This window comes from Tursiops truncatus, chromosome 13, assembly GCF_011762595.2.
Source record: "Tursiops truncatus isolate mTurTru1 chromosome 13, mTurTru1.mat.Y, whole genome shotgun sequence".
Classification (NCBI taxonomy): Eukaryota; Metazoa; Chordata; class Mammalia; order Artiodactyla; family Delphinidae; genus Tursiops; species Tursiops truncatus.
In genome coordinates, this window is record NC_047046.1 from 7,077,014 (window position 1) to 7,198,510 (window position 121,497).

A 121,497-nucleotide genomic window follows, 5' to 3' on the forward strand; every position below is an offset into this window, starting at 1 on the left:
GGAGGTCTGGTTGTGCATAATGCAGACGCACAATGCACACTAAAGAGGACAAAACAAGCAGAGAAAAAGTTTTAAGTTTTTCTTGTCTTAAAATGCAAAATTTTCTTTTTTTTGGCCATGCCGCGCTGCATGCGGGATCTTAGTTCTCCAACCAGGAATCGAACCTGCGCCCCATGCAGTGGAAGCGCGGAGTCTTAAGCACTGGACTGCCAGGGAAGTCCTATAATGTGAACTTTTATTTCATCAAGATCTTTGTTTCTAATTTGAGCAAAGGTGCCAGTGTGCCTCAGTTGGCGACTTGGATTTTATGTTAAGTGACAATGGTGAGCCAGTAAAAAGTGTGACGCAGGACAAGATGAGATCGGGCTTATGTTTTAAGAATATACTTAGGGAAGGGGACGGAGAATGGCTGTATGGAGACAAGAGTGGAAAGATAAAAACGATCATGGCTAATAAAAATATAATAAATATAACAACAAAAAGTATCCTGGCTAATTATGTATCTGAACTTAAATTCAAATATATTTATATTCCATAAAGCTACTTCTTTGGCATATAAAAAGCTAACCCGTTACCTATCAGAACTGTGCATGTCTGTTAATCTTCCATCAATTTATTTGATAAATTTTCCTAATCTAGAATTATTTTATTTTGAGGGATAATTGACATATAACATTAGTTTCAGGCATACAACATAATGAGTCAATATTTGTATATACAATGAAATGGTCACCACAGTAAATCTAGTTAACATCCAGAGCTTTATTCTGAACAATGAAACCAGTTAAGACTGGGAAAGAACTCCTTTTTTAGCGCAGCTTGAGTCCATGAAGCCGGAACGTTCATTTCCATTTGTTACGTTCTAGTGCCACCACTTGACCCTTTCATTCCTTGCACATTTATGCCCAAGAATACCATCACAGGCTCTACTCGTGATCTCAGGCTTATAATTACAGTTTTCTTAAGGTTCAATCACATAGATATTAAAGAAATACAAATGTAAATACTGAGACACTATTTTCACCTATCAAATTAGCAAAAAGTTTTAAAAAGTATGATTGCCAGGACTTCCCTGGTGATGCAGTGGTTAAGAAGAATCCACCTGCCAATGCAGGGGACACGGGTTCGATCCCTGGTCCGGGAAGACCCCACATGCCGCAGAGCAACTAAGCCCATGTGCCACAACTGCTGAAGCCCATGCGCCTAGAGCCTGTGCTCTGCAAGAAGAGAAATCACCACAGTGAGAAGCCCATGCACTGCAACGAAGAGTAGACCCTGCTCGCCGCAACTAGAGAAAGCCTGTGTGCAGCAACGAAGACCCAACGCAGCCAAAAGTAAATAAATGAAAAAAAAAAAAAAAAAAAAAGAGTATGATCACCCAACGTTGGGGAGGATCCAGTAAAGCAGACATTCATGTTTCTGGTAGGAATAGGCTTTTGTGAAGAAGACCTTTTGAAATGCATGCAGTTTGGCAATTTGCATCTAGTCTTTAAAATGTCCTTCTGAGAGTTCCCTGGCAGTCCAGTGGTTAGGGCTCTGAGCTTCCACTGCAAGGGGCACGGGTTCAATCACAGGTTAGGGAACTAAGAGCCCGCAAGCCACTCGGCATGGTCAAAAAAAAAAAAAAATCCTTTATTCCCTTTGATCTGGTGAATCTGTTCCTGGGAATGTATCTTAAGGAAATAACTCCAAATAAGGAAAAAGGTTTGTGGAAAATATTGATGTAAATTTCCAGAAGAGAGCAAGTGGATGACCATCTAAACCTACTGCAAGTAGCAGGTTTACAAACGAGGCGATTAAGGCTTTGAGACGTTATATAACTTGTCCAGGATCACACAGCTAGTAGGTGATAGAGCCAGAGGTCAAACCCAGACTTGTTTTTTATCCAAAACCCATGTTTTTAGTCATAGCACGTTGTTTCCTGTACAGAAATAATATTTTTCTCAACAGGCAAAGGCAAACAAATTCTAGTATTATCACATTCAGTTTATTCACAAGTAGAGCAAAAGACTACACAGGCAGGATAGAGGTGTGAGTGACGTTTCTGTGTGCTGGGTCCCCGCTGCAGGCTCTCAACTCCATGCCGCCCTTGCAGGCCAGCTTCCATCCTGCCCTGTCCTGCCGGGGGCTTACAGCCTGCAGACTGCGTCTCCCAGACCCCTTGCCAGATGGCTTCTGTTCATTCCTGCTATTTCTTGGCACTGGCACGAGAATCAGGAGGCTGGAGAAAGCAAAACCCTGCCTCTTTTCCCTTCTGGAGGCGGCAGCACTATAGCCAAGGGTGACCAAGCACTGCGTGGGCAGCAGTGCCAGCGGGAGGAGGCTCAGCCTCCGGAACAGCAGCGCCTGAGCTCCGAGGCAAAGCAGCTTCCTTTTCTCTTTTTTTAATTAATTAATTGTTTATTTAATTTAATTTTTATTTTTGGCCGCGTCGGGTCTTAGTTGCGGCACACAGGATCTTCGTTGAGGCGTGCAGGAACTTTTCGTTGCGGTGCGCTGGCTCTTTGCTGCAGCTCGCGGGCTTCTAATTGTGGCGTGCGGGTTTTCTCTTCTCTAGTTTTGGCACACAGGCTCCAGAGCACATGGGCTCTGTAGTTGTGGCACTCAGGCTCTGTAGTTGCGGCACACAGCCTTAGTTGCCCTGCGGCATGTGGGATCTTAGTCCCCTGACCAGGGATTGAACCTGCATCCCCTGCATTGGAAGACGGATTCTTTACCACTGGACCACCAGGGAAGTCTCAAAGCAGCTTCTGATGTTAGGCGAACAGCCCCTTCCCTTTAGTTTCTCCAGCGCCCCCTCTTCATCTCCCTTTTGCCTTTCAGTCCTCTTGACAGCTTTGTAACCAATTCCTGACACTCAGTCCTTCTCTGCTTCAACTAGCTAGAGTGGTTTCTGTATTTCTGGCTGGCCACTGACGGACACGCTCTGCAGCAAAGATTATATACATATTTACTAGAATGACGTTAAAAAGACTGACATTCTTATTTATATAGATGGAAGAAACAGAATATAAGTAGTTGCTTTTCTTATGAGGGGAGCAAAAAACTTTCCTTCATATAGAGTGCAAAAAACTAATAGTCTTTACAAGTTATACACGTAACTGGCAAAGAAAATATTTATTAATTTGTGACATGAGTTCTTTACGAGACAGTTATGCTATTATTAAGCATCTTAGTTATTACTTCTCGAGGAACATCTGACAACAGCTACTGTACACAGATTGCGCAATTTAAAAACTGTAATAAATAGGGTCATTTGATAACAGATTCCAAACTTCCTCTTATTCTTCTTGAAAAAAGTTTTGATGATCTACTATGATCCATTAAGAAACACCTAAATGGGAAGAAACACAGAAGCATTTTTATGAGTGTCACTTAGTTTTTTAAATAGAAAATGGTTTGATAAACTATAGAACTTAAGCCCTTGACTATATTGCTAAAAATCTACGTATGAGATTATTTTGCATTTTAGACAGATATGATTGGAGAAAAACAGATACATTTTAAGGGCCACAAATCTGTCTCCTGAATCAATATTCTCCCTTTTTGAAAAAAGTAATCTTATGTCATTGAGCACAACAGACTGGAAGTGGAGAAGGGAAGTTATTAATGGACGTTAACAAAATGCAGGCTTATTTTAATGTGATTGATCTGGACCAAGGGAAGAAAAAAACCGCTAATAACTTAATTATGTCCATAAAACTACCAAAACATGATCAAAATTAAAATTTTTACCTTATATTTAAGTTCAGAACAGGAATAAAAGTGATTTACGTGCATATTTTATACACAAAAACATTTGGAAGCACATACACCAAATTGTTAACAATGATCTTATCTCTGGTTTCTGAGATTTCAAGTTATCAGTTTTCTTGTTATTATTATTTTTGCTCTTCCAGATTTCTTTTTTAAAAAAACTATCTATCTATCTAACTATTTATTTATTTGACTGCATTGGGCCTTAGTTGTGGCATGCAGGATCTTTCGTCATGGCGCACAGGCTTCTCTGTAGTTGTGGCACGCGAGCTGCAGAGCGCACAGGCTCCATAGCTGTGGTGTGGCCTTAGTTGCCCCGTGGTATGTGGGATCTTAGTTCCCCAACCAGGGATCCAACTGGCATCCCCTGCATTGGAAGGCGGATTCTCAACCGCTGGACCACCAGGGAAGTTCCGCTCTTCCAGATTTCCTTGTTTTTCTATAGTGAATGTATATGTCTTAGCTAATTAAAGAAGAAGTAATAAAAGCAATGGATACTCCAGCACAACATTAATCAATGCCCTTTAAAATTTAGTTTGTCGGGGAGTTCCCTGGCAGTCCAGTGGTTAGGACTCTGCCCTTTCACTGCCGTGGGCCAGGGTTCAATCCCTGGTTGGGGAACTAAGATCCCTCAAGCCGCACGGTGCGGCCAAAAAATTAAATAAATAAACCCGAGAGTGGAACCTAGGCCTCTTGATTCCCGGTCTGGGACTCTCTCATACAAAAAGTGAAATATAAAAATACATGCAGTCACGCATAAAAATCCATTTCTCTCCAGAACAGGTTGGCTCAATTTTAAGACCCTAGAAATAAAAATCGTGTCAGGTTAGAACCCAGTAACTCTGGGCCAGATTTACCTTCAGAGTTTCACAGGGAGTGGCTCCTGGTGGCACAGGTTTCCCACAGTGCTTGTAATATTCAGTTATAAAGATGGAAGCTTCATCTAAACTATGGAATCAACAAGAAGAGGGGCATGAGGAAAATGTGGGAGTGATAAATACGTTTGCCCTGTCCACCGTGGTGATGGCTTCACAGGTGTATACAAATATCAAAATTTATCAAGTGGCATACCTGAAGTATGTGCAGTTGATTAGATATATCAATTTTACCTCAAAAAATACTACTTGTTCATAAATGACAACCTGTAATTATGGTTGGATCACAAGTGGTAAACAAGCAGAAAGAAATCCATGGCATGGCACTGAGAAAGTTACACCTCCAGGGGTCAGCACAGTTAGACCAAATGTAGGCATGGACCCAGAAACATTTCAATCCTGACTAAGCTTTCCCTTTCTTCTGTGCCAGCCCATTTCTCCCGTCTTTTTACTTTCCAAATCCCCTCCGAACCCTATGCCAAGAAGCTTACTACTTCTAAACTTGTGGGTGCTGGAAAATTAGATAACCAAGCTTAGCAAAAATTATGTTACATATAGCTACTGATTCTTTGGTCAAGTGTCTAAGGAGTAAAGTTGTCATGTAGGGTTTTAGAGCAGGACTATTTTGGGAGGTCAGGCAGCTTGATTAATTGTCTGATTCCAAGTTCATGTTCCAAGAGATTGGATTACAAGACAACTAACCTCTTAGTATGTGTTAGTAGCAAGGTGTGTGTAACGTAGCGATGCTACAGCTTAATTATTTGGAGCCTTTAATTACAATCAAATAGCTTTACGATTATTTGATATTTTCCTCCAAAATAAAGATAAATTTTAAGGAAATTCTACATTAAGTTGTTTTTTAAAAAATTTTTATTAACTTACCTTAGCTCATTTGCCAAATAGTTTACTAGTTGAGTGACGTTGTTGGTATTCATCATGTGTGATTTCAACACTGGGAAGTATTTTGTCTTTGCCAAAATCCCAAACTCCTTCTTATCTATGATATTATTCAGGACCAGACTTCTAACCTGTAGAATGACAGGTACCATCACACGCAAAATGTGTTAGATGCCATGTCATCTTATTCAATACCAAAACATTTCTGACAATTAGGAGTTAAATTATCATCGCATCGTGACTGAGCCTCCTCTTTGAGGGTGGGCAGGGGGGACTGCTTTGGTCCATTTCAATATACAGTGAATAAATAAAAAGTTGTTGTTAAGCACTTTGGGATTTTTTGCAAGGAAAACTGTTCACAATGACAAGTATTGAAGGCTACAGATTTTCCACTGAGTAGAGCACTAAATAAACAAGACAGCCAGGGTCCCTGCCTTTTAAAAATTTAATGAGGCTTTAATGAAAGCCAAATAATTGTATATATTAACAAACAGATCGAGATGGTAGGTTTTCAGCTTAATCTTGGTTTGGGGAAAATTTATTACCTTCTAATATCAAGTTTTTCATAACAAAAGGGAGAGGAAATTGCCTCTTACTTGATGTGAAAACCCTGCCAGCTGGCCAGTATTCATATGTTCCTCTAACTGCTGTAAAATGATCTGAGGGTCACAGGAGCCCAGAAAATTCTAGAGAAAAAAAATCAAAACATAATTAATGGAAAAGTATAATTACTACTAATGTCTGTCAAACCTGGAAGGTTTTCATTTTTAAATTTGAAATATCATAAAGCATATCTACTACAGGAAAAAAACCACCTCTATCAACAACAACAAAATTATTGAAATAAGGAAAAAAAGCATTTTACAAATAACTATTCCAACAGCAAAGAGTTGCTTAATAAGCATTTTGTCATTCTAAGTGCCAAAAGGAATCTATTTAAATACTAAAACTCTGAAAAGCATCAATGGATGAGTTTAAGAAGTCAAAAAGGAACAAAGTCAAAGACAGGCACAGATGGCTCTGAAGAAATGCAACGAATAGAGCAAGTGAGAAATAAAAATTATGCTCACTTATATAGATCTCTACGTACTGGCTTCTCTACCCGTGGGGAAATAATTGTAAAACGTTTCCAAATGCTTTGTTCTATTTATTCTATAGTATAAAGGGGATGGGAGTTATTTTTAAAAGTTCTATCCTCAGAATGCTCGTGGTGCCTTTGTTAGACACCCACACACAACCTGACTCTTCTCTCCTTTATCTCCCACATCTAATCACCAAGTAAAGCTGTATCTTTCCCACCTAGCTCATTTTCGTTGCCACCACCCTACTTTGGGTACTTATCCCCTCAGGCTTCCCCTGCCTAGCCACAAGATTGTTGGATAATTCCTATTCAAATGCAATGATTCCCAAGAGTTTCACTTCTCGCCCCCTCTCTCCTCTGATCAGGCCCACGTGGATTATTCCTTCAAAAATACTGCCTGATCATTTCACTTTATTCTGGCAGGAAAATTCACTGTTCCCCACTGATAAAGAATAAGGTGCAAACTCCTCTTCGGGCATCCGTCAGACAAACCTTCATCTGTCTCTCAGTCTTGCCTCCCACCAGACCCCCACACAAACCTTCCACCCCACTCATGCTTTACAGGTTTAGTGAAAGAAAGTGGAACCTTTTGCAGGGGACATGCAGCATGAGACCTTCCACACCCTTGGCAACCCCGGAGGAACATTTTGCAAAATACCTTTATTTCCTGGTGCCTTTTTTCCGAGTGGGGCATGAGCATTAGACAGGCTAATGCAAAAGCTGGAAGCTCTAACTGGACATACTGCCTGGCCACTCTGATCAGGTCAAGATCATCTGAAACTGGACATCTTCAACAGAGCACGGTAATTAGTTAATAACCTGTCATATTCACTAGATTATACTGGCCTTCCTAGTTTTCCACAGTGGTTACCTGTTTACGGTTTCAGTAATTTTAAACGTTAAAATGCTGGTGCATAACGTATGCCTAGTAATGAGTAGTTTGAGCTTTTTATGACATCCTTCGTGGAATAAAAGACTTGATCTACAGGAACACAGACTCCTGACTGCAGCTATAATTGTGGCTGAAAGTCTATACACGGCTAAAGACGAATACTTAGTAGACTCAAAATCCATGAGACAACACTGTATGATTTACGGTAGTCACAAAAGGTGCTCTATACTCACATTAAAACTGGGTACAAAGTTTAGGGAATGCAGGTTGAATATAAGTTCACTAGTTGCACTGCATGTGGAAAGTAGACATTGTAAAAATAATAGAGATATTTTATTTTCAAATCAAGTGGTATGCTTAACTTCCCCCCAAAAAGGAATTACTCACAGGAACGTTTATTAGAAAGGAATTTTATAGGCAACAAATCTGATTTTGGGGGGTAGGAAAACAAATATCTTACTTACTCTAGGACAGCGATGAGACTCTCACAACAATCTGACAGCTGACTGGGGCTTAAAGGACAAGAGGCTGAAAATTAAAAGCAACAATAATGTGTCTATATGCATAAGTATAAAAGGCTACTGTCAGTGTGTCGGGGAGAGGGGAGAGAAAGATACCTGAAAGTAGCGGTATCTGAACCACGCGCTGCCAGGCTCTGCTGAAGTAGGGAACCTGCGGAAACAAGTTTATTAAAGAATTCATGTCTGGGATCTTATGAACCTCTCTTTATTTTGCAGTCACAGAACTATATACACTTAGAGCTTATATTCTTGATGTTAAGACCAAAATTATAAGTTGATATCTCCCAGTTCTAGATCATTAAGATTCTAGGAGAATTTTCTTCATAACTGTATATTTCAGGATATTAACATATAATCCTGGCTGATTCATTATTATTAATTTTGCTCTGCAAAATACCTTATTTATTTATATTTGAAAAAACTGAAGTATAGTTGATTTACAATATTATATGCAAGTGATTCAGTATTTTCACAGATTATACTCCACTAAAAGTTATTATAAGATAATGGCTATAATTCCTTGTGCTATATACTATATCCTTGTTGCTTATCTGTTTCATATGTAGTAGTTTGTACCTCTTCATCCCATATCCCTAATTTGCCACTCCCCGCTTCCCTCTGGTAACCACTTGTTTGTTTTCTCTGAGTCTGTTTCTGTTTTACATACACACTCATTTGTATTATTTGTTTAGATTCCGCATATAAGTGATATCTTACAGTATTTGTCTTTCTCTATCTGATTTACTTCATTAAGCATGTTACTGCAAATGGCAAAATTGTATTCTTTTTTTATGGCTGGGTAGTATTCCATTGTATCTATCTATCTACACCATAGCTTCTTTATCCACTCATCTGTTGATGGGCATTTAGATTGCTTCTGTATCTTTGCTACTGTAAACATATAGTGTTGCTATGAACATTGGGGTCCATGTATCTTTCCACGATTCATTATTGTTGCATTTGGGAAAAAAGTGTCAGAACTCAATTCAGAAAACAAAATTTATACTAAGTCTATGTATGTGCCAGACATTGTGCTAGGACCATAGGAAAGGCGGAAGGAGAGAAAGAATTTCAAAAAATAAATAAGGCAACACATAAATTTCCATCAACAGGAGGAGTGGTTAAATAACTTATGATACACTTTATTCCACATTTTGGAGAACAATTAAGAGTTAAAAATCATGAAATAGGGCTTCCCTGGTGGCGCAGTGGTTGGGAGTCCGCCTGCCGATGCAGGGGACACGGGTTCATGCCCCGGTCCGGGAAGATCCCACATGCCGTGGAGCGGCTGGGCCCGTAAGCCATGGCCGCTGAGCCTACGCATCCGGAGCCTGTGCTCCGCAACGGGAGAGGCCACAGCAGTGAGAGGCCCGTGTACCAAAAAAAAAAAAAAAAAAAAAAAAAATACCTCAAAAGATTAAACATAGTCATTGTAAGACCCAATAATTCCACTCCTAGGTACACACTCAAAAGAAACAAAAACATATGTTCACTTATACACAAATGTTCACAGAGTAGCGTTATTCATAATAATCAAAAAGTGGAACCAACCCAAATATCCATCAACTGATGAATGGATAAATAAAATGTGGTCTATCCATATGATGAAACATTATTCAGCAATAAAAAGGAAAGATATGGGATTTCCTTGGTGGCTCAGTGGTTGAGAATCTGCCTGCCAATTCAGGGGACATGGGTTGGAGCCCTGGTCTGGGAAGATCTCACATGCCGCAGAGCACCTAAGCCTGTGCGCCACAATTACTGAGCCCGTGCTCTAGAGCCCGCAAGCCACAACTACTGAGCCAGTGTGCCACAACTACTAAAGCTTGCGTGCCTAGAGCCCGTGCTCCGCAGCAAGAGAAGCCACTGCAATGAGAAGCCCACGCACCACAACAAAGAGTAGCCCCCGCTCGTTGCAACTAGAGAAAGCCCGTGTGAAGCAACAAAGACCCAATGAAGCCAAAAATAAATAAATAAATTTTTTTTAAAAAAAGGTATGATACATGCGATTATGTAGCTGAACCTTGAAAACATTATGGTAAGTGAAAGAAGCACAAAGGCCACATATTGTATGACTCCATTGATATGAAATGCCCAGAAGAGATAAATCCATAGAGACAGTAAGTAGACTAGTGGTTACCAGCGGCTAGAGGGAGGGGGGAAGAAGGAATGAATGATCCGTGATGGATATGGGGTATATTTTCAGGGTGAAGAAAATGTTCTAGAATTAGATAGTGGTGTTGGTAACACACTTTGTGAATATACTAAAAGCCACCTAACTGTACACTTTAAAAGGGTAAATTTTATGTGTGAATTATATCAAAAAAAAAAAAGATCTATACGTGCTGATGTGAAACAATCTCCAAGATACATTGTTATGTGGAAAAAAACACTTCATCTAGAATGTGATTGCATTTATATGTACCAAAATGAACACATACACACACAACACCCACACCCACACATATATGCGCCCACACCCCTGCTTATATATAATAGGAAAGCTCTAGAAGAAAACATACGAAATTGTCAACAGTAGTCACTTCGGGGGAGATAATTATGAAGGGAAATGGTAAAGAAAGATTTTCATGTTTTACTCAGCATATGTTCTAATTTATTAAACTAAGAATAAATTATATATTTCTATTATATATATATATATATATATATATATATATATATATATTATGTGTGTGAACAACACATGAAATTCAGAAAAGATGAATAAGACATGGTCTTTGACTTTAAGGGTCCTCAAAGTCCAAGAGGGGCAGTCGAATGTGTGATTTAAATAAATTATACCGTGACCGATGTTATAGTTGAGCCAAAGTGTTTTGAAGGCATAAATGAAGATGTGATTCCTGAGGCCTGAAGAACTGGGAGAAGTGATGTCGTGGATGAGACAATGTCCAAGCTGAGTTTTCTGGGTCCAGGCACCACTTTAATGGAACAGCATCCTGCAGCTTCACTGAGGAGCTGACTACTTAATCCAGGGTATCCAGCACTAGCCGGTGAGTATAAAGATTAAATTCTGTAAAATTTACTTTAGAAAACTACATACCTGCCATAAAGAATAGATGCTAGAAATGGCTGTTAAAACCTTCCTTAGATAAGGAATCTGAAAAAATAAAACACAAAAGTTGTGAAGACCACCCAAACAGAACATTCCAATGTGAAAATTAAACTTTCACAAGAATATCAGTAAAATTTATCTTCCATGAGGACCACCAGAGAAGGTCACTTACAAATTCACAAACATCAAAAGAGGCCAGGGAAACTTCCATTTGTTTCCAATGAAATTTATGTCAGTTTTGAGTTTGCACTTTCTCTGGCCTAACGCCAAGTTCTTTAAGTTGGGCATGAAGCCAGTGAGAGTGAATGTTTTCAGCATCCATCTGTTCAATAACAAGTATCAGTGCAAAATGTTTAGGAGATGCTGTGCAAAATCTTTAAAATATACTGCAGTCTAGGGCACTGAGTCTTACTTACCATTCTGAAGCCAAGAAGCTTTTGCAAGAGTCCATTCCAAAGCTGCAGGTCATAGATTTTGTATTCTAAACAAAGCTCAGTCACCAACCTTACGGCCTGAAGCAGACAAAAAAAAAAATTCATACTGTTTCAAGACACCAGTAAATCAAACCACCTTTGGAAAAGGTAGGGCAGCTAAAGACAAAACACGCTTATAGTCTAAGTGTGTCTATTGCCTAATTTCAGCGAAGGCCCTCATCGCTCTAGGGAAAGAAAAAAAAATTATTCTTTTTCTTTCTTGCCGTTATGGACTCACAGCATCTCAGACTCCCCTTCCTCCCCGCTTTGTTTCATCTGTCCTAGAACAGTTTGCCTGTTGGCCTTATACCCTTCCCGCCCTGGGCTCCAACTGCCTCAGAGACTACATTCCCACCAGTAACTAGAAGGAAGAGAAACAATACTCCCTACACAGGGAAGTCTGTCTCGATGAGGACAGGCAGGACTTGGGGAGGGATTATAAAAGTGTTCCCTCGGGTAGGTGGGATGGCTTCAGGCCTTAGGCTTTCAGGGAGAGAGGTAAGGGGACTTCCAAGTTGCCTTGTCACCTGCCAGGATAGGAAAGTCAGGAAGCCCTCAGAGCAGTAGACCTGTTCAGGAACCAAGAGTTTCTCTGGTTCTGTCTTTCAGAACTCTGAGTGGTGGCAGGCAGCTGAGTGAACACAAGAGCACCTGAGAAGACGGAGGCCCCACTGCCGGATGACTCTGTGTACATACCATGGATTCGTGGCTGTGGTTTTTCCATAGACCTTTAATCATTCCTTCTTTAGGACTGTTGCAAAATAATTCATATGTGATGGGGATATTCAGAGCCTCAAATGATGCCAGAAAAGTTATACATTTCAAATAAGATCTGGAAAACAGAGGCATGTATGGGAATCATCCTCACTGACCATATTTACATTTAAAATAATTTCCCTTGGAAATATCAGACAGTTTGTTGTTAAATGTCTATTTTAAGCTTCTAAATATAGTCATGGAATATTAGAAAGAAATCAATTTGAGGGGCTTCCCTGGTGGCGCAGTGGTTAAGAATCTGCCTGCCAATCCAGGGCACACAGGTTTGAACCCTGATCCGGGAAGATTCCACATGCCGCGGAGCAACAAAGCCTATGTGCCACAACTACTGAGCCTGTGAGCCATAACTACTGAAGTCCACGCACCTAGAGCCCATGCTCCACAATTAGAGAAGCCACTGCAATGAGAAGCCTGCACACTGCAACGAAGAGTAGCCTTCGCTCGCTGCAACTAGAGAAAGCCCGTGCACAGCAACAAAGACCCAACGCAGCCAAAAATAAATAAATAAAATAAATTTATATATATATAAAAAGAAATCAATCTGAGCAAGATGAAGAAAACACTCAGTTTCTAAATGTCTCAAAGACTCGAGGGAAACAAGATGTTCTTAAAGGCCTGTTTCCCCTTTGCCAGAACGTCAAGGACACCCGAGGCAACAGAACCATGTTGACACGGCCCCTCTAACGCGCTCTTCTGAACTATGGGGCTTAAAAGTTATGCTTCCAAAGAATCTGTTTTCTATTAATACGATTTTTAAACTTCCACTTACTTCACTTCTTCAATGGGTTTTTTGAAGAGAGATTCTACAGTTTCCTTGTCAGCCAAATAGAGGAGACACTGCAGGGCTCGCGTTCTGTGGGCGAAAGTGAGCTGGTGCACACCTAACGTCTGTAAGACCAAAAGAGGTTTGTAGAGCTGTGCCGCGTGTTGTAGTTGCATAACTGAGTTTCCATCTAGGTAACGTGAGCCACATCAGTTTTTAAAACATTAAAGTCTATGTCTGCCCTTAGGGAGTCAGTGGTTCTTAAAGTGTGTTCCATGGACCCCTGCATGGGGGTTGGAGGGTTTCTTACACTCTTTGAGAAGGAAAATAGAACCATTTTTGTAATAATACTATTATGGTATACCTGCCTTTTACACTGTATTAATATTTGCACTGATGGTGCAAAAGCACTGGTGGGTGAACGGTAGGAACACCCAACTGCTGTGGCAGCCACCACATTCTTCACATTTGCAGTATTGCAAACAAGAGACGTCCACTTAAGAAGGTTCTTGAAGCAATAAGAATTAATTTTATTAAACCTCAACTCCTGAATATAGTACTATGAGTTCACACTTGAATACGTGTTACTATTAATTAATCAAAACATATTCATTAATGTTCTACATGACTGAACAGGAGGTACTCGTAAAGCACACCGCGAGGCCATGGGTTTTTTCAGGGAAAAGCCCTTGTATGACTGAGCTATGAGCTGAACCAGGCACTTTTCATGGAACACCATTTTTACTTGAAAGAATGACTATCAGATAAACTAATATGCAAGAAGGGATTTTTTCCCCCCTTGCGGTCAAAGACACACAATCAGCATCTCAGCCTTTTCCCCATTCTTCCTTCTATCTACACCTTTACTCTCCCTCTGCTCCAACTGCCTCAGAGAACATTTCTATATGTAAAAGCCTGAAGGCCGCAGATCAAGTTGCCTTTAGGGATAAGGGGAAGTTATCCCTAGAGTTTAGTGGGGAGGGGTGTGACAGCTCAGGCAGGGCCTGGAGACCAGGGTGGAGACCTCTCAGGCTGGCTCGTTGGGGCCTCTGGTATTAGGGATGCAGCTGGACCAGGGCGTTAAAACAGTGAATGTGGATAACCCATGGGAATTGTCAACAGCTGCACCACTCAGTTTGCCAAGCAGGATGTTTCAGAAGCCAGCACTAAACGGAGCTCGGCAGATACTACAGTCCTCATCTGTAGAGTAAGACGTACTTTGAGTAAGTACAGAAGTGAGCATTATCTTAATCATTTGTAAATGGTAAATATGCAGGAAAAAATGTTAAGCTTAGATGTAAAGATGAGCTTTGACTAAGTTCGTAGAGCTTACAGTTGTAGCTGATGTTGCAAAAATGAACAGCATTCTTGAACTATAATCAACCGGACGAGACAGAAGGAGATACAGGACTCTGAAAAAAAATTGTTAATTACATTTAGACTTTAACTTAGTGAGAGATTAGCAAAACAAGAGACCTGTTTTTCTCTCCATAGAAAAAGTCATTAGACATCCCAAACACAGCCCTGAAGGGCTATCTCCTTTAAAGGGTGCTTAATTTTTTCTTGAGTTCCTTCACAGCTAAAGAAGATAATAAAGACAATAAATGTCAAGCGTCAGTCCTCTCATCTATGAAATGGCTAGTCAACCTCCCCAAACGTATATTCTTTCTAGTTAAGGAATTAATACAAATCATACTAACCATAGCTGCAAAGTACATTGAACACTACACATGGAAACTTCAGGTTTAGTTCACAGGACCTTGTTAGTGGCACGTTTTAACCTCTGGACTCAGGGCTGACTCGCCCCCTCCAGAGAAGGGCAAGACAATCAGGTGTACTGGAAGGGGAGGGGGATGGAGATTCCAGGGGGAAAAGGCAGGAAGTTATGAAATTGGCATGAAGTACCCTTTGGGATCTCCTTCTTGGGGTTCTCTCTCTCGCTCTCTCTCTCCCTCTCTCTCTCTCCCTGAACTGTTTCCCTCTAAGCCTGTCCAGGTGGCTGGTTCAGTCAGATGCTCCAGGAGCTACCTCTTGCTTAGACAAAGGTGTCCCTGCCCTTAAAGGACTAAGCAAGGACGAAGGGGTGACCAGAGGAAAGAAGGGCATGGAGGGGATACTAGGCCAGTTCTCCCCAAACCAGGAAAAATTCTTTTCCAGTGTTTATCTTTCCACATCCTCTCTCACCATCAGATCTCCAGGGCCAATGCAGGGTGTAGGGCTTCATGAGTGAGCTGAGCTACTTGGGTCCAGACCAGAATGGCAAAAAGCTGGGATGCATGCTACCACTCCCTTTCCCATGCCTATGCCAAGCATCATTAATAGATTACCACATTTTCTGATTTGAGCACAGATATATTCTCAAGAGAGCAAGCCATGACTAGTCAGACTTAGCACAGAACGTAACACCAATGTGCCTTTCTAGGTCTCAGTCTTAGGTTAGAAGGGAAAAAGAAATCCTGGTTGCCTATATCTGAACCAGCCTAGCTCCCCAGGGAGAGAGAATACACAGGGGTCTGGGGCAGAGTCCTAGCTACAGAAGAGTTTTCCTTTGCTCAATGTACATTCTCTGCTAAAGGTGTTCTAGTAGGAACTCACTGAGGGTTCAGAAACTCTGGATCTTGGTTGTTTTTTATTTATTCCACTGGAGATACTTAACACACTCACAGCCATATATCAATGAACTGATTCTTCTCAGAGGTTCTGATCCGAGTTATACCAAGAAAGTCCAATGTCTAACACATTCATTGGTAAGATTCCTACTAGGCAACAGGATGTAGACAAACATAAGTACAGGAAGAATACCTTCGTAGTGCTTCATCTTCCTGAAGTTCAAATAATTCTGATGGTGTCTTTGAAAAAGTGAAAGAAAAAAAGTTAAAAATTGAAGAAAGTTGGTTGACTGTATAAGCTTATGAAAGTCTATTAGATGAAAAAACCCAATATACAAAATTATATTTAGAGGAGGAGGTGTAGCTCAGTGGTAGAGTGCACGCTGAGCATACATGAGGCCCTGGGTTCAACTCCCAGCACCTCCATGTTTGATGACAGCAAAAAAAAAAAAAAGATTTATAAAAAAATTTTTATTTACAGACAGGGAATTACAGTGTAATTCATTACTTTATGAGAAGATTCTTGCTTTAAAAAATGGAATTACTCACATTCATTCAGTCAACAAATGTGTACTGAGCACTTACCATGCACCAGGCATTTGCCTGAGTGAATAAAACAAATATTCCTGTCCTCCTGGAGCTTATATTCATTGGGTAATTTTTAAAAAGAAAGGACTCCATGAATTTTATGAGTTATCTCTTAATTCAGTATATATTTATGGGGACTTACAAAGAAATGTATTAGGTGCTATATGTATAAACACAGTTCCTGGTCTCAAGGGGCTTTCAGTTTAGTGCTCCAGGTTTATGCATAAGTTAAAACATGTGGGTTTGAGTCAAACACAGATTCTACGTGGCCTGGATATGCTTCTAAGTCCTCTGTTTCCACTGATACACAGTCCTTGCTCTTGGTAAATACTCAAAAAATACTTGTTAAAGTGAACGCCAAGGAATATAAAAACCACTAGTTGAAAATCTAATGTCATGTTAGTTATACTATTTGTTTAAAAATGGATTTTTTTCCCCAAGGATATCTGCCTAGGTGGATAGAGGAATTATAGAATCTCCCTCATTAAATTCTGCCTGAAAACTCAGAAGAAACAATTCCGAAGATTCTGCGTTTGGATTGCCGAATCCCATCATGAATTCAGATGTTAATATTATTTCTAAAAAACTGATGCTATGTGTTCTCCTATCTGAAGAGAACACATCCCCTATAGAGTACGCTGCTAAGACTCCATAACCTGAATCTAATCATGAGAAACATCAGTAAACCCAGAACGAGACATTTTATAAACCAAATGGCCTGCACCCTTCAAAAATGTCCAGGTCCCGTCCCAGATAAAACAGATTCAGGTAAGAATCATCAGTAGAGTCTAAATCAAGGCACATGTGTGGTGCAGGGGGGAATCTGAAGCACAGAATATTTCACTGTCTCAAAACATCTCCCCTAATAATTATAAAAGGAAACGTAGTAATTATGTGGTACAGAAATGGACAACAGCATAACCAAATTAGCCAAATTAACATCCCTATTAGGGCAAAGAGACATCGTGTGCCCCCAGAGGTCAGACCCTGGGCAAGACACACAATCACTCAGGTAATACTCTATCCAAAATGCGTAACTCCAATCTTATCATGAGGACACAGACAAGCCCAAGTTGAGGGGCAAAATAACGGGCCTAAACTGTTCAAAAATGTCAGTGTCATGAAAGACAGAAAAGTTATGGAGCTGTTCTAGAGTAAAAGAGATTAGAGACATGACAAATAAATGCAACACATAATCCTGGATTAGATTCTGGTCCCAGAGGAGAAAACTGCTGTAAGGAACATTGTTGGCAAAACTGGTTAAACTGTAACATGGACCATAAATTCAGGTGTACATAATATATATATGTATTTTACCAATATTGTATCAAAATTGTATCAATACTAAATTATCTGATTTTGATAATTATACTGTGGTTAAGAGAAAATCCTTGTTCTTTGAACTACAAACTTAATTCTTAAGGGGTAAAGGGGCATGACACATGTAATTTACTCTCAAATGGTTCAGAAAAATGTTATGTGTAAATATATTATAGGGAGAGTGATGAAGCAGACGTGGCAAAATGTTAAAAACTGACAGATCTGGGCGAAGGGTATACAGGGAATTCTTTTATACTATTCTTGCAACTTTTCTGTACCTTTAAAATTATTTCAAAATAAAAAAATAAAATAATCACATGAATCTGAGTCTAAGAATAGGCCACTTCTTTTATACAAAAATTCATCTGAAATTCATCTGAAATTAATTTAATTCATCAATTAAAAGGTAGAATGTATCAACTATACTTCAATTAAAAAAACATTGGCAAGTTAAAAAAAAAAAGGTAGAATAGCAGCAAAACAACATTTAAAGGAAAAGAAAATGTAAACAACCCCACTGAAACTCATCGGACAACAGAAGGCATTAAAATGCTCGAATGCTCCTTCTAACATTCCGTGCTCCTAATTAGAAGTCGTATCATTGCAAGACAAATAATTAGCCTTTGAGAAGAAGCCATCAGCTCATACTCAACAACAGACATGCTCAGAACAAGCACTTACTTCACCAGGTTTCGCAGACGGGCACAGCCATTTTTCCAACAACATGTCCCAGACTTTCTCCAAATTAATTTCATTGACTTCAGCTATTTCTTTGGCAGCCGCGTGAATATCTAAGATATTAAAGGCAACGAATTAAAGAAAGAAAACCTCAGGTTTTCAATGCAAGATACCTGGGAATCAAAAGGATAGGTCTCCTTGGACAAAAAGATAAAAAGGGTTTTGCCCTCACCAGGATAATCTTTGCCAGATGAATTCTGAATTCTTTGATTTATGCTGGGATGTTCGTACAGACTGACAATGAGATGTGCTGGTTTTCCGATCATTCGTAAATACTCTGCAGTGTTCAGCTTGTGGGCTATGAGCACAGCCTCCGTGCCTGATCGCCGGTACTGAATATGAAGCTTCTTCAACAGAGCTTCAGCTTTTTCACGTGTTTCATCCTTTTAAAAAAATTCCAAGCAAAAAGAAACTCTTGTTTTCTAAATCGCAAGTGAGCCTAAGAATCCAGCTTTATCAGTCAAGGTCCCTCTCTGCCTTAGTTACACCTTTAAGTGTCTACACCAAGCCTCATCTTCTTTTTCCAGTTTAGGCATCCAACCCTTGAAAACACCTATCACCGGGGCAGGATGAGAAGGGATGCTAGGGGAACACAATTTAAATTAAAAAGAGGGCTTCCCTGGTGGCGCAGTGGTTCAGAGTTCGCCTGCCTATGCAGGGGACGTGGGTTCGTGCCCCGGTCCGGGAAGATCCCACATGCCACGGAGCGGCTGGGCCCGTGAGCCATGGCCGCTGAGCCTGTGCTCCGCAACGGGAGAGGCCACAATAGTGAGAGGCCCGCGTACTGCAAAAAAAAAAAAAAAAAAAAAAAGAAAGCAGAACCTGTACCCCAATGTTCATAGCTGCACTACTTACAGTAGCCAAGATATGGAAGCAACTTAAGTGTCCATCGACAGATGAATGGAAAAAGAAGATACAGTATATACATATATATAAAGGAATATTACTGTCATGAGAAAGAATGAAATTTTGCCATTTGCAACAACATGGATAGACCTGTAGGGTATGTATTATGCTTAGTGAAATAAGTCAGACAGAGAAAGACAAACACTGTATGTTACCACTTACATGTGGAATCTAAAAAATAAAACAAACAGATGCATATAACAAAACAGACTCACAGAGAAGAAACTGGTGGTTACCAGTGGGGAGAGGGAAGGCGAGAGGGGCAATATAGGGGTAGGGGAATAAGTACAAACTACTATGTATAAAATAAACAAGCTGCAAGGATATATTTTACAGCACATGGAGTATAGCCAATATTTTATAATAACTATAAATGAAGTATAACCTATAAATATTTTGAATCACTATGTTGTACACCTGAAACTAATATAATATTGTAAATCAGCTACCCTTTCATTTAAAAAAAAAAAGAGGAGCCTTCAATCTTACAGTTCAGACACACCTGAGATGGGATATTCTGAAGCCACCTCTCAGCTAAATACAGGCAGAATTTCAAACTGGACATCTTGAAGGAACCTAGAGAGATAAAAGATTTATAAGCAAATCGTAGTCCTTTCAAGACAATGTATTTCAGTCAAATTAGCCAGTTTTTTAAAACAATGACAGGAAGCATACTCATAGTAAAAAAACAATTTAAACAGGCCAGAGGATACAAAGTAGGAAGTGCAAGTCCACAGAGGCCTTCAGTTTCTATTCCTATCCCCTAGATCCTTACATTCCTCCGGAAGTTTTCTGTGTATGTTTGTGTATGCACACACACGTGCTCAAGCACGTTAAAATGGGATAAGACCATACATGTAGTACAGTTTGCTGTTCTCACTTAATATATATCTTGGATATATTTCCAAATCAACTACATAGAATTCCATTCTATGAATACACTATTTTTTTAACCAGTTCCTGACAAATGAGCATTTAAAAAAATCAGTTATTTTCTTTTGTTTTCTTTTTTTTTTGCGATACGCGGGCCTCTCACTGTTGTGGCCTCTCCCGTTGCGGAGCACAGGTTCCGGATGCGCAGGCTCAGCGGCCATGGCTCTCGGGCGCAGCCGCTCTGCGGCATGTGGGATCTTCCCGGACCGGGGCACGAACCCGTGTCCCCTGCATCGGCAGGCGGACTCTCAACCACTGTGCCACCAGGGAAGCCCAGTTATTTTCAACTTTTGTTACAACCAAAAACATAGCAATAAGTGCCTGTGTTTGTGTATTTTTTTGATCATGCAACAATGTCTAAGGATTCATTACTGAAAGTATGTATGATTGGATATGAGGAAGTATTAATCTATATTCAAGCTGAGCAATGCCTATGTCTCTGCGCCCTGGGCAAGCAGCATGGTGTCTTGCTTGGTTCCTCTTTAATGTACAGCAGTGCCGCAACTGAGGAGAGGGGGCACATACATTTCTAAGCTATCATACTGTTTCTCCTTAAAGATGAGAAAGGAGTACATTTTTTTACAAGTTCCGAAAACAACACAGCCGACCATTTTAAGCCCAATTAAAGGAAGAATCCATACCTTCTGGGACATCCTGGGCTAGACTGATGGCGATGGCTACAGCCCACTCCGGGTTAACGATAGATAACAAGTAGGATTCGATGGTTTGAGTGATCTTAGTTATCTCCTTGTTAATCAGTGTCGAGGATTTAGCTTGTGTTATCTGCAGGAGCTTAGGCTTCAGTTTTTTTTCAAAAACGTGTTTGGCCGTAGACACGTACAGAGTGTCCAAAGAGAACTTCAAAGACAGGAAAAATTAAGGCTGACTTACGTGCTCACCTTTAAATGCTGAAAACAGCATAAAATCTTTCTACACAGGGTCTGAATGAATTACAGAAGATAAGACTTTTATGAGTTTTAACCCATTACCTTCATTAACTTAGAAATTAAGAGCAATGTTGGGAAGGATTCTTCACTGAGTTCCGTAGCTAGAAAGGAAACAAAGATAGTATGATTTACCTAAGAAAAGGGTTTTGGCTATTCGGTACAATTCATAAGAAGTTAATGAACATACAGAGAATTTTCCAGAAGCTCTGTGCTGTGCCGAAGAATATTAGGTGAAAAGGCAGTCTAGTTTGGGCAGCTGATGGCAAAGTTATTACGTGCTCCAACATATACTGATATTCTAGGTCCACTGGAGGAGAAATTCTTCTGTATGACTTCAAATGTTTCAGAAGACTCAATGCCTACATTAAATTAAAAAAGTATTTTCCTGTGAGGTTAAACCCATCATTAAGTGTTTTAAAATCATCTAATTCTATACTATCATAGGGTTCCATTCCTGGGACAGTCTCATATTCATAAAGATGATCAAAACCTTTCGTAGTTTTACCTTCAAAACTATTATGCTATTCTTCTAAACCATAACTTTTGTGATCATTAAAGAAATTATACTAGGAGAAACCGGCGGAACCCTGTTGTTGGTGGGATGTTTTATAAACCAGAGTTTGGAAGTTCTCTACTCTCTTCAAATAGTTTTAGATATACCTCAAAAATACTTGATTTCACTTTAAATACATAGGCAGTAGATCTAAAATTAATCCTCTATATTCTCTCTTAAGTTTACATCTTATATTCTGGGGGCTTGTACAACTTTTTTTTTTTTGGCCGTGCCACACGACTTGCATGTGGGCAATCTTAATTCCCTGATCAGGGATTGAACCCAGGCCCTCGGCAATGAAATAGACACATCCTAACCACTGGACCGCCAGGGAAGTCCCTGGGGCTTATATAACTTTTTGAATCAACCCATTTTCTTTTAATTTTTAAAATCCAATTTAAAAATATATGTAAGCTCCTATGACCATATTTGTAAAACACTAGGAAGTTACTGAGTACTAAAATAGAATTTAGTCCAGGACCTACCTACTAATATAGAAAGCTAAATTTGACTCCGGGTCTTACATGCTTTGATTTTTTTTTTTTTTTTTTTTGCCAGATGACAAATATTTTTGCCTTAATTCTTCTAAATCAGTCTTTTCGTGACTTTGTACTCTTGGCCAGATTTAAATTGCCTCAGTAGGGCAAAAACTGGATTAAGATAAAACATGGAGAGCACAAAAACTCTTTCTACTTCTGTATCCCTTTTAAAGAAAAGGAAATAGAGTAAAAACTACAGTTTAAAGGGAGCTCAGAGGACAGTCCAGAAAGACACTAGATAACAGTAATTTTTTTAAATGGTCCAAATAAAAACATAATTTTAAAATCTATAATATATTTGTTATACCTGATTAATATTAATGTTGGTTATCTTTTCATCAGCTCTTTCTATGACTTTCAGGACGACTTCAATCATCTCATAGTCATAGGGATCCAACTGTATAAAAACAAAAATATGTCAAAACTGGAGAAGACGTTGCCAGGCTCGTTGATGGTTTTATGCAGTTATGTTCATCAGCAGAGATTACAAATATAACAGCTCAGTGCACTACAATATTAAGTTAGATTATTCTTTAAAAAATGAACATTTTCTCATCTCTAAAATTAACTATTAGAATAAACATACATCTTTAGAATGTCTCAAAAGCTGTTTTTTAAGAAACCTGTATGAGGCAATGTCATTTCAATACAGAGAAATGTTCTTAAGGTACTAAAAACCTAGAAAGATAAACATATTAAAATTTTATAAGACTTAAAAAAAATTTATTTATCTATTTATTTTTGGCTGTGTTGGGTCTTCATTGCTGTGCACGGGCTTTCTCTAGTTGTGGTGAGCAGGGGCTACTCTTTGTTGCGGTGCGGGGGCTTCTCATCGTGGTGGTTTCGCTTGTTGCAGAGCATGGGCTCTAGGCGTGCAGGCTTCAGTAGTTGTGGCACGTGGGCTCAGAAGTTGTGGCTCGTGGGCTCTAGAGCACAGACTCAGTAGTTGTGGTGCACGGGCTTAGCTGCTCTGCGGCATGTGGGATCTTCCCAGACCAGGGCTCGAACCTGTGTCTCCAGCATTGGCAGGCAGATTCTTAACCACTGCGCCACCAGGGAAGTCCGAATAATTTTATAAGGTTTTTAAATTAAAATTCTTTCTTCCATTTATGATGGGAAAATTAGAACAGGAGAAATTTGACCTTTTCTTGGAAATGACATAACTAAAAGTGTGGGCCTCCAAGCAAAACCTTTTCAAAGGATTTCATTCCAGCTATAACCATATATTAAGATACAAGAAATAGCTGGGTGGCATCTATATATGTTTATAAAAAGAAAGGAAATATTCTCTTTGTTCTGTTTCTGCCCACATACCATTACTTTAAAAAAAAATTTTAAATGCCAACTAAATTCACGTGAATAATAACATCGAACAAAGTGGGAAGATGATCTCTTTAGTACCTAGAAATTTTGAGCAAGTCTATTATAATTTTTGGCTGAATTACAAGCAAAACATAAAACTGAAGTATTATAATTTTAGTCTTATAAGTTTATTTCCCCTTCTATCCACCTTCACTCCCCCATCAAACTACCCCTTGACCTAAAAGTTCCAATTCTCAGAAGATCTCCTAAAAAATAATCAAAGAGGGCAAATGTGTGTATGAAGATATTCATTTTAACAACTTATAATAATGAAATTTACAAAAAATTTAAATGTCCTTTCATAAAGGCCTGGTTAAATACAGGATGTTTCATCCACATAGTGGAATAATAAATACGTATCTGTCAAAAATGAGAGAGACGTCTATGCATTGACATGTAACGACAATATGTTAAATGAAAAAAGAGAGTGACGGGATAGTATATTTAGTCTAAGATATTTACGAAATTATTAACATTTTAATCTGTGGGAGTGGGGTTGTAGGGAAATTTCACTTTTTGATTTATACCTTTCTCTCTAGTTTGATCTTTTTCAAAGAATGTGTGCTATTTTTAAAAATCTGGGGAAAAGGGCTATTTTTATTTTGGAGGAAAAAAAGACAGGAAACGGGCTGTATTAAAGTATAATAAAAATACAGAAATCTAAAATTTTTTGAAAATTAATAGTTTACAAAAAATATAGGACTTACATTTTCAATTTGTTACTATAGATATCTGATTAATTAAGGGTAGGAGGGATGCTTGAAACGACCCAATGCATTCATTTCACCATTCATCTACCTTATGCAGTATTCCACTAAGACTGATGACCAAATCTTTTGTGCTTGTCAGTAAAGGAACCATTTCGATGGCTTTGGCCAGGAGTTTGGAACGCTGCTCCTTTGTGGATTCCGTGCTTGTGTCTCCCTGGCTCTGGCTGGCATTAGTGTTGTGGAGGAGTGTTTCAATGAACAGCTGAAGAGCTGCATCTGAGTCCAACTGAAATGTGCTGAAATAAATATTCAATTACACATGAATGTCCCAAAATGCATGCATTTCTACAGTTTCTCACAGAAAACTTAGGTATGAGCTCCCACCACTGAAATCTAACCCTTCCATTGTCAAGTGTCATAACCAGACCATCTACTTGTTTTCAAAGTTAATTCTTGCTTTTAAAAATATCAGATATTCTTGGTGGGCATATAAACTGGCACAATCTTGGAGGGAAATTTGTAATAAAGTTGAAAATATATATTTATGTCCTTTAATAGAGAAATTCCACTTTCATACACTTCACAAAAGTAGCAAAGATACACATATAGGATGTCCTGTAACAACTGCTTGTAATATTTAAAAATTGGAAACAAATACTCATCAATAGGAGGCTGGTTAAATAACTTATCCAAAGGAATACCATAGGATTCAACGGATATGAGGAAGAGCTATATGTCCTAATCTGAGAAGACATTATTTTGTTAAGTGAAGGATACATGCTATAAGATAATGTACAATTCTATTTTTCATAAACTTTTAAAAATGCATGTTAGTAAATGCATAAGGAAAAAAAAAAGAACAATATAGGCCAAACTCTTAACAGTGATTATCCCTGATGGATAGAATTATGTGGGACTTTGATTTTAATATGTTCCATCTGAATTGGAAAAAGTAGTACATTTAAAAATTAAGAATCAGGTTAGTATAGACAAATCGACAACTGAAATGCCTTCTAAGCCCTATTAATAAGATAGGGATAGTTTAATCTGTTATACAGAATAACTGAAATCTCAAGAAGAGCTTTACATACAATAATTTTAAAGTCATTCCCTGAAATTGTAAAGGTCACCTAAATTTATTCAGTGGGACTGCCTGAGGCAAGACGGTCACTATCACACAAGTAAAAATCAGCAATGCCATATGTAAGCACAACGATTGTGAAATGAGCCTGACATAATTAGAGCTATTTCAATTTCAGAAAAGGGGTCACGCCATAAAACAACAGACAAAAATCTACCAGGAGTTCAAATTAATAAAGAAGACGGAGTGTGTGTACCTCATTCTGGATTTGTAGCACTCCAAACTGAAGAATGGCATAGTTTTGTTATATCAGAGTGCAGGTAGGTCACAGCTAGTTAGAGCTATGAGCAGCCTATGGTCCCTGACTTGCAGGTTCAGGATGGTGACAGCCAGGGACATTACTCCCCACCATCCACAAGGACAAAGAACTAGATCCCTGTCTGGTGAGGAAATGCACTAAGCAGCCTCATTATCGAGAACTGAGATTCCACCCATCTGTCACAAACTGGATAAGGATTACAGCACCCTTGGTATTTTAGGAGCAGTACTTATTATCTGACCTTGAGCAGGGCACCTAATATGGGTTTGTTTTCTCATACATAAATTGGTTATAATATACAATAAAAAGTAAACGTGATGATGTGTGGGAAACCACTTGAAACTAATAATGGGCCAGCAAATTTAATATCTAAATTTATCAGACAAAAACAACTGAGATATAAATTATAAATCATTTGATCCTCCTCATCACAGTAAGCTGTATCTATAAATAACATTTGGTCTCAGTTTTTTAAAGTTATTAAAAAAAATTCTCCCTAAATCATACTTTTCACCAATTTTTAATTTAAGATCAACTTGCCCCTAACTTGATCTGATTTAGAAGTTTACTTGCTCAGAATATTCCCAAAGTTCCCTTATCATGTGAATCGTCTGGAGCTTCTACTAAGACCAGTTTCCTGGGCCTCAGCCCAGACCTGCCGAGTCAGAACCAATATAGAGGGACCCAGGAATCTGTATTTTAATCAAGTGCCCCACGTGATGCTTATCATGAGGCAAGTTGAGGAAACACCAAAGAGTGAATTAAAAAGGTGATATCGGGCTTCCCTGGTGGAGCAGTGGTTGAGAGTCCGCCTGCCAATGCAGGGGACACGGGTTCGTGCCCCGGTCCGGGAGGATCCCACATGCCGCGGAGCGGCTGGGCCCGTGAGCCAGGGCCGCTGAGCTTGCGTGTCCGGAGCCTGTGCTCCGCAACGGGAGAGGCCACAACAGTGAGAGGCCCACGTACCGCCAAAAAAAAAAAAAAAAGGTGATATCATAAGAGAATTTAATCTGGTTTGGACTTATTCAGTTTGAGGTTGAGCAAAAGAAAACATCAGAGGTCATGGGCCACATGTAATAATCACTGTTATCACTGTGTTCTCACATTAGCATTACCGGTTTGTTAAGCTAACAGCAAAAATACCAATGAAATTTAAAGAATTACCTGCAATATTCCAGAATGAGGCTTGTATCCATATCTATATTCTCCACAAGAGCTTTAATGAGGTCTTTCTTGGTGAGAAAATGTTGCCTAAAAACTGGCTGGAAAGAAATCTAGAAATAAAAAGAGCAAAACAAAAACCCTGCTGAACTGAAATGTATCAGACTAAGGGCACTGTTGTGACCTGCCCTTTTACTATCCATTTTTTTAGAGAAGCATTTTTCTATAGCTTCTTCAACTTTTATTTTTATCATACTACCCAACTTGACCATCACTCTGAAATTTCAGGTATATTTGGCTAGAGGTCCAAAATCTCTCTTAGTCACACTAACCCCTGGCTCTTCAGTAAAGTTTGGTAGTTAGCAACAAACAGTCCCATTACTGCATAGGAACGAGGCGTCAAAACATATACCATTTCTACAATGGTTACATTCCTGATATGTCAACTATTTGCAAATAAAATAAAATGTTTTACATTCATAGTAAAGAAAACAGGATTTTGTTGGTTTGTTTTTGCAAAGTGAAAAATAAGGGCCACTTACTTCTCCCTGGTAGGAGTTGCTGAAGCTTAGTACAATGTATATACATTTTAATATTATCTTTAAACAAATAGCACACAAAAAAGTATGAGGCTAAAGGGTAGGCCTGGAATACCTTAAATGTTAATTAGTACTAGATACATTCCTATAATGAGAAGGCTAAGCAGATGAAATGTCAAGCCTCTTCTAATTTCTTTAAAAATATAGCAAAAAGAAAATGAGGCAAAAGGTCCTTATTTCTTTGAAAGCACCAATGCGTGTAATAACTAACTAAAACTTATAAGTCAGTTTATATATAGCCTCTCCAAAAGTAAAGGATAATGAGTTCTTTGTTTTAAATTTTCCAACTGGAAATAGATGAAACTTCATGGCACTTGAAGAATACTCACACCAAGTTTACTAAGACGAATGCCCCACCGGGAATCAGTACTGAGTTCACAGAACTTAAGCTCCATTTCTATTTCCTGATAGAGACTGGCCAGCTGAGAGCCCACCAGAGATATTGCCTAAAAAATTAAAATAGAATTAAAATTGAATTGCAAATAGAAAATGTTCTAATACCCTTTATACGAAACCCAACAATAAAAACCATAATGTTTCTTTATGATAACAGCTGGAATGTTACATGTTGCTTCATACACCGCCATTACTTGTATTAATATAATACTTAGGTAACTCGGCTTTCAGTGTGATGCCATAAATTTAGTCTGGATTTCTTTCATAAGAAAAGGTCAAATTTGAGCTATCCTGCACGTAAAATGCCCACAAAGGGCAAATTTTGAAACAAACAATATCAAAGACAAGTTTTGCATCCGTTAAACTTGTCCTACAAAGAAGAACTGGCTCATGGGTCTAAGAGTTCCAGTACACTAGAGTAAGCATAAGCAGTGAGGTTCTCCGGCTGAATACAGATTTAAGAAATAAAAAATGTAATCCTCTGGGTTGAGCAATGCTTAGGACCTGCATATACATTCCCTGGTGTGTTGCCAGTTAAGGAAAAGCTGGTAGAAACCATGTGTGTTAGCTTGACGTTTCTTTTGCTAAATCTTTAAGATCTGGTGGCAAAGCCAATTTTACTTCTTCCCCTAAATCTTCAATATTTCAAGAACTGAAGGTGTGCTTCCTTAGGTCATACCAATATTTTGTCGTAATTCTGCCATGCTTTATCTATGAGCTTCCATATATTTTCAAAGACTTCTTTTTGTGGTAAGAGAGTGCAGTACCCCAATGCCAAGTTGAGGTCCACCAGGCGACAATTAAATACCTGTGGGAAGAAAGCATCCAGAGAAGCAAATTCCTCACAGTCAAAACAGAATTCAGTCTCTAAAGGCTGATTTGTCACTAAATTTAGTTTTAGGTCCTATGAAAGAACAAGCATTTCATGAAAAGTTATTTATAGTAAAATAGTTCCAACTTGTTTGCTTAGTTTTAATGTCTTTTATCACTATTATAAATTTAAGGAAAGAAACTCTAACAAGTTCTATATGACACAGAACCCTTACCTTCTCTGTATTACTTCTTTTCAAGTCCCCAACATCCCCTCCCCCTCCTCACTTTTATCCTTACTGAAAAATCAGAAGCAGGAGAGAGGGGAGAGAGAGAGAGAGAGAGAGAGAGAGAGAGAGAGAGAGAGAGAGAGAGAGAGAGAGGGAGAGAGAGAGAGAGAAGGGCTTACCACAAACTAATACTCACTTTGTACAAAAGTGTTGCGGCGTTTCCCCTGATAAACATAATGGCTTTCTCTTTCAATTCCATAACAACATGCTTGGATTTAACTAATGTGGCCTCTCCACACAACTTTTAGAAAAGAACAAAAGAATTCTCAGGTCCACGTCTGTGCATAGTTTTGAAAACTTTTCTTAAATATTAAGGAACTTTGAAAATTCATCATTATAAGCAAAAAGTATTGTCATTTAATCTATAATGACAGAAAGCTGGGGCTTGCAGGGGAATTGACTGGGAAAGGGCAAAAAGGAACCTTATAAAATACCCTGTACCTTGATTATGGTGTTGGTGACAAGGTGAATACATTGGTTGATATACTTAAAATACGTGCATTTTAATTTTGAAAGCTATACTTCAATAAAGCTGATTTTTAAAAATATTGGCATTTAGTAAATATGAATAGAGTAGTAGTAATGAATACAAGACCAGCTTCATCAGCAAGTTATCAACAGATAGTTTGTCTTCTAGAATCTTTTTAATGACGCCGTCGGGTAATAATTATAATTTGGGCCACAGTAAAACAAATAGCAGATCGATAGCAGATTGAACCAATGTGGTCACTGGGTTTGGAGTAAGAGGACTTAACACTGCAACCAAAAGCCTCAGATTATTTACTTTACCTCCCTGAATCTGAGTTTCTTCCTTTGCAAAGTGGAGTCTCTCAGGTTTGTCCTAAAGATTAGGTATGAAAATGTGTGCAAGGGCTTCCCTGGTGGCACAGTGGTTAAGAATCCGCCTGCCAATGCAGGGGACACAGGTTCGAGTCCTGGTCCGGAAAGATCCCACATGCCACGGAGCAACTAAGCCCGTGCACCACAACTACTGAGCCTGCACTCTAGAGCTCGCGTGCCACAACTACTGAGCCCGCGTGCCACAACTACTGAAGACCGCACACCCAGAGCCTATGTTCCACAACAAGAGAAGCCACCACAATGAGAAGCCCACGTACCGCAACAAAGAGTAGCCCCCCGTCACCGCAACCAGAGAAAGCCCACACACAGCAACGAAGACCCAACGCAGCCAAAAATAAAGAAATACAATACAATAAAATAAAATAAAAAAATAATTTTTTTAAAAAAAGAAAATGTGTGCAAGCACCTTGAACTATACCTGACTTTGTAGATGTTCAACAGACGTTTCCTAAATCTGACAAATTACCAATTTCCTTACAACAAAGCCAAATAGGAAAATGTGGGTTCCAAATTCCTTTGTTTGGCAGTGCTTTTTTTTTTTTGCGGTACGCGGGCCTCTCACTGCTGTGGCCTCTCCCGTTGCGGAGCACAGGCTCCGGACGCGCAGGCTCAGCGGCCATGGCTCACGGGCCCAGCCGCTCCGCGGCATGTGGGATCCTCCCAGACCGGGGCACGAACCCGTGTCCCCTGCATCGGCAGGCGGACTCTCAACCACTGCGCCACCAGGGAAGCCCTGGCAGTGCTTTTGTATCTGTATTTGCGCAAAGTGAAAGTAGTTGTTCTCGAAACTGTACCTTGTCACTCAAACTGGCATTCATGAAGTTTGACACAGAGTGCTGAAGACAGGTACCAAATGAACCAACTACAAATTTTAGGGCCAGCTCCCATTGGCTAGATTCCTGAAGGTTCTGAAGCAAGGCAGAGATGGAATTGATAATAGGTAACATAAGGCTGTCTCCTGTGAAATGATAAAAGTATTTTACTCGAGTACAAGTATTTTAATATTTAGATTTTTTTTAAACAAAGAAATACCATATTTGGAAATTGTTTTCAGGGACGGTCTACTTCCTCAATGCAGGTAATGGTCATAGAATTTATTCTCAAAGTTAGTAAATAAAAGAGTTAACATGAGGCTTGATCTAAACCAGAAAATAGCTAGGTACATGGATACTGAGGTACTTTGATTGTAACTTGCCTATTTTGAGATGCTTAAATCATTAGCTGAAGAAAACCATTTCTCTACTTGGAAGACCAAATTTATGAACAGATTCATAAAAGTTAACACTATAAGCCAAATGACCCATTTTCCTGACAGTTTGGAAGAGTAACAATGTAACAGTAATAATTAAGAAACTATATTAAGGACATTACATCAGATTCATATTCAGGATTTCAAGAAATTTCTATGTTGGCCTATTTACAAAATTGTAATTCAATGGTTATACGTTTCTGATGTCAAATACCTTCACTGATGGAGCAGTATGGTAAACTTGTAGAATCGAAGGGATATCTCTTGCTTTCTACAAAAGAGAATAAATTCAATAACAATAAGTAAAATAACTCTCTTTTAGAGCACATAGTCCCAGAGATACTTTAATATTGTGCTCATATCAAATAATGTTCTAAAGCAACCTGTTACTTAAAAAAAAACAAAACCTTTACAGGTCTGGATGTATAGATAAGTGTACATCCAGACCAAGACGCAAAACACTACTAGCATCCAGAAACCGTCCCCTTGCCCGCTTCCAGTCTACACCCCAAGGGTAAACACTACCTTGATTTCCAATAGCATGGCCTCCTTATAGCCCGTCCTTGTACTTTACATAAATGAAATCATACAATACACATTCTTTTGTTCCTCACTTCATTTGTTCAGCATTATGCCTACAAGATTCATCCACGTTACTATGTGTAGTTTCAGTTCCAAACCTCTACCATTTAAACTTGCATGAAGCAGAAGTACACAGAAAAAAGATGACACAAATGAGATTTACCAGACAGAGGCACAAGTGATGAAATCAATTCATAGATGACAGGGAGCACCATCTGGGACTCGAGAACTATCCCATCTTCACTGAAGAAGTCACAGTAAGACCACTCCTCATATGGATCTTTATGAGTTCCAAAGGAAGTCTAAATATCAAGTCATACAGAAAAGACACAGATAAGGACATTCCAGGACACAGATTCCTTCTTCACCAAGCAGAATCCAGAATCAGATCTATCAGAGCCAAACACAATGTTGATGGTCAAATACAACCATGTAGTCTGTTTCTTCTGGTCTATGGCTTAAAATAATGCTGCTTTAAGTTAAATTGTTACTCAGGGAACTCCCCGGTGGTCCACTGGTTAGGATTTGGCACTTTCACTGCGGGGGCCAGGTTTGATCCCTGGCAGGGGAAGATCCTGCAAGCCACATGGCCAAAAAACAAAAAAAAAAAACCAAACTGTTACTCTGGACAGTGTCCAGAGATGCCTTGTTTGAGGCCCAATGTTTCAAAAGATAGTGCAAATTAAAGCCAATAAATATTACTAGAAAAGAGAAGTGGTCTCATGCCCTTAAGTAGTTCTCTGGTCTAGAGTAAGAAAATATGAGAGGTACATTCAGTATTTTTATAAACTATGCAAGTGATTTAAAAGTGGTGTGTAATGGATTGGGTAGGGGTTCTGTTTAAGGAAAAGAAATTCAAAGCAATTTACTTTCATGAGAATTCCACAGTCATCCATTTGGCACTGTCTGGAAAGCTCTACTGCCATTAAAGTATATTTACAGAGTTCTAAGGCATCTAGCAAAAAATCTGAAAGAAAATGGAGAAAAAAATCATTAAACTAGTATTTCATGTGTTTAGAACAACATAAACAACCTTTAAATAATTACCATTCAAAATTCTAAGGTAGGCCACAAAGCAGAGAGAAAGGTTTCCACATAGCTTTGACTACCCTAAATAATACAGGTCAACATTCTTTTTAAGCTTGACTTGAAAGTAAGATCAGATATGGGGAGGCAAGGAATTTCACAATCTTCTGAAAGCGAATATTGTCAATAGTCAGAAATGACATTGTTAATTTTGGAAATACTTTAAAATAGTAACCCCCATAGAGATTCAATTATAAGTGTCCCCTTTGTGAAAGAGGGATAATGATCGCTTCTCTACCTCAGTGTCCAACTGTAAGGAGACAGCATTAGACAAGTACGAAATGAAGCAGAGAATATAAAACCACGCAGATTATAAATCTTGTCACCTGGACTGCAGATGGTGGCAGCCTGGCATGCTAGATCATGTATCTCAGAAGGAAGATTTAGTCCCTCAGGGATTGCCATTGGAAAGCCATTAGCCAACATCTGACAAAGCTTCTGACACGTCAGGAACAGCAATTTTCCAGTGTTGGTGTTGCAGTGATACTTAAACAAGTCTCTTTGGAAGAAAGGAAGTGTCAGAAGTTAGAGCACTCATATGGAAAGCAGATGGATTTGCCTTTCTTGGATTAATATATAACCACTGGAGCTTCCCTGGTGGCGCAGTAGTTGAGAGTCCACCTGTCGATGCAGGGGACACGGGTTCGTACCCTGGTTCGGGAAGATCCCACATGCCACGGAGTGGCTGGGCCGGTGAGCCATGGCCGCTGAGCCTGCACGTCCGGAGCCTGTGCTCCGCAACAGGAGAGGCCACAATTGTGAGAGGCCCGCGTACCGCAAAAAAAAAAAAAAAAAAAAAAATGTATATATATATAACCACTAACAGCATTTACAATGCCTTTAAATGTTTTCAGTGTGCTTCGTTTTTCAACTTGCTTGGGATACCACTAACTATTGCACTGCAAGGTGACCTAAACTCAATGGTTTGGTTACCTAACTACACCCGGTTAGTCACACCTCTTGTATGCCATCACTTTCTTTCTTTAAATAAATTTATTTATTTTATTTATTTATTTTTGGCTGTGTTGGGTCTTCGTTGCTGCGTGCGGGCTTTCTCTAGTTGCAGCGTGTGGGGGCTCCTCTTTGTTGCGGTGCACGAGCTTCTCATCACGGTGGCTTCTCTTGTTGTCAAGCACGGGCTCTAGGTGCGCAGGCTTCAGTAGTTGTGGCACGTGGGCTCTAGAGCACAGGCTCAGTAGTCATGGCGCACGGGCTTAGTCACTCCATGGCATGTGGGATCCTCCCAGACCAGGGCTTGAACCTGTGTCCCCTACGTTGGCAGGCAGATTCTTAACCACAAGTCCCTACACCACCACTTTCTGACCCAGGCATCCAAAACAGGCTCTCAGGGAGAGAAACCAAGAATCACGTCTGTGGAAGTGAAAGGGTCACCATCCCTATCCTCGTCACCGAAGAAGTAAATGAAGGGCTTCCCTGGTGGCACAGTGGTTGAGAGTCTGCTTGCCAATGCAGGGGACACGGGTTCGTGTCCCGGTCCGGGAAGATCCCACATGCCGCGGAGCGGCTGGGCCCGTGAGCCATGGCTGCTGAGCCTGCATGTCCGGAGCCTGTGCTCCGCAACAGGAGAGGCCACAGCAGTGAGAGGCCCACGTACAGCAAAAAAAAAAAAAAGAAGTAAATGAAACCAGGGTTCCTTTCTGATGAGCTGCGTGATTTGGGGACCCGGAACTCACCTGCATTTTCTCAGTGCCCCTTCCACGTTCCAGTCGTTCAAGGCCCTCAAGATCATCTTGGCCTCCAGCTCTTGCCGGGACACCTGCAGGGCCAGCACCTGTCGGTGCAGCTTGGACTCGGCGCTCAGCCTGTCCTCCTCGGCAGCCGCAGGCTCTGCTGGCCTCCAGGGTTTGTGTTTAGCCTGTGAGACTTGCTGAGCTTTAACGTGCTGTTCCCGGAGCTCTGCTACCAGGGAACTACTGCTGTAATCTTCAAATGAAAGAAAGACCTCGAAGTTCTCCTGTAGCAAGGCAAGCAAGACAAAGCTCCACGTCTGTCCAGTTCATCTGCGGTTGAAAACCACTGGAGTGTCTCGAAACTCTATTTTACCTCTCTCTCTCTCCCTTGTAAATCAAGAATTTAAGACTCTATATTTCAAAAGTAACTTATTATATAAAGGTTGGAAAAGGGGAAAATATCACTTAACCCAGGGCTTTCTCAACTTTGGCACTGCTGACGTCTTTGGGTCTGGTAATTCTGCCCTAATCCTAACCCTAACCCTAACCCTAACCCTAACCCTAACCCTAACCCTAACCCTGAACAGAAGGAGGGAGGGATTAAGTATTAGGTTTGTGCGATTCTACCCTGGTGGCTTGAAGAAGCTAGTTTTGCTCTTTTCTGTAATAACTTCTGGTTAGCTGCTAACACCAGACCTAGAATTAATTTTTCCAGCCCAATAAAAGGATCCTGCTGAAGCCCAGGGAAGGACACCAAGAGGTAGTGGGAGTGAGTGAGACCTTCTTCTTTGACGCCACACTTCAGAAGGGCTTCTCAATCTGCCAGATGATTCTGTGCCGCAGGGGCTGCCTTTGCACAGGAGGATGTTTAGCAGCATCCCTGGCCTCTCCCACTAGACCTGGCACAAGGATTGTTCCATAAATGGTAGCACCATAACTAAACATGACTTTGCTTAGATCTAAACCATTGCTTTAAAGTACCTGTAATTTTCAAATTTAAGAAGACCGCGGAGAAGTTAACTTATGCTGACTCCTGGGTGCTTCACACAAAGACATCTATTGTTTAACACAGAAGATCGCAAACTTTTGGGTTGTAGCACCTCTTTACACTCTTAAAAATTATAGAGGACACCAAAAAACTTTTAAAGGAGATATCTATCAATATTTACCATATCAGAAATTAAACAGAAAAGTTTAAAATACAAGAGCATATAAAAGTGCACATACCATCAGCCTTTAGAGCAATGATATTACCACATCATGAAGCCTCTGAAAACCCAGTATACGCTCATGCGAGAATATGGATGGAAAGAACAATTTCTTATTTTTGCTATAAATAGAGTTTTAATCTCATGGACTCCCTGAAAGGGTCTCAAGAGACCCTTGGGAGTCCATGGGCCATACTTTGAGAAACAGCAGTACAATAAACTGTGATAAATTATTTCTTCTTTACACACTTTGAGATAATACAGTTGCGAGTTAAATCTGCCGGTGTGTTAATTTCAAGTTTTCAAAGAGATCCTCACATCTACCCAATATCCTATTTGATGAAACTTATCAGTTAGCCCTTGACAGCCCTTCTATTTATAAAATCTTTTCACGTTAGGAAGGCCCTAGAGCCAAAATAAAATAATTTATTTCAAATTTCAAATCTGAAGACAATCAGTTCAAAGTTAACAGAAATTAATTTTCAAGAAAAAGTGAACTGCCTAGAATGAAACTATATAGAAAAAAAAATTAAGACATTATGAAGTAGACAGTAATCTTTTGGGCCAGTTTCTATAGACAATTTGCTGTCCTTTGCAATATTTTGAGACACTGTGGTGCCTCAGTTTCCTCATCTGTAAAGGAGAATTATAACAGTACCCTCCCTGGGGATCTACTGTGACAAATAACACATGCAAAGCCCCATGTCTAGTACATAGTAAGTACTGAGTAAATGACAGCTACTGTTAGCCATCATTCCAGGCCACCAGAGTTAAATAAATAATCTATAAAGATACCGTAAACCAAAATGGTTTTTTAAAAAGGCATAAACTAGAATACAATTAAAAAACAGAGAACAGTTCCTTAAAAAGTTAAACATAGAATTACCATATGACTCAGCAATTCCTCTCCTGGGTATATACCCAAAGGAATTGAAAGCAGGAAGTTAACGGATATTTGTACATCCATGTTCAATGCAGCATTATTCACAGTAGCCCCAAAGTGGAAACAACCCAAGTGTCCATCAAGAGATAAATAAACAAAAATGTGGTAGAGCCATACAGTGGAATATTATTCAGCCAGAGACAGGAAGGAAGTTCTATACATCCTACAACATGGATGAACATTATACTAAGTAAAAAAAAGCTAGACACAAAAGGACAAATGTTTTTATGATTCCACTTTATATGAAATTTATGAAATAGGAAAATTCAGAGATAAAAAGTAGATTAGAGGTTACGAGTGGCTGCGGGGAGAGAGGAATGGGGAGTTATTGCTTAACAGGTGCAAAGTTTCTGCCTGAAGGAATGAAAAGTAGATACTGGTGATGGTGATGGTTGTACTGCACTGTGAATGGAGTCAATACCACTGAATTGTAAATAGAAAAATGGTTAAAATGGCAAATTTTACAATGTATGTACTTTACCACGATTTAAACAATCAATAATGTAATACACCCAAAACCATTGAATTATACACTTCAAATAGATTAAATGTATGGTATGTGAATTATATTACATTAAAGCTGCTTTAAAAAAGAGAGACAGAAAGAGGAAAAATCAGTATATCTGAAGTCTCTGAAGGCTAGTACAGAAGGTTTTAAGAAGGAGGAACTGATCTATGTCAAATGCACTGATGAGTCAAGTAATAATGTTCAACATGGCTTAACATCTTTACCTGTAAGCTAGCAACAGTTTTAAATTGTTTCAAGGTTTCTTCCCATTCATCCTTCTTCTGCAGATTGTCTGTAATTAAATTTTTAAAAGTTATAGCATACATCCAAATTCTGATATTATCAGAATTTTTAAAAGCTAAAATTTTAATTCGCTTTGTTTTTCCCAAGTCTTCAGTAGTTCTTTTCAGATTCTGATAGAAGACAATTTAAGTACAAAAGGAAATCTAATTATTCTTTCTGAAGGTAGAAAAGAGAAGTTTGTTGATTACAAAACAAATGGCAATTTTTTTGAAATAAATTCCAGATTTTTTTTTCCCCAAGAGAATTACTTTGTTAATTGTTTTAAATTCAAGGTTAAATGGGTTTTTTCCCAATCATAACCAAGTGGTAAGTGAGCAATGTGAGTAAAAAGTGCAAGGCACCAAAGAAATCTAGTCCAGCATTAAACAGTCACTGAAGCATATGCACAAATGATGAGCTGATCTTACATGCTTCTGCTCTTACACTACTAATCAAAAGAATAAGGCAAGAAAGCCTTTTCATGAAGTAAAGTGTGTGAGATCAAAAAAGACAATCAGAGGCAGGAAAACTGTGGGTCAGGATGGGAGATGTCACTGATGCCCTCTTCTGAAAAGGATCAGCTTTAGAACTAAACCAAGAGGAGCGAACAGAGATGGAAACTACCTTTCTGAATTTCACACAGTAATTTAAGAATGTCTACTGATGTCTTCGCTACAGACAGTCTCCAGGCCTTGTCCTAAAAAGAAAAATGCAAAATGAAGTCCCTTTCTTGTATTTGCCATTGTATATGTAGTGCATATATAGACAAATAAATAAAAAGCACAGAATCAGAATAAACAATAGATATGGCTTAAGAGTTGAGAGGTCTGTGTTACAGGGAGTTGGGCAGCCAAAGAATGGATCATAATTGAATAATATATAAGCTAAACATGAAAAATACCCATATGGACTCTTGGATATATGATTTAGAAATACTATAGAATATGCAAATCTCCCAAATCACCTTTCAGATACACTATAATTATCTTTTTTTTTTTTTTTTTTTTTTGTGGTACACGGGCCTCTCACTGTTGTGGCCTCTCCCGTTGTGGAGCACAGGCTCCGGACGGGCAGGCTCAGCGGCCATGGCTCACGGACCCAGCCGCTCCGCAGCATGTGGGATCTTCCCGGACCGGGGCACGAACCCGTGTCCCCTGCATCGGCAGGCGAACTCCCAACCACTGCGCCACCAGGGAAGCCCCAGATACACTATAATTAACAGGCATTTGGGTTTTTTTTTTTTTTAACAGCTTTTACTTATTATTTGAGAAAAAATCTGGAAAGGATCTCTGGAAAAGTTAAAGAGAACTGAACTTGTTTAGTATAGAAATCAGAAGTCTAAGAAAGAATCATCCTTAAGACTAAAAAAAAAAAAAAAAAAAAAAAAACTTTTTTTTTTTTTTAAAGATAAGAAAAACCAAAGAGGGAAAAGTTTTAATTGAAAGACATGATATGTGTAAAATGCTTAGCAAGGGCCGGGTCCGTACAAAGTACTCAAACATTTTGACTACGGGCTGCAGTTGAAGCTGGTGGTTGAGAACACAGACAGTTCGCAATGAGACTCTGCCACTTTCCAAATACCCTTGGGAAAGCCACTAATTTTAAAATTTTAGTTTCTAAACTCAATCAAAAGGAGCTAACAATAGGGTCTCCTTCACAATTTTGTTCACAGTTTTATTGTGAGGAAGCAATGGACAATCTATGTGAAGTATTTAACCTAATGCCTAGTGGACAATAAGAGGATAATAAATTTTAGGTGTTAAAAAAAAAATCATTTCCCTAAAGGTAAAAAATGATTGAAGTGCACCACTGAGAGAGGCTGGGAGGTAAGTATCTTCAAAGGTTTAAAAAACTCAACTACCCTGGATAAACTAGGTTTTCGGTCCCTTATCTCTCTACCGTGAATTGGCTCTCTGGAAACCGTTTCTAAGTTTCAACGTTCTGTTCTCAGATTAGATTTACTTTGGTTCTGTGGCTGACATTACTCGAGAGTAATGACTATGTCCCATACAATGCAAAACATTGTTTATACTTCAAGGCATTACAGAAAATTCTTTATGTATAACAGATACTTCAGTTAATCCTTTTGATCTGCAGATCCTAGATTATTCAGTGTGGGCTCAAAGCCACTGCTCCAAAGCAGCTGTATTTGTTTGTTTTTCTATATGGTAAATTTTCTATATAGTAAATGGGAATTTTAATATTAGGCCATTCTATGGGCTTCCCTGGTGGCGCAGTGGTTGAGGGTCCGCCTGCAGATGCAGGGGACACGGGTTCATGCGCGGTTTGGGAAGATCCCACATGCCGCGGAGCGGCTGGGCCCGTGAGCCATGGCTGCTGAGCCTGCGTGTCCGGAGCCTGTGCTCCGCAACGGGAGAGGCCACAACAGTGAGAGGCCCATGTACCGAAAAATAAAAAAAATAAAAAAAAATTAGGCCATTCTAGCAGTGAGAAGAGCAAATACTCATATTTGTAAGTCTGTCTTTTCTATCCTGTTGATAAATATCCATAAAAATTGGATTTATCTGCATTTTATTTAGTGACAATCTCACCTCATTAGAATTATCTGGTTCTTCCTGTAATGCCAGCCGTGCCCATATGATTACTCTTCCTGCAGTTTTCTGAGCTTCAGCAGGAGGCAAAGACCTCAACAGAAGGATACAGTCTTCACCCTGTAAACAGAGTTTGAAAGGAAGAAAAAACAGCTGCTACCTGCAAAGGATGATTTGGCTTTACCTCTTACTTTTCTATTTAAAGATGAAAAGACATCATTTTGAAAAAGACATTATGGTTCCATGGTTTAAAAATCTGAAAATTCTGTTTTGGATGACAGCAAACAGAAAAAGTAAATTAAAACACTCCCCTTTGTATTTTGTAATTCTTAGGTACGCCTGTAGTTTTAGAATTATATAAAAATAAAGACACTTAAAAACACAAAAATAAAACCCACCTCCTATTCTGGAAACAAAGGGTCCTACACATATGTAAAACATGAGTCTGAGTTTTGTTAACTACCAAAGACTAAGAAAGCTCATTAGGTATTCACAAAATACTTAAAACAAAACTATACATATAGGCCAATCTAACGTCTAATGTTGGTATAACTTTATTTTGTGCTTGTCTGTTTGGATAATTTGATAGTTAAATCTTTTTTTTTTTTTTTTTTTTTTTTTCAGATAGTTAAATCTTTAAAAACTCAAAACAAACCAACCATATAAAAGTTCGATATAAAACTTTCACACCTTTTCTCTATCAATCAGGTCAATAATCCTTAGACTGTAGATTTCGTCTTTAGGCAACATATAAGCTTCGGCCACCTTTAAAGCATCTTCTAAAGAAGATGGGACATCTTGTTTGAGAATGTATCTTACCACCCTCTGAAATAAGAGACAATACACATTTCTTTGCTATGAAATCTCACAGAGAGCCCAGAAATCATTTGTTCATATAATTAAAACAATGCAGCAAACTCTAAACTGTATGAAAAATTAAAACATGATTTGCATTCTGAATTTAATGACAGTCCTTTCACCCTTCTTTTTTTCCCCTTAGCTTTACTGAGGTTTAATTGACAAATAAAAATTACATATATTTAAGGCGTACAACATGATGGTATAATATATTCCTTCAGCTTCTTAATTTACTGTCTGTTGTCTTTACTACTCTAACAACCAATCAAACACTCTCTTAACATTCTATCTAACAAAAGGGAAGCGGTGAAGAACCTAGCTCTATTAATCTTAAAGAATATAAAATCTGGTTAAATTTCCCATGTTGCTCTGGAAGTGGAGCAAAGGCGTTAAAAGATTCAATTATTGTACTTACCATTATTTCCTTGCTTAAGAGATTCACCTCCCTTATTCCATAGCCTCGTAAAAGTTTCTTCATCTCCATTAGTTTGTAACTTTCCTGTAATAACTTGACTCTAAAAGTAAATTTATTGATATTAACATAGACTGTCTTTTTTTATGAAATACTAAGGGACACAGTAAAGGATAGAAAAACATATATGAATTTCAACTCAAAACATGAAGTCTATCTAACAGCAAAAAAGCTGTTTGGTACACTGTAATCTTACTTGGGATGGTCCATCTCCAAGTGCTGTTTCACCAGCTGCTCCACAGCTGCACTCCAGGGCACCACTGCTGCATACATTATCTTGAGCACAGCATCAAATATGAGCTATAAAGACACACACACTGACAGTGAAGAGCCCTCGGATTTACTTTTCACGCAAATTAATGACACAGCCTGATCTACAGCAGGGATCTTGCATCTATTGGATAGAAGCTTGAGAACATTTCATCTTCTGACTGCAAAAGCATATGTCTTCCAATATTCACACATAAAGGGCAATTTTATTATTTAGAAAAATTCAGAAGAGTATTTTCTCTGCTGAAAGTTAAATCATATAGCTCTATTAACTTTCTATAGACTCTGTGTTTAAAAATATTCTCCATGGTTTTACTCACATTTTACAATGGTGACTAATAACAGTGTGAAGTCAAAATAAAGGCATATGATAAACATATTTTAAAATGTCTCTATGTTTGTAAGACCATAGAAATGCCTGAAAATATATGCATCCAACTGTCCATGTGGGTTTTTCTGGGAGTGGGAATGAGAAGACTTTTTATTTTCATAAGAAAAAAGGATTGAGTGGTTTTTATTTCCTTTTTATTCTTTTTCCTATTACACAAATTCTCCCTAACAAATATATATTGCTTTTGTGACCAGAAGAAAAGTTTCAAGAAAGGATGCAATGCTCAAAAGGAAAATCTATATGATCACTATTTACTTACATCTGTGTCAGATAAACATCCTATTACTGCTATAGCTTTTGCTTCCCATGCTGTATCAAAGAGTGAGGTGAACTTTGAGCTACATCTCTTCAATAAATCCTAAAATGGGATAAACATTTTTTAAAATTTAAGACTCTCACTAAAACATCCCCACACACATATATAAACATAGATAAATAGCTTTTATGGATGCGTAAAAAACCAAAAACTTCTACTTAGCCATGAATGCTGAACAATGGTCAACAAGTGCAAAATTACCAAAACCTTGGCCTTCAGTTTTATTTACATGGTACAGAAAACTTTGTTCACGCTCCTATTATTTCACAACAACCATTTGGAGAAAGTCCTAACATTATCTCACTGTGCTCAAGGCGACCAGTCAGTTAGTAGCAGAGTTAACCCACATTCTTAACCAATACAATATGCTGCGTCAATCCTGATGGTAAAGCATGACATTCCGTAAAGAGTTAAACATTTAATACAATGATGCACTGCACAGATCCAGAAAAAAAGATTAGAGCTAAAGAAGAAGTTACCTCTATGTACAGAAGGAGAAGTTCCTCCTCCTGTAAGTCATGTTCCCTCACGTAAACTCTTATAAACTTCTCGAAGACGGAAGGGATAAGCTCGGGGGCCAGTACTTTATCAAACATTCGGAATACAATGGTGGTTGTATCCTCCTGGATGTTGAAATAAAGACGGCATAAATGCAAACTCTAGCTGAGCTGGCTATGATAAAATAGTAATAATTCTGATAAATCTAGACGTCTACCTTCTCAAAATCAGAGAGGGCCAATTTGCAGTTGTATTTCCTATGCAGTGTGATTAACTCTCGTAGGTTATTTACCAAAGTCCTTAACTGACAAACTTCCTCCGTGTTTTGATGATCCTTATAAAACAAAAGTGTTGAAGTTGTTAAGGATATGAAATAAAAGTGTGAGAGGGAAATACAAATAAGAGGAAACTGCAACTTATGCCTTTAAGTTTTGTAGACGTTTAAGCAAAATTAACTAGTACAAATTAATATTAGTGTAATATTTTTTCAGAACCCCAATATACTTAGGTACACAAACATCATTTAGATAATCCTCAGTGTTCCATCCATATAGATCATGACCAGATACAAAGTGATGACATTTCCTAAAGTTATACAAGGAACAGAATTTTCAATTGATAAAAGGCAATTAGGGAAAAGACAAAGTAGTGTTTTATAGCAAGAGGAAAAGCTCTTCTGTGGAAAAACATATAAAATGATCAATATACATTGTACATTATAACATGTATTGATTATATAACATCAATATACTGCTTGAAACTTACAGAAAAACTTCCCATCTTATTCTTTTTTTTTTTTTTTTTTTTTTTTGCGGTACGCGGGCCTCTCACTGTTGTGGCCTCTCCCGTTGCGGAGCACAGGCTCTGGACGCGCAGGCTCAGCGGCCATGGCGCACGGGCCTAGCCGCTCCGCGGCATGTGGGATCTTCCCAGACCGGGGCATGAACCCGTGTCCCCTGCATCGGCAGGCGGACTCTCAACCACTGCGCCACCAGGGAAGCCCCCCATCTTATTCTTAACAGCACATAATCAGTAAGTATAATTAATAACAAGAATCTGCTATATCAGAAAGTAGGAGGAAATTTATTATTTATTTTTGGGCTCCAGAAACTTAAGGAATAAATGTAATTTCATAATGTATGTATGATGTTACAAAAGGTCATACCTTCCAGTCCTTAAGTACTTTAAACTTCAGAGTTGAGGTTATACTGAGATGTCTCAACATGTTAGTTTATAAACTAAATTATGGTACCCCAACAAACTTTTTCAAAATATAAGAATGCATTTTTTTTCAATATAATGAATGCTTTCTGTTTTTAGAAATATGAAGGGAAAAATAAATGAACTTAAGAAATTTAGAAGCCAAATAATAAATTCAGTTCATTAACCTCAAATTAACATCATATGTAACATCAATATTCCTGATCTCAGTTCTCTTTCTAGCATTGCTATTTTATTCAGTCAGTCAGAAAGTCCCAGATTTTTTTCAATTTGATCTTTTAAAAAATTCTTTGGTACTTAAGCCATTATGACTATTGGAATGCCAAAGAAATGCAATCAAAACTAGAAGTAGTTTACTACTTTAAATAAAAGAAGTAAACCTGATTGATACAGCCTTTGAAAACTAATCTTAATATGTTATTAAGTTTTGCCCTTTTAAAGGACTGTGAAATGTTACTAATGCATAAAATCCCAATTAGACTACTTAGGAGTATGTTTATATATTGTTTCCCTTTTGGTTGGCTCAATAGAGAAAAACAGTGCATTAAGACGGGTTCAAGTTGTAACAGAAACGTAAGGAAGAAAAAAACCTAATTTTCCTTTTTGTGGATTTTAAAAGTACACAACAGAAGAACATACAAAAAGAATATTTAAGAAGTGAATATGTGTCTAAATACACATAGACAAACGCTTCAATATAAATTAAATGTTTTATTACTAAAAATTTGTTTTTCATATCATACCAAGGAACTCCAATGCCAAGAGGACGCCAATCCTAACTCATCTGGTTTTTCTGCTGTAAAAAATACCTCTGCCAGTTGAAGCCCATTTTCTGGCCAGTTTGCCTTTAAAAAAATATTAGAGACCATTAAAAATAATGTTTTATGCCATGGGGAGTACTGGAAATGCCTTTTCAGTGCTAATTATACTGGTATTACCTTATCAGTTAGTTCAAGGTTCCTGGCTGCTTGTTCCAACCATTTTGCAAGAACTTTCTGAAATAGATATACCATAAAAAGTATTGATATGAATAAATAATCACTGAAATAATTTAAAACCTCCATCGTAGTCTTTCAAGAGACACTAAAATGAACTAACTGGTGTTAGCACGACTTAATCTTCAACGATATAATGTAAAAAATAGAATCATCAAGAGTGAAAACACTGAAGGCAACTTACCTGTCCTTCAGGTACAGTCCTTCTCACAAATGGGATCACATCATTTTTAAGCCATGGACAAAGCTTTTGCAAAGAGACTGGTGTAGAAACTGAGTTGAGCAAGTTCTCAAGCATTTTCACATCAAATCTGCTTTCAAAGTTTGCCTAAATCGTACAGAGTGAGAAACTAAGATTTATCCAACAAATTTAAACCGATAGCCTCCCAAGAGGTAAAGACCTATTAGAAAGTCATTTCAAGAAATATTTTACTGTGTTTCCCTGGTGGTGCAGTGGTTAAGAATCCGCCTGCCAATGCAGGAGACAGGGGTTCGAGCCCTGGTCCGGGAAGATCCCACGTGCCTTGGAGCAACTAAGCCCGTGTGCCACAACTACTGAGCCTGCACTCTAGAGCCCACGAACCACTGAGCCTACGCACCACACCTACTGAAGCCCGTGCGCTCCAGAGCCCGTGCTCTGCAAGAAGAGAAGCCCGTGCACCGCGACGAAGAGTAGCCCCGGCTTGCCGCAACAAGAGAAAGCCTGTGTGCAGTGACGAAGACCCAACATAGCCAAAAATAATAAATAAATAAAAATAAAATAAATTTATTAAAAAAAATTTTTACTGATGTAACAACCCTTAAAGGTGATTTACTCTGTGCAAATGATTCAAGTTGGTAGCCACAAATTCCGTGAAACCTCATGGCAGTGAGTACTAGCTAATAAATTAGAGGCAGAAGAACAGGCAGAGATGGCATTCTAAGGAAAACTTAACTGGAGGTGACAGTACAAACCCTAACAAGCATGTGTCTTTAATAGCATCATACCCAGATACTGAGCTTTCGACCTAACATTCTATATCAACATTAAGGAGATCTGGAGCAGCAATTATAATGGCAATCCTTTTCCACAATCTGAGCTGCAACAGGACCACCCTCTCCACCATTCCTACCTAAGAAAGCCCATCAATAAACCACTTAATAAAATGTTACCTCTTGACCTAAGTTTAGGAGCTAACTAGACTCTGAATGATGAGATAACATAAGTTTGTATTTTATGTATAATATTTCCTCTAAGTTAATATCATCAGAGGATAGTTTTCTCTGGGACAGGTCATATTTTATCAAACCGTCTGAAAACACACCATTGCCCAGTCACTCCTGCCACCCTATTAGTTTCCCACACTGATTCAATCACCTCTCACAGGAGCTATAAAGCCATTAAGAAAAAAATGCAAAACAAATTACCCGATGTCTCAGCCAAAGGTACTGTGCACAAACAAGGTTTCCTTCTCTTAGCTGTAAAAAAATATCCTTAAGGTCATCTTCATTATTCAGAAATTCAATCCAAGAACTACCCCTGCAAAGGCAAAGAGAGGAAAGAAGTTAGTACTCAAAAAATATATATTAAGGTTATATGTTACAAGTAGATATCATTATGCATTTTAATTAGGTTTTTTTTTCCTCAGAGTTAAAAAAAGAATCAAAAGATTATACAGTGAAAAGTAAGTTTCCTTCTTATTCCAGACCTATAGAACTCCTGTATCTTCCCCAGAAGTTATAGCTCTCCTTGTAGGTCCTTCCTGAGATAATCATTACATATACAAGCAACCATTTTTAACTTTAAAATGAATGAGAATTTTTTATGTATACTATTTGTACTTAAAAAAATTCATTTTATATTATCTTGGCAGCTTGTACCAATGAGCACATATAGATATTATTCTTTTTAAGGACTACATATTATTCCATGGCATGGATTTACTATAATTTAACTAGACACCCACAGTTGAACATTAGGGTTACTTCCAGTCTTTTGCTATAACCAACAAAGCTATAGTGACTACCCAGTCCTAGTTAAAGCTCAGAAATAGATGATGAATACTTCCTTAAAATGATAAAAAGACAAAACCCTATAAGCCTGTATCATGCTTAAATGATAAAATAAGCATTTTCACTAATATCAGGAACAAGAGAAAGATGTCTATCTACCACCATTATTTAATAATGTTCTACATGGGACTTCCCTGGCGGTCCAGTGGTTAAGACTTCACCTTCCAATGCATGGGGTGGGGGTTCGATCCCTGGTCTGGGAGCTAAGATCCCACATGCCTCATGGGCAAAAAACCAAAACATAAAACAGAAGCAATATTGTAACAAATTCAATAAAGACTTAAAAAAAAAAGGTCTACATCAAAAAAAAAACAAAACAAAAACGTTCTACAAGTACCAGTCAATGAAATTAGGCAAGGAAAAAAAAATGAGGAAAAAAATGAAGCAAAATTGTAATTATTTGCATATATAATTATATACTTGGAAAAAACAAGACCAATTGAAATATTACAAGTGAAAAAGGAATTCAATAAGGTAGCTGGTTTAAAAGTAATTTAAAAAAATCAATAGCTTCTATATCCTTTTGAAAATACAATGGAGAAAAGTCCCATTTATAAAAGTAGCAAGAAAGACAAAATTAACAAAAAAATGTAAAAAATCTATATGAAGACAACTGAGTAGATACCACTCAGGAATATAAAAAAAAGGATAGAATGAGTAGGAAGACACATACTGCCCTTAAATAGTGATATGAAGACTTGATATTGTAAAGATACTGATTCTCCCCAAACTGATTTTAGGTTCAGCACATTCCCAATAAAAATAAATAATAAAAAATCCAATATAAATAAGATTTTTTAAAAACTGGATAAGCTGATTCTGACTCCAAGTGTCATACAGAAAAGAGTAGCTGCCCAAATTCTGAAAAATAAGAAAAGTATAGTAGAACTAGTCTACCAGTTAATAGGACACTTTAAAGCTACATTAATTAAAACTATTTGATACTGGTGAATGAATAGAGAGATGAGATCAAGCGAATACAATTATATTGCAGAAACTTAAATACACGTGAGAATTTTAACATGTGATTAAGGTAACATTTCAATGAGCAGTGAAAAGATAGAATGTTTAATGATAGTATCAGGATAACTGAATAGCTATAAGGAGAAAAAATAAAGCTTCCTTCATTGTTAGTTTATCATGATAAATAAATTTGTCTTAGCTTTAAGGTAACTAGATCTCATATTTGTCAATAACAATATTCTTGGTGCACATGTTAGTATATCTAATAGGATTAATTTCCAGAAGTGGATTGTTAGGGCAAAACGTATGTTTATTTAAATCTGCCTTCCAAATGTATCAGTTCCAATGGATGATGTAGGAAGTGCCTAAAGCTTAGCAGGAAAGATAACATTGTCCATCACTGAACCCCCCAGAAACACAAATTCACTCAAAGCAATGCTATATCTTTTATAACATTCCAAACTTAAATCTAATTCATAATCCAGAATTCAAAATGGGGAATGCACATACCTGAATTTTTCTGGTCCAAATGCTCCATAAAAAGTAGTCAACTTTGCATGAGCCCTTAGTACCTAAAAAGAAATAACTTGACAGTCTGAATGTTGTGTGCAATAACATTAAAATAAAAAACACCAAAAATTAGGCTTTCTGTTTCAGAAGTCTTGTACATATTCTCATTTTATCCCATATGACAAGTCAATTCCCGTAAATATGACTGCCTTTACTTAGCACAAAACAAAAAAACTTGAAATAACGGAAATATTTCCAATCACACTCAATGCAATAAACCTGCAAAGAAGAGGAAGGTATTTGTACATTAATTGTAGGTGCCTTTCGAAATCAATTAGTTTTCCCACTGATTTATAAATATGCCCTTATGGTAAAACCTAGCTGGATTATACTAAACATTTACTTTGAGATAAGAGTTAAAAAACATATAGATGGTCCCTGACATGCAACGGTTCAACTTAAGATTTTTCGACTTTATGATGGTGGAAAGGCAAAACACATTCAGTAGAAACCATACTTAGAATTTTGATCTTTTCCTGGGTTAGCAATAATATATAGGATGATTCTCCCTCGTGATGCTGGCGGCAGCAAGGAGCCGCAGCTCCCAGTCAGCTACATAATCACAAACAACCGATATACTTACAACCATTTTGTTTTTTCACTTTCAGTACAGTATTCAATACATTACATGAGCTATTTGACAGTTTATTATAAAACAGGCTTTGAGTCAGATGACTTTGCCCAACTCTAGGCTAATATAAGTGCTCTGAGCACATTTAAAGTAGGTGAGGCCAAGCTATCATGTTCAGTAGGTTAGGTGTATTAAGTGCATTTTTCTTTTTAAAACATTTTTTATTGATGTATAGTTGATGTACAATATAGTGATTCAGCAATTTTTAGAGGTTATACTCCAATAATGGCTATATAAGATATTGGCTATATTCCCTGTGTTGTACAATATATCCTTGTAGCTTATTTTTTTTATTTTATTTTTTAAATTTATTTTTTATACAGCAGGTTCTTATTAGTTATCTAGTTTATACATATTAGTGTATACATGTCAATCCCAGTCTCCCAATTCATCCCACCACCACCACCCCACCTTGAGTGAATTTTTGACTTGCGGTATTTTCAACTTAACAATGGGTTGGTCAGGATGTAACCCCATCATAAGCTGAGGAAGATCTGTATGTACATGTGCACACACATATATTTTTGGCACCATCATAGCTATCATAAGTTTACAATTATTTGAAATAGCAGGCACTACGCAAAATGATTTATAGGAAATATTTCATTTGACCTCAAAATAACCCATAAGTCCTACTATTATTCCCATTTTGCAATAAGGAAAAAATGTATTAAAATAACTTGCTCTTGAAAAAATACAGACCTATCTTGAATTCAAAAGTATATTGTAACAGTATATTCACTCCCAAATTGACCTATAAATCCAATGTAATTACCTCTTTTAAGCCATCAGAATAGATAGGAACAGTTTTATCTTCTTTCTTCAAAAGCTAAGATGAATAAGAAACACGGTTAGAATATCAGCTATACTAGGTTTTTCATGAAAGAAGATGGATTTCCTGTGAATTAAAGGAAAAAATCATCTTTAAAAATTAAATTGCACTCAACTCTGAGATGAACAATGAACAATAAAGAAGTTACAGATCTTAAAAATAATGCATTTTATGAAAACAGCTCACATTTTGCCCATCTGTTACACCTTGATTTTAAGGAATATAACTAGCAATGGTATTCATTTACAGGTGAGTGAGGGGAACAACCTATAGCAAAAATGGCATCATTTGGAAGAGCAAAAAAAAAAAGCACTTTAAAAAAGGCCTATGGGAAAAATCATTCAATTTTTTGCAAAATACTTCTTTTGCATAAGACAAACTAACATGCACAAAGGTCAGAAAGACTTACCCTGGTTTTGGCATAATTTAGCATTTCCTGGGTTGTTTCATAGGTTATCCATTGAGCCTCCAAGCAGTAATTCACCACAAATTCATCGTCCTGTTTCATAAATGCCAGACATGGTAAGGCAACGTAATACTGATCAATCCATCGATCTGGATATTCTAGTATACAATAGGGAAAACATACCTGGATTTTATGCAGATTTTCCTTAGCTTCATCTACAAGTTTTTGCCATTCAGTCTGCTCACTGGTGTTCAGAGAACTCAAAGCTAGTTTCTCCAATATATCATTTGATTTTACTTTGTAAACAAGCTGTAATATAAACATGCAACATCAAGAAACTTGAAGCAAAATAATGCCTGTGGATGAAATCTTACACTGTATGCTAAATAAAAAATGTGAATATTCATGTGGTTCAAGAATAAGCATTAAAGAAGGTAACACTTAGGTAACAGAAAGGTAACCCAGATTACAAAGTGTTATGGAAACCATTTCTACTGAGTCCTCACTAAATGTGACCAGTAGTGTACTAAGAGCTTTATGTGAATTATCTGTTAACTCTCATAAAAACCTAAGTAAGCATTTGCACCTCCTCAAAACCCTATGGGGTAAATACTAAGATCCCTATTTTACAATCAAGAAAACTGAAGCTCAAGAGAGGGTAAGTAATGTGTCTGAAATTTTGCTGTTCAAAAGTGAATGGAGGGCTTCCCTGGTGGCGCAGTGGTTAAGAATCCGCTTGCCAATGCAGGGGACATGGATTTGATCCCTGGCCAGGGAAGATCCCACATGCCGCAGAGCAACGAAGTCCATGCGCCAAAACTACTGAGCCTGCGCTCTACAGCCCATGAGCCACAACTACTGAGCCCGCGTGCCACAACTACTGAAGCCCGTGCGCCTAGAGCCCGTGCTCCGCAACAAGAGAAGCCACCGCAATGAGAAGCCCACGCACCGCATCAAAGAGTAGCCCCCGCTCACCGCAACTAGAGAAAGCCCGTGCGCAGCAACGAAGACCCAATGCAGCCAAAAATAAAAATAAATAAATAATTTTTTTTAAAAAAACAGGAAATTAATACTGATATATTAAAAAAAGTGAATGGAGCTGGTTTTTAGAATACCACACAATTATGTTTCACGTCTACTTTTCTAAGTTTATCAAAGGTTCTTTTTTCTAAATTTTATTTAATTAATTAATTTATTCAAGGGTCTCACTACTTCTTTGTTAAGCGATTTGCTAAATTGATATAGTTTAACTCAGGTTAGTGAGGCATACCATTTTATTTTATTTTTATTTATTTATTTTTTAAACATCTTTATTGGAGTATAATTGCTCCACGATGGTGTGTTAGTTTCTGCTTTATAACAAAGTGAATCAGCCATACATATACATATATCCCCATATCCCCTCCCTCTTGCGTCTCCCTCCCACCCTCCCTTATCCCACCCCTCCAAGTGGTCACAAAGCACCGAGCTGATCTCCCTGAGGCACACAGATTCTTAACCACTGTGCCACCAGGGAATTCCCAGTCTATCAAAGGTTCTTTAGCAGCTGGAAACAGCTTGAGTTAGACAAAGTCAAAATTTCAGGTTCCTTTTTTATAAACAAAATACCAACTTTAACATGGGCTCTCTGGCTCCGAAAGCTAAAAGTGATACGAAAGAGCAGTTTCTCTAGTTCTGTGTCTCCACTCCCTGAAAACATCTTTCACTGGTTTTGATTTTATTGCTTCATTTGCTCTTTTTAAAAATTAGTTATTATGAAACTTTCAGATATTCAAAAAGGTAATAATATAACAAATACTCATGTACTTATCACCTAAATTTTAAAAAATTTTAATAATATAGTTTATATTAATATCTATAATAAATAATTTTATATTATATAAATTTATAATAAATATATTTATATTTAATAACATAATAATTTACATATTTAATGTAAATATAATTTATAATATTTATATTATAGTTTAATATTACTTTCTCTTCTTCCAAATAAATCATCCTCCTTCCCTGAACCAGAAGTATCCATTATTCTGATTTTGGTGCTTGTTATCCCATTAATTCATATACTGCTTTACTCATATACATTTCTAAATATACAAAATTGTTTTGCATGTTTTAAAATGCTACTTTCTTTAAACTTTTTATTTTATATTGGAGTACAGTTGATTAACAATGTTGTGTTACCTTCAGGTGTATAGCAAAGTGATTCAGTTATGCATATACAGGTACCTATTCTCTTTCAAATTCTTTTCCCATTTAGATTGTTAACATAATATAAAATGCTACCTTTTTAAAACAACAAACACATGGGTACCCACCACCCACTTAGCAAATGTTAGTTCTTCACTACCATCAGGCTTCATCCTTCATTACTTCCCAGGACGTTTCAAGGGATATCAATGAATTCCTAATCACCAAATCCAACAGACAACTTTCAGTTTTTATACCTGATTTTATTGGTAGTATTTGCAACTGCTGATCACTCCCCACTAAACTGTTTGTTTGTTTTTTGGTCACACCTCACGCCTTGTGGGATCTTAGTTCCCCAACCAGGGATTGAACCCGTGCCCTCAGCAGTGAAAGCAAGGAGTCCTAACTACTGGACTGCCAGGGAAGTCTCCCTTGGCTTCTTTAATCATACATTTGTGTGGTTTTCTTCCCAAATATGTTTATAGCCCTTCTTTCTCTATCCCCCGTGTGCTGGTGCCCCTGTAGCTCATCCTCAGATCTCTTCTTACTCCACACATTCTCCTTGAGTGGTCTGAGCCATTCCTCTGGTGTTACCTATGTCTAGATTCAGCTCAGATCACTCTCCAACTTCCTATCAGACAGCCTCATTTTATAAGATCCCTTACATGCAATTTTTATAAAGCAGAATCCTTCATATTTTACCCCTAACCTGTTCTTCCACACATATTCCTCATTTTAAGTAATGCCATCACATTCCAACTACAGTAAGTCCCCTACATACGAATCTTCAAGTTGCGAACTTTCCAACACGTGAACGTGCGTTCACATGTCCAATCACGTAAGTTAGTTCACGTGTCTGGTGTACATTGTCACATGCGTGCATCCTCTACAAGTGGTTGTGCTTTTGTGTACTTTACTGTACAGTACTGTATAGAGTACAGTAGTACAGTACCTTTATTTCAAGCCCAGGATGTCCAGAAGCAAGCGTAAAAGCAGCGGTGATGCACCTGGTACTGCTAAGAAGCACCAGCTCTTGTACTGTACTGCTGTATTTTTCAAGGTACGGTACTGTAAGATTAAAAATGTTTTATTTCTTGTGCGTGTTTGTTTTTTATGTATTATTTGTGTGAAAAGTATTATAAACCTATTACAGTAGAGTACTATGTAGCTGACTGTGTTGTAGTTGGCTACTTAGGCTGTGTTGTAGTTGGCTACTTAGGCTAACTTTGTTGGACTTCTGAACAAACTGGATTTATGAATGTGCTCTTGGAATGGAACTCGTTTATATGTAAGGGACTTACTTGCAGTACGCTGAGCCAGAGTCCTGCTAGTCTGCTCCTGACATTTGTACCCCCCACTATGTTTGATCGCTGAGCCCCAGTGCTTCTACCTCCTATACACCTCTCTCATCAGACCTTCCCTCCTGTGTGTCTCCACCTCACTGCATTGGGTCAGTTTTTCAACTGGTCTTTGTATCTCTAGATTTACCCTTTTCCAAACAATTTCCCGTGTTTACAAAATGACAACCTAATCAAGACATTCTCCAGCTTAAAAATCTCAGTAGCTCCCCATCACCTGCAGAATAAGATCTAAATTCTTTGCAGTACATACAAAGCCCTCCAGGCTCTGACCCTCTCATTTCCCACCATCTCCTTTCCCTTCTATGTACATATAACCTACAACCTAGTCCTATCTAATTACTAGGAGTTCCTGGAAGCACCATAAGCCTCCCTCACTTTCTTCATGTGTCTTAACACCTAGAATTCCCTTCCTCTCCCAGGACTATCTGGAACATTTTCAAGATCTGACATAAAATCATCTCCTCCATGAAGTCTTCCCACCCTACTTTAAGGGTCAATATCTCCTTTGAATCCCTACTTTACTTTGGTCGTATCTTAATTATAGGCCTGATCACACTAAATTCCCATTATGTCTTACATATTTGTTTCCACAGCCTCTAGCACATGAAGAAATGCTTTCAATGAATGAATGAATACATGAATAATTACCTCAACATCTAGTCCAAACTGAATGGCAAAGCTCTCGGCTTCAGCAAATCTGTGTTTGTGAAGTAACCGACTCAATCTGATAAATTGAAAGAAATTTCAGTAAAATTTTTATTAATCAGGGAATTCAAGCTTTTCATCAAGGAGTAAGGCTTAGAAGAACACAAGAGGGCTTCCCTGGTGGCGCAGTGGTCAAGAATCTGCCTGCCAATGCAGGGGACACAGGTTCGAGCCCTGGTCCAGGAAGATCCCACATGCCACGGAGCAACTAAGCCCGTGCGCCACAACTACTGAGTCTGCGCTCTACAGCCCGTGCTCCACAAGAGAAGCCACCGCAGTGAGAAGCCCGCGCACCTCGATGAAGAGTAGCCCCCGCTCTCCGCAACTAGAAAAAGCCCGCACAGCAACGAAAACCCAGTGCAGCCAAAAATAGATAAATAAATTATAAAAAAAACAAAACAAAACACAAGTAGTTACCTGTTTTCTGGCAAAGCTTCTGTAAGACATCTGAGTACTAAAACAGAAACTGAGTCTTCAGATAGTCTGAGAAAAGTTTTAATATTGACATTTGTCATTTAACATCAGTAAGTAAATTTTAACTTTGCTATTATTTAACAACTTATCTGATAAACAAAACAGGACTTACTTTGGATCATTTTTGCAAATTCCTTCCAGAAGGTATATGGTATCCTACAATAGCAAAAAACATGTTTAAAATTGAAATACAGAATTAATTCACCTTATAGTTACTGGAGTAACAACTAGTTTAGGCAGAAATTATCCATCAATGGATTCTAAAATTACTGGGAAAAACTGGTGAGGAAAAGGATATTCCCATAGTCTCAAAATAACACCACGGAAATTACTTACTAATTATACAGGGGAAAATGTACCTTTACAATGGAGAAATATGGCAAAACTGCTTTAACCAAGTGATCAAATTTAACAGCACCAATAACAGGACAAGTGGACATAAGTCCTTTAATGTGATGCAGTTAGGACACAGTATCACTTATGCAGGATGCTTGCCAAAAATCTTAGCACGAATCTAATCATGACGAGACACAGATCCAAATAGAGGGACATTCTACCACACAACCGGCTAGGACTCAAAAAATGTCAATGTCCGAAAAGACAAAAACAGACTAGGGAAGTTTTAGAGATTAAAGTAGACTACCATGTGACCACGACAACAAAATTCAATTCGTGATGTTTGATTGAATCCTGGGGTCAGGAACAAAAAAAATTTCTCAAGTAATAGGCACAATTGGTAAAATTTGAATTTGGATGGCATATTTCATAATAGTATTGCATTAATGTTAAATTTTGTGGGCCTCATTCTTAGGAGATACCTGCTGAAATTAGGAGTGAGAGGTCATGATGTCTGCAAGTAATTTCCAAATGGTTTGGAAAAATACAATGTGTGTATATAAAAAGAGATAAAACGGGCTTCCCTGGTGGTGCAGTGGTTGAGAATCCACCTACGAATGCAGGGGACACGGGTTTAAGCCCTGGTCCGGGAAGATCCCACATGCTGCGGAGCAACTAAGCCTGTGTGCCACAACTACTGAGCCTGTGCTCTAGAGCCCGTGCGCCACAAGTACTGAAGCCCAGGCGCCTAGAGCCTGAGCTCTAAACAAGAGAAGCCACCGCAAGGAGAAGTCCATGCATCGCAGCAAGGAGTAGCCCCCGCTCACCACAAATGGAGAAAGCCCGCGCGCAGCAACGAAGACCCAATGCAGCCGAAAATAAATTAAAAAAAAAAAAAATCCGCCTGCCAATGCAGGGGACAGGGGTTCGATACCTAGTCTGGAAAGATCCTACATGCCGCGAAGCAACTTAGCCCGTGCGCCACAACTATTGAGCCTGTGCTCTAGAGCCCACGAGCCACAACTACTGAAGCCTGTGTGCCCTAGAGCCCACACTGCAACTACTGAAGCCTGCGCGCTCTAGGGCCTGTGTGCTGCAACTACTGAGCCTGAGTGCTGCAACTACCGAAGCCCATGTGTCTAGAGCCCGTGCTCTGCGACAAGAGAAGCCACCGCAACGAGAATCCCATGCACTGCAACGAAGAGTAGCCCCCGCTCGCAGCAACTAGTGAAAGCCTGTGCGCAGCAACGAAGACCCAAAGCTGCCAAAAAAACCCCAAAAAAGCAAGGAATAACCTCCCCCAAATTAACAATCATCTGTATTTCCTGTGGAGACAAGAAAATTGAATGTGCAGTTGACTGATGTTTTATTTGATTAATTTCCTTCTTTTTAAATGAAGACTGACCTCCTGTAAATATATTCGAGGACCTCTGATAACAATAAATATGGTTTACCTGAGATCTATCCAGGTATTCCACTAGGCTCCACTCATGCTTAGCTTAGTTATTCTTTTTTTTTTTCAATTATAAAAAAATATATTAGTTCAAAATACACATCAACTTACTGAGCTAATTCCTGTTTGGACCAGAGAAGAAACACCAGATACTTCCAAAGAATATAGTATTTCCATCATAGGTAATGAATAGACCATGAGGTTTCTCATCTAAGAAAAGTAGGACAGCAATTAATGTCTTAGGTCAATATAAACCTATGAGCACAAGACAGCACTTCACAATCCAGGGCATAGATTAAAACACTTGATAAGAAGTTAAGTGCAAAAAATAAGTAAATCTGTTACTGTATTATTTAAATGTTACATAGAAAATTATGTTCTATCCTACCTTTTAAATCTGTTAAATGAAAATCCACGTACCTGGAGTCCATTCTACAATTTGTTTTTAAGGCAAATGTAATTCCTCAGTGCCAGAACTACATTAAGTATCACTATAATAAACATTTTCTTATAGACATTTTAATTCCTGAAATGCTCCAATTAAAATGTGGAGCTGAGATTTACACCTTTTTTTTTTTAATGAGAAAAAAGAGCTCTGCAGGGTTATTTCTGATCTGTCAAGTACCTGTGTGAACTAAGAGCTAATATGCTGTGAGTACTACTTAACAACTAGTACTCCTATGTTAATGCTATTTCTAACACATAATATGGACGAATGTGATATAAATTTTCCAATACCTTCTTATTAGTAGTAGTTGTCAGAGCTACTAACTTGAGATTTGTAATCCCTTGCCTGAAAGAGAAAAGAAGGTTTAAGTGAATCAAAGAAGCCAACTGCTAGACATAAGCTAAGTCAAAGTGATATCCTTGTATAAAAGTTAAAATTAATTCACACAGAAGATACTGAACTTGACTTCTGAATGTTTATGGCCCAGACTCACACTCTTTCTAACACATTCACATGGAGGTTTTTGTGTTGCCTATTTGTTCTCAATGAATTTGGCTAACAATGAAATGGTCTTTACCCTGTCAGTCTGTTCACAGCGTTATCTAGAATGTAACACATAAGAAATGATCTGAACAGAACCAGGCAAGAAACCTGGTTCTAACAGAAGGGAAATCAATATGAGTGTCATAATGTACCACGTGACTGATGAAGGTGAATCTGCTTCTGTGGTGAGAAGAAAGTCTTCTATGTGAAGGGAGGGCCAGTTCCATATGGGAGTTAGGGTGTAAATATCCCATAAGCTCAGCACGTTCTGCAAAAGAGACATTTCATTGATACGTCCTCTTAACGACTAAAAATTTACATTTTGGAATCTATCTTTTGATACGTAACTGAAATAAAGCACATTACACAAGGTAGTAATCTACCCTGGCTAAAGTCCTTGTCTTTGTTAAGTTCGACAAAATTTCTGTCGTTAAACATAACACCAAGTGAAAATACTTAAGGGGAAGTATCAGAAACATACATTGGTATCAAGAACAAAAAGTAGATTATCTATCAGCTGGAACTTCTTTGCACCTACAAAAGAGAAAACAAGGTGTGTAAGGACTATGTTTCTGGGTTACATATAGCCATATTTAAAATAGTAAACTAACATATTTATGGAAAGGCAGAACTACCCTTAAAAAAGAAGTTCCCATTCCCACTTATTCCTGTTTCTCTACTTTTTTGTAGGATCACTAAAACGTAAAACCTCCCAAAATGAAGAGTAACAATTGCAGCATGTTAAGAAGCCAAATACACGGACAATCATCAGACTAAGCTGGCTTGTTTCCAAGGTTTGGTAAAACGGCTCATATGCCAGACTTAGTGTACTGGCATGAAAACGACAACTCACAAGTACCAAAAGTAGTTTCATTAACTGATTTTACCTTCAATAATCTCTGCATCAATAACACTCTTAGCGGTCATCCCTTTCCTAGAAGAATCTGGTTCCCATTTTGAGAATGCACAATTACCAGTTCCCTACAGAAGTGAAAATAGTATGTCAATTACAAACTTGGGTCTAGATCTGAATTCTCCTCCAAGTAGAAACATCTAAGTTGTACATGTGACGAATTTCAAAATATATTTATATATTCAAGCCCAGCTAGCTCTTATCATCTAGTTCCTCTCTTAGTTTGTTTTCAACAGAACAGAATGGAAAAAACAGCAAACTCCTGCTGTACACTGTTATCACATGAACATTTAATAAGGAGGAGGCATATTCAGGCAACTCACCCTAGAGACATCAGGTAAGCTTCAAGACCTCCTCCAGCATTACAAGATAAAGATAACCTTTGATGAAGTATTTTCATGAAAATAACTACTAATATTTGAAAATAATTCATAAGTATTCATTTCAAATTATTTGAAACCCTGATGAAATACTGAACTAGATACACAAAACGGGGAAAAGTGACTGCTTCTTAACATATTATATAAATTTGGCCAAGTAAAAATGTTGTAAGTGCTGTAATAATATAATTCAATATAGAATTTCTGCCTACTCCTTGAATATAATATTAGATGTTTTGTTTGCTGCTGTTGTTTTTGCCTACACTCATAATTGAAAGACATGCTAAATGTCAGGTAGAGATTAGTGAAAATAAAGATGCAATATTTTTTCCAACACAGAGACTTAGTTATACTTGTTGAGTTAATTTTATGACCTTCATTTTATAATTTCCCTGTTTCTGTTATACAGTACAAATTAATACGTAACTTTACCAAAACTATGTTTTAATGAAGAAACATTTCAGAAAAAAAGCCCAAAATTTTATTAAAAAAAGAGAATTACCCCAATTATCACAGGGATTTCGCTTGCTAAATCACCAGCCACAAGATTGAGACAACCAAGGGTATGACAATTTTCAGTAGAAATAAAACTGGACTTGATTTGTCCTTGTAACTGCAAGATTTAAAAAATAAGAATGTTATATATATGCTCCATAGTCCAAATTCCTTGGAAAGACTGATAAAAAATCAGTTTAAATCAATAGCTATAAATGTATTTTTTAAAATAGGAATGTTATTAAAATGCTTTATCATGCTAATTCCCAAAATATCAACCATTAGACAATTATGCAGAAACACTTTCCTAAACTGACATTAAATCTAAGTTTCAAGAAGACAATGTGGTTTTGTCTTCTTACCTTTTTTGCCGTATGGAAGTCTACCTTTTCAATCGCTGCATGAAAAAGAGAAAGTAGGCTAAATTTACACTATAACCTATAAAATACGTATGAATCTTCCCTTTTGTGTCAAAGTTAAATTACATATAATCTAGTAAGAGGAACACTGGTCAGAAATTCATAAGGTGCTGGTGACTTTTCAGTTTTGCCCTTGACCAATGAAATAAACTGTGATGACATGTTGTACTCAGGGCACCAGCCAGGCTGCCTTACGGTCCCTACAGTGTCTGTCCACACCTTCCCTTAAAAGGTTCTTCCTACTAAGATGGTCTTCTCCCTGCTCCAACTCTCCTATTCAAGCTCTGAAGTCCTACCTGTGAAGTCTTCATCACTTTGCACTCCCTTTTGTAAGAGTTGTTTCACTTGTCTGGCTCCTTCATTAAACTACAGAGAACCTTGTATCTTTAAATCTCGTTGTATCCCCAGAACTCGGCACATTCTTAGCACAGAGTAGATCTTTAAAAAGTATTTGTTGGGGCTTCCCTGGTGGCACAGTGGTTGAGAGTCCGCCTGCCGATGCAGGGGACACGGGTTCGTGCCCCGGTCCGGGAAGATCCCACTTGCCGCGGAGCGGCTGGGCCTGTGAGCCATGGCCGCTGAGCCTGCGCATCTGGAGCCTGTGCTCCGCAACAGGAGAGGCCACAACAGCGAGAGGCCCACGTACCGCAAAAAAAAAAAAAAAATTTGTTGAATACGTGCCTGGAATCAATTCCTCAATCTCTGCCAGCTCAGAGGGATGTATGGTCCACACCACTCACTTAGCACACACTCTAGATTATTGCCTTGTATTGTTAACACTTACAAAATCATTTCAGTTTCCAGGTTCATTCATTCCATCAAAAAGTATTTATTACTATGCTAGCGTAACTCCTGTCTCCCCAACTAAGTTGTAAAGTCCTTGAAGACTATAAATAAATATGTCTTCAGATTCTGTTGTAGCCCTAACTGTGGAGAATAAGTATATTATGAATACTTAAAAGTATACCCAATATCATAGAATGTAGTTAAACTAAAATATTCTTAAAGAGTCTATTTTAAAATTTACCTGGAAAACTAATAAGAAATATTGCTGCAAATCAGTAATAAGAAAATAATACATTACTTACCTTGTTGAATTTTTACAAGCTGAAGGTTTGTAATACAAAAAAATCCATTGTTTGTAAGAAGCAGCATATAATAGGTACCTATTAAAATAAAATCAAGCCAGCTTCTTTAAAAGGCACATGATATAAAATTTAAACCAGGGTCCGGATCTAGCTTAAAAGTATGTCCATTTGCTCATTTAAAGTCTAATAATAAAATAACACAGTAACAATACAAAGCTTATTTACAAAGAATTGGTAAGTTATTTGCAAAAACAATGTTAACTTCTTTGAAACTTCTATAAACCAAATTTCATTTGCCAGAAAAAAAGAAACTCAGATATATCAAAATAAATTAAGGAACAGTTAACATTTGTTAAAAAGAAATATGATAAATACGCTGAAACCCATAAGAACATATTAAAAGAACATTAGGTCTCCCTGATAATCTATAGAACTCTCAAAACTGTAAAAAGTTTAGGATATTATACTTAAGAAGAGTACATTTAAGCCTCTGAAAAGAGCTAAAATCGAAAACTTGTTTTTTAAAATAATATTAATTGCATCCCTAGAAAGTTTAACATTGTGTAGGTAACACCAATTAATTTACATAATATATTAACTATAAATCTGATTTTTTGACTGGGTATTAATAAGAAGACATTAAAAAAAGAAATTAAAAGCACTTACCTTCATTTGAACTATCTTTCTCAATAACAAGATTCCGGTAAGTACACTGATTTTCATCATTAGCTTTCTGAACAAAAGCCTAATTGCAAATTAATTTCAAATAAGATTAAACCCAGAAAATTACAGTCAAGGATTATATTCTTTAAACTCTAGGGATATCAATTATCATTAGCAATAATTCTGCCTATATTCCAAACATTTTAGTTTTCAAATGGAAAACTATTTACAAGCTTCCTGCAAAAATGTTTATTTTCAATACAAAACTGTTTTGGACAAGTATACTATCTTCAAACCATACTTTTTCAATTTTGCATTTATTTCATATGTTTTGTGGATGAAAAATGTTGCCTGCCATATTAGCAAACAGAGGATGCTGCGACCATCAAGCCAAGAGGGAACTCAGGATGGAGATAAACAGGCTGCCCACTGTCAAGCCATCAGGCATTGCAGCAACTCCCAACTGTGCATCCTGAGGGGACTCAGGATGGAAAAGCACAGGATACTGGCCCTAAGACAGCAAAGGTGTATATCAAAGGAATAATTTCAATGAGCCCAGACTCTTGCATCTTCCATACATAGAAAACGCTAAATTTATTATCCCGATATACCTGCTTTTCTTTAACAGTAATCTTTTGATGTTCTGACTACCTGGTCTCCCTTGCAAAACTCCTATGTATCCTGGCTCCTCCCTCACCTCTTCAGAGCTGTCCCTCAGAGCATCTGAGAGGCTGCCTCCTGGGCTTAAAGTTCTCAGAAAGTCTGCCCAATAAAACATAATTCTCAACTTTTAGGTTGTGCGCTTTTTTTTCAGACAGTTTCTAAGGTATGATTCTTAAATTCAATGTAAAGAAACATTATTATTTTAATTTAGGCCACAAATCAAGTAATGCTTTGCTAGAGCTTTAGCTTTCTAAAAGATAATTTAGAATTTAGATAATGAAGATGAAAAACATAACAGGGTCTTACATTGGTGAGTAATGTTTGCTTTGATGTTACATGAATAAGATGTAAGTTGCCACTTCTCTCCCCAACCAGAAGAAACTTTCCTTCTTGACATAGGCCAACCACATCCACTTCAGTATCTGAAAATTTCAAGTCAAAGTTAAAAGCTTCCTCTGAAAATGTTTATTTTCAACACAAAATATTGCAAGTTTTGTTATTAAAAGTCAACTCTTTTAAGCTTCTTCTAAATATTTCATGAAAGTAGTGACTAATGTAAAAATGAATGTTACTGACTCTTTGTCAACAAATATTTGCTGAGCACTTAGTATACGCTAAGCACTGTTCTAGGTCTTTGGCATATATCTGAGAATAATAACAAGAGTCCCACCTTCATAGAGCTCAAATTCTAAGGCAGAAATAGATGATAAACCGTCAGCATAGTAATCAAATTGTATGACATACACAAAGGTGATACATTCTCTGGAAAAAAGAAAAAGTAGAGCAGCGAAAGAGAACTCAGAAGAGCCATGCAGTATCAGGTGGAGTGCTCAGGAGAACCCCCTTTGATAAGGTGAGATTTGAACAAAGATTTGAAGGAGGTAAGGAAGTTATTGCTTGCACACAGCAAGAAGGCCAGGAAGAATGACATGGAGATCGGGAGGGAAAGACTAAGAGATAAAAGCAGTAACATATAAATTGCTTATAACTAAAATTATTCAGCAGCAATATCTTTATACAAAAGTATTATATGTAGGGACTTCCCTGGTGGCACAGTAGTTAAGAATCCGCCTGCCAATGCAGGGGACAACAGGTTTGATCCCTGCTCTGGGAAGATCCCACATGCCATGGAGTAACTAAGCCCATGTGCCACAACTACTGAGCCTGTGCTCTACAGCGCATGAGCCACAACTACTGAAGCCCACGTGCTGCAACTACCGAAGCCCACGTGCCTAGAGCCCATGCTCCGCAACAAGAGAAGCCACTGCAATGAGAAGCCTGCGCACCGCAACGAAGAGTAGCCCCCGCTCGCTGCAACAACAGAAAGCCCATGCACAGCAACAAAGACCCAACGCAGCCAAAAATAAATAAACAAACAAATTTATTTTAAAAAAAGTATTATATGTAAAACACAGCCTCACTTTTAATTGGTGAAACTGTGAATCTTGGGGACCCATCAGGGTAGATGCGTTAATATTCCACAAAATATGGGTTTCTCTCCTGCAAACTGTGATCAAGATTTTGTTCTTATGTGCATACCTTCTAATTCCTTTTCATCTACGTTCTTTTTAAAAATAATTAATTAATTAATTTTCAGCTGTTCTTACGCAAACACTTCAATAACCATCTTTCTCTCAAAATTTCAGAAAAAAATTCATAATACTATCACCTATTTTCCAGCATAATCACTGACTTGTCTGTCCCTTAATTTACTCTGAAGCCCATACTTGCATATACACACTTAAAGCCCTTTAACTCAATAAAGAATTAATTCATAAGTACTTTTAAAAAACTTTTTATAGTGCTAAAAGTATTCAAATTATCTGTTGATGGTATCGAAATTATGTACAAGATTCAGGAACTTAAACATAATTGGGCTCAACTGTTTTCTACAGTATTCTAACACAAAAACCACGCAAATAAATTGCTGCTTTCCATGTATGTTTTTCTTTAGATTTATTGAGAGAAGGGATCATCTCAGTACCTGTTCCGTCTGGTACTCAGCACAAGGCACTCAAGATTAATTTCTTGAAATTAGTGTAATTTTGAGTCTTATAAATAATGGAGTAAAGAAAAGGCAATACTGTAGAAATTGGTAGCAAGATATAGATGACTTCCAGTTTATTTTACTGAATTACATTAGACTTACCAAATATAAGATGCAATTGAAGCAATCTACAAATACTGTCCAACAGTATCACTGATTGGTCCGCTACAATAATAAACCCATCACTTAAGCTGCATGCTTGTAGTTTTGGATTTAATGAGGCCTGTAGGAGGAAAAGCAGGACTAAAATAAAACATTTTTATACATGTTTAACAATACCTATCAATAGTATCACCACAGTCACAATCACCCAAGTTTAAAACTTCACCTAGGGCTTCCCTGGTGGTGCAGTGGTTGAGAGTCCGCCTGCCAATGCAGGGGACACGGGTTCATGCCCTGGTCCGGGAGGATCCCACATGCCGCGGAGCAGCTGGGCCCGTGAGCCATGGCCGCTGAGCCTGAGCGTCCGGAGCCTGTGCTCGGCAACGGGAGAGGCCACGGCGGTGAGAGGCCCGCGTACCGCAAAAAAAAAAAAAAAAAAAACTTCACCTAATAGGCCTTCTTTCTTTAGCCCATATATCTAATAGTCAAGCTTTTCTTTGTATGATATATATATATCTAATTAGTCAAGCTTTTCTTTGTATGATATATCTTGAATCCATTCAGAGCCTAGAACAGGGAAATAGTCCAGGGTTGCTAGAACAGGGCAAAGGATTCGAAAGTACAAGTCTTTGTTTCCTAAGGGCCGAGCTTATGCCTGGAGAAGCCAGCAGGCATTAACGTAAATGAATGAACCAATACTGGCATAAAGTCTCAGGGTCTGGGAAACAACAGGGAGCAGGACTGTGAACTGGAGGGCACGAGGCCCCACATAAACTAAAGAGAGCAGAGTCAGCCAGATGAATGCCCTGTGGAAATGCGATCCTGGCATGGCCACTGCTTCCAATTTACCAAGAATATCTGGATCTTTATGTGAAATATTCTAATTTTTAAATATTGGCAACTAAGTCAACATTTTAAAAAACACAATGCAAGCCAAATATGAGTCTCCTGTTTGTAGCTTCTATTGATTAGAGCTTCCCACATATAATCTTTTTTTAAATTAATTAATTAATTTTTAGTTGCACTGTGTCTTTGTTGCTGTGTACGGGCTTTCTCTAGTTGTGGTGAGTGGCGGCTGCTCTTTGTTGCGGTGCAAGGGCTTCTCATTGCAGTGGCTTCTCTTGTGAAGCACAGGCTCTAGGTACATGGGCTTCAGTAGTTGTGGCACACGGGCTCACTAGCTGCAGCTCACGGGCTCCAGAGCACAGGTTCAGCAGTTGTGGTGCACAGGCTTCCTTGCTCCACGACATGTGGGATCTTCCTGGACCAGGGTTTGAACCCGTGTCCCCTGCATTGGCAGGTGGGTGCTTAACCACTGTGCCACCAGGGAAGCCCTCCACACATAATCTTGAAGCCGTCAGATAGCTCAGTAGTTGAGAAGGCTGTCACTTACTAGCTGAGTAATCTCAAGCAAATGCCTCAACTGACTCTCTGGTAAAGCTGGAGTAATAATAATAATAATAATAATGCCTACAAGGCTGGCTGGTATGGAGATTCAATGAATTAATTCATGTAAAGGGCTTAGAAGGGAACCTTGCCTGTAGCATATGCTGGGATAAAAGTTAATTACTCTTAATCTTCTCTGACAAACTAAGCCAATCAACTCATTTTATACCTGTTTCAATGGTCACCTTCTGCAGGTGTAACTTTTGAAAACTACATTCTGATCCCTCTTATACTTTTTTTTTAAAATAAGTTTTATTTATTTATTTATTTGTTTATGGCTACATTGGGTCTTCGTTGCTGCATGCAGGCTTTCTCTAGTTGCGGCAAGCAGGGGCTACTCTTTGTTGTGGTGCGCGGGCTTCTCATTGAGGTGACTTCTCTTGTTGCAGAGCACGGGCTCTAGGTGTGCGGGCTTCCATAGTTGTGGCATGCAGGCTCAGCAGTTGTGGCTTGCGGGCTCTAGAGCGCAGGCTCAGTAGTTGTGGCACATGAGCTTAGTTGCTCTGCAGCACGTGGGATCTTCCCAGATCCAGGCTCGAACCCGTATCTCCTGCATTGGCAGGCGGATTCTTAACCACTGCGCCACCAGGGAAGCCCCTGATCCCACTTATACTCTTAACTTGCTTCTTCAACTAGTGAAAAGTTACACCAAAGTGTCGCAAAGAAGAAACTGTGCTACACGTCCTAGGGGTCTATCCAGGCTGTATTCTTTGCCTGGACTGCTCTTCCCCCCTTCTTTTTAAGACTTTTTTTGGCCATGCCGGGAGGCTTGTGGGATTTTAATTTCCCAACCGAGGATTGAACCCGGGCCCTTGGCAGTGAGAGTGCAGAGTCCTCACCACTGGACCACCAGGCAATTCCCAAGACTTTAATTTTTAAGAGCAGTTTTACAGTTCATAGCAAAATTGAAGGGGAACTATAGAGATGTCCCACATAGCCCTGTGTTCCACACATGCATAGCCTCCCACATTGTCAATGTTCCTCGCAATTGATGAACCTACATTGACACATTATAATCACCCAAAGTCCACGGTTTACATTACAGTTCACTCTTGGTGTTGTACATTCTGTGGTACACACATCTAGCATTATGGTCTCATACAGAATATTTTCCCTACCCGAAAATCCTCTGGGCTCTGCCTAGTCAACCTTCCCTCCAACCCCCAAACCCTGGCAACCGCTGATCTTTTTTTCACTGTCTTTTCATTTTCCAGAATGTTATAGAGTTGGAATCAAACAGTATTGTTTGATCAAACAGGTTGTTTACTCCTTGTGTGAGTTTTAGATTGTGTTTTTCAAGGACTTGGTTCAGTTCATTAGGCTATCAAATTTGTGGGCATAGAGATGTTCATAATATTCCTTGATTATCCTTTTAATGTCCACAGAATCTGTGGTGATGCCCCCTCTTTTATTCCTGATATTAGTAATTTATGTCTTCCCTCTTTTTTCTTAGTTATCCTGGCTGGTGGCTTATAGATTTTATTCATGTTTTCAAAGAACCAGCTTTTGGTTTCATTGATTTTCTCCATTGATTTCTTATTTTCAATTTCATTAATTTTTGCTCTCTTGTTATTTCTTTCTTTCTTTTAAAAAAGATTTTATTTATTTGGCTGCAGTGGGTCTTAGTTGCGGCATGTTGGATCTAGTTCCCTGACCAGGGATTGAACCCGTGCCCCCTGAATTGGAAGCATGGAGTCTTAACCACTGGACCACCAGGGAAAGTCCATCTTCTTTTTCAGGTTTCCTAACTTGAAACTTAGATTATTGATTTTAGATTTTTCTAATATATGCATTCAATTTCCCTCTAAGCACTTTTGCTGCATTCCACATATTTTGGTAAGCTGTGCTTTCATTTTCCCTGTTTTTTCTTAAGGCCCAAGTCAGGTGCTAGTTTATGAAATGCTCCTTAAATTGTCCCAACCCACAGTGAGCTCTCCATCCTCTGAATTCCTACTGCATTTACTGTCTGTACCATTCATTTGGTAGTTCTCATATACTGACTTGCACATCTAGATAGATATCTTTTATTGCTTGTGTCCTGTCTGCCTAACTTTAAGGAAAGATCCTAAAGAGAAGAGATAATGTTACCTTACCAAGGGCCTAGCATGGGTTGTGAACATAGCATTTGCTACAAGTAATGCCCCAAGCTAATAACAAATGGAATTTTAGTTGTTAACTGAATTCAAAGCTCAATACACACTATTACTTTTCAACAGTAGCCCTCAGAGATCAAGTGGCCTGGGCCACTTCCATCTTTTAAGGCTGCTGGTAATATTAAAAAAATAAAGAAATACCACTTTCTCATTACAGAACTTATGGTATTCTTTACCCTTTTGCCTTAACAAATAAACAATTTAATGCCAAAGAACATAATTTATCTGTATTACTCATAAAAATTATAAATCCTGTGACTTTTAAATGCCACAAAGCAGTAAAGGCTGACAACAGGATACAAGCTGAATAAAGAATGATTATTTTAAAAATCCCTATTGGCCAGTGTCTCTGAATGCTCATTTGAAGAAAAGTCAAAAGCCTACACTTGAGGCCATTTGTGAATAAGGTTCCCCAGAGGAGGCCCTGCCTTTCTAGCCCTAAAAAATACAAATCTTGTCTGGTCTCTTCTCCTTTCTTTTACACTTTTTTTTCTTAATTAGAGAACTAAACATTACGTTAACTTACTATGGGAAGTAGAGGAATCCTGGGCTATAATACTGTGACAGAAGATCATTTGCACTTTCTCTAAAAGAAACTTTTGTTTATCACGACCATCAAAATTTTAACAAAAGCAAATTACTAAGAAAGCAAATCAAAGATAAAAAACTAAGAGCAGGGCTTCCCTGGTGGCGCAGTGGTTGAGAGTCTGCCTTCCGATGCAGGGGACACGGGTTCGTGCCCCGGTCCGGGAAGATCCCACAAGCCGCAGAGTGGCTGGGCGCGTGAGCCAAGGCTGCTGAGCCTGCACGTCCGGAGCCTGTGCTCCGCGACGGGAGAGGCCACAACAGTGAGAGGCCCGCGTACCAGCAAAAAAACAAAAACTAAGAGCCATATTTTCTGTAAAAGGCAGAGAATACGGTTTCAAGCCTGGTGTGAGAATGGTGGAATAGTTATTAAAAGAAGAAAGTTAAAATATAGAAAGAAATTCATGGAAAGGATAATCTCAACCTCAGTAGAGTGCTTAACTCAGGGGTGGAGTATGAGAAGAGCCCGGGATCAGGAACGGCCTCCAGGGCTTGCTTCGATTCTATTGGTAATGTTTTACTTCCTAAGCTGGTGGTGGATATTCTTTGTATCATTTTATATACATCTGTATGTCTAAAATGTCAAGAGGAGCTATGAAAAATTCAGGTTTGGAATACTGACCATAAGGTGATGCAGGGGGAATTCAGATGGAAATTTCCAGTGATCTGATACTGAACTTTGATTCCCTGAGAAAGGACTATACTCATTTATAAAACATTTACCACGTGGCTACTAGTCTTACTAAACACTCAGTAAAAATTTTGTGAATGAAAACAGTCCGCGTCATAACCATTACCTTTTCGGAGGAGATCTTCGCTAGTAAATCTACTTGATATAAAGCACTTCCATGTTCTTTTCTTGAACCAACACTTAGGTACCCACTTCCTGTATCATCATTTGTTAGCAGCTCAATATCATTCCACATATTTCTGAAATTGTTTTCCTGAGACAGGAACCACTGCCTTCCCTGTGACAACATGTAAAATTAGGCCAAATTGTTGCATAGACTCCAGTTCCTTGGGAAATGAAAATGCTTTATCCCCCCCTCAAATATACATATGCACACACACATCAATAAGTAAAGACTTCTCTGTCTTTGTGTTATTTCTGTGGTCACTAGACACTTTGGATCAATAAGATACATGGAACTAGTGCTATGGTTATCTCTAGAGAAGAACATATTTGTTTAGGGACACAAGGAAACAATTCCAATCTTACCAATCTGTCCTAGAGCTTCTAGTGTTTTGTGTGCCTAGCTGAAATTATAACAAGTTTTCATTTGGAAAAAACCTTTAACCAATATAGCAATAAATAGTGAAGGCTCTGAAGTCAGACTGTCTGGGATATCTTAGAATGGTAAGGTTCCAGATGAACTTAAAAAAAAAAATGACCATTCATGTTTCCAGTATTGTTATTCAATAAATGAAAATGTTAAGGAGAGGAAGAAAAAATTGCACTAGGCTTCTGACTGGACCAAAGAGTATATTTGTAACCTTTCGAGTCACTTAACTATCTCATCAGCAAGGACTTATATAACTCATTTCATTGGATATGGGTAGGCATAGAATACGAAAATGAAAAACAATCCTTGGATCAAGACTAGTGGGGAACAATAACCAAATAATTACAGTTGCTTTGGTAAGTGCTCGCAGAAATATGTTTTTAAATCTTTGGAAGGTACACTACAGGGAAGAAATGATTTTTGACTTGGTGTTCTTTCACATTTACTAAGCTGCTTGTACGTAGCTGGAAAGGTCACTATGAGTTTCAAACATTCACAAAACAATGCTTCATTCATGGCAAGCACTCAATTTAAGTGTTATCTAATTCACTACTGTTATTCGTGGAAGCAGGTAACATTTTGGTTAGAAACTTAAGGTCACAGGAGCTTTTTTTTTTTAACTTTTTTTTTTTCCCCCACAGGAGCTTTTTAACTATAGGAAAAGAGTTCTTACTAGAAGTGTAAGCAAGGGCACAAAAACAAAGTATGTTAGAATACACGATTTTAGTGGCTGTGTTTGGGTGGGAGTTGGGAGAAGATTAAGACAGGTTGGAGTGAATACTTTTATGGGGCTCAGAGTCCCATATCTGTAAAAATAGAGAAATATCATCAGCCTCCCAGGTCTGTCACACTCACTCATTTGACAAACGTTTATTGAATGCCTACTACGTGTCAGGCACTGTTCTAGGAGCTGGGAATACAGCTGTGAAGAAGACAGAAAAGGTCTTTGTCATTATGAAATTTATATTCCCGTACGAAGGATAGAGAAAAATAAAATAAAGACGGTATTGAGTAGGCAAGATAGTTTGAATGCATCACTCATTTAATCTGCACAACAACCCATTTTACAGCTGAGAAACATGAGTCAGGGACTAAGTAAACGGCCAAGGTCACCTCAAGCGAGTTAATGATGTAGCTAGACAAGACTCAAATTCAGGCCAGTTATTAACTGTTATACTGCCTCCCTACTAAAAACTAAGTAAACGCAGAATTACAAATAGTGCTCAAATGAATGGGGGGGAGGGGCGCATAAGAAAGACCTGTTTGGTAAGTGAAAGAGATGACATCTGAGCTGAGACCCGAATATCAAGAAGCCGACTATGTAAAGCTCGTGGGGACAAAGATGCAGGCCGAGTACCAAAGGCTCAGAGGGTAGAATGAGTTTGGGGCTGCTGCCCGGACACAGCAAGAATGGAAAAGTGCAGGCGTTAAACGAACAGGTGGAGCCAATGAATCCTTGATTACAAGACTGAGTTTCATCCTCAGTGCTAGGGAGGGAAAGATACTAAGCAGACCAGTGACATGATGTGATTAACGATTTGAGATTCCTCTGGGTGCCGGGTGAACAGATTAACGAATTAAACGAAATGAAACAGTTTCAGTTAGGCCTCCACGCGTAAATGCTCTCAGCTGGACACCGGGGCCAGCAAGAGCCGACTCCAACCTCTCTCCCGCCAGCGTCTTGAGGGGAAAACACATCGAACTGAGCTGAGGCCTCTGCTCCTTCGACCTGAATCCACCCCCAGCTCCCTACAGCAGCGCGGCTCACCCTCCTCACCTGTAATTGAAGAAACTAAAGAGGAGCACTCAAGTGTATCGTCCCCCCCCACCTTCCGAGCTCCAACAGACGTTCCCAGTCTCTTTAGGGTCTATGCCACAAATTTAAATTGGCGGGAGAACACCAAGCCCAACCCCTTTTACGGCGGCCAGCGGAGGCCAAGTTTGCTTTAGAATCGAAATAGGAAGTCGCCCCACCCTAAATTCCACCCATTCCGATATCCAGGCTGCGCATTCTAGGGTGTGTTCTAGGCCCCGCCCCCCTCCCCGACCTCACAACCCCCCTTCCAAAGAACAACCAATCACCGTCGAACCGCGTTGCTACAGAAACTCTTATCACCACCCCTTTTCCTCCCAGCAAGCTGTGCGACGCGCCGGGTCTTAGCCCTTTTGTGCCATCCGGGTCTCTCGCGGGAGCGATTTCAGTCTGTTGCGAAGCGTTTAGGCGGCCGGTACTGTGGAGAGCGGCAAGTGGAGGTGCCGCCGTAGCGGCCAGGACTCTGGACTATGGCGGTAGGTGCCGAATCTGAGTTTAAAGTCAGGCATATTTTTTTGCTGCTCTGCAAAGAAGGGATGAACGGCTCCCAGAGCTGTTGTCGGGGCTAGTGTGTGGACAAGATGGCGCCGCGGCCTTCTTCTGCGCCCGCCATCATGGCTGGCTGCCGTAGGGAGGGGGAAAGAAGGCGGTGTCGATGGGGGTGGGGAGCCGCAGGGAGTGTCTTTTTTTCCAGAACTTTCCTCGTGTCTTTCCCAGTTTTATGTTCCTTTTGTCCCACAGAACTGACTCCAGTTTTGCTTACTCACTCTGGTTGGTGATTAATACTGAGTTTCGTTAGGGCTTGGGCATTTATGTTCGCGATGGGAAAGGGCTGGGGAAGAGAGAAAAGGGATCAGGGGTCGTCTCTGAAAAGTATGGGGTCAAAAAGGAGGTGCCTGTAAGAGGTAGAACGTGAGAAGAGAGCAAGCGGTCTTGTAGCGATTATTTTGCCTACGTTCAGTGAGATGATTCTAGCTGCATAATTTCGGTTAGGGTGAACGTCCGTGTAAACCTTAGTTTATTCCTTAGTAAGCATCTAGGGAACGTGTTTCTCGAAGGGAGTAAAAATTCGACTTAATGAAGAGAAGTCTTTGGAGCTACGAATTCTGACTGATGCTCCGTTTCCGAAGTGCCTCCTGATGTAATCATTTTGAAGGTTTCGAGAAACATAATCAAAGCCCTAACATTGGCATTATTACTTTAAATTTAAGAGTCCTTCATAGGCCCGTTTAATTTTAAGTGAAAGCTACAGTTCTTAAATTACGTTTTCTGAGAAATTAACCCTGCTTTGGTTATAAGATGCCCAATCCTGATGGATCGCATTATTGTGTGATTACTTCATTTTACTTATCCGGTTACAAGAAAAATGCAAACATTTTGCATTCTTTTCCATTGACTAAAAAGTTGTGTTTTCTCGTTTTCGAAGATAAATAGGACTAAAATAAATAGGATTGTTAATAACGAAAAACTCGTACTCATCCGATCATTGGGGGTATCTGGAAGTAGAAATCGTCTGCCTCTCCCCCCCGCGCCCCCATACCTAATTGATTTGATTTAGAACCGGGTTTTTGATAACCGATTTAGAATCGTTGTTCAAACAGTTGGGCACATAATCGATTTAAATATTTTTTTGTTTAACTAGTGTTTTGGACCTCTTAATCTACTTGAAAGAACAGTATTATTTTACTTGGGCTCAAATATTCAAAAAAAAATTCAGACATTCGTTTCTGCAGCGCCTTGTTCAATAAAAAGACACGATCCCCTTGAGATGTGGCCTAGTATTAAGTCCAATGTGCCGTCTTTGCACTAGAAAAAATTCTTACACTATGTCTTGAGTGCCATTGGGGTTTTAAAGAAGATGTGAATTTTAAGAAACCGTGGTGTTTTTCTAATAGAGCAAATGGTAGAGTGAAGGGAATTTTTGCAGTTAGCATTTAAGATTTACACATAGGTCTGTACTAAATTGAAATCTTAGATATTTTCAGAGAAGTTTTAATACTCGATTTTATTTGGACATTTTTGTTATTCTACTATAATATATTCTCAAGGAAATAAAAGCTTCGGGTGAGCTAAGTGGCCCCCTATTATTCACATCTGTTTAGTGATACGATGGTTTTTGTTTTTGTCCTGTAGTGTGTTTTACAGATGAAAATGGCTGTTCGGTGTGAGTTATTAGCCCGTTTTACAGAGTGCCTTCCCTTAAGGGCATTTTACTAAGTGTAAGTTTACCAACACAGCACATCACAGACCTGTCAGAAATAATCCTTAAGAATAGTGATGAGGGGATTGACATACATACACTAAGGTGTATAAAATGGATAACTAATAATCTGCTGTATAAAAAAATAAAATTAAAATTAAAAAAAAAAGAATAGTGATGAGGACTTCCCTGGTGGTCCAGTGGTTAAGACTCCACGCTTCCATTGCAGGGGGCACGGGCTACATCCATGGTCAGGGAACTAAGATCCACGTGCCGCACGGTGAGGCCCCAAAAGAAAAAAGAATAGTGATGAGAACAAGAGTAAAAGAAAATGACCAATGTTAGTTGTGAAAATCAGAATCATCTTTAGTTGTGTGATATAGTGTCATGTATTAATATTAGACAGCAAAGAGAGTACCATCTTAAGTGAGTCAGCTAATGTTGCTGGATCTCATCTGTGAAATGAGAAAGTTGAGCTTGATTCTAAGAGATGAGAGCCTTTCTGCACAAAAATTTTATGATTCCAGAAATCACCCATACATAGAGAAGCAAGTGTGCTGGAATGGGCCTCCCCAGTAATTAGGTGTTTCATCCTATTTGTTACTGGGTTTTTTGGTAACATTGTTAGAGGCGTAACACATAATATGTCTTTCATCCTAACTAACCTGTAAATCCTTCCCTTTTAATTTATTATTTATTCCTGAAGTCTAACATCGAGTTAGGTGCATTTTTGACCATCAGAAAATAGTTGTTAAAATAATGCGATATCTCACACTTCATTTGCTAAAGTACTCCCCATTTAGTTTACTTGGTGTTTGTTTTCTGGACTAATCTTCCTAAAGGAAGAAGTTCATTATCATGTGATTATTTCTCCTGCTGAAAATGTATAGTATATTCACTATTTACCCAATCCAGATCTTTTTTCTGTAAAGAGCAAGTTAGTAGATATTTTAGGCATTGTGGACCACGTGCAACATACAGTCTCTGTCACATTCCTTGCTTGCTTGTTTTAACAACCCTTTTAAAAATGTAAAAGTCATTCTTAGCTCAAGGGCGATACTTTGCTAACTCATGTGGTAAGTAATCAACTCCCTGGGCTTATTGACTATTTTCGTATTTCCTCTCTGGTTAGATGGGTCACCAACGTCCACCTTCCACATATTACGGAAACTGTTTTCCCTGCCTTTTATCAGAATCTCACTCAGGAGAACATTTAGGTTCTAGTTTCTCCTTGAAGCTTTTTTTCTATGACTCTTTTTTTTTTTAATAAACTTATTATTGATTGATTGATGCTTCGGGTCTTTGGTGCTGCGCAAGGGCTTTCTCTAGTTGCGGAGAGTGGGGGCTACTCTTCGTTGCAGTGCGCAGGCTTCTCATTGCGGTGGGTTCTCTTGTTCCGGAGCACCGGATTTAGGCCCGCGGGCTCAGTAGTTGTGACTCACGGGCTGTAGAGCACAGGCTTAGTAGTTGTGGTGCATGGGCTTAGTTGTTCGTTGCATGTTTGATCTTCCTGAACCAGGGCTCGAACCCATGTCCCTGCATTGGCAGGCAGATTCTTAACCACTGCGCCACCAGGTAAGTCCCTCTATGACTCATTTAAATCAATTTAATGAAGGAACCTACTCTCCTAGGTAAATCAGGTCTTTGGGAAAGAGTGTGTACTCTTGACTATTTTAATTTTTTTTAATTTATATTGTGATAACTTATAAAATGCTTTAAAGCAGAAACACCTTAATGTTTCCATAGCCCAGAGCATATGTGAGGAGAGGCAGACCATATTTTGCAGCAGCACTGTGCCAAGGGGCTTTCATTAAAGAGGGTTAATGAAATTAAGATTGGGTTCTCAGATAGGTAAGTTAATTTTCTGTTTTTTTTTTTTTTTAATAATATTCTAGAAGCATTCTCTTTGCTTTTTAAGATTTTACAGTCTTCGGTCTTTTTAACCTTTAACAGCTCATTTTTAAATGCCTCTTTATGCTAATTTAAAATACAAGTATTGGTAAAGTCAACTAAATGAATTCATAGATCTAAAATGGACTCTATTTTCTCTGCTTGAATACTTAATGGAGATACTTGGAGCCCTATTTTCCCCTTCCCCCAGTGTTTTGAAAGTTATACAAATAATGATTTAAAAAAATAAAGATATATCCATTCAGTTACATGTGTCTCTGGTATTGGGTTAGTCAGTTTATTTATTGTTATTTCAATTTATTCAGGCCTACTTAGCAAGTACAAAGCATATTTAGCTACTTGAAAATCAGTTCTTCTGATTTCTTGATTTTCTTTATTTTTTAATTTTGTAAAACTCAAGGATAACTATCTTTCCTCCCTTCTCACTCTTTTAAGTTATTGGAAACATTTTAAATGCAGTTAAGAATTTATAACCATTTTTCTTTAAACTTTTAGGCTAGTGATACAGAACGAGATGGACTAGCCCCAGAAAAGACATCCCCAGATAGAGATAAGAAAAAAGAGCAGTCCGATGTATCTGTTTCTCCCAGAGCCTCAAAACATCATTATTCAAGATCACGATCAAGGTCAAGAGAAAGAAAACGAAAGTCAGGTATGTGTAAGACATAAGTTTACGGATGTAATTAATATGTGTTCTTCCCATTGAGAAATGGATAGTGAAAAGTGCATTGGGAATTTTCTGGAGAATTTTTCAATTATGAGGAATACAAATGTCCTAATACAGGAATTTTATAACTTGTCAAAGACAAAATGTATGCTTAAATTTGTGTCACAATAACTTATCCCTCAGATGTTCAAATTTTATCCTTTCAACATAGGCAAAACAATATTTTGAAAGATGTAGTCTGGGCAGTGGTATATTCTGAACTTACTTAACATCTTTGACGTAAGTTACAAGAACTTTTTTTTTTTTTTTTTTGCACCACGTGGGCCTCTCACTGTTGTGGCCTCTCCCATTGCGGAGCATAGGCTCCGGACGCGCAGGCTCAGCGGCCATGGCTCACGGGCCCAGCCGCTCCGCGGCATGTGGGATCTTCCCGGACCGGGGCACGAACCCGTGTCCCCCGCATCGGCAGGCGGACTCTCAACCACTGCGCCACCAGGGAAGCCCACAAGAACATTTTTAACCTTGGTTTTCTTTTTAACTTAATGTTAAAATATTTCTGAAAGCAAGAGTTTTTAGTGTTTTGAAATGCTCCTTATTTGGAGCATTTTTTTAACTAGACTGATGTGGTATAGAAAGCATGATGTATTGTTAATGAATCAATACTTAAGTAGTTAAAAGAGAGATAGAATAGAAATGAGTTTAAAAGTTTCAAGACCTGGGCTCTGGTTATTTATCCTTTGCACCCACAGATAGTCCATCTACAAAATGGTTCAAGTGTAATTTTTATGTATATGTTTGAAACTGTGCAGTATCATAACTACTTTTTAATGGGAATTTTTCTAAATTGTAACATCTTTTTGACTATTTAAAAGACACCAAATATAATTCAACCTGTTTGTTTTCTCTTGCATTCTTTGTTCCTTTTGTTCTTAATTGTTTTCCTCTAGTAAGACCCTTTATAAGTTTGCTATGTAATAGGAAGCAAGATGAACTGGACAGAATGTTTTGTAAAATATAGAGAATCTGTGATAGGGGCTTCCCTGGTGGTGCAGTGGTTGAGAGTCTGCCTGCTGATGCAGGGGACACAGGTTCATGCCCTGGTCTGGGAGGATCCCTCGTGCCGTGGAGCGGCTAGGCCCGTGAGCCATGGCCGCTGAGCCTGTGCGTCTGGAGCCTGTGCTCCGCAACGGGAGAGGCCACAACAGTGAGAGGCCCGCGTACCGCAAAAAAAAAGAATCTGTGACCACCTGAAAGACAAACTCTGTTTGTTATGTGTCTTGGAACATGGACTTGGACTTTTTTGCTTACTTACTTGATTATATTCTGGTTTGCTCAGATTGCTTGATTTATTTCAGATACGTGAAGTATTACTGTAGTAGAATAATCCCACCCCTGCCATAAAAAAATAGTCTTTAGAGTATGACTAGTAAATAGATTAGTTAGGTGAGTGGCCAGAAATGTTCTTTGTATTAGTTTTGGAATTTGTGTTTGAGGTGTTTCTGTACCATTATTTATGGTGAATTTTTGTGTGTTCACAGATAATGAAGGAAGAAAACACAGGAGCCGGAGCAGAAGCAAAGAGGTAATTAACACTTTGTAGTGAATAGGCACTTTAGAATACTTGTAAAGTATCTGGTAGAAATGTTTGTGTGAATATATGATATTGTCAAGGTAAGTACCAAAACTTGAAATTTAAAAGGTTTAATTCAGTTATAAAATAAGCATGATTTGGATTCATCATTTTTCAAGAAGATAGATGTTTATATGAAAAGTTCATTCAAAAACTATTAATGTTATGTTGTGAAAATATTCACAATAAAAATTTCATATGAAGAATATAACTGGTTTTTTAGGCCTGTCACACAGAGCTTCCATTAATCTGAGGTCCCGAGTCTCTCTATGCCTGACAACTGCTCAGGACTTTTAAATAGCAATCATCTTTAAGTAGCAATACTCTTAGATATCTATGGGCTACTTTTTCTTTATGGAAGATAATGAGAGTCCTTTTCATTAGTAAACTAGTTTGATTCCCTAAGAATAGTATTGAATTTTGAAATAAAAGTGTCAGTGAGGGACTGCTGGAAAGATGGCGGTGACACAAAACTTGAGGATAAAGAAAGACAGCAGCTGTATTGCAGAGGAGTTAACTTGCCCACCTGAGAAGACAAGGAATGAGCCAACAAAGGAAGAGCAGAAGTAGAAGCCAAAAAGGGAGGAGAAGAGTCTCATGGGGGCTGGGCAAGGGACTCCTTAAACAACTGTGGGCAGGGACTTCACCTCTTCCCCTAATGGAAGCTCTGTTAAATTTTAATTTAGGAGAGTTTTTGTGAAAATGACTATTTTGTTTAGCTCACATGATAACATTTCTATAATAAATCATACTCAGCGTGCTAATGCGCGAAGAGACTGAACTGAAGACGCTGCAGACTCAGATAGCAAAATAATAAGCCTACTTCATGATAAGGTAACTATTAGTCATTCAAACTCCTATTTCCCTTAAGTATATCTTAAATCAGTTAAGGGTTTTAATGGTTTTTTAAAAAAATAATAATAGTAATGTTATGTTTGGAAAACTGGTTTGAAATAAACTGAAACTTTTGCAAGCTTAATAACCACTTAAAGATTTTCCAGTTTGCCACCATATGGCAAAATCAAGGAAATAGTCTTTTTTATAAGCTCATATGGAGAACTGGCATTGAAACTAAAATTTAGCTGTGTCTCCAGGTCTCTTATTTTTCTGCAAAATAATAAATTACAGACTATGATCCTTTTCTGATGTATCACCATGCATGTTCTAAAATGTTTGACTAAGTTTTTTGTTTTTAAGAAAAGTTAATCTTGAGCGGAAGGAAATATGTGCTAAGGTCTATTCTGGGAAGCATGAGTTAAGTGTCCTGTTGTGGTGGAAAACGGTGCCCTGGGTGTCAGAAGAATATGGGGTCTGGGTTCAACTCTCCTAATATGTAGCTTTGTGACTTTAGATCTTAATTTAGTCATATATAAAGTAAGGGGAATTAGAAGATCTGAGTTTCCTTCCAGCTTTAAAATTGTGATTCTGAAATGTCCAGGATTTTAAGCTTTAGCTACAAGATGGATTTGACAAATCTTAATGGGGGGAAATCGAATGTTTAGCACTTCCTAATTCAGTATGTGAGTGTAGGATGGAGACTTGATCATACAATTAATTTAGCTCAGTCTCTGAATGCATATGTTGTGAAAGCAAAAGCCTTGGTTTTTATAATCATTCAGAATATGGGGGAAGTATGTATTATATAATGGTAGAGGGATTAATTGTGTTACACCTAGTTTGATTTCATAAAAATTAAAACAGATATGGTTGCCATTTTCTACCCTAGGTACATGAAGTGTAATAGAACTCCAAGCCTGTTGGGATATTGCAAGATGAAAAGTGATTGCTTCACAGTTTAGGATTGGGAGAAAAATCAAGAGCCGTCTTTAAGAAAGGATGTGGCAGTATAGCTATAAAAAGGACACTTAACTTTGCGTAAAGTAATTTGAAGTTGCTAGAAGATATTAATACTTAGGTTAATTTTACTTAGTTACCTAATTGGAAGTGCATTTTTCTGGTGCATTTCTTTGTGTCCTTATCTTCGTTATTGTTAACTTTTAAAACTTAATACTATGTACTCTGGATTTAGAAGTTGTTGTATATACATGTCTGTTTCTCTAAAAGGTTTGTTGGAAAATTGAAAAAACTTTGATACATGTGTACTTCCCTCTTAAAGAAACATCAGGGATTCCTCTTTTTCTGAAATAGTGGTTTTTCGATATTATTGACATTGAAAGTTATTGTTTTGATTGTGGTATTGAAAGTATTTGGGGGTGGAAACTGCATTTGGGGGGGTTTATAAAGAAAAAGTAAAATTAGTAATATACATCTGCAACATTTGGGTGATGTGAAACTAGATCTTTTTTTAAATTTGCCACACACTCCTAAGGTTACTAATGTTGCATCACAACATTTTTGCTACTGATACCCATACTAACTTTCTTTGTTGCACTATTTTCCTGAAAGAACCAACTTCTTCTTAAAACAGGCAAGAAGACATGAATCCAAAGATAAATCCTCTAAGAAACACAAGTCTGAGGAACATAATGACAAAGAGCATTCTTCTGATAAAGGAAGAGAGCGGCTAAATTCATCTGAAAATGGTGAGGACAGACACAAACGCAAAGAAAGAAAGTCATCAAGAGGCAGAAGTCATTCAAGGTCTAGGTCTCGTGAAAGGTAAGTAGTTTCTCCTAAGTTAATGCCTTCTAAAGAACTCCTAAATTACATAAAGGTTTGCATTAATGGAGCAACACCCAAAAAAATCTTAGCTAGAAAATTGGTATTTTTAACTTTCTGAGTTGTCTGTCACAGTGAAAAAATTTTTGCTGAACTATGTTTATATAGTTTGCCAATATCATAATCCTTCTACATTGCTGGTGCAGGATTCATTTGCTGCTGAACTCTAATCTAGGTTTTATTTAGGTATGGGTTAAAAGATTTTTAAGAAACTGGGTCATGGTTCAAAGTTTTGTGGCTTTTTTGTTGTGTTTTAAGAAACCAGTGTCCGCAACATATTTTGCGGATTTCTATGGGGAATATGTGTGTGGTATCAGATTTGGTCAAAATTTTTCAGTAGTAGAATAACTTGATTGTTACTCTTAGAAATAGTTTGGTTCAGGGGCTTCCCTGGTGGCGCAGTGGTTGAGAGTCCGCCTGCCGATGCAGGGGACACGGGTTCGCGCCCCAGTCCGGGAAGATCCCACATGCCGCGGAGCGGCTGGGCCCGTGAGCCATGGCTGCTGAGCCTGCGCGTCCGGAGCTTCTGCTCCGCAACAGGAGAGGCCACAACAGTGAGAGGCCCGTATACCGGTTAAAAAACAAAAACAACAAAAAAAAACAAAAAACAAAAAAAAAAATGCAAAGAAATAGTTTGGTTCAGCAGTAGACTTCAAGCTATTAAACAGAATCTTAAATTGGGGTAGGAAACATTGCTTTTTTGACATTATCAGTTTATTGTGTTCCCTGTAAGTAACTACAAATTTATGTACTTGAATTTCAGGCGTCATCGTAGTAGGAGCAGAGAGCGGAAGAAGTCAAGATCCAGGAGTAGGGAGCGGAAAAAGTCAAGATCCAGAAGCAGAGAGAGGAAGAAATCACGATCCAGAAGCAGGGAGAGAAAACGTCGGATCCGATCTCGTTCCCGCTCAAGATCAAGACACAGACATAGGAGTAGAAGCAGGAGTAGGACAAGGAGTAGAAGTCGGTAGGTATTCATCATCTTGAATAAAATCAAACAGGCCCCTCACAGGGTCTGTTCAGTCAGGCTTAGAAAGGTTAAGTAACTTGCTCAAGAAGCCCAATATCATACAGTTCTTAAATGGTAAAGCTGGGACCTGGTCCCAAATGCATCTGAAAGCAAAGTCAGTATGTGTGCTTAATCCACCGTACTGGTTATACTCTCTCAGATACTCAGAAGGATGAGCTTATAAATTCACACTTGTCTCGATTGGAAGGAAATTTTAATTTGTTTAGGCAGGAAATACAATAAAGAGCATTTAATTATAAATATTCAGAGAATATGTTTATTCTCTACTAATATTAGTTACTAATAGTGTGTTATATCTGTATTCACAGATACTGGTAATAAAGTTAATGTGAAAGCTTTTTTGTTAATTTATTGTTCATTAAGTCAAATAGTCTAAAAGAATGAAATATGGATAAAAGTGTACTTTGGCTTGTAATAACTTGGTTTGTCACTTGTTTGATCATTTTTTCAGTTTTTAATCAGTGGTTTTAGTATGTAATAGTTGCCTAAATTGAACTTTACCAGTTAGGAGATATAGTCAATCTAAAGTAAATGGTAATTTCACCATTAATTACCATTGTTTTTTTGTTTTTGTTTTTTGGGTTTTTTTGCGGTACGCGGGCCTCTCAGTGTTGTGGCCTCTCCCGTTGCGGAGCACAGGCTTCGGACACACAGGCTCAGCGGCCATGGCTCACGGGCCCAGCCGCTCCACGGCATGTGGGATCTTCCCGGACCGGGGCACGAACCCCGTGTCTCCTGCATCTGCAGGCGGACTCTCAACCACTGCACCACCAGGAAAGCCCTGTTTTTGTTTTTTTTAAATCACCATTTGGGCAATTCAGGTCATTATTTATGGCATTTCTAGTTTTAACCACTGATACCTTTTATTCTAATCAATGACTATTTTTAATTCTAATTTTGTTTTAGTGATTTATATTTTTGAAAACATTTACAAGTTAATTCATTGTACATTAGAATACTACAACCATTTAACTTATCAATCCCACCTAGTAGGAATTTATCCTACCTATTGACCTACACAAGTGTAAAATGACTAACGTACAAGTCTAGCCTTTGCAACATTGGGTGTAATAGCAAAAGATTGGAAACAACCTAAATGTCCATCTGAAACAGGGATGGTTAAGTGAATTTATAGAAACTAGTCTTATACACAAGGAACTTGGTGTGCCTATGGAAGGTGTACAACAGAGGTGGAAAGGAAGGGGTTCAAAATATATTTCCTAGACCAGTTTAATTTTTATTGAACTATGTAACTATAATTTATTTTGATTCAATAAGATAATTATTACTTGGCCATACTGAGACATGTAAAATATGATTTATTAAAGAGATAGAAAGAAGAGAATTGAAAAACCGAGAAGATTTAGCAGAAGTTTAAGCCGAACTCCTAGCCCACCTCCCTTCCGAGGCAGAAACACAGCAATGGATGCACAAGAAGCTTTAGCTAGGAGGTGCGTGTATTTTTTATTCAATACATTTTTTTCTCCTTTTCATCTTGAGGTAGATATTCAATTGTGTGGACCAAATGAATGCTTTCAGAGGATAATTCAAATAATTAAATCTAGCCACGACTACTGTGGCAGTTTTGTGATACAGAATTGTATTAAGTGGTTTGTTAATTCTCATCTTTAATTTGCTTATTTGCACAACTGGAAAGAGTATTTCTTCAACAGTTTCTCTTTTTTCTTCATGATTAACTAATTCATTTTTCTCAAGTCTAGACTCAAATATTTTCAGTTGGCCATTGGAACTTTTTAAAAAATCTTAAATGTGATCTAATAACTGTTAATTTTGCATCTAAAACTGCTTTGTTTTTACCTTCTTTGTTCTTCCTTAAGAAAAGTCTCTGAAACAATAAGTAGAATTCTGTCAGTAGTTTTCCTATTTTGAAGGTGGTGAATAATAAGCCAGTTAATTTGATCTTAAAGTTTTTACTGCTGTGATAGCATAGGAAGATCATTGTATTTTTAAATTTTCTAATGTTTCAAAGATGGGTGATTGTGGGACCACACACAGCAGGGCTGTCTAACCGAAATCTGCAAAACCATTGAAAGAACTGCCTCATAGAGGCAAGAAGTAAAGTAAAATCCAAGCCCTTGTTTGCAGGTTTTCCCATATTCTAAAAAACTAAAATCTTTTGATTTTGATTTTTTTTTCTTTATGAAATTGAGTTTGTATTTTTTTTTTCATTACAAAAATACAGTTATCACAATGTAACCTGATGGGCTGCTGCCCTGTGAACCCAGCCTGGCAGAAACTCCAGCTGAACAGCAGCAGCAGCAAAGGTGTGAGCTCACCCCTTCTTCATTCCATTCACCTTAGTGAATGGTATTGATTCCAGACCTGCAGTGGCCACTTAAAATATACAGCCAGTAGCTGTCAGTTACTTTCTTACTGAAACTAAAATCAACAGAATTAGGAAATAATTTTCTACAATATCTGAACTAATTTATAAAGAATGGTCCATTAACTTTGATCATGAATTTTTTTAAGCCCTAAAGTTTGTTCTTGTTTACTCTTAAGTTTCTTGTATTTAAAATTTTGGATTATACTAAAGTTGAATCTATAACTAGCATCTAAAACTTTAATTTAGTCTACTTAGTGATTTTCAGATGACAATTTTTAAAACTGCTTTGGAAATACTTTTATTTATGAACCTATGTTTTAACATTAATCCTAATCAGAATTCTTTCTGATTAGGACAAATTCAAGGCTGTACTACTTGTCTTTCTTTCATGTGTGCTCAACAGAAGGGAACAAAATTACAGATTGTTATCCTTTTATGTGAATTATGGCAATTGTTAAAGCAAATGTCAATTTTCTACTACTGTATTTTACCTGTAGTGCCCACTGCTCCCCTCCCCCAAGAAACTTTTTCCCCAATCCTTGCCCCTTTATACTATAAAGGAGGGAGAGGGTGGTGTTTAACTTATGATTGGTAAATCAAGGAATCTTTGGAAGAAAAGGGCTTTCTCTTTCAGGAACTCACTGTGAAGATAACATTACTTACCATTTGTGATATACCAGATAGATACCTACTTGACAGCACATTTTGTTTAGTGTGTGTATTCAGTGGTGAATTTAGTGTGAATCAGAATTCGTTTTTGTTTGGGGATGAATTTGTGTTTCACGTTTTCAGTTCCTTTGCTAATAATTTCTTTACCTCCTAAAAGTAATTTTCTAATATTTAGGTTTTCTCCCCCGTTTTATTAGATTATAGAGAATGGCAGGGTTTGCTTGCCCTTTTTTAAATTTTATTTTTGGCTTTTTAATTTTCACTGATTTAGAGACTAATAAAGTCTGTTTATATAAAAATCATTTGCATGCTTTGATTGGCCTTAATCCTGTATCAGCCTCCCTTAAGAAGCATTTAGGTAATTCTATAAATTATTGCATGTACCCTAAGATTTACTCAGCTTTCAATATGTTTTCTCAATGTCTCAATTCGCAAGATTTAATTTTATCCTCCTCCTGTAACCAGCACTGATGAAGATTGAATAACTTCTATCTCATAACCATTTTAATGACTCTGTGGGAATTGTATATAAAAGCTACTAGAGTTGTTGGCTAGTCAGTGAAATTAAAAATGTTTAAAACCAGTAGTGAAATATTATTTAATTGTGATTGATACCATCTTAAGAATGATTGCTTTTTTTCCCACATGCAGATATCAATTTGGGGAAGGTATTAAATTTATTTAAAATTCTATATAAAGTGTTTTATGCCTACATATGTATACATAAAGAGGTAAATGTTGGCTTTATATTGATATTTTTATTTATTTAAATTGTCTTTGACAGGTTGGAAAGGGCAAAGAAATTACAGGAACAGCGAGAAAAGGAAATGGTTGAAAAACAAAAACAACAGGAAATAGCTGCAGGTAATTTTTGTTTTCTTTATTATGGAAGTATGGCAGTATTTGTAGAACATTTGAAAAGTTCAGGAAAACTAATAGGAAGAGAATCACGTGTGATCCCTTCTACCCGTCAGTATGCTGTAGATCAGTATGCTGTAAATTACTAATTGAATTGGGAACATGTTATTTTTAGTGTTACTTTTGTACCTCATAAAACTTTTTTTGCACTGTATTTCTGATTTTGTCAATGTAGATAATTTTGAAAAGTGAATAGTGACTATTCTTGTTCATGTAGCAGTTTAGCCATCACTGCATATGTCTTTTAGTTATGATTTTGGAAATGCAGTTTATTAAAGGTGATGAACTGAACTGGAGTATGTATTATGTCTTACTATTAAAAATCAAGTTTTTAGACAGACACACTGCCTGTGGATGATTTAAAGGTGATCAGAGAGAGCCTGTATGAAATGTAATCTGGAAGGTAGAAGTAACAGTCTGGCACTTAACTTTTATAGGACTTGGGCTTAGTATGTTAAGTGTGTATAATACCTGTTTAGTAGTTTTAAATGTTTCTTGTGAGTTTCAAATTAGATGTTGTGAGATTGTTTTGTGAGCTATAAAGAACCATACAAAGAAAAGTCAATTTATTAAAAGTTTAGCGACAGTCACTAGTTCATTTCCATTGAAATCATACACCTTTATCCTATTTGTAGGATTCTCTTTATCCTCAGAAGTAAGTGAAGTTTAAGTATATATAAGGGATCATATACAGAAATGTCTAGCGATGAATACATTAATGTTTGCTAAAATGTTATTGCTTTATAAGCTTAACACAGTTATTTTCTATTTGGTGAAAATATTCTGCCTTTTTGCAGATTAGTAGCTCTTATATATAAATAATGTATTACTGTAAATTAGGAGGTTTGTTCTGGTTAAAATCCGTACTTATTTCCTCTTCAGCAGCTGCAGCTACCGGAGGTTCTGTTCTCAATGTTGCTGCCCTATTGGCATCAGGAACACAAGTAACTCCTCAGATAGCTATGGCAGCTCAGATGGCAGCCTTGCAGGCTAAAGCTTTGGCAGAGACCGGAATAGCTGTACCTAGCTATTACAACCCAGCAGCTGTGAATCCAATGAAATTTGCTGAACAAGAGAAAAAAAGGAAAATGCTTTGGCAAGGCAAGAAAGAAGGAGTAAGTTCTCTTATTCTCCTTTTTTGTCATTGATTCCTCAGCTTAGAAAAACAAACTTGGATTGGAAAAGATTAGTTTGGGTTTATCTTTCTTCTGAGAGCCTGACTGGAATAATTTAATTTGCTACAATTATTAATTCTGGGGGGGGAAATGCACGATCTAAGTCAGGCTTTCAAAGAAAACCAATACTGCCCTACATTTATTAAGGGGAAAGAGTTGGTTCCTTAGCTTAGATTTTTTTTCCATATTATTAAGGTGATTATAAATTCCATTGGTGGAATGCCATAAATGCTATTGTTTTTCTACTAAGACTATATTATGGAAAGATCTAGTATCATAATACAAGGTATTTAAATTTTACATGTGTTAAAAATTCATTGTTTTTTTAACAGGACAAATCCCAGTCTGCTGAAATATGGGAGAAATTGAATTTCGGAAACAAGGACCAAAATGTCAAATTTAGGAAATTAATGGGTATTAAGGTGAGTTATACACTTTGTAATAAAGTTCATGTTATTTTATATTTTTAGGGTAACATTGGTTCTCAACTTAAACATTATTTCAGTGATGTGTCATCTCTGGGTACTTTCTAGTGCTCTTTCATTTGTGTTCTCTAGATTAACTTCCCAGAATTAACCAATAAATTATCATCACTAGTCAACAATACAAATTGTTAAAAAAAAATTTTTTTTTAAGAAGATGTTGGGGGTAGGAGTTTATTTATTTATTTGTTTTTGCTGTGTTGGGTCTTCATTTCTGTGCGAGGGCTTTCTCTAGTTGTGGCAAGCGGGGGCGACTCTTCATCACAGTGCGCGGGGCCTCTCACTGTTGCGGCCTCTCATTGCAGAGCACAGGCTCCAGACGCGCAGGCTCAGTAGTTGTGGCTCACGGGCCTAGTTGCTCCGCAGCATGTGGGATCCTCCCAGACCAGGGCTCGAACCCGTGTTCCCTGCATTAGGCAGATTCTCGACCACTGCGCCACCAGGGAAGCCCCAAATTGTTAAATTTGATTAAAACATTTGTTGAGGGACTTCCCTGAAGGTCCAGTGGTTAAGACTCCACACTTCCATTGCAGGGATGTGGGTTCAATCCCTGGTCGGGGAACAAAGATCCCACATGCTGTGTGGCGTGGCCAAAACATAAGAAATAAAACAGTTGTTGATTGTTACTGCATGTTTATGCCTTAAGCAAACCTTGTTCAAAATCATAAGCTTTTCTTAGTAAATTTAAAAAAAAATTGTAAAAAGGAATTAATTTGCTTTTAAAAATGCCCGTTTAGGGCTTCCCTGGTAGCACAATGGATAAGAATCTGCCTGCCAATGCAGGGGACGGGTTCAATCCCTGGTCCAGGAAGATCCCACATGCCGCAGAGCAACTAAGCCCGTGTGCCACAACTACTGAAGCCCACGCACTGTGCTCCACAACAAGAGAAGCCTGCGCACCACAAGGAAGAGTAGCCCCCGCTCACTGCAACTAGAGAAAGCCTGCATGCAGTAACAGCGACCCAACACGCCCCCCCAAAAAATTAATTAATTAAATTGCCCATTTAAATGGAATATTAGCCATAAAAGGGAATGAAACAGTTATTTGTAGTGAGGTGGATGGAACTAGAGTCTGTCATACAGAGTGAAGTAAGTCAGAAAAAGAAAAACAAATACCATATGCTAACGCATATATATGAAATCTAAAAATTGGTACTGATGAACCTAGTGGTAGGGCAGGAATAAAGATGTAGACATTGCGAACGGACTTGAGGACACGGGGTGGGTGGGGGGAGGGGAGGCTGGGACATAGTGAGAGAGTGGCATTAACATACATACACTACCAAATGTAAAATGGATGGCTAGTGAGAAGCTGCTGCAAAGCACAGGGAGATAAGTTTGGTGCTTTGTGATGCCCTAGAGGAGTGGGATAGGGAGGGTGGGAGGGAGGCTCAGGAAGGAGGGGATATGGGGATATATATATGCATATGGATGATTCACTTTGTTATACAGCAGAAACTAACACAACGTCGTAAAGCAGTTATACTCCAATAAAGATGTATAAAAAGAAAAAATGCCCATTTAAGGTTAACTATACTTGGTGTGGGGTTGGACTTTCTTAATTTTTTTCAAGGAAGTTTTTTGTTTGTTTGAGTTTTTTTGTGGGTTTTTTTTAAATAATTAGTTAATTTGGCTGTGCCATGTCTTAGTTGCAGCAGGCGGGATCTTTTAGTTGCGGCATGCGAACTCTTAGTTGCAGCATGTGGGATTTAGTTCCCTGACCAGGGGCTGAACCCAGGTCCCCTGCATTGGGAGCACAGAGTCTTAGCCACTGGACTACCAGGGAAGTCCCAAGGAAGGTTTTAGGTTTTACCCAACAACCTGGTAAGGTCGACAAATGTTCAGATATTGGTTATTACTAAGGGAGTTGGTTTTTCCTTGAAGGGATATTTGGTTTAAACTCCACCCCCATTTTCTCCTTCACTTTTCCCTAGATGCTTTATTTATTTTTGGCTGCGTTGGGTCTTCATTGCTGCGCGCGGGCTTTCTCTAGTTGCAACGAGCGGGGGCTACTCTTCGTAGCGGTATGCAGGCTTCTCATTGCAGTGGCTTCTCGTTGTGGAGCGCGGGCTTCAGTAGTCGTGTCGCACGGGCTCAGTTGCTCCGTGGCACGTGGGATCTTCCCGGACCAGGGCTTGAACCCGTGTCCCCTGCATTGGCACGTGGATTCTTAACCACTGCACCACCAGGGAAGTCCCTGGCCTGTTCTACATGTTCTTCCTTGGGCCCACTGAATGATTTTTGTTATGTCCTGCTCTATCCCAGTACCTAGAATGAACATTGCCTTGAATTCCATAGGTGCTGAATGAATGAATGGAAGCTAAGTGAGGTCAAATATGTACTGCAAAAATGTGATCTAGTAGTACTTCTTAAGGGAGAGAAGCACTTTTTATTCCTGGGTGAATTCATTTTAATAGTATATTTTGTATCTGTTATTTAGAGTGAAGATGAAGCTGGATGTAGCTCCGTTGATGAAGAAAGTTACAAGACATTGAAACAGCAGGAAGAAGTATTCAGAAATCTAGACGCTCAGTATGAAATGGCAAGATCACAAACCCACACACAAAGAGGAATGGGATTGGGTTTTACATCATCGATGCGAGGAATGGACACAGTTTGAAGAAAATCACACTTTATACTTGGGACTTTTATAGACTTCTGGTTCTGATGTCAGGTCCTTGTTCACCAAACAGCTGGCATTCTAGCTTGCATGGGTGTTGCATTGACTTTAATTTATTGAAAAATATGATTTTTTGTAAATATCAGATCAGTGATACTGGTGTTAGTGTTGTAATCAGGTTAAACCCGCTTCCATTAAACTTGACAGGACTATAGAAGGACAATATTTTTTAGTTAATGAATTCTACTTTTCAAATATATAAAAGCTGCAGATGGGATAAAATCTCATACATGGATTTTTGGTGTCCACTGTCTTGTGTACTTTTGTACTTAACCTTGTACAGTTATTTTCATCTCTTGAAACATGAAAGAAATGTTATGTAGATGTTCTTTAGAAGATCTGGCCATTTGGTACATAATCCAGCACAAATAGGCTGGGTGGTGATGATAATAAAAATGGTTTTCTCAAAACTCGTGTTAATTTAAGTTACCTGGAATTCTTATTTGAATTTGTCTTATGGTTTCTGTAGCATTTTGCAATTTCTAGTGGAAGACACTGGCTAGAAATTCCTTTTTTTTTTTTTTAAAGAATTATGCTATAGGCAATACCATGGTGGGCAAAAATGTAAAAGGAAGTTGGGAGGAGTGAAAAAACTTAGTAAAATAATACTGTTTTCCTACTATTATAAGGGACAGAACTGGTGTACAGTATTTGTTAAATATTCCATATGTTATTCAGGAAATAGATTAATACATTAAAGGGATGTAAGCACTTTTATTTTAATAAAGTGCCTTATAACAAGTTCTTTGTATGCCCTTTACTCATTATCCCTTTTGAATTGTCTAACCTGAAGTACTAAAACAGAAAACAACTTTGTCACTAAATTGATTAAATTTAGGGCATAGTTCTGGTGGAAGGAGGGGACTACAGAACTTGTACTTCATTTGCTTTCATTACGACAAATTCATAATTTTTAGCTTTCACTGGAAAAATCCTTTGAAAAACATCTCCACAGTGTAGTAGCAAAAGGGAAGACTGCTTAATGTGTTTTGGTAAATGGTTTTCCCAGAGCACAATTATTTTGGGGAGAGATGGCTCTTCATGCTTCAGTGACAAAGTCAAGTTTCTGGGGAAATAACACCATGGTTTTTCACTTTGGAGTGATCCCAAATTCACATTTTCCTGGTGAGCTGTACCTTCTGAAATCTGTTTCATTAAGAGTGTCTGTGGGGGGAAAAAAAGAATGATTGGGGGCCTGTAATGCAGTGTGGATATGAAAAGCACACATTGAACTGCTTCTGTGTTTTTCTATGGTATTTTAGGAGCTGGCCATACACGATGAATGATATGGTCCATCCTGTACTCATTTAGTAATTTAAAGAATTTTTATAGCTAATTTTAAACAGGAAACTAATTTTGATTCATTTAGTATGGATTCATTTAGTATGTCTAAAATAATTGAGTTAGGTAATCAGTATTCTTAGTAGAGATTTTACATTCTTACTTGCATGCTTGTTTTTGAAATCCAGGGGGTATTTTACATTTTAACATCCCAATTGGGACCAGTCATATTTAAAGTTATTAATAGCTACATACAGCCAGGGGAAACCATCCTGGACAATGCAGATTTAGAGGGAGGCATATAGGTAATTGCAATTTGCATAATTAAATTTTACGAAGCAATTATTGGAATCCTGGGGGTGGGGGACAGTTAACTGCTTGGCTCAATTTGAAATGAGTTTGTAGGGAAGCGTTTATATGCTTAAACTTTTTTTCCCCTTTTTTCTGGCTGTTACTATGCTTTCTGTGTCCAAAGCCTGGTACTCCACGATGGATGTTTTGGGCTTTACTCTTGTATGCGACGAGAACATAAGTTGCTGTCCAGGAGATTCTTTCAAGACATGGTAGTAAGACAAGACCACACTATTTGAGGCAAGGTTTTGATGAGCTTTGTGAGAGCAACTGGCTTGGAGGATAAGAAAATTCAAAGGTGATGTTTCCAATTTGGGTGATCATTGATTGTGATTAAATTAGAAAACTTAAATACTATAGTAGGTTGGTAGAAGGAGATAGAAGCAGAAATTAAGTTGTATTATATATCATTCCAAGTTAATTTCATGGCCAAAAGATGATTTAAGTATATACTTAAATATAATTTCTCGGGGGTCCTCTCCTAGTTCTCCCACTGCCTGTGCATCAGTTTCTGTAGTTGTCTCTTCCTAAATCCCAGCCCTCTAGGGCTCAGTCCTAGACTTCCTTCCCACTCTGTTCTTCACTATGCAGTCTCATTCTCTATCATCTTTGTATTTACTTTCCATAAAAATTTGAACCAGGGCTTCCTTGGTGGCGCAGTGGTTAAGAATCCGCCTGCCAATGCAGGGGACACGGGTTCGAGCCCTGGTCCGGGAAGATCCCACATGCCGCGGAGCAACTAAGCCCGTGTGCCACAACTACTGGGCCTGAGCTCTAGAGCCCGCGAGCCACAACTACTGAGCCCACGTGCCACAACTACTGAAGCCTGCGTGCCTAGAGCCCGTGCTCCACAACAAGAGAAGCCACCGCAATGAGAAGCCCGTGCACCACAATGGAGAGTAGCCCCTGCTCGCTGCAACTAGAGAAAGCCCGCCCCCAGCAACGGAGACCCAACACAGCCAAAAATAAATAAATAAAATAAATTTAAAAAAAAAAAAAAAAATTTGAACCAGCCAAATGCTAATCTTTAGTTCAATCCTCTTCGGAGCTTAGCCAAATATCTGTGTAATATACACCTCCACTGAGCCCGAAAATTTTACCTTCAATATACTAGTGCTTCAAAAATTTCTTCCACTAGTCTAGTTACTTACCTAACTAGAGTTATATAAGGATAAAATTGTTTATAAGGATAAAATTGCCTCAAGGTACCACATAGCCAAAATGGAACTCACCCTTTACTCCCAAACCTGGTCAACATCAAATGATTTTTTTCTCTATCTCAAATGATCACTTATTTAACCAGTTTCTTAAGTCAGAATCCTGGCAAATAATTCACCACCCTTTTCTCTCATTCCCTATATACAACCCTTCAGTTATCGCTGTTGCTTTAATTTTATCTTTTAAATATTCTCTATTAAATATCAACTCTTCAGCACTATTGCCTCTACCCTAATCCAAGCTAACATTTGTTGATCTTATTACAAAAATCAGTCTACTAGATTTGGAATTCTACGTTTGCTCCATCGCCAGTCCTTTTCCTATCATGCCGTCAGGACCATCTTACCAAAATGAAAATTTGTGGGTCATAGACCCACCACTTGTTTAAAATGTTGAAATGACTTGCCAATTTGGGGGTGGAGACAATGTCCCTAATGTGGTGAGTACTTGCCTAATGTTCCAGCCTCATATTTCTCCACTCTGCCTTTTCGTTCTACACGCCATTTCTTCAGACTAGGACTCTTAATTCCACCCCCCATACTCACCACCAACGTTGCCCTCCTAACACTTCATAATTCAGTTCAAACCTCAGTTCTTCGATCCACTGACTCCCACAGAAATGTCAAATTTTTTACATATCCATTCCTGTTTTTATTTCACATATCTATTAATATGAATACCCATCAACATCCACTTTGACCCAAGAGCGGGAACATGTATGTTTATTTTTTGTTTTTTTCTTTTGCTAGCCTGTACCCTCTATGAAAGCAGGAAGTTCTCTAGTTTGCTCACTCTTATACCCTCAGCTCCTATGACAGTGCCTGGCACATAGAACTCGGTAAATAAATGTTATTGAATGAGTGATTGAAGGAGAGAAATCACCAAAAGCTGCAACAGACAAGTCTAAAAAAATCTAAGGTCAAGCTAGTTCTTCATGACAAAGTGAAACAAGCCCAGTAAACTGAAGTAGCTTCTCCAAGATCACAACGGTAGTCAGTGGCAAAACTGGAGTTCCTTATTCACCAGGATCTGTGATAAGCCGTACATCGTGCTCTGATTTTTTGCAGCCTTAAATGCGTAAGAGACAACTCATATTGTTGTAACACGTTCTGATGTAGTTTGGCTTTCTTCACGTTAAAAAGGACCAATCCCAGTATGCAATGCAAACAATGAGTTAACAGTCGATTAGAAACCCATATCCAGCATGCCTTGCTCCCGAGCAACCTCAGAAGTGGGTATGAGAGACACCACTGCATTCTGGGAGTTGTAGTCTCACAGGACTGGCCCGCCTATTATGCAGCTTCAGCGGCCTACGTTTGGAGGAAACCGTACTGGGTGGCTTAGGGCGGCCGGAGCCCTAGAGAGCGGTGCCGCCCAACAACCTTTGCCTTCGACCGGGGTGGGGGGGGGGGCCAGCTCCGCCTCTTCTCGTATCTTTCCCATAGCCCAAAATGGCGGCGGAGGTGGATTTTGGCGACCTAGAGCTGTTCGAGGCGTTTGACCACCTAGAGGAGTCGACTCCGAAACCAGTTCACACTCTCTTCAAGGACGACGACGGAGACGAGGAGGACGAGAATGGGGTCGGCGACGCAGAGCTGCGGGAGCGGCTTCGGCAGTACGAGGAAACCATCGAGCAGCTCCGCGCCGAGAATATCCTTCCCGCTCGCTGGGCCCTGTCACTGGGGAGTGTGGTGTGTGCCGTCCCCGGGAGGGTGCGGGCGGAAATTCCACGAGGCTGAGAATCGCGGGTTCGGGTTGCATAAGCCGTCCCCGAGGCCTCGGCGCGGACATCTCCCCTTCTGGGATCCGTATCCTGGACCTTATTCACTCCTCCCGCCCCCCAGTCTGGGGCAGGTTTTTAGCGTTATTCCGGACTCTTTCAACTGTTCAGTTGTAGACTCTTCACTTCTCTTCCCCTATTCGGAGTCACTATCCGATCTCCTTTTTTGGAGCCAAGCTAAAGTTATTGCAGTCACGCTGTAGTTATGTTAGGAGATACCGGATGCTTAGACCTAGGCGCAGATGTGTCTTTAGGGCGGTGCAAAAGTTAGTGGTGCTAGGATGGGCAGTTGGGGGCGTTAAGGAGTCCAGGCATGCAGAGAGAAATGGTTAATTGCTTGATGAACTTCGGGGATTCATTTTAAAGTTCTTCCACTTTGAAGTAGCTTCCGTGGTTAAGGGCCATTGCAAACCCCTAGGGAAAACGCTCAAATAAGTTTCCGTTTGCCTTTAGTTACATGTTTACAACCTTTCTAGCAAGAAGTGTTACTATGTTTATTTCCATTCTTAGAGAATTTTTGGTATTTTTTTGTTTGTAATATACATGCAAGTAATTTTGGCTCAGGTAGTTTTTCTAGTGTAAAAACCCCTGAAAGTGGTTGGTAAATCATCTTTTAAGGTTTTCGAAGTCATTTTTTCATAATGCCGTTTTCCTCGACATTTTATTATGAAAAATTGCAAAATACAGAAAAGTTGAAAGGATTTTACAGTGAACATTCATAGATTCCATCCTAGATTCTTCAGGTCTTAACAGTCTGTTACGCTGCATAACATTTTTGGTTTAGTCTGTTAGTCTCTTTGAACTACGTGCCCCTGCCTTAGAAATACCGTGTTGGAAGGGATGAAAACTCTATTTTAGTTTTTAGATCCACATACCTAGCCCTGCAACAAAACAGGAGGTCAGTAAGTGTGTCATCCTCAAAATATTTGTCTTTTAACGTATATAACATATGTTTATAACAGTGACACCAAAAGTGAGGTTAGTAGTTGAATTTTATGATCTTTGTATTTCTATTTAATGAGGGCTTATACTCCTTAACAAGTAATAACATCAAGAACTTAAAAGAAAATTGAACATTCTGACTCGACCAAGGTATGAGATCTTGAATTTGCACCATAATGTCCTTTATTTTTTATCCTGACATTAATATTTAATCACAGGTGTGGTTTTTTTTTGCAAAAAGGGTGTTTAGGATTTTTGTACCATTTTGTACTCAAGAAATCATAGTAATGATCCTTTATTTTTAATTTGTGAGGGTAAAATTTGAATTCTCACAACTGTATTAAACTTTGAAAACTGACTTATTGGGTGAAAATACGTGTGAAAGACAATTCAGAAGTTTTTGACTTAATGTTCAGAACAGGCAAGTTATCAACCTAGCTGTTGCTATTCAGCGAACATTTCTGGTAAGTTAGAATTCAGATTGCGGTATTAATCTAGCTGAAGATTTATTTATACAATTAAAATGTGTTCATAAATAGAAATAATGCAAGATGCAGCATTTTAGAAGAAGAGATGGTAGTTGCTTTTGAAAAAAGTACAGTGAGTAAATTTGCATTCAGGCATCTGATTTTAATAGAAGATTAAATGTTGATATTTTGTAATTAAATTTACTCAGTAGTCACTAAATTAAAATATTTCCTAAAGTACAAATTTATTACACAGAATGGTATGTTAAGGCTTTCAGAATATGGGGTACACTGATGCAGTTTCACATGGAATTTTTTGTCCCTGGTACCAGCTGAATTAACTGGCTACACTGGTGACTAAAACTTTAAAATTTTAGAATTTAACATATTTAGAATTTAGACATATTTCAGAATATGTCTAAAGAATAACTTCTCTATGCCCTACTTTCCTTCCTCTATGTGAGCACACTTTGTAGATCTACACTTATTTTTGGTTAGGTAGTAAACATATTGAATGTAACTAGGATTCTTAAAAAAAATCACAATTTTTATATATGTAAAAATATTTAGACAAGTATATGCTTTGTAATAGAGTTGTTCATTTAAACATTAAATATTTATTTATAAGGGGGTTATAATCACCTGAATTCAAATGATTACAGCATCATAGGCTTTGCCAATTTATAAGAAGCAAGCATTAGTATCCTGAAAAAGGAAAATATATATATATATTTTTTTTTAATTGGTGCCCTCCACATTGTCAGACTGACAAAGCTTTCTACAGAACACCAAGGAAGAAAAAAATAAAATTATTTAGATAAAACTGTACCCTACATCTCTTGATTTAACCCTTATTTTTGGAACTTTCATGATCAGAAGTGTCTCTTCTTTTTATCCAGTAAACATTGTGGGGCGTTTTTTTTTTTTTTTTTCTGTTTTTTCTTTATATGATGAAAATTTTCAAACGAACAGAAAGTGGAAAGAATAGTACAGTTAATACCCATATTTTCATCACTTAGATTTAACAATATTTTGCCATATTTCCTTCTTCTAATTCCATATACATATTTTACCCCAGATATTTCAGCATGTATTTTTTTTTCTAAAGATTTTCATGTTACCACAACACCATGATCACGCCTAATAACTGGCACGATTTCCTTAATAACATTCCCAGCCAGATTCAGATTTCCCCAATTGAACGTCTTTATTGCTGATTTCTCAAACTGAACTCCAGTCAAGGGTCATGCAGTTGCATGTAGTTTTTAGAAACATGATGTATTTTTTAAAACTGAAGTTTGTGCAAATTGAAGCAAGTTTCTGGGTGTCTTCATATTTAATTTTATTTCTCTACTTGATGTGGGCAATTCCACATACAGATTGATTTGTTTCACGTGCTGTACAGGTAGAAGGATTTGAGGCAGGTGTGGAGGAATCAGATTCATCTGCTCCCAGGTTACCAAAGGGATATATAGCAGATTTCCAGGCTGCAGTCTAGTTCTGTTTTTTGCAGTATTTGAAAGTCAAATTCAGGAATGAGATACTTTTTACATCTCTACTTTAAAATTTTGGATTTGAGCTACTTAGTGCAGTGTGCTCTGCCCTCCAGAAAGAGTCTACCCATTTATTTATAGTGTTTCAATTTCCCATATATTTCCAAGCCAAATTCACTGATTCTTTCAGAAATATATTCTTGTAACCTGCTTTATTCAATTCCTCCCTCCCCTCAATTTGTAAACAAACAGCCATTGGGTAAAGAAGGTTTTCGGTTGAAAGATTAACTGTAGCTTTTAATTTTTTTTTTTTTTTTTTGCGGTACGCGGGCCTCTGACCGCTGCGGCCTCTCCCATTGCGGAGCAACAGGCTCCGGACGCACAGGCTCAGCGGCCATGGCTCATGGGCGCAGCCGCTCCGCGGCATGTGGGATCTTCCCGGACCAGGGCACGAACCTGTGTCCCCTGCATCGGCAGGCGGACTCTCAACCACTGCGCCACCAGGGAAGCCCAGTTTTTAATTTTTTTATGAAATATTTGTAAAAATATGTAATGTAAAAGATACCCCTAAAAACTGTTAAAGTGGGAAAAACTGGAGTTCTTTGTGGTTCTTGATCTTATTTGTAAAATATTCTATGATCTTTGGTACTTAAGAATTATAAAGAGTCAGTGTTTATATATACATATGCAAGTTTTACTTTAATGTCTTCTAAGAATATGTTTTAACTTCTGTTTTAGTGGAATATTGGTGAACAATACTAAATTAGATGGACCTTTATTTCAGATTCTATTTATGAACAATGTTATTTCAAAGTAAGTAATTTTCCCTTTCCTAAATATTATGAGCTGATGTATTTATGATACAATGTCTTCTATAAATACGCTGTTCTCATTTTTACTTTATATACCATCTTTATTCTTTTACTTGAAATTTATGGAATCATGATAAAAGTGAGGACATTAGGGTCATATAAACCTGAATTTGAAGCTGGACTCCTCTACGTTCTATATCTGTGAACCTGGACAGGTCACTGACCCTCTCTGCATATCAGTTTCATCACTGGAAAACAGGACACTAATAGTAACTACCTCTTAAGTAGCTAAATGAGCACCTGTAAGAGCCCAATAAATAGCCTCAAATAAAAGTCACCGCTACCACCATAAATAATCTTAACCATTTCTCTACCACAGTCAGGGAACTAAGTTTTCCCTGTTGGCTATCTTCAAAGCTTACCCACGTGATTTTTTTTTTTCTTTTTAATAGCAAAACTAGACCTTTGCAAGCCTTCCAGCACGCTTGGGTCTAGGATGACTCAGTGCATTCCTGCAGTGCTTGCTAGAATGTTCTGACATGGTTTGAGGCCTTGACCTGTCCCTTCCTCAGAGCATGGTCATAGACATTTCAGACACCTGCTTGCCCCCTTCGGTGTCACTTAATCATATTGTTATCTTAGGTGCCGGGCAAGGGAAAGGGACCGTACATAGGGTGTTACCTGTGTGGCAGGTCCGTTGGCTACTTCAGCTCAGCAGAAGCAGAACCTGAGGCTCTGGGAGGGTGGAGCAGCCTGTGGTGAGCACAGGAGCAGCACGGTGCCGGGCACGCGGGGCTCCAGCGCCGCTGTCACCGTCCGAATCGGCCTCTAACTCAAGCCCTTGGCAGTCTTAATGTCTGCACTGCTCACCTGGCGTTGTGCCTGCAGAAGTCTTACAATGTCAGAGCTAACGGGACCTGATGGATCAAGTCTGTAAGGAGGAGGTTGGCTCTTTTGGCCCCTCCTGAACCGAGCACTGAAGAATATTTGATGAACGTGGTTCTTGACCTGGAAAGCTGGGGAAAATAGACCTCAGTCGTTTTTCTTGCATTGCATTTTGGTCTTTTTTTCTCCAGTGTAATATTTACATAGGTGTTTCCTTATATGTGCAGAGAGGGTGTCTGGGAGGAGGATGTGGGATAGCTGAATGCACTGATTATCTCTGTGTTGCAGAAATAAGGGGCTGAGAGACAGGGTAGGAAGGGAGCTTTTCATTATGTAACTCACCCTTTTAGTTCTTTTGAATTTTGAACCATTTACTATATATTCAAAAATTAAGTATGTAAAATTTATAAATAAAATCCATTTAGTCTTTGCATAAGTATTTGCCAGCTGTTACAGCCTAGGCACTGTGTTAGGTTATTGTAATCATTTTATTAACTTGACAACAATGTATATATTTTTCCTAAGGAATAGATTCCTAAGTGTTACAAAGAGTCAGCAATTTGATAAACTCTGAAAAACAAAATAACAGAATTTACACATGACATCTTCTAAAAATGCATAAAACTCAATCAAGTCAATGTTTTACTCTGTCTGGGTTCTGACCATTTTGTCCTCTTTATGCAGGCAATATCATCAAGAAATAGAGGAATTTGTATCAAATTTAGTAAAAAGATTTGAGGAACAGCAGAAAAATGATGTGGAAAAGACTTCCTTTAATCTTTTGCCCCAGGTATTTCAAACTTAAGAGACTTTAAGATTAGTAGGTTATGCTTTTCACTGCCAGTTGTTAGGCTCCAGGGATCCTCTTGAATCAAAACCAGAATGACTGTTGAGATTGACTCTTCACCTCCCATCCTGCAGCCGGGCTTGCTTCTCCACAGTCTGACCAGCGCAGCCACAGGGTTTTCTTTTGGATCACGGGTGCTTTTCTCAGGGAGTCATATTCACACCTGGCTGCACTCAAAACTGAAGCCTTTTTATTTTCCATTCCCTGACTTGGACACGTGGTTTGGGGCAGAAAATTAATTTTAGGTCAGAAAAAAAAATCTCTGTTTCTGGGGTTTATAAAAGATGGATTCTTTTTATCTGAAATGAACAGGTTCATATGCCATCCTTTCTTTCCCTTCTACTTGTTTTAAAAATCAACAGCATGCCCAAAGAAATCTGAGAGATTCCACTCTGAATATTAGGGCATGAGTTTACCTTAAGAAAATCAGAATTATGATTTCTGGGCTTTTTTTTTTTAATTAAAAATTAAGGTAAGTAGGTCTCTCAAATAAGGATCTTTAGCTGTTTATCCTCAGAGGTTGGAGAATGGAGTATTCTAATTAATTAAATTTTTTGTTTATCACCTTTAGTTTTCACCTATCAGATATAATTTTTAAAGATTCATGGAACAAAATACATTTAACAATAAAAACCATACTAAAAAAAAACCCCAAAACATATTGAATATTATTTAATATTTGATTCAGGAAACACTTCAGAATTTTGTAGTGGCTTGAGGTCTGTAAGGGTTGTAATACAGTATTGACCAGTAATATCAAATTATATATTATTTTAATCTTTGATTATCTGATTTCAAGGTAAAGTCTGTCTTGTCAGTTTAAGTGTTGGAAGTTCCATAATTAATATTTTTTAACACAGAAGTCATAGTGTAAAAATACTTTTTAAAAAGTCATAGTGTATGTTAATGTTCCAGAAGATACTATCTTTTATATATCTTTTTAACTTTCCCACTTGGGAGATTTCTTTCATAAACATTCCTACCTAGCTTAACTTCTCAACTCACCCTAATTATGACAACAATGAATTCAAAATTTTATATACCTTAATGGTATGTATTAGAAAATAAAGTGTGTTCAGATGGCTAATACTTGAAATTGAAAGTTGTTAAAAATTGGTTACCTTTTGTAACATGTGTTTCTCTTTGTGTTAGCCTTCCAGTGTTATGCTAGAAGAGGACCATAAAGTAGAAGAATCCAGTGCTGTTAACAATAAGGAAGCTTTTAGTGTAAGTTTGGACATTTAAGTTTTGAATTCTGCAGATATGTTTCCTATCCTATGTCCACTGGGTGACATTTAAATGATAAAGTGGTATAGGCATATGTCGTCAGATGATCACACATTCTTTCATTAAATTTGTTGTAAACAACAGTGTAGGCTTCAGCCTCTAAATACCATAGTTTGCTTTTTAATAACTCTTTCATTGTGGCCGGGGGGCACAATATATATACTTCGGAGGACTTTATTTTTCTCTTGACTATCCTCTCTGTTCATCTTCTTTCCTTTCTTTCTTTTTCTTTTTTTAATAGATTGGTTTTTTTTAGAGCAGTTTTATGTTCACTGAAAAATGGAGTGGAAAGTATAGAGATTTGCCATGTATCCTCTGCCCCCAGACATTCATAGCCTCCCCCACTATCCACAGCCCCTACCAGGTGGTACATTTGTTACAATTGATGAACCTACATTGACACATCATTATCACCCAGAGTCCATGGTTTACATTAAGGTTCATTCTTGGTGGTGTACATTCTGTGAATTTGCACAAATTTATAATGATATGCATCTACCATGAGACTGTCATACAGAGTAGTTTCACCGCCCTAAAAATTCTCTTTATTCCACCTATTCATCCCTCTCTCCCACCTCTACTCATTTTTAAGAACTTGGATGAAGATATAGAAAGCATGCTTATGGAACTTAGAGATGGATGAAGCTGAGAGGGATATATAGCTAATATAACAGGTGGCAGATAGGAAGTGTTAAATGTGGACAGACTACAATAGTGGGTGAAAAACAGAAGACGATTTACAGGGATGAACCTACATTTAGCCCTTTCAGTACCTATGCAAAATTCAGCAGTGTCAGTGCAGTGTAGTGGTGTGATTTTGCAACTTAAAAATTTTTAAAGAAGATGATGTAATCCTGGATTCCATTAAAGGAAGACTAGTTTTCATGTTCATGGAGTATTGTGTCCCATTGATGTACCACTATTTAGACTAAATTAATAAGTGCAGAATCCCCCATTTCCAGGCAGGTGCCACTTTAAATCCCAGAACCTTAGAGTTTAAAAGGGAAATGAAGTTATCTAATTCAAATTCAGGAATCTTTCTTTAAAGTGTCCTTAGAGCAGTTTGCTCTTTTTTTGAGTCTTTCCAGTAACTTGGAATTCACTTTTTTTAAAAATGAGACAAACCACTTCATTCTTCACACCTGTGATAGATTTTTACACTCTCTAAAAGTTGGGCTGAAATGTGCTTCTTGTACTCAATCCAATCACTGGTCCTAGTTCTTCCACTTGACATTTATAGGGTGATCTAAAACGATACCTTTGCAAATATCAGCCTTTATCACATTTGTAGAGATGTGTACATACCTTGTAAATCTTTTCAGTAAGATCTGTGGGCTCTTCATCATCCCAGCACCCCCATGTCTTTAAAATTGTGGAAAACTGAAAATAGATTGGATATAGATGACTTTAAGGTGTTAGTAATTTTCTTAAGCATGACAGTGGTATTGTGATTTGTAGAATGTTCTTATTCTTAGAAAGCTCATACTGAAGTATTTAGGGGTGCAGTGTCATGAATAGAGTCTGTAGCTGGTTATGTGTGGAAGCTAGAACCTGGGAAGGAAGTTATTGTATTAATCTCGAGCTGGAGAAAATAGTGACTTAGACTAAGATGATAGTGGTGTCGACTTACTTTTTAAAAATGGCTCAGTAAAAAGTGTGTGTGTGTGTGTGTGTGTGTGTGTGTGTGTGTGTGTGTGTGTGTGTGTGTAGAGATGTGCACACAAAAATGTCAGTTAACAATTGTTGAATCTAGTTGGAGGGTACATGGGTGTTCCTTGTACCATTTTTTTCAACTTTTCTGTAGGAAATTGTTCCCAAAAATTGGAAGGAAAGGAAAAGAGTGATTGGGAGGAAAGGAAGTGGAAACAATGACTATATAGATATAGACAACTGTCTGAGGATCTTGCTGCAAAAGGAAGCAAAGAAATGGGAAATTGGAGGGAATATAAGAGTTGTTGAAAAGTTTTTGTTTTTTAAGTCTGGAGAAAGTGCAACTGATAGTAGTGATCCAACAGGAAAAATTCAGTGATCTAGGCAACAGAGGGGAATTCAGTGATGGAGATCTTACTTACACATCAGAATGTGGCTCCTTTAACTAGGGAGTTGATTATTATTTCTAATAATTTCATCCAGAAATAAATTGTTAAAACAATTAATCATAGTCTTACATTATTTAATGTCTTTTTTTTTCTGCTTAAATAGCAATATTTTTTGACTTGTTTTCTGCAGGTTGTAGGAAGTGTCCTGTATTTTACTAATTTTTGCCTTGATAAATTGGGGCAACCGCTACTAAATGAAAACCCTCAGCTTACGGAAGGATGGGAAATACCCAAGTATCCTACATAGTGAATGAAGATCTTTATGCATCTTGCCATTAAGTTCACCTTTAAAAAAAAAAAAAAAACCAAATTTTGCAGACTATGATAACTATTCCTTAATAAAACTCACTAAAGGTACCAGCAAGTCTTCAGCCACATTGTTTCTCTAGAAGGGCAAGAAATACAAGTAAAGGCAAAAAGGTTTGTGTGGGGAGTTGCTTTTGTTTTCTTCTTCTTTTTTAACCAAAACCATGAACTCTTTTAGCTTGAAAAGTTAATATTCTTTATTGCTAGCTTACGATAAATAAACAGATTAAACTAGAATTTCAATATATAGACATGTTAAATGTTTAAGTCAGTTATATATTCATTGGTTCACTCCTGATGTGCCTGGGTGGGTGGAAAGGTATAATTACTGCTGTCAGTTTGATTGCTGTCTTATAACCATCTACCCCTTTCCAAGTTACCTAAAGGAAAATATGATAATCTGTTTGCCTTGGTTCTTCTATTATTAGCCACTGACAAAACTCAGAGGTAACAGATCAGTCGGGAGCACAAGGGTTCTTGGTTAAAAGACTTGGTCAAAAGTACTGTTTGTTTAAATCACTAAGCACAAGAAGTGAAAGTGTACTCATTTTTGCAGATAATAATTGGCGATCTACATGCTTTCTTGTCTCTGATACACGTTGCTGTCATACAGAATTTTGTTGATTTGCTTTTATATTTCTATTTACATTATGAAAATCTTTGTTTTTTGACCAAATAGGCCAAAGCCTCACTGTTTCAATTGTGGTTCTGAAGAGCATCAAATGAAAGATTGCCCAATGGTAAATTTTTCTCATATAAAAAAAAATCTTTGAACCAGAGCTTTCTAATGTTTTCAATACATCTGTGGCATTGTGTGATGTGAAGAAACTTCCTGTCTTTCCCATAGTCCTTGATTTTGAAATCTTTCCAAATTTATACGTAAGTTTTAAAGATATTAGATTTAAAAAAATAATAATTTATTACAGTACTCTGTATTTGAGATGAATAAAACATTATGAGGGTTCATTTTTAGACAACTTATTTTCAAAACTTTATTTTATGTTATGATAGTACCAAGGTAATACGAAATTAAGGGACTGCTTCTCTTCTTTGCTTATTTTCCTAAAGTATCCACTCTCTTTTATACCTGTCCCTTATGCATTAACACTGAAATAATCTGTGTGCTTGACCTAGAAAAAGTGCTTATATTTATTCAATTTCTGAAATATTTCTAAACTGCTCGATACCATTCTTTCCAAACACATTACGATTTAGCCTCGGAATGCTGCTCGAATAAGTGAGAAGAGAAAAGAGTATATGGATGCCTGTGGTGAGACAAGCAGTCAGAATTTTCAGCAGCGATACCATGCAGAAGAAGTAGAAGAAAGATTTGGAAGATTCAAGCCAGGAGTTATCAGGTACCTCTGTCATTTCACCACAGAATGTCATTTCCGCTTCCCCACTGTTTGGAACGTTCTGTGGATCTTCAGGGTAATAATCAAGATATAAGTGTTCTCTAGCAAGGCTCTATATAATGTACATCAATTAATCCAAAAAGGTTTATTGGAATTTTAACTATGTGTTTGATAGGCACTGTGCCACAGGCGTGTAATATAAGACACAGAAGAGTTTTAAAATATCAGACCAGTATGTATTTTCATCCAAACAAGAATACAGTCTTTTTCTTCCTCTTTTATTTTTACTCAGTGAGGAACTTCAGGATGCGCTGGGTGTGACGGACAAGAGTCTTCCACCTTTTATATATCGAATGCGCCAGCTAGGATACCCACCAGGCTGGCTCAAAGAGGCCGAACTAGAGACCTCAGGGCTTGCACTCTATGATGGAAAAGGTATAGTATGTTCAGTTAGATAAGTCAGCTTAAGTGTTCTATCTTTTTCTTTTTTAATTAAAGAATCACAGTAAAATAGCGTGGGAATGGCTGGCTTATTTAGTGTGTGCTGAGTTAACTAAAAAATATCTTGATGGTGTTTCCCTTGTTTTACAAGGAAGGAGCTAAAACTTCAGTGAGAGTTATCAGATGGTTATCTGGACTTGCCCAGTGACTACCTAGCAAGGTATTGGTTCTCCAGCTAGACCTCATAAGCTCTTGCCTTTCTCAGTAATGGCAACAGAAATATATCCATCTCTGCCAGGAGACCTATAAAAATTAGAATAAATAAACCCTCCTATGATCTAGAACTTCTCTTAGGTACCTCCTCTAGAAAAACATTCACACGTGCGCACAAGGAAATGTATGTATATAAAGATACTTTTTTTTTTTTTTTTTTTTGCGGTATGCGGGCCTCTCACTGCTGTGGCCTCTCCCGCCGCGGAGCACAGGCTCCGGACGCACAGGCTCAGCAACCATGGCTCGCGGGCCCAGCCGCTCCGCAGCATGCGGGATCCTCCCAGACCGGGGCACGAACCCGCGTCCCCTGCATTGGCAGGTGGACTCTCAACCACTGTGCCACCAGGGAAGCCCTATAAAGATACTTTTTAACATTGACTATGATAGTGAAAAATTAAAAACAGCATTAAGGCCCTAAAGGAGAATGGCTAAGTAAACCGTGGTAGATCTGGGGGGTGGAATCCCTGCGGTATTTTTAAAAATGGAGTAAATCCATGGAGCTAACGTGGCAAAATCCCTATGCAATACTGAGTTTAAAAGGCAAGTTTCTGGATGACTTAATATTATGATACCATTGATCTTAAATTAAAAAAAAAAAACCCACACGGATGAAACAATGCTCTATATTTTCTATGAGGAGTTATGTTTGTAAAAGATATTTTTGAAAGATCTTAACCAAGAACCACCTAGATTTCAGGGTTTGGACTCATAGAGGCCTTCCCTGACCACTTTATTTAAAGGTATCTCTCCCGGGCTTCCCTGGTGGCGCAGTGGTTGAGAGTCCGCCTGCCGATGCAGGGAATGCGGGTTCGTGCCCCGGTCCGGGAAGATCCCACATGCCGCGGAGCGGCTGGGCCCATGAGCCATGGCCGCTGAGCCTGCGCGGCCGGAACCTGTGCTCCGCAACGGAAGAGGCCGCAACAGTGAGAGGCCCGCGTACCACAAAAATAAATAAATAAATAAATAAGTAGATGTGTCTCTCCCATGTTTACCCACTTGTTCTGCCAGTCTTTATCACTTCACCCTGTTTGTTTTCTTCATGCCCTGTCACAATTTGTATCTATTTATTTATCATGTAGCACAGTGCCTGGCATCTGGTGGATAGTAAATAACTTTTTATATAAAAATTTTTAAAGTCCTAACCAATATACAGCAAACTCAACAGTGGTTATCCCTGAGAATGAAAACAGGATTGGGCTTAAGATTTTAGTATTATCTCTAATGCTGTACATTTTTAAAAAATGAGAGTGTTTCTAGATATTACTTAGGTAATTAAAAATAAAAATAAAAAATTTAGGGACTTCCCCGGCAGTCCAGTGGTTAAGACTCTGCACTTCCACTGCAGTGGGTGCAGATTCGATCCCTGGTCAGGGAACTAAGATCCCACATGCCGCACAGCACAGCCAAAATAAATAAATTAATTAATTAAATAAAAGCTAAATAAAAAATTTACCAACCCCCCCACCTCAAGTGGTACCAAAGAATATTTAGCACAGCCTTTTTTTAAAAATTTTTATTTAAATTTTATTTTTTTATTTTTGGCTGCGTTGGATCTTTGTTGCTGTGTGCGGGCTTTCTCTAGCTGTGGCGAGCAGGGGCTACTCTTCGTTGCGGTGCGCGGGCTTCTCATTGCGATGGCTTCTCTTGTTGCGGAGCACAGGCTCTAGGCACGCAGGCTTCAGTAGTTGTGGCTCGCGGTCTCAGCAGTTGTGGCTCGCGGGCTCTAGAGCACAGGCTCAGTAGTTGTGGTGCACGGGCTTAGTTGCTCTGCGGCATCTGGGATCTTCCCGGACCAGGGCTCAAACCCTTGTCCCCTGCATTGGCAGGTGGATTCTTAACCACTGTGCCACCAGGGAAGCCCCAGCACAGCCTTTTAATATATCCCCAAGTCATGCTGACATTCAGATTATCATTGCTCCTGCCACTCTGTAGGTGCTTGCATTTCTGTTTTCTCTCTCTCTCTCTCTCTCTTTCTCTCTTTATTTGTTTGAATAGAGATTCTTTGGACAAAAGATTGTAGATCACTGAGAGCCTCTTAAATCTCTTTTAATCTGTAAGTTCTCTTTCTTGTTTTTAACAAACTCTGTATTTTGTCCTTTTGAGTTTTCGAGATTTTGCTGGTGCATCCCCATGGTGTTATTTTGTCATGTTTCTCTGTCCCTCTGTTTCCTGTGAATTGTAGTGGAATCAGTCATTGGTGATCATTGCCTATATCTATCTGTTAATGATGGGTGACATACTGGTTATGTTCTTATTCTTTCATTACTTGGCTTCTTATCCTGAAAACTTATACAAAGAGAAACTTCTCATCAACTATTTGTTTTCCTTAGGTATATAGACAAGGCAAAATAAAATGTTCGATTTATTTAGTACTTTTCAAAATAATGAAGTGGTTCCTAAGTATCCTTCAAAAACTATTCTCATCTGTAAAGTGGTTTTAATAGTATGTACCTCTTAGTGTTGTTATGAAGATTAAGCAAATGAATACTTGTAAACTGTTTAAAGCACTATCTGAAAAGAAAACACTAGCTTATACACAGTGACCATTACATAAATGTTTATTAAATAAAGAATTGGAATAGAGGATTAGGCAAATCAAAGACCAGTGCAAAACAGACTTTTCAAATAACTCATGGAAGAACTAAAGTTTCCAAGATTTTAAATGTTTATTTTTATCAAAATAATATGTCCATGTTGTTTAAAAATTCTAATCTAATGATTCAGACAAATTATAATTAAAGTTATTCTCGGAATAATTCTGTGGTCATGAATCTTAAGCACTTTCCAGGTCTGCTTTTGGTCTGGAGAGGGATTTATATGGGCATCTAGCAATATTAAGCTTTTTGATGGTCTGTAATAGATGGTGCTGATGGAGAAACAGAAGCTGGAGAAGTACAACAAAATAAAATTGTCACTTATGATCTCTCGAAATTGGTAAACTATCCAGGTTTTAATATATCTACTCCCAGAGGAATTCCAGATGTAAGTGTGTTGTTTTTTTATTCTTCTGGGATGTGACATTGTTTATGTAGATTGTTCAAAATGTTAGCTTATGTAGCAATTACTGTTCCATAAAGAAGTAAATGTGTTACTTTTGTGTTTAATTTTTTAATTTCCTTTATGTTGATTGGAATATTAAGTGAAATCTTGAATTCATCAAAAAGAAAACCCACAGTTTTTTCCAATTTTATGCCCTAAGAAAAGGAGCTAAAATAGAATGGTGAGATTCTATAAATCTAAAACTATTCTAAAATTAAAAGATTCTTTTTTTAAAATATGGGATGGTTTGAAGCAGTGTTATAAGTTTTACAGAATTAATTGGGAAGTAAATTTCTGCCTTTAATAAATCTAAGTATTACTATAACTTTTTCCTACTCTTCCCTCTTCACCCTCTCCCCAAAGTAAAATTTCTCCTATACAAGAAAGGTTTGCTACACTTAATCTTTTCCAACTTTCATCTTAGGTTTCAGGCTTTAACAGCTAACTATAGTAGTGGTGATGGTGGTGGTGGTATTTTAATAAAAATGCATTCTAGGTGTTCTTAGGGACTGGGCTTCAGAGAAACAGCCAAAGGTCTGAACTTACAGTCTAGTGAACAGATACGAAGACGTGTGTAATTAATCAAGGGCTGAGTTGCATGTACAGACCATCAGTCCCTCTGGAAGTGGGTCCAAGTACCAGCCCACATCAGAATCTCCTTGGGGTGTGCATTAGAAATGTACATTCTTGAGCACCGCCCCTGCCCCCCCTTAGACTTAACTTAGTCCCTGGAATCTATAGGTTTCACAAGAGCCCAAAGTGATTTCTATTGAGAACCACTGTTGAATGTGTTACTGGCCATAAGAGAGAAACGAGTGATGTTGAACCTTAAAGATTATTGCTCAGTTTGGAAAGGGAAAGAACAGAAGATAGAAAAATCAGCATGAGTGAGCGAGTTAGGAAAAGGGAACAGTTAACAGTCCTGTGAACAGCGCTGGTGCGTCAGGAGCGGGGCGGGAGCCAGCCAGGCCGAATGAGAGTCTGTCATTAATGCCTGTAACTTCTTCTTGTAGTAGGTAGAACCTTTTTGGGCCAAGCGATTTTGTCAAGTAGTCTTTTAGTGTTCGGTCCTGATCATTTTGCAGGCAGAGTTGGTTTTTTTTTCCCCTTCAATGCTCCATTATTTTCATTAATTTCCCCAAAAAGGAAAAGTCACATATGAAGCAGAAATGTAATTTGAGACCTCCACCTTACCTCCTGTCAGCAGACTATTCAAAGCATGACGTTTTCCAAATACATACTTATTTTTCTCTTCTCTTTTCATCATTAGGAATGGAGGATGTTTGGTTCCATACCAATGCAGGCATGTCAGCAGAAAGACGTGTTTGCCAATTACCTAACTTCTAACTTCCAAGCGGTAAATAGATTTTCAGAGTGTGGTTTATAAACATGTATCGCAAAAAAAAAAAAACATGTATCGCGTCTATCTGAGGAATTTTGTAACTCATTAGGCATCTTATTGCCTTTTCTCACTTTGGATATAAAGCACTCTGTGTTTTCTGATGAATCCAAAGGAAAAAGGTAACTGCCTTCACCAGTTACCTGGACTTAGCTCCAGATTGGTTTTCTGCATCATATTTAAGTGAAGGGATGGGGTTCAATTCTTTGTGGACCCGCCTAACTTGTGTTCAGTTTGGTTCTCCGTTAGCCGAGCGTGAGGTCCAGCAGCAAGAGGTCTTCGTCTCTGCCCAGGCCTAGTAGCCCAAAGAAGCAGAAGAAGGAAGGCAGCTTGGCAGCCTCGCCCGCTGACATGGAGCTTGACTCGGGTAGGTTTCATCCTGTGGTTTTGATTTCTTTAGAAAGTAGGGTGAATTTGTACGCTCCTGAGTTCCATAAGAAAGAGGAAGCTCTTTATGAGCACTAACTTTTCTTTTATCCTCGGATATCAGAGCATCTCCACTCTTGCTGATCAAAGCTTGGTGTGAGAGCCAGCTGGGCAGCCGACTGGGTACCTGAGCTAGACAGACCTACCCACCCAGTCCCAGTGGTTCTGAACCTGGACCGGCCCCTCTGGTGGGCAGTGCTTTGAGACAAGCAGTGGAACATGTTCCCCTTTGGCAGCTCCCGAGAGGAAGAAGGGCAGAGCTAAGTCAAGCTTTCTCAGATACTCTTCCCAAGTGTGTAAATCCACTAAGTCCCTCCTCCCTCCAGGAAAGAGAAACCAGGAGGAAAGTCCGTCGTCTCAGAAACCCAGGAGGGAACAAAGGCCTTGCCCTCTGATACTCCCCCAGCCTTTTGTTCTCTGAACCCTCTGGGTTTACCGTGGAACCTGTGGTCAAGCAGGGTTGTGACGGTCCTTTTCAGCAGATCAGTAGTTATCAGGACAGTCATGCTCCCACCTTTCTGAGTCCCCGCTTACCCCACTACCAACCACCACTCCTTTGGGTTTCCCCTTGGGACTACTGATGAGTAGTTTAGATTTTGCCCCCAGAAGGCTCTGGAATGGATCAGAATTTTGTGTTAATTGAATAAACTCCCAAGTCCACTCTGAACCTAAGATGAAAACTCACCCCTTGTTCTGTTGCCCGTCACAAACCACGCCCCTCTACTCTGGTCCCATGTAGCATGTCGGATGTTCTGAAAGTGAAATGAAATGGCAACATTGGGGTAAAATGCATACAGATGCTCTAGTAATAAGAGGCCAGCAATGTAAATTGCCTCAAATTTGAATGGAGACCTCCCCACCCCGAGTACCCATTTTCAGATTCCCGGGTAGATTTTATTTTACTTTATTTTTTTGGCCATGCCACACGGCACGCGGGATCTTAGTTCCCCGACCAGAGGTTGAACATGTGCCCCCTGCAGTAGAAGCACGGAGTCCTAACCACTGGACTGCCGGGAAGCCGCACCCAGGGAGAATTTAAAGGTTGCAGATTAAATCACCTTAAATCCCCAGATTGAATTATTTCGCACTAGCAACTTCAAAGTCCAAAATTAAAGCCTCCAAACCATTTTCCCCAGTTTTTTATTCTGCTTGTTCTTGCCACAGGAGTCTTGATACCTGAGTAAAGTTCACAACCTGGACGTTTAGCGCCTACAGCCTTACTTCAATATCTAGTCTCACTTTTAACAAGGCCAAAGAGTTCATAGGAAACAGAATTACAGCCTTTGCCACATACCTATGAAATTTTGAAAGCAAGCAATTCCCCAAAACCCAAAAGCAGTTGTCCCAGACAATTACATTCCCAGAGCCCAGCACTTCCCAGTGTTATCAAAGGCCACAGCCAAGATTTCTGAGTAAGGGCAAAAATCTTGGTTTCTCTCTCTCTCTTAGTGCCAGTCATCTGACTCCACCACCTGGGAACTTAGGTTGGAAGAAATTTCCCCATAAGAAGAGAATTTTGGTTTTAGGCACTTAGAGTACCTCTGAGGAAAAGACACCGAGCTTGGTATTTTGAACCCTTTGGGATGTAGTTGCTTTCTCTCGAGGTTTGGGAATTTGCGGTGGTGGCAGGTCCGTAACTAGGTCCACACACTACGTGCAGGCACCTTCAGCCCTGTGCTGGGAGCTGCTGCTTCTGTTTCTTGTGAGGGAATTTCTGAGGCCTAGGAAACCTTCCTCTTAAGGGAAGTTTCTCTCTGTTTGTCTGTCTGTCTCTTTCTTTCTCTTTCATATATAATTAACCAATCAAGAGCCAGCCTGAGCCCATGTGATGAAGTGAGACTCAAGGATACAAGTTTAGGGGCTTCCCTGGTGGTGCAGTGGTTGAGAGTCCACCTGCCGATGCAGGGGACACAGGTTTGTACCCCGGTGCGGGAGGATCCCACGTGCCGCGGAGCGGCTGGGCCCGTGAGCCATGACCGCTGAGCCTGCGTGTCCGGAGCCTGTGCTCCGCAACGGGAGAGGCCACAACAGTGAGAGGCCCGCGTACCGCAAAAAAAAAAAAAAGAATCCAAGTTTAGTGCCTCCACATTTCTTCCGTGGCTCTCAGTCCACAGTGGAATTTGGGGCAGAAGATCTAGTGCTAGTTTTTGCCTAACTCACCCTGGGATAAACAGTTTAATTAGAACCTCTTTAGTTCTCTGTAAGACAGACAGAACCTTTGCAGAACAAAGATTATTTACCCCGGGTGCCTAAAAGGCCTGAAAGGCCTTCTTTCCACACTATATATCTGGTCTCTGCCTCGGCCGCACTTCCTGAGGACTCAGCTGGGCCCCTACCCCGAAGCCTGTGCCTTAGTTCGCTAGATCCCCCTCGCCCTGCAGTCTGTAAGTGAATTATTTCGTCAGTTGTGCCTGCTTCCGAGCCTCTGCTGCCATCTGCTGAGGCTTCTGCCTGCCCGCACACATTTGTTAAATGTAGTTCAAGGTCCCAGACCACCTGCTAAAGGCTCCTCTGGTCGCAGCCATCAGCAGAGGCAACTGGTTTTGTTTACAAGCGCCTGCCTCTGTGCAGAGCTTAAGTAAGCCTCTGCCTTTTTAGAAACAGCAGCGCCTCTAAAAGAAGCCACCATAACGTGCACTCACCTGCTGAGGACAAAGAACCCCGTGACAAGAGCTTTCTTGCCCAAGCCACAGACTTAAAAGATGGGCCAGTGCCAGGATCAGAACACTCTGACCACGTGTAAAGCTCAAGGCCTCGAGCCACATGTCTTGACCTCCGTGTGTCTTCCCACCCCCAGTCCATCCTTCTGTTTGTTAAAACATGTTGTTTCCCATGTTCCCTCTCAGCACAATGAATGTCAGGGTCTTTGAGGGGGTGAATAGCAACCCCCTTCCCTACCCTCGTTCTGAACAACTTAAGTGATCATTCAGTGAGTAGTAACAGATCAAATTATCGAGGCCAGTTATAGGCTGCTTCGTGAAAGGGCCGAGAGGGTCTGCTAACTGAACTGGGTTGGTTTATGGACACCCTGGTAAATGGTCCTAAAGGCAGGCCCTTCCCACCCCAGAACCACCGCAAATCCCCCTGTCACCAGCTTCTTCCTGCCCTGTAAGGCGTAGTAATTCGAGTGACTTTTGTCGGCAGCTCATTCCCAAGAAGAAGAAACAGTGAGTCAGTCTAATTGCCATTTTCCTGTGGAAAATTTTATTAACAAATCATGTGTTATAAGTGAAATGGATTCCATATTGCAAACCTGTGGGTAGAGTGATTCAGCTGGGAACTGTGAAGTATAACTACCTGAACATCCTGTTCCCATTTAGCATTCTTATGTTAATAGTGTTTATTGTGATATTTTGTGCAAAATGAAACTTGGGTTAAACTGTTTAGTTATGTTTTATTCTTAAAAGCACAAAATACATACGTTGTCAAGTAGTTCACTAGCTTTGCCATCCCTTCTCCCTGCCAGCTGCTCCTCTGTGCTCTCTGCTGTAGCCGGCAGCACCCGTGCTCTCGCAGCTCCCGAGACTGAGAGATGCCATTCGTCTGCAGCCGCATCCACCCGTAATGGTGGCTTTCCGTTTCTAGCCAGTTACTGAAATCTAAACACTGTCTCAGAAATTGCCTCTTCGTTCAGGCTTTTTTCTCTCACCTGATTGCTCTTGGCGCCCTTATAACTGATTTTTTTTAAAATCCTTCCTTTCAGCGTTTTTATCCATTCTTTGCTCTTCTGATTGAGTTAACGTCTTAAACTCTGAGTGACAGTGTATTACCCTCCTCACAGATCTTATTGCCTGTACAATAAAGTTCAGGCTGGTTTTGCATAGGCTTTATGATTCTGTGTGATGCAGTTGACTTTTCCAAAGTTTTTAAACACATAGTGTGTTTCAGACTCCTCTGCTAGACCCCGAGGCCAGGAAGATTAATAAGACACAAGTGCTACCCTTAGTTACGGCTCTCTGTCGCCTAGGATTGCAGATGTGTAAACATCATTTTGATATAAATGTGGTGGCCTGTAGTGATAGATACAGAGGTTAGTATCACAGAGCTGGCCACCAACTGTAATAGTGGCACCAAGGAAAAACTGAGCAGCCGTGCTGGATAAAGTCATAGCCTCTTCCCAAGAATGCCGTCGAGCTGCATCTTGAGGGATGAATTCCGAGATTTACCAGGGCCATGAGAAGGGTTAGGGCATTTGAGACAGTGAGAAATGCAAATACAGAAGCACGAAGCATCACGGCACATTGGTCCAGCAACAGTGTGACAGCTGGAGTCTTGTAAACCAGGCAGTAGGAAATGACATGGTGGAAATAGGCAAATTCTTGGTTGTGAGAGCCTCTAAGGCCCAGAGGAGATCGGACGTCTTCCTGTAGGTGATGGGAAGGCACTGAAGAGTTTCTCATGAGATGGAAGTGTTATTAGGACCAGATTTGTGTTTTAGAAAGACTGATAGTTTGGAGGATGAATATAAGGAAGAAGAGTCCAGAGGCAGGAAGGACTCATATTCCTGACAAACGGTAGTGGCCCCAAATAACGCAGCGCCTATGACAGGCTGCAGGAAAGGGTGGGCCCCAGAGAGCCAAGGACCTGGCGTGGGCAGAAGGAAAGGGGGAGGACTGTCTGATGACGAGCAGGTTTCAGTTTTGGAGACTTCAGCAAGATGCCACCGGTGGTGCTATTAGCGAGCTTAGCAAATAGGGGAAGAGTGTGACTTTTAGGGAAAGATCCTCTGTTTTGGACAGGTCAGATCTGTTGTGTCTGTGGGACGTACAGGTAGTGAAGGCCAGTGACCAGTTGGCTGCATGAACGCACAGTTCAGGCGAGCAGACTAGACTGAGGGTACAGAATTGGGAGATAAGCCAGGGACCTTCCCACCCTGCCAGCTCCACTTCGTATCCTTGTGCCTCCACCCACTCTGGAGTGTAGGCAGCTGAAGTGCCAGCCCAGTTTCCTGCTGTGTTCAAGTTTTCCCTCCGTTAAAGTTCCCGGCGCCAGAGACCCCGACCTTTCCCCTGCAGATGTTCTTTTCAGGTGGATTGAGGACATTAAGTGATGATCATGGTATCTGAGGATCCAGTTTGCCCCTCTTAAGCCAGTAATTTTGGCCAGTGAACCTCTGGATTCACCTGAGTTCAAATAATAAGTGTTCGTAAAACCAAATAAATGCTATATGACAACTCAAAGTTTCTCAACGTCCTCATTTCAGATGCAGAGGTCCCGCACGGGTCCCCGAGCAGTGAAACTTTTCAGTTTCAGCCCCCGCTGCCCCCTGGCACTCCTCCGCTCCCCCGGAGCACCCCTCCACCCATCTTCACGCCTCCGCTGCCCAAGGGCACCCCGCCACTCACTCCCAGTGACTCACCCCAGACCAGAACGGCATCTGTGACTATGGACGAGGACGCACTGACTCTGGAGGAACTTGAAGAACAGCAGAGGCGGATCTGGGCGGCCCTCGAGCAGGCCGAGAGCGTAAACAGTGATTCTGATATTCCTGTTGACACACCTTTAACCGGGAATTCGGTTGCCTCTTCACCTTGCCCGAATGAGCCTGACCTCCCTGTCCCAGAGGGAAAAACATCTGAAAAGCAGATGTCAGATGAGGCTGAGGTACCAGACACCAGTACAGAGAAGTCGGAAGTTGAACAAACCTCGAGTCCAGATTCTGAGGCTGCCTTGCCTGGCCAGAAAGAAGAGGAAGAGCCGGCTCAGGTAGACTCTAAAGGTGCTCTTGACAGCGGCAGGGTCGAGTCAGACTGTGAGGTCAAGAATGGAGGCAGCAGCCCGAAGCTCCTTCAGGCGGACGCCAGTCCTGGAACAGCCACTAAAATCCATAGCCCTGTCCCTGACATGAGCAAGTTTGCAACCGGAATAACGCCATTTGAATTCGAGAACATGGCGGAATCTACTGGAATGTACCTCAGGATAAGAAACTTGTTAAAGAACTCGCCCCGAAACCAGCAAAAAAACAAGAAGGCTTCTGAATAAACTGCTTTTGACATAGCACCAAGAGCTATTTAATTATAACTGTGCATTCTGGTAATTAGTACTAAGTGGACAGGTAAAATTATTTTCCTGTTTGTCCCTCCCATGTTAAAAGAAGTCTATCTAGGGCTTCCCTGGTGGCACAGCGGTTGAGAGTCCGCCTGCCGATGCAGGGGACGTGGGTTCGTGTCCCGGTCCGGGAAGATCCCACATGCCGCGGAGCGGCTGGGCCCGTGAGCCTTGGCCGCTGAGCCTGCGCGTCCAGAGCCTGTGCTCCGCAGCGGGAGAGGCCGCAACAGTGAGAGAGGCCTGCATACCGCAAAAAAAAAAAAAAAAAAAAAAAAAAGTCTATCTAAGGCTTAATTGTGGTCTGAAGTCAGGCCTCTTTTAAAGAACAGAAAGACTGAGCTTGCTGGTTTACTATATTTTATTCTTGCTGATAAAACCGTGGGGGGTGGGACGTAGGTAGGAGCTGGTTTAGAGATAGTCTGTTAAGGTTTATACTATTTTTGGATTGTGTCTGTCAAGAGTGATGGTTTTTATCTGTCTTTTGTACATTGTTTTCCCTTTCTACATTTTGCTAATTATCCTGTATGTAAGTTTAATATATCACTTTTTAAAAGAAAAAATTCTAACCATTTAAAGTTCCTATTTCAACCGTGTGAACCAAACGAGAAAATCAGGGATGAGCAGCTTTATCCCATTTCGGGTACTTTTGTAAGTGATTTACATGCATCAGTTTTAATAACACTTTTACTTTTTTGTAACTTCATTCTTCATATAAGCTTGCTATACAGGTATGTTCATCTTTGTGTACAAAGGTTTAATAAATTAGCTTTCATATACATAACCTGAGACTTTGAATACAAAAAAATGATTCACAGTTAAATAAGTATATACAACCTTGTAAGTTTGGAAGTAAATTTTGTGGTTGCAAAAATTAGTGGCAGCAAAGGAAATAAAGAAATTACAAGTTTGGGTATTTTCGGTGGATTTCAGCCTTAAATATAGAAACAGCAGGACCTTTTAAAGTAATCATTTTGAAAAAGATAAATGGAGGGCAGCTAGCCTTTGTACAAAAATAATTTTCTAGATTTGAATCCTATGATAATTGTTAAAAACAAAAAGTAGACGTAAAAAATTGTGTTTAATTGTCAGATATATCAGATAGAGCTGAAACTATGTTTTTTGTCTTTATGTGGAATGCCATTACATCTTTATACTCAAGTCCATGAAAATAAACATTTAGATGATCTTGAATGATTCCTGTTAGGTAGTGTTATTCTCCTCACAGGCCAGCAGAGGGAGCAAAATATAACCATTTCAGATTCGGTTTTCATTTTGGGAACTTGAGAAACCAAATTAACTGGGAAGAAAAATTATATGAAAGAGAGAAATTTATTTTCAAGGCCCTCACAGAATGTGCTAGAAATTGAATAAAATGTTTAATACTTTTGGCTTTTTTCTCTGAGTCGAAGTCCATAATAACACTGATCTTTTTCAATAGTTTACGTAGTGCTTTTACGTACATTATCTCACTCAACGTTTCTGTCAGGTAAATGTCTTACCACCACATTATGTACATAACCTAAGGAAACTTCAGCGGCATAGAGAGGTCAAAAGGACTTGTCAGCAATTAAGAAGTGGTTGTTGGGATTTCCCTGGCGGTCCAGTGGGTTAGATCCCTGGTCCGGGAACTAATATCCTACGTTCCACATGACACGGCCAAAAAAAAAAAAAAAAAAAGTGGTTGTTGAGAGGCCAGTCCAACTAAAGACTTGACTGTTCCCTAAATCACAGAAGTAGTTGTTTCAGTGCCCCTTAAACACCACATTGTGCAGTCTCCTATGACACCAGAGATAATCTAACAGTTATCTCTCTAGCATGTCCCACAGACAATCATGTTGAGGTTCTTCGTGCTTTATTACCCCATGGTCACAATCGCCATATTAGGTAGGGATCATTAACTTCATTTTTAGAGGAAATGCCTGAGACACACAGTGGCTGAGTAACCTGGTGAACCTAAATCCAGATCACTCTGACCCCCATATCCATGCTCTTAACCATTAAACTGCCTCTCTGTCAAAAGCTCTATAAATCACTAGTTTCTCAAAAAATTGTCTCCTATTTCTCTGTTTATCCAGTTACTTATTGAGGGCCACTTGAGTTGTTCTATGTGGTTTGGGGCGTTAAAAGAAGAAAATGATAGAATCTGTTTTAAGAGGAGCTTGGCTACTAGCAGGAGAAAATGGATGGTTTCCTCTTAGGAGATTGATCATGTGGCCATGTGAAGTGAGCAAGGTACCTGGGCTATTTTGGGGTGGTGGGAGAGGCACCTAGGAAGGACTGGCTTTAAATTCACAGGGCCAGGGGTTTCAGTATTCGATTGGAGGGTATCTGAAGACTTCTGAAAAGAGAACCTTTGAGCTAATCCTTTAAAAAGGTAGGTAGAACTACAGATTTCCGTAGACAAAATGAGCGTTGAAATACACAAGAAATGGCATGAGTAAAACCAAGCAGGATCACTCAAGAAATGTAGGATGGTAGAAAAAAAAAAGACCTAAAAGTATTGTTTATTCATTGATGCTAAGAACTCTTGATTGCTTTGCTATGGGGTTTGAATTTTATTAAGACAAAGGATTTGCTAAAGATCTTGCAATGTGAAATGACCTCATCCAAGTGGTATTTTAGGAAGTGAAATCCTAAAGCAGAATTCAGAATAATTTGAGAGGAGATATTTTATAGAATTGAACCCAGAAAAATGGAAAGTGGTTGCCTTAAGAAGGTGCCCCCATTTTTTAAATGCATTCTGTTTGGTGTATTTGAATATTAGGAAGAGAGTGTTGGGTGGAGGAGTGAGTTGTTGTTTGGACTTGGCCATGCTGTGACAGGTCTCCAGGTGTAGAGAGGTGAGGTCATAACCAAACACTTGCACTTCAGGATGGACTGGTGGGAGCCGGGTGGGGACCTGTTTCTAATCTTTGCCTTCGTGAAAAGGAATGTGAATTGTCATACAGGCTGCTAAAACGAGGCCAGCTCTTTGTCATCTCCTTGAGCATGTAAGTGGAAAGAAGTCACCGTCCTTACTAAAATACTGAAGAACTGATTTCTTTTTTCAAATGTGGCATGTCCTTACATGGTCAAAATACAGTCTACTTTGTGCCAATAAGAGGCTTCCTCCTAGTTGGTTCTGTTCTTCAGTGTCTGATGGAATCATTTTGCCCTTCTGTCTCATACTTTGTAGGTTATCATTAGCACATAAAACCAGCAAAGGTATTGTAACAATCGTGAATTTGTAAAGTAGGACTCAGTTCCCAAGAACTCGTGTCCACACAGGCTGTGTTTTTCTTTAGCATTTAAGAAAATTATTTTTTTCTTCAACTTAATATATTCGTTTGATTTACTGGTATAAACTCACTTTTAAATGTTTAGGATTAAATTATTTGGTTAAAGGGTTTCTAAATAGTTCTTAATTACAGAGCCGTTTCTATAGTCTTAATAATGTGGAAGTCTCTGAACCAAGCATGTTTTGAAAATCAGAAATCTAGCTAGAATGTTTATATTGAAATATTGGAGTGGAGGGGTAAAAGTGAAAGCTGTCTTAAAGGAAATATCTTTTTTTGTCTCCTAAAGAAATAGCTGCATTGGAGAGGAACCAAGATGGCGGAGTAGAAGGACGTGCTCTCGCTCCCTCTTGCGAGAACACCAGAATCACAACTAGCTGCTGGACAATCATCGACAGGAAGACACTGGAACTTACCAAAAAAGATACCCCACATCCTAAGACAAAGGAGAAGCCACAATGAGACGGTAGGAGGGGCGCAATCACAGTAAAATCAAATCCCATAACTGGTGGGTGGGTGACTCACAGACTGGAGAACACTTATACCACAGAAGTCCACCCACTGGAGTGAAGGTTCTGAGCCCCAGGTCAGGCTTCCCAACCTGGGGGTCCGGCAATGGGAGGAGGAATTCCTAGAGAATTAGACTTTGAAGCCTAGTGGGAATTGATTGCAGGACTTCAACAGGAATAGGGGAAACAGAGGCTCCACTCTTGGAGGGCACACACAAAGTAGTGTGCGCATCGGGACCCAGGGGAAGGAGCAGTGACCCCAGGGGAGACTGAACCAGACCTACCTGCTAGTGTTTGAGTGTCTCCTGCAGAGGCGGGGTGGGGGTGGCTGTGGCTGTGGCTCACCGTGGGGACAAGGACACTGGCAGCAGAAGTTCTGGGAAGTAATCCTTGGCATGAGCCCTCCCAGAGTCTGTCATTAGCCCCACCAAAGAGCTGAGGTAGGCTCCAGTGTTGGGTTGCCTCAGGCCAAACAACCAACAGGGAGGGAACCCAGCCCCACCCATCAACAGTCAAGTGGATTAAAGTTTTCCTGAGCTCTGCCCACCAGAGCAACAGTCAGCTCTACCCACCACAGTCCCTCCCATCAAGCCTCTTAGATAGCCTC

General features: G+C 38.8%; 3 protein-coding genes and 1 non-coding gene across 16 annotated transcripts; 3 read left to right on the forward strand and 1 right to left on the reverse strand.

Moving 5' to 3' along the window:
- Positions 1-742: 742 nt before the first annotated feature.
- KNTC1 (kinetochore associated 1) lies at positions 743-72,046 on the reverse strand. 3 transcript variants are annotated; one of them, XM_033836808.2, is made up of 64 exons: positions 71,934-72,046; positions 69,671-69,841; positions 64,690-64,810; positions 62,847-62,962; positions 61,881-61,959; positions 61,215-61,292; positions 60,070-60,104; positions 59,715-59,825; positions 58,807-58,900; positions 58,401-58,453; positions 58,072-58,187; positions 57,667-57,721; positions 57,040-57,138; positions 55,252-55,295; positions 55,083-55,148; positions 54,609-54,684; positions 50,590-50,715; positions 50,410-50,499; positions 49,944-49,997; positions 48,478-48,539; positions 46,360-46,471; positions 45,137-45,280; positions 44,896-44,952; positions 44,701-44,802; positions 42,954-43,070; positions 42,718-42,861; positions 42,182-42,280; positions 41,458-41,561; positions 41,205-41,304; positions 40,622-40,756; positions 39,932-40,051; positions 38,004-38,076; positions 37,322-37,389; positions 34,442-34,722; positions 33,074-33,246; positions 32,531-32,628; positions 31,825-31,963; positions 31,294-31,350; positions 30,625-30,788; positions 29,106-29,210; positions 28,549-28,677; positions 27,803-27,919; positions 26,878-26,987; positions 24,402-24,609; positions 22,549-22,638; positions 21,337-21,508; positions 21,192-21,250; positions 20,844-21,060; positions 19,772-19,845; positions 18,536-18,746; positions 18,307-18,416; positions 15,911-15,957; positions 14,442-14,520; positions 13,115-13,233; positions 12,265-12,400; positions 11,512-11,607; positions 11,084-11,140; positions 8,119-8,173; positions 7,966-8,029; positions 7,268-7,397; positions 6,125-6,214; positions 5,514-5,659; positions 4,614-4,704; positions 743-2,926 (listed from the first exon to the last, which is right to left on the reverse strand). In XM_033836808.2, the coding sequence occupies exons 2-64, from the start codon at positions 69,797-69,799 to the stop codon at positions 2,882-2,884; spliced, it is 6,648 nt and encodes a 2,215-aa protein (XP_033692699.1). In that variant the 5' UTR covers positions 69,800-69,841; positions 71,934-72,046; the 3' UTR covers positions 743-2,881. The 3 variants fall into 3 exon arrangements, with proteins under 3 accessions (XP_033692699.1, XP_019805992.2, XP_033692702.1); XM_019950433.3 differs by having other exon boundaries at positions 743-3,334; XM_033836811.2 differs by lacking the exons at positions 44,701-44,802; positions 44,896-44,952; positions 45,137-45,280.
- Positions 72,047-72,288: 242 nt separating this feature from the next.
- On the forward strand, positions 72,289-91,098 carry RSRC2 (arginine and serine rich coiled-coil 2). 8 transcript variants are annotated; one of them, XM_019950428.3, is made up of 11 exons: positions 72,298-72,445; positions 75,916-76,020; positions 76,576-76,732; positions 78,286-78,329; positions 80,784-80,996; positions 81,820-82,023; positions 83,415-83,537; positions 85,887-85,966; positions 86,903-87,135; positions 87,528-87,617; positions 90,118-91,098. In XM_019950428.3, exons 3-11 carry the CDS (start codon positions 76,652-76,654, stop codon positions 90,295-90,297), a joined length of 1,248 nt encoding a protein of 415 aa, XP_019805987.1. In that variant the 5' UTR covers positions 72,298-72,445; positions 75,916-76,020; positions 76,576-76,651; the 3' UTR covers positions 90,298-91,098. The 8 variants fall into 8 exon arrangements, with proteins under 8 accessions (XP_019805986.1, XP_019805989.1, XP_019805984.1 ...); XM_019950427.3 differs by lacking the exon at positions 75,916-76,020 and having other exon boundaries at positions 72,289-72,445; XM_019950430.3 differs by lacking the exon at positions 75,916-76,020 and having other exon boundaries at positions 72,289-72,445; positions 86,906-87,135.
- Positions 91,099-94,540: 3,442 nt separating this feature from the next.
- ZCCHC8 (zinc finger CCHC-type containing 8) lies at positions 94,541-118,491 on the forward strand. Of its 4 annotated transcripts, none has more exons than XM_004329987.4 (14): positions 94,541-94,857; positions 96,037-96,079; positions 98,628-98,702; positions 100,271-100,376; positions 101,586-101,660; positions 103,950-104,053; positions 104,174-104,239; positions 104,805-104,865; positions 105,341-105,483; positions 105,773-105,915; positions 109,055-109,176; positions 110,504-110,590; positions 110,882-110,999; positions 116,262-118,491. In XM_004329987.4, exons 1-14 carry the CDS (start codon positions 94,659-94,661, stop codon positions 117,038-117,040), a joined length of 2,121 nt encoding a protein of 706 aa, XP_004330035.3. In that variant the 5' UTR covers positions 94,541-94,658; the 3' UTR covers positions 117,041-118,491. The 4 variants fall into 4 exon arrangements, with proteins under 4 accessions (XP_004330035.3, XP_073646101.1, XP_019806000.2 ...); XM_073790000.1 differs by having other exon boundaries at positions 94,637-94,856; positions 96,041-96,079; XM_019950441.3 differs by having other exon boundaries at positions 94,779-94,857; positions 98,674-98,702.
- LOC117307786 (small nucleolar RNA SNORA9) lies at positions 99,167-99,301 on the forward strand. The gene has a single exon (XR_004521661.1). It is a non-coding gene; the product is annotated as a small nucleolar RNA SNORA9 (small nucleolar RNA).
- Positions 118,492-121,497: the final 3,006 nt, after the last annotated feature.

Coding starts and splice junctions, on each gene's coding strand:
- KNTC1 (XM_033836808.2), bottom strand. CDS start 69,799: ATGTGGAATGATATTGAGCTGCTAACAAATGATGATACAGGAAGTGGG. Junction 50,716..54,608: donor AGTTTGGACTAGATGTTGAG/GTAATTATTCAT, acceptor TTTATATTACAG/CTTGTTTACAAAGTAAAATC. Junction 31,351..31,824: donor ATCACTTGTGCCTCTGTCTG/GTAAATCTCATT, acceptor TCTCTTTTGTAG/AAAGCAAGAGATATCCCTTC.
- RSRC2 (XM_019950425.3), top strand. Junction 80,997..81,819: donor AGGTCTAGGTCTCGTGAAAG/GTAAGTAGTTTC, acceptor CTTGAATTTCAG/GCGTCATCGTAGTAGGAGCA. Junction 87,136..87,527: donor GGCAAGGCAAGAAAGAAGGA/GTAAGTTCTCTT, acceptor TTTTTTTAACAG/GACAAATCCCAGTCTGCTGA.
- ZCCHC8 (XM_004329987.4), top strand. CDS start 94,659: ATGGCGGCGGAGGTGGATTTTGGCGACCTAGAGCTGTTCGAGGCGTTT. Junction 104,054..104,173: donor GAAGGATGGGAAATACCCAA/GTATCCTACATA, acceptor AACTCACTAAAG/GTACCAGCAAGTCTTCAGCC. Junction 111,000..116,261: donor TGACATGGAGCTTGACTCGG/GTAGGTTTCATC, acceptor TCCTCATTTCAG/ATGCAGAGGTCCCGCACGGG.